Below are 144,179 nucleotides of genomic sequence, written 5' to 3'. Positions count from 1 at the left end.
GATGAGTACTGTCCAGTACTGTCCGAATCCATAGTCAGGAACCACCAAACATCATCAGTGGCTTGGAATAGACCTGGACGTCTTGCTTCCACCGTTGTCAACCCAGAACGCCTAACCGGTCATCACTTCGTTGAATACATCCCACCAACCCAGAAAAAGGCAACACCTACAAGGACAGAGGAAGGAAGAAACGCAAGGAAACCAGGTTCTACTGTCCTGACTGTGATGTTGGACTTTGTGCAGCACCCTGCTTCAAAATCTACCACACCCAGGATGTCTACTAAAACAGTAAATATTTTTTTTTCTATATTCTGCATTTAATTTATATTATAATTTATAAAAAATTTTGCACCCTTGTTTGGAAAATTTCAGTGAGAAATTTTTGATAAAATAGTTTTTTTTAAAAAAATTACATTTTTGTGGTCTATTATTTCATTATTTTTTACAATTATGATTTATAATTATGTATTATAATATAATCTATGATTATAATATAATAAATAAATATAATCATTATACCCGGGAGTTAATCCTAAGAATTACAGGCCCACAATATAAACAAAAATTTCTATGCAAAACAAATAGGATCACTTTTTGCATCTAAAAAATGACAGAAGTAGAACGCTAGGGGGGTTAACTGGACTGTTTATTTTTTGAGGGGGGGGGTTAATCAAGTAAGTATGCTTGGATGTTATGCATTGATGTGAATTTTTGTAATCCTCATTATTGTTAGCTTCATCTGTTGCCGCAATTTTTTTTTTTTTTTTGCCTGGTTTCTAATTACGGTTTCTGTTGTTTAGCAATTCTTCAGCAATGTTTTGTCATTTTTATCCACAAATATTGAGTACAAATGTATGCATGGTTTCAACTACAAACTGCTACTTGTCCCTCCTGGTTGCCTTTGTCACATTCTCAAAGTCAATTGTCACATATTGGTATTTGAATGTCTTATGTACATATTCCTTATATGAGTAAATTGTCATGGTTTTTGTTTCTGGGGTTTTTTAATAGTCTGACATTTGCACTCATGTTCATTTTGCTGCCACACAACTCCTCTGTTAATTTGTGGTGTTATAGGTTTGTTGTCATTGTGCTGTGCTGCCTGATCTTAGCACTATTGTATACAAACACACTTCCACTTGCTGTCTACACTGGTTGTTAATTAGTTGTCCAGCTGAGTTGCATACTCATTCTAACACACCTAATGGTGATGGAAGGAGGTCCAGGTTGCCAAGCACAACATTAAACCACATTGATTTACAAGCTCACAAGCAGGGTCTCGCACTCTTAGATGTTCTGTTGTTGCTTAACTTAATTTTGCTCATTAAATACTGGATTGTATGCATTATTTAGGTGTTTACACAAAATAAATAGTACTAGTATATCAAACTTCCAGGGACAAATTCACTTTGTGCCAAACATATTTTCTTGTTTTTCTATCCCTTCAGGATGTTTCTGCAGGTTTGAATGGCATTTTAGACCTTGGCCTACTATATATTGACTTACTCACCTAAGCTTGGTAGTGGAAGCACATAAAAGTGGATTCCTCCTTTAACAAGAAGCAAAATCTTCCATGAATGTTGCTTGGAGCCAAGCCCATGACATCAGAAATCATAGGAAGAAATAAGCAATCTTTTAAATTTTAAGCATGTTAAGCAATATGCCCAATCAAAAACCTCTTTGCCTATTTCTCCCAATTATTTCTCTTTTCAATGCATATGAACACACATATAAATACATACATACATATTTGCAGGTATGTACATACATGAGTGCACATGAAGGCAAATAAACAATATACACCTAAAAAAAGAAAACTTACCCGAAAAAGGATCCTTCTCTGCAAAAGTGGCCGGTGCATTTTCAACTGATAGAACATATTTCATGCGGACACATTTCATTCATACATACCGTTTTCACATACAACTATGTGCATCAGGCTCCTGTGGCTTGGTGCACAACTATGTGCATCAGGCTCCTGTGGCTTGGTGCACAACTATGCACATCAGGCTCCTGTGGTTTGGCACACAACTATGCACATCAAAAAACAGTTTTATTAAGACAATTGTGCTGTTTTTAGCTTTTCAACAATTCAGAGAAAGGAACTGCTTCAAAACAATCAAAATTGACTTGTTAAATTGGGGGTCTGTTGGATCAACCAAGGTTAAAAGTTCCTGGGAGATTGTAAAGTAGATCACAAAAACACCCCCCCCCCCCCCATAAAAAACAACAACATTTACAAAACAACTTTGTTCAAAATAACACATTTGCTAAAACGTCACATTAAAATATAAGGACCACACAGTAACCACTAAATTTACATTATGAAAAAACACATGTAAACCCACATTTTTATAAAAAGCCAAAATGGTTCAAAAATAGCCCAAGAAATATTGCATTCAAAAAAATACCAAAGCAATATGCAATTTGTACCTATCAAGGGTGGAAAACTGGATCAGAAAATATTTATGCAGAACAAACATTTAAAGGTGGTAATTAACATAACATAATATTGCAATAAAACAAAATGGCCACAAACACAATAATATAGCATTAACATTGACTTCTTTATTGCAAAATGGACGTTGAAACATTCAAAGTTTAAAAAAACAAAAGCAGCTATTGTGCTAAATAGTAAGCAAAGTATGAAATGTAGCAACATAGATTAGTAGAACACAGCAAACAACTTCCCCCAAGACAAAAAACAGACAAAGGAAAAAGCAAGTCGACAGTTTGACATTCCATAATCATTTCTTAATATGATCCTTTACATTTGTACACCAGTCATTAGCTATCTAATAATTAATTAATTAAAACAAAGTAGGCTTCACTGTCATTTAATAAATGTGTGTGTGTTTAGTGTAACTTTTAACAACTTTGATTATTATTTTTATATTATATTAATATTTTATTATATTATATATATATAATATATTATATATATACACACACATATGTATTAATCACCAAGCGGATCCTTGGGTCGGGCATCGTAAGCGTTTAGGTAGGCGCCTATGTAAACAGCTGATATCAGTTAACTCTTTCCTTATTTCTTAGCTATTTTATATGTTTTTAACATTTGAACACCACAAACATTTTTATTTAGGGATAAGTTAAAGATGTGTGCCATTAGAAAGAATAATTTTTTAGGGGAACAGTGACTTTTAATGCAAACTCACCAGTGTGGAGATGCCGGAGATGCGCGGTTTGGAGAGAGCAATAATTTCAGTTGATAACTGCTGGGAGAATACGCCAGGGAATTCTCGCAGGCTAAAATTTGGTTTTGGCATCCGATTCCCGATCGCAAATACGGGCGTGTGAGCGAGCTTCCGATTTGGCTTGATGAATTAGGCTACCCATGTACATTTTCAGGTGGTATAAGATCCTGGCCAGGCTGACACACTATGGGTCCAAGTCTATAAAACCCAGGTGGGGTATGATTGTGCATTCCTCTTTTATATTTTGTATTGAGATTTCTTGAGCTTACCTACTCATCATTTATCTGCAACTGCAAAACTGTTAAACAATGATTAAAACTGGCTACCTATGCAAAAAAAAAATCTCCAGTAAATTTATAAAATATGCTTCTTGTGTAAAACCAGGACAGTTTCCAAATATGAACCTGATAAATAAAACGTGCATTTTAGTTTGCCAATAGCACCCAATTAGTTTTCATGATTAATTCTAAAACCTAAATATATTGGTTGCTATGGGTAACAAGACAATTTAAACTAGACATACTTTTTTTATATCAAGCTTTATATGTTCCTTAAGCAGTCTACACATACTGCTGCACACACAGTGGTTTATGACATTAAACCATTGATAGGAAGTATTGAATTGTAAATAAAATAATGTGTGGCTAGCTTTGTAGCTAACAAACAGAAGAGGTCTGGTTAACATTGTTCCCTGGGTACCTATTTAACGTCTTGATACACATCTTCATAAAGAGACAATGTAAACAGCTCAATGAATCAATACCAATCAATACCTTAGCCTTTAGAACTTTGAAGTATTTGATAAATAAGACGTTTTTCCATTAGTGCTGTAGCTCACAAATACATGACCTAAAAAGTGCTTTATTTTCTTTCATTTGCAGCAGATGTTCAGACACACTAAGAAGCTACTTAAATGTCCATTACAAGATATATATGATGCTTTTTAGCAATAATAAAGCTGAACGTAATGACAAGATTTCGATTACATCTTCAAAGAAGCAATAACAGTGTCAAATGTGTCAAAATTATAAGTAAATGTGTATATATATTACATCCATAAATGGGAAGACTATGGGTCTTTCCTGCTAATGGTTACAATACCACTTTCAGCACTCCCTACCCATTCAGGGTTTATTTTTGGTCTCTAATAACACCATACAAATATAACTACCGTAATCAATGATATATATATATATATATATATATATATATATATATATATATATAATATTAGACTAATTTAGACCTTCTTTGTTCTATGTCAAAACAGTTAATTGATCCTAACAAAAACATGGCAGAGGGTATCAGGTTAAAGATTTGTTTTTATTACCTTATGCTACTGGAGGCACATACTCACATACTTATCTTAAGCTACTCTTTTTTTTACAATTGCAGGCACTGACATCATTCCTTACAATGCAGTAATAAAATTCTGCATTGTATAAGAGAATACCAGGGCCAGGCCACAACCTGCAGCACTGGATTAAAGAATAGTGCACTAGTAACCAGGGAAGCAAGAAATATGGTGGGTAAAAGACCTATTCTCATGTTCTTCATCAAACAAGTGCTTTAATTGGTCAGAGCCCCACTACAAGTACATTTTTATTTCAGATTCAAATTCAAACAGCTTTAAAAATGGCTTTAGCAAACTAGAAACAATTGTTTTCAGTAAATGTTCTGTTGAGGTCCTTACTGTGGTGTGGTGGCACCGATGCTGTTAAGCCAAACATTCACTTCATTAACAGACCACAAATGTCATCCATAAATAGTTAATGCCTCATCCACTTTTAATATGGCCTGGCATTTTTTACTCTCTGTTTTAGACATTGTTTTCTAAATGTTTTCACTGGGACGCAAGGCCCTATTTATAGATCACATGTATTTTGTTCTTAGATGTTAATCGAAGCTGGGGAGCATGCTGGGGTTTTGTTTAAGAAAAGGTACTTGACAGCTGGTGGTTAAAATATTATGAAAACCTTTCTCTACATTGAATACAATGAAATACTCCACTGAAAAGAAATGAATGTCAGTTCTCCTTGGCTACTTACCAATTCATTATAAGGCACCTGCACTCTAAGAACCAAATACTGAATTTCAAGCTCCAGCTCTAATACAAAGGATAATGAGGGCTATTTAATTTTTTTCTTTGCTTTTGGAATGTAAAGTAAAGCAACAAAAAAGATTTAATAACAAGTTATGAATGCTATACGTGCTATAAAACATGATGAAAAACTTTTTTTATGTTCCAAATGCTAAAGGTACAGGCAAAATATTATTTTAGGCTGCAACCGAATTGTGTCCCCAGAGTTGGTTCAAAGGTCCTTATCAAAAGGTGAAAGAAGCAAGAGAGTCTGTGCTAGGGTCGGAGACCATTAAAGTTGATCCTTGGATGCATTGGAGTGAGAGCAGTTTCCAAGTACCCTGTACCCCAAAAAAGGCCTTCTCTTGGGGGTACAGGGTACTAGAACTTGGGGGTAACTATTAAAGTCATTAATTAATCTAATAAAACACAAGGCAACACAAAGCAAGTCAAGTGACCCCCACCAAAGTGATAATATCAACCTTGATATCAGTGTTCATAATCTCCCCTCTCCCCCTATAGCCTACCATAGTAATAAGCATCCCCAATGGCCAACAGCCTCACATAAAGTTGCAGGGGGCAAAGTCATGCTCCTTTGAAATTAAAAGTACTCCTTTTGAAAATGGACCCAATGGTCCTGCTAAGTATTGCTAGCACTGGATTAAGCTTTGTCACCCACTTCAGATTTTATTTAAAATTGTCAGGCACCAGGCATGACCCTACCCTAATCATCTTCTCCATAAAGCAAGAAACTTGTCTGGGGATGATATTGTGAGCATAATCTCTCTCACTTCTACTATTCTGTTGCACAGATATTGACATGTTCAAATTCTCTCTAAACCAGACACATTGGAATTTTCCAACCATAATAGTGAACATGAAATCAACACTACCATACTGGACAAGCTCAATACCTTACTGTCTTTTTATTTCTATGCAAAATATATTACACTGAAGCTGTAGATAAATAAATAGGGAGGATCCCCCAATGTCAACGTTGTGTTTGGGGGGGATATGTATACTCATACAAGCAGTGGAGCAGATTATCAAACATAAATCCTGGGAGTGCATTATAATCTTTGAATGTAAAACAACTCGTAATACAATTGCCAGGAATCATGTTATTGGATCATTGATAAACACCATATAGCAGGGGTGTCAAATTTAAATCAAGGGGCGAAATCTAAATCACTGGCTAACTCACAGGTCAAACTTTTTATTAAGATACATATTTTAGATTCTTAGTAGACACCATATCACACGCCATCTTCATGATTTAATCATGTTCTGAAAATAAGAAAATGCTTGTCTTGGTGAAGCATGAACATATATTTGCTTTCCCATCTTTCATTAAATTGTCTCTTTTCTGCATCAACTTTTCTCTTCTTGGACATTTTGAGAGCGATGTGTTTGACACCTTTGCCATATATACATAGGAGAATATAGGCAGACAGGCTTTGCGGGCAATTATTTATTCTTGAAATATTTTAAAATAGTCCTAAATGTAACAAAGACTAACTATTCTAAGCACAATTGAAATAACATATAGCAACAAATAACAACTATTAATGTAAAATGAATCTTTAGTACAAAACTATTTAACATATGTTTAGAAGATATCTCACAGTACCTGATGTATTTCGCCCTATCTGGCTTCCTCATGGGTTTATTGAGATCAAGAACATATCTAAGTACAAGAATAAACCATATTTAAGAATTGTATGATTTCATATATCTAATCTTTCCAATTATGACAATACAAAACAAATTTAGCAACTGCAAGACATCTACTTACATTTACAGTATGGTTATACAGAATAGGTGAGGGACACTAGGTCCAATGCCTCCCTAAGGTTCACATATTTATCTTAATTTTTGGAGAATGTGAAAAAAGATACATGTCTTTTATATATTATATTGATTATTATAAAATCATCCTATATGTTACATATATATATGGTTTACTCAATGGTATCCTATGCTCTATATTATATGGTAACCTTAATATGTGGGTTATGTATATCAAAGAATCCTATTCATAGTCACAATATTTATAATAATGTACCTGTATTATGTTTTCAAGTATATTATATTGAGGTATTTATCTCTCTGTCCTCTCCCGTGTATTTTCAGTGTTTTGGTATATAATTCCTAGTATAGAAAAAATCTTACACAATTGTTTGTTGAAGGAGAGTAGAGATTTTTAAGCATTTAAATGTTTAAACTTACATTGGTTATCCAAGGCTATTGTTTGATGTAGTGGTAATTGGAAATCTCTTTACCCGTGCCTAAAGTCTGAACACAGAGCGAAGATCTATCAATATTTACATATATATGTATGTATATAAAAATTTGTAACATAGAGAAGCATGGTGTGAGTAGACATCCAAAATATGCCCATCAATATTTCCACTGGTAATTACGTAAACATGAATGAGAGTTTATCAACATCTATGTACATATAAAAAAGGAAATTGTCTCATAGTAGATTAGTATGTAATTTAGATAGATGTCCACCTTGTGGAACACAACACTTAAGGTGCGTACACACTTCCAATTTTTATCGTTCCAATCGAACGACGAACGATCGATTGGGCAAAAAATCGTTCGTAAAAAAGTAACCAACGACGCCGACGAACGAGGAAAATCGCTGGAAACGAACGACCGGACCGACAGATCGGATTGGACGACGATCGTTGAACATCGTTCGTGTGTACGGTCGTTCGTTGATCGTCCATGTTCAGAGCATGCGTGATGAACGAACGTCCGTTCACTTTCCTGTCGTGCACATAGTTCCTCTATCGCTCAAACGATCGTATCTATTGTGTGTACAATATCTACGAACGATCGTGTCGTTAACTCTATGTGCAGGATCGGTGCTATACGATCGTTCATATATATCGTGCATGAACGTTCGTCGTTCGTTTTCCAACGATAATAATTGGAAGTGTGTACGTAGCTTTACTTTGGTTGTTTGTGTGTGGTGGTGAGCAGCAGGACGTCCGCAGCACAGCCCTATGGGTGGACTGATGCTGTCGGCGTCCCACTTTTAAATGCTTCTATTATTGCCTGACATCCCCGTTCGGGCCGTGAGATCACGCCATCCAGTAGGATTTTCCCGAGATCATCAGTGCCCTCATGCACTGAAGTCTACAAGCGTATACGTTGCTCCTATGAGTAGATTGTGTGAATGTTTCAACTATAATCAGTATCTGTGTGTACTCTAATCAGCATGATTCAGCATGTTTAACTCTAAATGAGAAAAGTGCCAGCAGTGTGGGGCCAGCAACGATTCTTTACAGTGTATGAAAAGGGACTGCCTTCACCTGCAAAGGCTAAATAGCCCATAACTAATGCAGGTCCTGATTCAAAGTGAAAATCTCTGAATCAAACGAGGGAGGGGAAAAGCAGGACCAGGGATAATAAATGCCAAGGGGCACCTCCTAGTACTGTGCACCCATGGGTAGAATTTAGGGTGCTCCCGTACCTCGTAGAGCAGATCCCTTAGGTAACCAATGTACTTACTAACCTGTGTAATATTTCAAAAAATTATTATATATATGAAGAATTGTGATAGTAAATATAGAACTAAAGTTTGAAGTCCTCTCGCTCTTCATATAACATGTGTACATCCAACTATAAAAAAATGTCCACATATATATATACACATATTTTTTATTTTATTATCCATCATTTACTGTCTGCTTGTAAAGTTGTCTTCATACATATATATTTTGCACATACCATGTAACCTACTATAGTAACACATAATGGCCCTGATTCATGAAAGCTCTCCAGGCTGGGGATAATGCACTTTCAGAAGTGAAGCTGGGTGATCCACCAAACCTGGAATGGATCTGGTCCAGGATTCAAAACATTTGCTAGCAAATAGCAAATAATTTTGAAAAATCCAGTCCATGTTTTGTGGATCACCCAGCTTCACTTCTGAAAGTGTATTATCCCCAGCCTGGAGAGCTTTCATGAATCAGGGCCAATATATTAAATAATAGCAGTGTAGGTAATAACAATGCTATACAACATTAGAAAAATCTAGGGTAATATATCTTTATATCCATATGATATTGTAAGTCTATATGATACTTCATATATTACACAGCATTATTCTTGTCACAAATCATACACATATTATCAGAAACATCATAATATAACATTCTCATAGATGCAATAATTCATATTACATTCTTCATATCAACCTTTTATGTCAGTATTTTGTAAGCTAGTATATCCCTGTCCTGTCCATAATTAGATACCCCATATGTCTAGGTTTTTTAGGAGGGTAATAAAGGTTTGAAGGAGAATACATCATTTAAACCTGGTGAAGATGTTGCTTTCAGAGGGGAAATCCATTAAGCTTCCCTTTGTAATAATATCAATATTGCCACCTCTAGAATTTTGAGGTATGTGATCTATGGGAGAAAAATTAATAAAATCCTTATCAAAGTTGTGTTGTAATCCCACATGATAACTCAATGGGGTTAGCATTTTACCTGAATCGATTGCGTATATATGGTCGTCAATACGTTTTCGAAATGCTCTTTTTGTTTTGCCGATGTAGAAACTGCCACAGTGGCAATTTACTAAATAGATAACTCCAAGAGTTGCACAATCTATATGATGTTTTAGTTGGTATTGGGTTTTATGAGGGAGAATTGTATATCTACCTTCTAAAATCCACCTGCACTGAGGGCAATGCCCACATTTGTAGGTACTTTGTGTGTACTTGTACTTCTTCAGACATCTTATGCATTTCATAATGACTAGAGACTAGTGTGTCTCTCAGTGATTTGGATTTTCTATATGTGATCGAGGGGTGATCGGATAAGATTTTTTTAAGATATGTAGTATAAATTCTAAGCTTGTCTTCTAATTCAGGTTTTTGGTGCTCAAAAAAAGGTTGATTACGGTCAGATCCTAGCGCTCCTTGATAGGCCTTTTTTCTACTATATCCTTGGTTTTGTAATCTTAACCCCAATGCTTTTGCTTTTTTGAAGTCTAGTTCATTGGTACAGTTGTATTTCAATCTAAGATACTGACTGTATGGGATACTATCCTTCAGTGGTCTGGGGTGAGCACTTCCCACATGAAGGATAGTATTTCCAGACGTTTCCTTACAGTATAAGGTAGTATTTATTTTACCATTCTCTGATATTTCTACATATGTGTCCAGGAATAGAACTCGATTAGGGCTGGAATGGATTGTGAATTTAGGATTGTATCTAATGTTTTGTAAGGATTCAAAGAATGTTTTCAGGGTGGTGGAACAACCACCCTAAAAAATGATAATGTCATCTATGAATCTTTTCCAATACAATATGTTTTGTTGAAATTGATGTGTTAAGGGATTGGAGAAGATATTCTCCTCCCAATCACCAAGGAAGGTATTCGCATATGAGGGGGGCACATTTCGTGCCCATAGCTACCCCCTGTATTTGAAGGTAATGTTTATTGTTAAATGTAAAGATATTTCTTGGTAATATGTATTCTAGCAGTTTAACTATAAATTGATTGAATTCCAGAATGTCCGGATAGAATCTAGAGATATGTTTGTGTACAATCTCTATTCCCAAATCGTGAGGTATACTACAGTATAATGCCTCAACATTGATAGTTATCAGCAAAGAATTAAAAGGAAGATTTGTGTTCATTGTTAACTTCAAGAGTTCTTTAGTATCTTTCAAGTATGATGGTAGTCTATACACAATTGGTCTCAAACAGGTATCTATTAATTCACTTGCATTGCCATGTAATGTATTAGGCTAATATGCATTAGACTCCATGAAGGGACAAATAGGGATGAATGCCAGGAGCTGCTCTATATAACCATTGTGGTGATCACTAGTGCAAATAAAAGCCCTGCAGAATAATTTACCTGGGCCTTACTGATAGCCCTGTTGCAAATGATAACATTAGAGCAGAAATAAACTTGCTAAACTTACCTATCTCTGTTGCGTCTAGGGGTGCCATCATCTTTTTCCCTTTTTTCTTCCTGTATATCAGAGGTCCCCAACCCCCAGTCCGTGGGCATCTGACAGGTGGGCCGCGGCTCTGGCTGGTGCTTCCACCAGGGGGTCAGGAGAAGGACCCCGCTTGGGGGGGCACACCGGCCAGAGCGGCAGACCACATCTCACCGAGACATTGCAGGCCCACCAGAGACACAACCCGCCTACTCTGGAGACAACCCGCCCACTCTCCCATCACAGGCTCAAACCTGCGATGGGGGAGTGGGCAAGTTCTGGCATCATGACATCACTCTGGGGGGATGTTTTATTCTGGAGTCTGTGCATTTAGTGGCCCACGACCTGCACTACTGCTGTATATGATCTTCAGCCAACATGACCAAGGTGACATAAATCCCACACGCCTTCATTCCCGGCCTCAACTGGTATTGAGTGACCAGGTAGGTAGGAGCAATTATTGCAGAAGGGTCCTCGCCTGTCGCTTTCTGTACTAATGACCTGTCTGATTGAATTTTTATAAAAGTGGAACTTTAGTTCACAGTAAATTTAAAACACTTTCTATAGTGATTTGTTCATCCAAAGTTCTTGTTTTAATATTCAATGTGAACGGAGATGAACAAATGAACTTTAATTTAAATTACAAACACATTACAAATGTTTTCAGTTTTAGTTTCTGAAAGGTTCTTGTTTTTTTAACAGATTAGTTTAATCATGTTCTACACCTTTATAATTCATCAACCTAACCTGTGATCTAAACCTACACCACTGGATTCAATTCTTAACCTAAACCTAATCCCTACCAAATTCCCTAAACTTTAGGAGATTTTTCTTACAAAAAGGTAAAAATATTATGCAATTAAGCTTGTGATATTGAGGGGATTAGCATTTCAAGAAAACATGCAGATCATTTTGTGAAACGTATAGGTCTATTTTTTTGCTCCCAAAAAAATACAGCTTTCTTCAACAAAAATCAAACAAAATTTAAACATTGTTTATATCAGAGTTTTCAGAGTCCATAATCCCCTACAGAAGAGTTTGGGAATAATTCTGAAGTATGTAGAATAAATAAACAGTTTTCAAAACAAAGAAACACAGCTCTTTAGCAGAGCTCCCATTCAAGCTTATCTGCAGCCTACCTGCTGCCCACTTCCCAAGCCTAAAGCTGCGTACACACTTCCAATTTTTGTCGTTGGAAAGGATCTTTCACGATCCTTTCCAACGAGATCGTTCATATATATCGTGCAGGAACGTTCGTCGTTCGTTTTCCAACGATAATAATTGGAAGTGTGTATGTAGCTTTAGTGACAAAATTATCTATTGTAATCCTTTACCTGTTATCTTACCCAAAACAAACATGTAATTTTAGTGATAAGGGGAGAGAAAATAATTAATACCTTTCCCTCTATTACAACATATTTATACAAACCCATCTTCTATTTAATATAACTCTTGTGACCTCTGAATCTAGTGTAATATCTCTCTGTGATATATGGAGAGAGGAGAAACAGCCGTCACTACTTCATCTTTTAACAATTATTTATTCCATATTGTTTCAATCTTCATTACTCCCTTAGACTTTGGAATGAAATAAGAGTTCACCTTTCTTTTTCACTTTATATTATACTAGTGATACTGCATATTTTCCCAATATTTTCCATTTTCACTTTATCTAAAAATAGTACTCCCACCATATGTGATAGAGAGTTCCTGCTCTGTTACATACCCTAAAGCATTTACCCATACAGGTCAGCTGAAACTTAGCGAGCCTAGATGGCACCATGTACCATCTTAACAATAATTTATAATTAGTTTCTACCTCTGAAGCGTTCATGCTACTGTGGGCCACCATAGACCATATCTGATTCCAATCCTCCTGTTCCAATAACATTTCCATATCTGCCTCCCATTTGGATATATAGGATGGGATTGCCATATTGGTTTGAACTAAAGTATTTTACAGAGCCGATAAGACTCCTTATACCTTCAAGCAGCTAATCTCACCCAAGTTTGTACAAAATGACTGATTTGGAGATACCTAAAGAGTTCCTCTGGTGGGGCTTCATATTTTTCTCTAAACTCACTAAAAGGAAGAATCCCAGCCAGTTATTAAAATGATGAATTCATTATAGATCCTTCTCTACCCACCAGGAGCCTCGGGTAGAGAAGGACATCTTTATAGAGGCTATACGACCCAACCATGGGATTTGATAGCATTTCCATGTTTCTAATAAACCCATCAAGTACTCCACTAAATCTGGGATGTTAACAGTGTACAAGAGATCATATGATGAGGGGATATATATACCCAAATAGCTAAGACTTTTTGGCTCCCATTGAAAGGGAAAAGATTCCTTAAGCAGTTTCACCACTTCCATTGATAAATTAATATTAGGGCCTTACATTTTGAGCTATTAAACTGGAGCCCCGAGAAGGCCTGAAAACCCTCCAGTACCTCCATCAAATTGGGCAAAGTTACCATGGGATTCGCCAAACTAAGGAGGATATCATCCGCAAAAAGGCAGAGCTTATGTTGCTCCCCATTAATCTCTATACCCTGAATGTCAACATAATCTCAGGTGGCTATGGCCAGGGGTTCTACCGCCAGTGCACAAAGCAGTGGCAACAGTGGGCAACCCTGCCTAGTGCCCATGCCTACAGAGAAACGTTGTGAACCCATATAATGTATAAATGCCTTAGGGGAGTCATACAATGAAGATACCCATTTACAAAAGTTCGATCCAGAGCCCCATTTGTTGAATAATGACATAAGGTATGGCCATAATACTGAGTCAAACGCTTTTCTTATATCCAAGCTCAGCAAAAAAGCTGGGGTCTTATTTTGTTTAGCTTGTTGAATTAGGTGCAATATCCTCTGTATTCTATACCCCGCTTGTCCTCTGGGTAAAAATCCGTTTGGTCAGCAGACACAATATCACCTATACTTCCTTCCAGTCGAGACGTCAAGATTGTCGCCAATAACTTGACATCCCGATTAAGAAGAAAGATCAGCCTATAATTAGACCAATTCATAGCGTCGGTAGAAGGCTTTGGTAGCATACAGATGGCTGCCTCCAAAGTGCTAGAATCAAGGGCTTCCCCTTTCAGAACCCCATTAAATGTCTCCACCAGATAAGGTCCTAATATTTGCTGGTATTTTTTATAGTATACCGCTGTGAACCCATAGGGTCCTGGTCTTTTATTGGGTTTAAGGTCCCTAATAGCCTTGGTCACGTCCAACAAAGCAATCGGGGCTTCCATAATTTCCAGTCAACTAGCGGTAAGTTTTGGAAGATTTATTGACTGAAAAAATGTATCCAAAGCTCTCTTATCAAAAGAACAAGGGGTTTGGTACAGTTTTTCCAGGTGTTTAAAAAATTTCTACAATAAATACGTTGGATTACTAGTGGGTCCAATCCCATTGACCCTAAGTCCAAAAGTATTAGGACATCTTTCTGTATCGCAGCCTATTTGCCAATAATGTATGCATTTTATTACTGTATCTATAAAGTTTATTATTTGACCATCTCAACGGTTTCTCAGCAATAGATGCTGTACAGAGATTCAATTGAGTACGGACCTCCTCCATTTGCCGTCTTATACTCCTATTTAATGAAGCTTTATACTGCATACGCAGCTCTTCAAATTTGGATTCTAACTCTATTACCTTTGTCCTACATTTCTTTTTAATCTGTGAGCCGTCCCCATACTTCCGTCTTATGCGCCATAGCATAACAGGTGATGTAAAAGGTTTAAAGAAAAGCACTCAACCAAAATGCCTTATAGTTTTTGATCCACCTCAGGGTTACTGAGCAAGGAATCACTTGTGACTATCTAAATTGTGACTATCAACAATACACTGGACACTGTGCATAATATATACATCCAGGGTATGTAGAGCGGAGACCTGCTCTCGCCCCACTTCCCCCCATTCTGATGATGCAATAAAACAGTGTGAACAAGAGAAGACAGAATCTTTTCTGTCGCCCCAAAAATGTCATCAGACATAACCCCCGACACTGAATAACAGCAAGCTATTCTCCAATTATTTAACTAGCTAATAAAAAGGCAGTTTTTACTCCTAACAAATAAGTACTTAGCATCCCAAATGAGCTAGGAGATTAAAATTCAAGTTTATCAGAACATTATATCTATTTAAAAGGAGGCATTCATACGTTATAAACCAACATTATTTCCATAGCCCCTAAAAAGAAAATGGTAAAGAATAAAAATAAATAAATGTTCAAATACTGGTCTGAGAGGATCTCAGGCGTTTAAGTGAATCTGTGGTCTTATACTCCTTAGTCCTCTTTTGCTGATGTATATCAGGTAATCGAGATATTGGAGGATTGGAGTTTTCCACAATGTCTGATTTCTCATGTTGTGATCAACACAAAGTCCCATTTCTTAAAAGCAATTTCTAGCCTCCACAAGAAAAACCTTGTAACTTGCCCCCATATGTTAATAGCAATTTAAAGGGGAAACCCCATCTTTATTGGATCTGCTGATTCTGTAGAATCTGGAGAAATGGTTTCATCTCTCTGCGGCGAAATATCACTGCTGGAGCCAAGTCCATAAAAAGTTGGTAATTATGACCTTGAAAAGCGAGAGGTTCCTTCTTTTTGGCTACCTTCATTATCACATCTTTAACATAAGGGTAATGTAGTTTAATTATGATATCCCTTAGTGGACCATCAGCTTTTGGTTTTACTAAAGTGCAGCGTGCACGATCCAATTCTAACTCTTCCACCGCTATCTCAGGACATATTTCACGAAAAAAAGGGCAATCACTGTTGTATTAGGATCAATTATACTTTCTGGTAAACCACAAATACGGAGGTTAGAACGGCAGGCCCTATTCTCATAGTCCTCCAATTTATGATGTAAAAGCTGTACCTCCTATTTCAGATACTCAATGTCCTCTTCATGCCCCACTAGGACAGTGGTTACATCATCTACTCTCCCCTGTAGTTGTACTGTACGCTGGCCCAGCTCTCTTAGCTCCTTTGTAAAATGCTCAGTAATTTTCTTAGTAGTACTTTCCAATGCCGTATGAAACATTAATTGAATTTTTTCCAAAAGGCTATCTGGATCTGAAAACTGTTGTTGCACAACTGATGCTGGTGTTGAAGGCAAGCTCCCTGTATACATCTCTGGTTCACTAGAGCACTCACTCCTCTCCTGACCCATGTGGGGAGAGGAATCCGCCATCTTGGCTTGTTGAGGCTGTTGACGCTACCTGTGCTATCACACGCTGCTGCCGGCTCTTACCATGAGTCGACATCCGCGTTTTCGTGCTGCAAGCCTCCCTCTGTACTGCTCTCACTCAGGGAGCCTCCCGGAGCCGAAACCGCTGCCTAATATGCCTGCAACAGCCTTGTCTGTCCCAGTGTAGAGCGAAGCTGGCTCAAGACGCTTACATCTGCCAGGTCCGTGCATGCACCCTTCCATTTTTTTTTATCACACTATAGCCAGAACCCTGCAAGTGCAGGGAAGATTTATAAATGTAATATAGGCATCACCTTATGAAGGCAATGATGAACTTGGCCTATAATAAAAATTAAAGAAGTCCCTACAAAATGTGGCCTAAACACACAGATAGAAGTGTCTACAATTATAGACCAACAAGAACAAGGAGATTTTTGTAGGGCACATTCAGCAAACTGGTCAATAAATGGTGCACTTTCCATACTAACATCAATGTGAATCCCACATATGTGGACTACTCAGTCTTGTGCAGCAGTTGAAGAGCTACATTGAGAACATGTGTAAAACGTTCTCTGAGAAGGCGGCACGTCCTACATGAACAGTTTGAAGACCATTTTCTCTCCCCACATTGTGCACCTCCATAGCCCATAGTAAAATGTAAGTTCTGGATTCATTCTAGTAGTTTCTGTCACTTGCACTTTGTTCTTTTTGGTTCAGTTTTTCAGTTCAAGTTATTTTTTGCTTTTATTGCTTGTTACAATTTTATTCAGTTGTATACCCTTGCCTTATCACACTTTTGCGGATGACAACATCTACATATTGTACACTAAAAAGAGGTTTTTAAATTTGTTTGGATTCATCATAAAAATGATACCTAAAATATTACCTGACAATCATTATTTGAAAAATCTAACCCTTAAGCTACGTACACACTTCCAATTATTATCGTTGTTAAACGAACGACGAATGATCCTGCACGATATCTACGAACGATCGCATAGCACCGATCCTGCACATACAGATAACGACACGATCGTTCGTAGATATTGTACACACAATAGATACGATCGTTTGAGCGATAGAGGGAGTGACGTGCACGACAGGAAGTGAACGAACGTTCGTTCGCCACGCATGCTCAGACCATGGACGATCAACGAACGATCGTACACACGAACGATGGTCAACGATCGTCGTCCAATCCGATCCGCCGGTCCGGTCGTTCGTTTCCAACGACTTTCCTCGTTCGTCGGCGTCGTTGGTTACTTTTTTAACGAACGATTTTTGCCCAATCGATCGTTCGTCGTTCGTTCGTCGTTCATTTTGAACGATAAAAATTGGAAGTGTGTACGCAGCTTTACAGCGGTGACAACTTGCTGTGTTCAGTTTCTCATTTGAGGGACACTTTCCAAAACAAGGAAAAACGTTTACGTTGCTCAGTTTACCAGTATGTCACATACCAGGAGAACTATTGCCAGATTCTACACAAACAATAATCATAGTGCCTTATGCTATCATTAAAAAAATTATGTGATTTACATCCAACAGATTGTAAATCAAAAAATCATTAGGCTCTTCTGTATGTGTGTGTGGTCCCTTTGATAGATATTCCAATTTTGGGAGAGTCTACCTCACATGTAGCACAATGAGCACAGACAGATACAACTCCCTGATAGTTGATGTCTTCTACATAAAAAGGTATTTTAGTACATTGAATATTGTCCTGAAGAGTCCTGACCTATATGATCCATAAAAACAATCACTGTTTGCGACCACAGTGTTCATTTACCCTCTATCATAGGGGGATCTACAAACCCATGCAAAGAAGGAGCACAAAGAAGGAGCCATACACTATATATACTTATTCCAAAAGTTGTTTATAGTGTCTGATAATACAGTTCCGGTGAGAGGTCGAAGAAGTCCAGGTCATGAACTGATGTGACATTTCTTTGAGGCTGTTGTAGTTTTCTGCTTGTTCCCTGTTTAGAGATTAGAGATTAGTTTCTTTGAGAATCGCCAACACAAGCGGAGAAGACAGCTACATCAACATGTTAGCAAATAGAGATAAACTCTAACTTTTCAATGGGCTTGATACTTTAGTTCCTAAATGAAGACTTAAGAATAAAAAGCACATTAAAAATTCATTATATATATATATATATATATATATATATATATATATAGATAGATATTGTATATGCATATGAATATTTTATATTCTAACAGGCAGCAAGCAGATGGAGCTCTAAGGGGGTTTATTTTCAACTGATTTCATGTATGCATCTCCATATTATTATTATTAAAAAAGTTATAAATCACTTATCTGATATATATCAAGGCTTCAATGAGAGGCAGCAAGCCTGAGTTAGAATGCTTTGTCATATAATAAATGTTTATTTTTAAATTAAAGATTGTGTTCAGATACTAAAAATTAGATATAAAACATTGGTTTAAAAACGCATAACCTCAAAGTAATAAAAACTCCTGTATGGCCATATAAACAAATACCAAATCCAGCGTGATGCATTAACATGCCTGATACCTTAGTTGCTAAAAGAAGTGGAAAAATACTTTTGGACAATTAATGGAGGAGGCATTCCCATTACCCTCCTATATATGTATATATGGGCCCTGATATGGAGAGCAGTAATCACCATCACAGGGAGCACAGACAGATATAACAAGCTGATAGGATGACATTTAGGAACTCTTTCTAAATAGCGATCGGGGTGATAGATTAACAGAGTGTGTTGGCTGTAGGATAGAATCCAAGAGTAGTGACTTGAATTGACATTTGGCTATTACAGCTGGCTGTATGTTCTTGATGTTGGAGAGTCTTCATGCTTGAGAAATTCACCACTACCAGAAAGATAGAAATCATTAAGAACAGATGGCTGTGACAACATGATAGACATTGTAGATAATGTATCATGCTTTTACTAGTTTTCTGTGTACCTGCTGTTGATAATTCTCAATTTATGAGAGACTTTCTAGCGCAAGAAACAGCTAAAACAGCCTAACAGGTAAAGTCATTTAATCAATACCTTTTTAAAGCACTGATACGTGACATGCCACTTACCTTGAGGGGTTCATTTAAGTGGACATCACTGTTTTATTAGTGACTGATAGAACTAATCCTGAGAAGTGTCAGAAAGCTTACATATACATACACATTAAATTTGCGTGCCAGTTGGGCTGCTGTAAGTGTCTCTTTGTTGGAAAGAATACTGACTTTTGGCGTTGGAATGTTTGAAAGGTTTGATAGACATTGGAATGTTTTATTATTGCCTTTTAAAGAAAATTGTGATGCTTTGGGATAGGAAATGAGGTACCATTGGGAATTTGGTCTTTAAAGGGTAAGGGAAGGGTACGTGAGGACAGATGAGGTATAAGTGGAGGTTTAGACACCCTGTAAGTAAAATCTGGTTATATTGCACAATTGTAAATGTGTAAAAACTCTAGTTCAACCCACAGTAGTTTCTCGGGGAGTACTAAAAGTGTGTATGGTCAAATTTTTGACCCTTTTCCACTTTTCCCTCCTTGGACCTTTTTCCAGGAGTAACTGGTCTTGATGGTCATTCATTCAGTCTTCACAACTTTCACTAAAATACATTAAAAGCAAAAACATACAGGCAGTTAATCATTATTATGTAGTATGGATGTCAACATTTATTTTTTAATTTAAAAATTGAGGATTAAGGTTAGTAAATCGCCAGCCTGATTGCTCTTGCAGTTCTACACAGTCCCAAAAAAAAACTGAATCCCCTCCCCCCCATTGATTTTGATGGTGTTTGAAATCAGAGTTCGGTCACCCAAAAAATATCGGGCTATTTGATCGAACAGCTGCCGAATCGAACACTCAGCTATTCGACCAACACTCTTATTAAACATCCATGTTTGTAACATTTTCCAATGTTAAATATCTTCACAACTCTTATTCAAAGGTTCTCTAAAATTCTTTTGATCGGGATTAAATTATCATGAACAGGATTTTCTTCATAGAAGTAGGCTGTGTTATTATCCAAAGTCTGTGCACCTTTCTTTTTGTTACTTTAAACCACAACTCTGATTGACTGGATTACCAAATACTCAGTGAGGTTTGCAAACATTTACTTTATCCAAGAATAACCCAGTTGTTTAAACCATTTGTATAATTATATAATTGTGAAACGTGTTTTACCTATTAAATTACTGGTATTTATTTACTACAGTTTAAATGATAATCAGATCTCAGGCACCATTATTATTGAAATAGAGATATTTCCAAAGTGTTCACTACGATTTTTCTGCAACAGATGTGATAATTTGTGCTCTGTAGATGAACCAATGAGAAACAAGTTTGAGGAAGAATCATTTTTTACTAAGATGAAGTGGCAATTGTGGTGGACCATTAATGTCTATGGATTATTGTCTTACCTATCAATGATACCTCTAATTATCCAACAGATAAGAACACAAGCAAGTGAGGATAAGGTGAAACCTAAAGCTTTTGAATTTATTTACTGTGGCTTACTTTTAATGGTTTTTGCAAAGTGTATAGTATATGCCTTTCTTGTTAAGAGTAATCAGAATAAGATCCTACATGACAGGGAAAAGCCTGAAATGACAGATTATTACCATTCATGAAGATCAAGGCTAGACAAAGTTTTCAGTAGAGAATTCTGATGAGCTAATGCAAATTGCACTTTCTTCTTCACAAGGTAGAATTCAGCAAAGTAAATTTCAGTGCAAAAATATACCAGGAAAATTATAATGTAACAAAGACACTTGAAACAAGTGAAGTGATGTCTTGGCAGAGTTCTGATTTAGCTAAATAAAATACAATCCCAACTGATTGGGATAAAAACAGTGCACTATCCGGGACTATTTGTTAGTGGAGATGCACAAGGTACTGTTCAGCTCCAGCAAATTAGCAAACCATCATGAAATCCTTATATAAATATTCAGATGCATGTTGATAAGTTTAAATTTTCTACATTTTATTTTACCTCAATTTAAACTTAAGCTGTTTGTAATGGCAGAAAAAACTAGCCCTAACTTCTAACCCAATGGAGTCCATAAACACTTTGTATTATTCAGCACCTGATGTAGGGAGTCCCTTAGTACTCTCTGAAATACTTTGGTTTGGAATTTTTTAATGAAATGAATATACTTAAAGTGATACCATTGGTTTAGCTTTTTCAGTTTTCTCTACACCTTAGGTATCACCAAAGAATGCTTTAAATGTGCCCTCATTGCGAAATGATTTGAGTCATGCGCTCAAAAATATTAACCACACCTAACACTATGAGATCATATTGATTGTGTATCCAGCCTTGGTCCAGTACTTCGTCAACAATTCAAACTTTATTACCCTAAATCCCTTTACACTCTACATAACAGGCAATAGACTGCGGACAAACAATGCATTAAACAAAACCTACCAGTGCTGCTCACTACTGTCTATTCATGGTTAAAGCCTTTGTCATATTATAATACATATTAGGAAACATTAAATATGATACAGGTTTTAAAAACCATACACAATGTACTAGAGGTTTTTTAGGTACTGTGTATGTCCTATTTTCATTAATTCTTCTTGAAAAACCCTATGTGAATTTTCAAGGCAATCAGAATGGCACTTCTAATCAACACAATTGAACACCATCAAGGCATAGTTGCTAGCTAAAAATCAGCCAAAATTCAATCAGTCATGGCTATTGAGCACCATCACAAAAGAAAAATGTTACAGAAAAAAAACAATTTCTTGAAAAATAGAAAGCTTTATTTGTATACTAAGCTTTGTATACTTTGGATTTCTCAACAGTTGCAGGTTTAATTCAGTATTCTGCTGAAAGTATTTCTTATTGTCATTGCTGTTTCAATGATCTACGATTGATGGACCTTTCTTGTGAAAAATATTGTATTCTGGTAAATGTAAAGGGTTATTACATGTAATGATTAGGTATATAATTTTTTTAAAATATAGCAGTCTAGCAAAGGAAGGGGTTGAGACTAGAAATGAGCAAGATTTTTAAACTCAATCTTGCGGCGAATCGGGCCTTTCTTGCTTACCAAACTTGTAAGCGTGTTCTCGCCGAACTAACGAGGGAAAAAGCAGGTGGCAGTAACACCGAAAAAAAGGCATATATACAGGGAATGAGGGAGGGGTTAGTCACTCCATCTTGTGTAGTGTGTAGAGGATAGAGGCAGGGAAAGACTTATAGAGTAACAGGGACAGTGTAGGAGCCTTCTTAGTTCAATGTTAGCTGCATAGTTCAGTGTTTTATAGTGCATTTACTTTTACAGGAGCTACTAGCTAGTCAGTTAAATTGTCAGCAGTCAGCACATTTAGAGCAAGTTATATTGTGTGTATTACACTCTTAGGTGCTGTTCACTGACTGCACATGCACTGAAGGTACAATTGTGGTTGCTGCTACTTGTAGTGCCACACATAGCTAGTCAGTTTTGTTAAATTGTCAGCAGTCAGTACATTTAGAGTAATCTAAATTGTGTATTAGTAAAGACATTGTTAGTCATCTTTTTTTCACACTGTACATTCACTAAAGCTAAAAAAAAATAAACCTATTTACCAAAGAAGACTGTTTGGTACAGCACTAACTCTCCCGACAGGCAAGGATGAGCGAAAGGATTTAATCATAGTCAAGTTATTGAAGAATAATAAAGTCAGGGGTCTCACATTAGTTTGGAAAGTAATAAAGAATACAGTTTGAATGCATGTAGAATTTTGGTAATATACAAATGGATGGGCCCCTTTTTTATTCTTCTGCATTTGACATGTTTTTGATTAAGCTTCTAAATTTAGAAGACTTTTGATGATTTATACAAATATGTCATATTAGTTTATTAGCAGGATTGTGACCAACCCATCTTTCCATCCAGTCTTCCTTCCTCTTCCTTCCTTCCTTCCTCTGCAATCTCCTTCTTTATCCCATTACTATGGCCAGCTATATATTCCTGGATCTAAGATTAGATAGGACTGTGCAATGATATGAGCTTCCAAGATACATTTTACATTGGCCTAATAATGAAAAACAGTCCTCCACCTTATACTGCATGTTCCAGTCTCCCTCCATTCTTCAGACCACTGGGCTAATAAAACTCACAGCACAATAAGTCTGAGAATGTCTTTATCTCCCCCACCCCTGATCAGTACTGTCTTTTTTATTGATTTAAGTTTATGTTTTTGGAGAGTTACTTTTTAAACCATTTGGCTGTTGGTTGATTTGGGTCCTTCTCTTTCATACTCTATGGATGGCACAGAGTTAGACGTTCATGTACTGTGTACTATACATCACAAACTTCACTCATGTGTGAGCTGTTTTTGCTATTTTTGCTCATTTAGGTTTTATGTGTAATTGCATGATCATTTGTTTACTCACAGTTCTATAGTTTTTTATCTGCATTTTGGATTATTTGATGTTAATGTTTTGATTCCTTCTGATGAAGCATTTCAATGCGAAACGTGTACAGAAACAAATTTCCAATGCTGAATAATGCAATATGTATGAAAAATTATGTACACTGCACAGTTGTCTAATATATTTGCAGAGTAAATAAAATTATGTTAGACACATGGTATGTGATTATATATAGACACATGCTAGTTTGGCATATGTTTATACATTTTAATGTTGATGTATAAATAAAGTCTAATTGTTTTATTATCTATTTACCATTTTCTGAGTACTGTTAAAGCTCCATGACATACACATACTATTGTAAATTCTACCAGGGGGGTGTTACCTATTGGACCATTATACAATTACTCAATAGGCAGCTGTCATTTACAGAGCATATTATAAAACTAACAGGCAGTATAAATGCACACTTTTCTAATGTAGTGTATTTGAGTTGGCTGATCATAGTGTTGTACCCCATGTTCAACTGTGCTCTCAACAGCTCCCACTCAACTGAATGTGATGTGGCTGCAGTTGCTATGTGGTTGCGATGGAGTTGCAGTGGAGTGCCTAGAAGTGAAATTACTTTAGAGGAAGAACTGCACCACAAATACAGGGGCAACTCATGCAAACACTTTAACCTGTGGTGGGTGCCTATCCTGTCACATAGCATCAGTTTGCTATGTGTCTAGGAGTGGCTTAAGACATGGTTTGCAATGTTTCAAGTCAGTAGGTAATAAACTATCCAGAAAGGCAAATAGAATAATGATTAATTTAGAAACTTTTACAATTTGTTGTGCAAATTGTGAAGGTAGCTATGTGCTTGTGCTGTTTTGTGCTATTAGCAGGGCACTTTACCTTGAGCCTGACATACATACTCTCTAGTATTAGCAAAAAGGTCACCATATCTTCCCTGATGTGTTTGTCAAATCGGTTATATCTTTGTGCATGTCATATCCTGTCTATACTTGAGCACAAAAAATGTAATACAAAAAAATAACAAAAAACGAATATACAAAACATCTCTGACCTCTCAAGGTGCTATTAGGCTAAGGTGGGCAACCATGTAGCTAGAAACACATCACCAGTGGCAAAGTCATGCAGGAATGCCTTCCAATTAAAATGGAATGAAAGGTCCACTTTAGGATATGTACATAAGCTTGATGATTCTCACCCAAGAAGAACTATCATGATAATCTTGGTAAAAATGTAGCAAGTATAGCACCCCCCTTATGTTTTTTGGAGGTTCACCACAGTGAATCACTAAACAGCTTGAGCAGGGATGACTGTTTGCCTCCCACGTGTCTTTCCCCTTACCCTCTCCAGTGCTTTGTGTAGAGTGCTCATTCATTCCACTGCCACTGAAAATAATCAAGAATGATCATTTCTAATAATAACAATTTACTGTCTGTATGCAGTCTTACTTCTGTGGAATTGTTCTCTTGCTTCCACTGTACTATAGAATCTTGACTGTTAGCAGTGATGCTTGCTAGTGATGTTGCTGATCAGAAATCCATGGTGAAATACCATGTGTGCGACATATCCCTAAAGAATAAATGATTCATTCTCAATCATCACAAAAAAGCCTCATGTTTCAGTCAACAGCAGCTTAGAAACATTTGATGTGTTTTTCCTTTGCCAGGCTGCCAAGATTTTGGTTAAACAGAAAGTAGGGGCAGGTTGAGCTACTGGCGGCTGGCACTTTTCCAGCTACTTGGCTATTCACACTTAAGTGCTGATTCTTAAAGAAGCAGCTCTTGCACATTTGACAGCAGGCGCCAGTACAATTCACTGTTCGCCCCATTTATTCCCTATTGGGTAACCATGTGTAGACAATACATATAGTGTTTCAGTGGCATGAGGAAGCAGTACCCACACCACAACCTCACCACCAGTCTGAACATAGACCAATAGAGACAAAGACAAGATTTTATTATTGTGTTATAGAATAAAAATTACGCTCAATTTTTACAGATAATATTATACAGATATATATTATTTATGGCTCACATCTCTGTGGTGTTTGTTACAAACTTTACTATGTTCATTCTGAATGGCACCTCAATGCACCATGGAGGCTGACCTGCAGTGCAATCCACTACAACGCAAAGTACCAGACTTGTCATGCATTGTGATGTTAATTTAAACAAAAAACATACCAGCCCCTCTTTCTGCACTGTATGTGTATATTAGATTAGACAGCACTCAAATGTGTTACAGGACATAGTACACCACATATCTATGTGGCCATATTATTGCAGCTGCTTAGATGTAAACCCAGCTTTCAGGTGCTTTCACTAGTACATACAAATACTTAAAGCGGAACTAAACCAAAAACAAAAAACTCACACTCACCTTTGCTTCCCCAGAGCCCCTTATCCAGCCCTGTCCTCATTTGGGCCCAGCGCCAACCTGGAATCCGCCTCTGTCCTGACACAAAGGAAGCACTAGGTGCTGTCATTTTCCCCTGCCTTCTTCTTGCTACGCCACCCAATCCTGCACTGCACAAGTGTGAGATCCTGTGACGTAGCCTGCTGTAAATAAGACAAAAAGAGAGTAATCAGCATTTTTTCCCATTACAGGAAAAAAGCCCCTTCTGCCCATGCCTGAGATTGAGCATGCACAGAAGAAGCAGCCAAAAGCCTTCTGAGATGCGTAGCATAGGTATCCAAGGAGGCTCTGCGCTACCAATTTGTTTTTATCACCGCAGCGATAAAGACAGAAGGGGCAGCGCTTCACACTTTTTTGTTAAAAAAAAAGAAAAAAAAGTAAAAATCTATTAAAATTCTGGTGATAGTTTAAATTTAACTGTGCAGTACTTTAAATCTGTAGGGACAGACCCGAAAATAAAGACAAATGGTAATGCTCTTTAGGTCCAGGACCTTAGTATTTTTATTCACAGTCTGTCTAATAAAAGTGGTAATGTTTTGTGAAAGGATAGAGGTTTGTTTTGTGATGATGGAACCGATTTACTAAAGAAATGTAGGTTATTCACCTAGCAAGTTGAAACATCATATCATTTACTTAGTTTAGTGAATGTAGTAAAAATTCACTTTAAAAAGTATTCCCAATCACAAGCAATTAAAGCTAAAAAAACAGGATCTCATTTACTAAGCTAATGTGCAAGGACATAATTCCCTTTGCAATGTGAACAATCTATATTCCTTTAGTAAATCAGGATCAATATGTTGCTGTTTTGGACCGTAAAGGTGACATTATCATTGCCAGTGTGCCAAAGGTGGATGTTTTTTTTGTTTCGGAAAAATACATTACTGTTTGAAGCCCAGAAGATTACATTGTATTTATCATCAAGCTCAGAGCTGAAAGCTTTTTTGCAAACATTTAGTTTACTGATATGACAGATCCGGGAGATGACAACCTATCAGAGAACCTATTGAATTACAAGCAGTAGTATTTTGACTAAAACAAAACCCTATGTTGAAATGGCTCATTTGTGTTCTGCAAAATGTTTGTTTTACCAATAAAGGTACATTTTGTATTCTCATGAGCTGACTATCTTTAGCTGTAAGCTTTTGACCTAGGACTTGTTTTAAGCCTAAAACCTCACAGTTTTTAATGAGTTGAAAATACCCTGCTGTTTAAAGTGTATTTATAGCCATTTTTTGTGTGTCTCATTGGGGGGTTTTATGAATACACAAGCAGAGAATCAACAAGAACTTGAAGGCAGTTAACAAAGTTGTTACACTTCTATACACAAAATGTAACCACCACCTTGTGTCGTAGGCTGGATCTACATAAACGGTTTTAAAAACGCATATAAACATTCCTACCACGTTTATATGCGTTTTTATGCACTTTTACAAGCCTTTTAACTTTAAAACGCTAAAAAACTTTTATAAACGCCTATGACGCGTTTTACCACGAATTGCAGCGATTTTACATAAACGTTTATAAAAGTTTTACTTTTAACTCGTTCAGGGAATGAGTACAGGGGTACATAAAACATGTATGTGTTTAAAATATGTGTAAAAAAATTGGACCAGGCTTTAATGTTAAAATATTTTAATAAATGTGTGTTTGTGTAACTAAACTTTTTTTTTACAGGTTATCCCAATGACAGGATGATTCTCAGGGCTGCAATCATGACATGAACACAGCCCTGGGAATCCTCCTGACAGTGAGGGATCGCAGGGCACTAGGGGTTAAATGAGGACAAGCCTCTCTATTCAACCCTCGTGCTCTGTGATTGGCTGAGGTTTTACGTTTCTCAGCCATTCAGCACTAGACATGAATGGGGAGACTTGTGCCCATTCATCTCTAGTGCTCTGTGATTGGCTGAGAAATAGGAAATCCTGATGACAGCTCAAGCATCATTAGGATTTCCCTTTCCTCAGCCAATCAGGGAGCAGAGCAGTCAGTGGAGCTCTGCTATACTGACACCTCTGCTCCCCTGATCACTCTTGCAGCCCTAGAGGAGCTGTGACATGTATTATAGATACAGAACACATACTACAGCTCCTCTAGGGCTGCGGGAGTAATCAGGGGAGCAGAGCTGTCAGCGTAGCAGAGCTCCTGATTTATTTAATTTATTTAATTTTATTTTGACATGATTTTGTATTTCAAACTTTATTATAATCATACTATTGTGGTATACTTTAAAATAAATTTTCATGAAAAACAATGTATTGCTTTTAGACATATAAAATCAGAAAGAAATTAACCGCCCAGAAGGTTATTAGGTCCAAAGGAAGTGCTGAGGAAAGCTTTTAAAATAACCAGCAGAAGTTACCTTAATGTCAATTTCCCAAGGTAAATTCTGCAGTCTGTAAATGATCATATCACAGTAGAAAGAAAAAGTATGCAGATTGGTTCAGGGATGTGCTCATGCTCCTGTATGCACCTGAAAGAAAAGATTTACTAGCCACTTACTCATACTTTATGTGTGTATTTGGGGGCCCGCCCATGAGCAAAGACATGTTTTCCTGCACAAATGGTGCACGGGCCCGCACATAGAATTCTCAGCGGATTAAAAGCAGCCCTGTATGCACCTGACCTGTGCTTTTAATTACCAGTGGGGACCTGGATTGTATCCTGAATGTGTTCTTGGAATAAACTTCTGTTACCCTTATATAGACTCTGTTACCGATAATGTATTTGGCTTGTTCGTAGACCTGTTTTCACCTCCTGCCTGCATGTTACAGATTTCTGCCTGTGACCCCACCTACCTCTGATCTGCACTCCTGTCCCTAATCTACCAGTATGCCAGAGACCTTGGTTTGATTCTCCAGTTGCTTCTTGCACCCCTTTCAGAAAATGCAGCCTTAAACAGTATACATATCTTAAATTACTGTATTAGACAATGTATCACCCCACCAATTGGGATTGGTTACGGTCAGATTTGAAGCTGAAGCACAAAAGGAAATTATTTATGAGCAAAATGTTAACTTGAGCAAATTTTTTTTTGCAAAATAAACCATACACTTGGTTAACTGAAGCTAAATAAAGTTTGTTTTTTCCCTAGATTATACAGATATAGGGTTAATAAAAAAATAGGTGCACTGTAGGCTGCAGATTTGTTGTTGTCAGTTTTGTGTGTGTTTACGCAAGCCAGCTGCTTTACACACGCAGGGGTCAAACTAATGGAGCATGAACTCTGCTTGAGTACAGTATTTTACAATGAAGTATAAAGCACATTTAGGCAGTCATGAAATCACAGCAAGCATGCACATGATAAATGTACATTCCATTAGACATTATAGCCAGTTTGTTTTTTTCTATAATAGCAGACAAGAAACATGTTAAGTGGAGTATTGTTATGGTATGTGTAGCACAAAATCAAGCTCTGGGATTTCATAGGAGTGCGGATGTTTGCTAGAGAGAACATACTCCTTGAACTCTTCTAGTACAGTGATGTTCAAGGTACACAGTGAGGTTTCAGCTTGCCCTGGACTTTTAACATTCAGATAATGATGGAATTTAAGAACTGATGTTTTACTGTGATCTGGTTTTGCTGCTCGCTATATGCCAGATGCATTTGAACTGTGAAAATAGTGACCAGCTGTTCATATTTTTTGCATACAAAACCAGATTTACCATTATGGTTACATAAACACCTGCCCTTGCCACATTTGGTGAAAGTGTGGTCGGTAAAATATGAGATGTGCAGTGTAGACCCCAACTATTTTAATAAAGAAACCTAAAGCTAGACAGAAGGGTGTGGAGCTGTGACACCCTATTAAAGAGCTAGATTAAAGATTTTAAAGATTACTTGAAAGGTGAAAGTGATAGACTGCACCACTAGATTGTACTGTGTGCAGCCAGGTTCAATTCCAAGCATATTATACATATAGCAAAAACACACTGGGCCTGATTTATTAAAGCTTTCCAGAAGTGGAGAAGATAGACTATCATGGGGGAACCCGGATGATCCAGCAAACCTGGAATGGATTTTGTCAAGGACTGAAAATATTTGCCAATTTATAGCAAATGAGTTTGAGTTTCCATGTTTTCTGGATCACCCAGGTTCTCCTATAATATTTCAGAAAATCTGGAATGAATTCAGCCCAGAACTAAAAACATTTGAATACTGATAGTAACAGATTTTTAAGAAATTCATTTCAATTTGCTAGATCAAGCAGATCTCCCATAAGAGCTTTAATAAGTCAGGGCCATTGGGCTATAAACAATTATATTAGTGCTTTTGGATATGTATTTGTTTGTATTACAAGTATCTTACCACTGGGTGTCACTGTTACCTAGCAAGTTATTTCATAAGACTGAAAGTTGTTTTTAAGGGAACCCCTACTGAGAATGTACAGAATAAACTATTGCTGACTTCTTCTTTTTAAAGATATCACTTCTCTAGCTACTATGCTGATTAAGTTGCTTAAAGATTTGCTGGGTTACTGGCTTAGAGCAGTAAATGGCTTTCCAGATCTGCATGTTTGTGCCAGGTCAGGGTCTCTGAAACTGTTTATGCCAGAGACACATAGCCAACTAGCATTTAAATGGACCAAGCAATACATGTGTATAACAAAAAATAGGTAAGAAAGCTCACTCAAAGCACATCAATATAACTTACAAACAAGCATGCAGACAGTAATTTAAATCTTAAGAGGAACCTTTTTTTTAAAATCTTCCAAGTAGAGCACTGATCCTTCTTGATTGTATCTTTATTGAATTGCATGGAAATTTCATGAAAAGATGTGTATTGCTTGGGAGTATGCATAGCAAATAGCTTGACAAAAGAGGGACTAGTAAGTATATGACTTGTTATATAGCTGGAGGGGATAGAATCCCCACACACAAATAGCAATCATTGGTAAAATTAGTAGGTGTGTAATAACAGAGTCTGTCCGCTACTTGGGGGGTGAGGAATAAACATAACAGTACAACCTGTACTTACATCACAGGACATGGATCAGACTGCATTATACAGACACTTACCCTTTAATCACTATGTAATATCAAAGCCTATGTCAGAGCAAAATGTGACAACTGTAATAAATCCCTGTAATACTTTCACAATTCTCAGTGTATAAAAAGAATACCTGTTGATCCTGGAAGAAATGTAAACTAATCTCTCGCATTTCCTGTTGGAGCAATCAAAGCCTTTGTTGTGTTATACAGGTAGTCCCAGTGTTAAGGACATCGGACATATGGACAAGATACGAATGGGGCTTCCCTGCTCATTTGTGTGCAGGACAGAGGCTTGATAGGTGGAGGGGCAGTTTGCATGACTTGCAGAATAATCTTTTGCTAAACACAGCTGAGGTTGTGGGTAATCTTAATAATTGAGCTCTTTCTGCAGCCTCTTCTATATCTTATATATAATCTTTTAAAATGACCAAGACAACTCTGAAGTTTTTTCTTTTTGCATATCAAAAGCACAGCTTGCTCCAGAAGTTAATGAATGTCTAGGCTAATAAAGTTTTTTTTGCTTTGTTTGTGAATAACTCACAGTGAGGATTTTATACAGTAACTGACACCACACTGCCTAATAATATGTTGGGACAAACATCTGTCCTAATTGCATTTATTAAGATAATGTACCTGTTCCGACTTACATACAAATTCAACTTAAGGACAAACCTACAGTCCCTACCTCGCATGTAACTACTTGTAATTGTAAAATATTGGTATCAGCCCTGGGTGTGCCATGTCTAAGGTGCATGTGCAGTTGCACAAAAGGAAGTTGCTTGAACAAGCAAAGCCACTGCCTTTTCACAGTATACGTTTCCTGATTATTTTGGAAATGGACCAAAAACTATAGTAATTCAGCCACCAGGGAGCAAAAATGCAGCAGGTATACTTAGCACCAGGCAGCAGAAAGACGTTGCCCCTTGTCAGTTAAAATTCAACATTTCATGCTGGATTTCCCTGTGAATTAAAGGAATCAGAGATAATATTGACTTTTTCCTGCAAATACAAGACTAGTAAAGGGCGTCCTTGTAAAATATATGTCAATCGGATTTGTTATAATTGCTTTAAGGAGTTCCAAAGCTACACTGTAAACTCTGAAGTAGCAACTTTGTAGCCTGTTAACTTTGCTACATTTTGTAGTTTATAAAACACAATAACTCATTAGGCTGGCAATAAAATTAATATGTAGGGCAATAGTCAAATCATTTGATTGTGTAAGATCTATTAAGATAACTATTGCACAATAAACAAATTTCCCGTTCAGCCTTCGACATGAAATCTCTGATGAGAGTTTTTAGGCAAGAAAGGATGACTATGTGCCAATGTACACTAGAGTGATGACAATATTTACTGTGTACATAACCACTTTACTGGGGCTTTAGGAGAGCAGTTTCTGAAGTTCACATTCCACATGGGTGGCATCACAAATATTATTAACAAACCATGAGCCCTCTGCATGCTCTATTACTCATTTTATAGGCCAAGTGAAGTTATATGTAATATCCATTACATCAAGGGTGCAGAAAGGCTTAAATAAGTTGGATATCTTTAAACTCCAGCTCCAGAATAAATTCTAAAACCCAAAAACATTAGGCTGTAGTTATGTATATCTGCTTTCTGTGTGGAAGTAGCAGTTACTCTGTCCCGCCCTGGCTGAATTACAGAGCACCGCAATCTGAAAAGTTCACACTCTCTGATGATAAAACTGTGACCAGCAAGGAATAATTTGAGATATTTTGTTTTCATGAGAAACAAATTAAAGCCCAATTCCAGACCTTTTAGGCATCTTACTTATTGTGATAGTTTGTCACACTCCTGAAATTCATACTTTTGCTGGCCACTTGGCCTGCATGAAAAAATTTATCTTCAAATACATTAATATATTTAACCACTGCAAATTTCCACTACAGTGTATTTATAAAGCCTGAACCTTACATAGGCATCAGTGACAAGAATAAAAGTGTTATTTAAATGATCCCAGTGCGAGAGCAAATATCTGCACTAAAGTAAATACATCTCTCTTATATGATCCTCTACAGCCAATTGCTGCTGATCAATCAAATGTTCATAAAGCATGGGCAGCATGGTGGCTCAGGGGTTAGCACTCTGGCCTTTGCAGTGCTGGGTCCTAGGTTCAAATCCTAGCCAGGCCACTATCTGCATGGAGTTTGCATGTTCTCCCCATGTCAGTGTGGGTTTCCTCCAGGTACTCCGGTTTCCTCCCACATCCCAAAAACATGCAGTTAGGTTAATTGGCTTCCCCTAAAATTGACCTTAGACTACATTAACAACATATGACTATAGTAGGGACATTAGATTGTGAGCTCCTTTTAGTGACACGACTATGGACTTTGTACAGTGCTGTGTAATATGATGGTGCTATATAAATACTGTGTAATAATAAAAGCTTCACTGACAAAGCTGCTGTGGTTAAAGAGATCTTCTAAATTATTTTTTTAATTAAATGCACTTTGGGATGTTCTGACTGATCACCAGCTGTTAGTGACCGATTAATACAGCCATGTCTACTTTTTTTTATCATTCTCTGTACTGTGCCCATCTTGCCCTGGCAATTTGCTGATCACTTAGGACACAAAAATCATCCATACTGACTGGAGTACAGTCATAGGAGTGTGAGTAAGAACCAAAAAGAGAGGTTACATGTCACAGGAGGAACGTGTGCATAATGGCCTGTCACAAGTCTCTGTCACTGAGATGTATCATATGGAGTCCGTCACTATGCACTGTTACTGGTGTCTGACACTGGGGGGTCTGGTATTACTATCTGCACAGGTCTGTCATTGAGGGACTTTTATTGGGGTCTGTCCCTGAGTTCTGTGACAGGGTTGGTCTCTGAAGTCTTTGACAGGGGGTCTGTATCTGAGGTCTGTGACAAGGGGTTTGTATCTGAGGTCTGTCACTGAGGTCTATTACAGGGGATCAATCACTGAGATTTGTTGCAGGGAGTCTGTCTCTGAGGTCTGTCACAGGGGGTCTGTCACTGCAGTCTGTGACTGAGGTCTGTGATATGGAGGCTTGTTGTTGAGGTCTGTGACAGGGGTTCTGCCACTGAGGACTTTTACAGGGGGTTGGTCACTGAGATTGGTCACAGGGAGTTTCTCTCTGAGGTCTTTAACAAGGTGTCTGTCAGGTTTGTGACAGGTAGTCTGTGTCTAAGGTCTGTAACAGGTTTGTAATCATAAATGCTGCAGCCAGACTCATCCATCCTTCCCTCAGCTCCTCCGCTGCATCTCTTTGTAGTTCTCTCCATTGGCTTCCATTTCACCTTAGAATCAATTTTAAGCTCCTGTGCTTTGCCTTCAAATCCCTCCACAGTTATTGTCCCACTTACATTTCTGACTATATTCATTATATCTACTAGACCCCTATTCGGACATATTTCTGTAAGTTACAGGTCTACAATTTAAAAAAAAAAATTTCATGAAAACCTGTAACACTTTTGGTACAGAAATCTAGACCTCAATGTAACGCCCAGGTGGTTAATAATAATAATAATAATAATAAAAGGAGTCGGTCATTGAGGTGACAAGGGGTCTGTCACTGAAATCTGTGACTGAGGTTTGGGACAAGGGGGTTTGTTACTGAGGTCTGTGACAGGGGGACCTCACTGAGGTTTGTCTCACAGGATGTCTGTCTTTGAGATTTGTCACTGAGGTCTGTGACAGGGGATCTGTCATTGAGGTAACAAGGGAGTCTGTCACTGAAGTTTTTACTGAGGTCTATGACAAAGGTCAGTCACTGAGATCTGTCGCAGGAAATCTGTCGCTGGGGTCTGGGACAGGGGGTCTAATAATGGAGGTCTGGTATTGTGGTTCTGTCACTAATGTCTGTGAGGACAGAATAACCTACATGGCGGTTGTCACCTTCCTGGTGCCTCTTGGATCTTTACTTTACCAGAATAATTGATAAGGGAGCATCTAGCTCATAAATGCACACATGTAGGGTTACAGTCTAGTGTGACTCACAGACAGGAGGGGGTAATACCTGCAAGAAACATGAGTACAACAAAGAAGACAAAAGAACTGGTGTGGCCCTATCTACTAATAGGAAGAATGATCCTTCTTGTATGGCTGTGTACCACCATCCAGTCTTCAGGCTGGGAAGAATGAACATTCTATAAAGGCTCAGCTGACAGTTTTATATTGTGTAATATAAATGAACACATTGGGAGAGAGTAACGAATAATGTCTCAAAAGCTAGGCAAAGCAGGAAATGTGGGACACGAGACTGGTTTACTGATCAGTCTCTGTTTAATTCATGGATCTCTGCCTTTGTTGCTCCAAAGTAGTACTGCAACAGAATAAACCCTGACCCTGGCTAAATTGAATATTTGGAGTGAAACTCTGGGAAGGATTTACTAATGGAGTTTACATTGTTTACAGATAAAATGAAATATACCTCTGCAAGACATAATTCACAAGTTAGTAAATGAGGCAAAACTTTGCAAAGCATTCACAATCACTTGAAGGCAATATAAAAAAAAAAATAATAATTTTTGCTTTTCTATGATTGGATAGCTGAAATGCGTAGAGCTTCACCTGAATGAAAAGGATAAAACACAGAGCAAAAATTCATAATAAATCATAGAGCGATACTTTGCTAAGTAAGACTTAAGCTACATATACACTCTAGATCCGAACCAGTGATCCACGAACAAATGTTGGTAGTCCGCGGCTCTGGCCAGTGGGCCCCCAGCGGGGTCAAGAGAAGAACCCGTTGTGGGAGCTCACCGGCCAGAGTTGCGGACCATGTCCCCGGTATGGATCGCAGGCTTAGGGAAGTGGGGGGGTTACGTCTCTGAACACAACCCACCCAGTTGGATAGATCTGATTAAAGTTGATTTATCTGGGATTGTCTGGGACCTTAGATCAGAATTTAGATTAGATCAATAAAACATACCAATTATGAATCTAGTTGGATTTCTCGACTACACTGCAGATTGGATCCCAGTCAGAGTTTCAATGTTCTAAGCCCCTCTATTTCCATCATTGCAAAAGTTAACAGGTCCTGGACTAATTAGCAAAGGAGTCAGGTGCAATTGTTGGGTTTGGAATAGGCAGCAAGGGAGAAAGGTGCAAATACAGACTCAGGCCAGCAGGGGCCAGCTCAAACAGGAAGTAATGAACGTAGATGGTTTCTAGTAGATCAAGATAATACTTTGCAGTTTTTTTTTTTTACTGTATTTTAGTTTTACCTGAATAAATGTAATGCAGATTTTTTTAAAAACACATGGTGTAAGTGGAACTTTAGTATTTCCTATCAATATTTATTTCCTATTTTCACTATACACCTATCTTTAATATGCCGTTCTGTTTTTCATTGTGTGTACTGCAGCAAAGTATCTGCAATATGCCTTTCAGTATAGTAATCCACATTCTCACCCTCCTTTTCTAACACGTCATTGTTTCCCAAAAACAACTTGCCTGGAAACCTTGTACTCACACAAACCTAAAAATAAGAAACAACTGGGCAGGGTTACAATTACCATCCTCGTGGGATACCCATGTAGGAAGCTCTTTGTCAATACAAAAAAAAAATCAACTGTACTAAAAAAACAATTCCTGTTTCCATCCCCCAAAAACATTAAAATCTGGTCAGCGGCATTCTTCCTCATATGTTATATTAATTACAATCAGCACTCTTATTTGATTGTAGATACAGTGGAGATGGGATAGAAGCCTGGTTGGGTTTTTTTTAGCTATCCAGTGTTCTAGGGCATCACATTGATTTTTCAGACAAAAAATCTGCTGTAAGGATATTAATAAAATAAAAATTCATTCTTAGTGTCAGTTAAGGATTTACCTTCATTTTTTTATCTGTCTGAGTCCTGGAAAATATATAAAAACCTAACAAAATTTTTAATTTTTTCTCATTATATACAATAATTAAAAATAAAAACATTTAGCATGGACACTTTTTAACATTTTAACTCTTTAGTCTAAAAGCTGCACTATGTACATTTGGAAAGTAGGTAAAACATAACACACTCTTCTTAAATACAAGCAGCATTCATGTAAGTCGTTTCCTCCATATATGAAGTTTCACAATTGTACATTTCCTCTGGAGTTTTCTCGGCCAGCCATTGTTGCGCTCTTTCTCTCTCTTTGTGCAGAACAATTGGTCAACTTGCCTGGCTTAATTCCCTCCCCCTCACATCCCATTATTTTCTCTCTGCAACTTTTTTATATTTATTATTGTTCAACATAATATATATCACTCCTATGAGTTTACAGGCTATACCTTACCTCTTCCCTTGTGTGCTTTTTCCTACTCATTGAAAGAACATCCCATAAGAGGAACAACAAGGATCATTCCAACTATCAGCTTCTCAATATATCACTCTCAATATTTTACCCTATATATCTACCTACACCATTTTTCGCATTGGATTTCATTTGGGGGCACTTAGGCGCGGGCACCCGCAGATGCATTTATCCCCTTAGACTTGTCATTACCTGTATTGAGTACTATTATCTCATCTATCCCCTGAGGAAGCCCTATGGGCGAAATGCGTCGGGGTCTTTAAACTTTGACTGAAATCTATCATATTTGTTTGCTACAGTACTCACTTTTATACTTTTAAGCTTTTTTGAAGTTTATTGTAGCATAGTTGGCCTATGTTGGAAATAGGAGCTAATCCTTGTGTTAATAAATTTTCCAATAACATTTCCAGTAAAAGCCTGCTCACTCTCTCACCCTGCTCTTTGGATTATCATGGTATCCTAAAATGATACTAGGCCATGTCCATATAAATTCATTATCATTGAATGCCACAGGGTCAGTCAATAAAGCTGATTACATTGACAACTTGTTACAATGTACAAGGTATAAACAACTTCCAGTGCAATGCATCTCATGAGAATGATTGACTGAAGATTTGTCTAACACCTTTTCAAAAAAATGGTGATCTAATTTTCTTATACGTAACATGTCTTTTCGATAGAACTTGTAAGTGATACATTGTCATTTACTATACACATCACTGTTGTTGTACTTTTGTTGTTAGCTATTTCTTAGAACATCCTCAATAAAGACACAGAACTAGCAGAAAAAGTAAAATTGGTGGAATGAAACAAAGTGAAAGCAAAATCAGCATTGTATAACTTTTCTAACATGAAGAACAAATAGTATGAATCTATTATGTCTCCTAGTGTGAAGTCAGAGAGAAATTTTTCTCATATTGTGCCAAGCAGTAGAGCTTAAGGCGACTCAGGAAAAACCTGATCCACAGTTTGCATTTGTAGACCAACATCAGGAAATAGCATAACTGGATTAGTCAGTTTTCAAACTTGCCTGGAGTTTGGGTTTAAAAAGTCCCTACAACTTTCATCCACATTTCCTGGCATCATACTGATTGAAAATCACCTAGCAAGACAATTTTGTGTTGTAAAGAAAGCCAAATAAACATGAAAAGAACAAACTCCATGGAGTTAGTGACCATGCTGGGAGATGAGCCCAGGACCTATCAATGTTTAGTGTTAACTGCATGCTGGTATTATAGTGTTTGGTTTGCTTTAGATCACCCACATGACAGTTTTTATAAACCAACTAAATAGAATATAATTCAGTAAAACTTTTTTATGATGGTCATAAAAAAGGAATAGTGTAGAGACACAATGAACATGTTTTTTTTTCCTTAACAAATTCTAGCAGTAACACAGTAACACAGTGCATTATAAAAGAGAAGGAGTGAAGTTATTACTACCACTCACTAAGCTCCAGGATGAGTTTCTAAGCTTGGATTAACAGCTTTGCATTTTTGGCAGATGTGGTTTCCATTTAATTCAATGGAAGTGTATCAAAAAAAGAGAAGAAAAAAAAGGATATCAAAGAAGCATCGTCATTGTATGGTTGTATGTAAAGTGCATTGCAATGTGCATGTTTTCCTGCAAATATTATGCATGTCATGCAAGCCAATGACAACCTTTTATTCTTCTACTAACTTTTTTTTAGAGAAGAAAAGGATTAAAACCCTGTTCTTTTTTTCTTGTTTTTTTTTATGCTGTGTTATTGTAGAGTGATTTCTTGACCCCTCTTGTTCTGAAAAAAAAAATCTCTACATATTGAGGAACATTCCCATATTAAATTTAGCCTTCACCAAAAGAGATGTCCCATTGTACTTTCCACTTTTGTTCTAGAGGAGCATTTGCAAAACAGTAGTGGTCCGTGAGAAAATTGTGATGGTCCGCAGCTCTGGTCGGTGCACCCCCGAACGGGGTCAGGAGAAGGACCCTGCTGGGGGGACACACCGGCCAGAACCACACTGTACAGTTCCTGGGCTCATGGAGGTGGGTGGACGGGCTGCGCCCCTGGACACAACCCAGCCATTCTCCCATTGCAGGCTCAGGTCTGCGATGTACCTGGCTCGGCACGCATGCGGGATGTTAGTGGTCCGCGGGACCGAAAAGGTTGGCGACCACTGTTTTAAAGACAGCTGTACAATTATCTGTCTTTTCAGACAAAGCAAATATATACAAAGTAGAAATCCTGTTCTTATCTAGGTTGCTGGTTCTAAATGCATTGCAGTGTAGGATGTAAGGGAAACCATATAGGTCCACTCACACTTACCCATGTGCATTACCCTGCATACTGAAATGCATTGAGAACAGTGAATCCAGCCTAGTGTGTAACGCTGTGACAATTACAGGTATGGTGCCTTTATTTATAATGGTACATCTACACCATTGCCAAACAGACCCCAATGCATAAGCATATCAGTATACCACATTGTACAGATGGCAGATTTCCATGCTCTGTGGTGTGGCATGTTCCAAAAAAAAGTTCAGGTCTGATTTGGGTGCCTTGTGGTTTGTTGGCAACCCTTTAAATGTATCCCATCTTAACACAATGAGCCTGATTAATTAAAGCTTTCCAAGGCTGGAGAGAATACACTGTCATCAGTGAACCTGGGTGATCCAACACACCTGAAATGTTTTTTTTTTAAAGTCGTTTGCTATTTGTTAGCACATGTTTTCTATTATGGACCAGATTCATTCCAGGTTTGCTGGATCACCAAGGTTAACTGATAAACATGCATCTCTCCAGCCAGGCCCATTGTGTACTATACATTTACATGCATGTCGTACTGCACTACAATGCTGTGAAAGGGTCCTGCAAATATATAGAACAATATGCTAAAAAAAAATAAATAGGCATTTGATCTTGTAATAAAAGTTTCTAAAAGACACGAGAAACTGTGAGTGAGTATGATCACTGCTGTCCATCCAAAAAAAATATGACATATTAGGTTGAAACTATTTTATTAGCATCTAAAAACTTGGTAATTGGGACTATGAATATATTAATGTGCTGAGATGTTCCTTCAGGTGAAGGGATTGAAGTGAATGTTTAGGTGTTCTCAGCAAGCAATATGCAATATTAGTACATTATTACTATGCAAACAGATTCAAACAAATCTAGGATCTCGAGGAACAAGGCTTTTTTCCAAGAAGACATAGCGGAGTGTATCATGCTGCTCACTTGTCAGCACATTTCCAAGCTCCGTGACCTTTCTAATATGAAAAGACAGGAAAAGCTCTTGAACTAAGTGAAGGTTTACTGGCAAGCCAGGAACTAGCAATAACTAAAAGACTGAATTGGGAGGGTTTGTAAATGAGCCCTAGCATAAGTACTTTGTGGGTTGGTACACATTCTGTTTTATTGACCCATTGGGATTTGTTGGTCATTAACAGTAAATATGTCCCCTAAAGCTGAACTCCAAGTTTATTGTAAATACACAAATTACTCAGCTCTTAAATTAATTTTAAATGCAGACAGTGTAAGTTTCCCAATATGACTTAGCATTAAGCTGCGTACACACTTCCAATTTTTATCGTTGGAAATGAACGACGAACGAACAACCGATTGGCCAAAAATCGTTCGTAAAAAAAGTAACCAACGACGCCGACGAACGAGGATAGTCGTTGGAAATGAACGACCGGACCGGCGGATCGGATTGGACGACGATCGTTGACCATCTATCGTGTGTACGGTCGTTCAGTGATCGTCCATGGTCTGAGCATGCGCGGTGAACGAATGTTCGCTCACTTCCTGTGGTGCACGTCACTTCCTGTATCGTTCAAACGATCGCATCTATCGTGTGTACAATATCTTTGAACGATTGTCTCTTTATCTGTATGTACAGGATCGGTGCCATACGATCGTTCGCAGATATCGTGCAGGATCGTTCGTCGTTCGTTTACCAACGATAAAAATTGGAAGTGTGTACGCAGCTTTAGTCTCCAAAGAACTAACCTCTACAGGGACGAAGGTGAGAGAGAGGGGAGGGAAAAGCAGCACAAATAGCATGTCAGTTGTGGCAAAGTGCAAACAGCATTCTTTTCAATGTCTAGTCAGTAGGGGTGAAAGTAGACTCAAAAGTGTTACCTAAGTGCAGCAGAGAAAAATCAGATAGTGCTGTGTCTCAGGGATCCTGTAGGCCAGGGTTGTCAAACTCTGGTCCGGGGGAAGGAATCCTAAATATGAACTGCAGCTTTATTGAAATAGCGCTTCTACTACAAGCGGACCAGTAGGCTCTCTGCCTTTGCGTGGCCCCGCATTGGACTGTTTTATAGACGCAAATAGTGCCGGGAATTTTAGTAGCGGCGCTATTTTAATGAAGAGGGAGTTTCAGCGCATTGGACTGCACTCTCTCCAATTCCACAATGTCCTTTTTGTGAACTAGTGCCCAAAAACTGGACTGAATATTCCAGATGTGGTCTTACCAATGCTTTGTACAGGGGCAGGATCATGTCTCCATCTCTGCAGTCTATTCCTCTTTTAATACAATGTTAGTGCACTACGGTGCCAACCTTTGTCAATGACAATTAAACGACACACCAACACACCAAAGTCATGTGTTGCTGCTTTTTGTTATTGCAATGCACTAGAGCAGACAAGTGTTAATATATGCTAAATCTCAGAATTAAATAAATAGAAATACAAATCCTTTGAAATGTATTATATCATGTATTATATGTATTTTATCTGTGTACTTTTCTGTTTGTCTGGAGTTAATGCACTGAATATGTTAACATACATGCAGTGGCACACTAAAGTGTTTTGATGTTTAGAACATTTCAGTGTGCCTGAAAGAATTTCCCTTAAATATTCTAATAATTAAAAAAACAACATATAACAGGTTAGGTCAGGCATGGGCAAACTACTGCCCGCGGGCCGTATACGGCCCAATAGGAATGTTTCTCCGACCCTGGCTGGTGCCACCCCTAACAGGGTCAGGAGAAGGACCCCGCTGGGGACGCTGCACCGGCCACAGCTGCGGAACACGTCCCCCGAATCTTAGCCTGTGATGAAAGAGTGGGAGGGTTGTGTCACTGCACAAAACCCGGCCACTCTCCCATAGCAGGCTCAGATCTGCGATGAGAGAGTGGGCCATCATGACGTCATGTTCAGTGGCTTCATGCTGGCATAACCCTGCCCACTCTCCCATTAGCCTGGCCCCCCTGTCAATTTTTTTTCACATTGTGGCCCCTAAAAAAGTTTGCACACCCCTGGGTTAGGCAGCACAGACGACGTTTCAGCTTTAGGGCAAAGGCTCCTATAACTCCTGTTTACTCATAATGTCTAATACTTACCAACTTTACCTGAATTAATTGAAAAGATAGTGAGTACCACTTTGAAGCAACCATAGAAAGGAGCTCTACCTCTGTTCTAATCCAGCATTGCATTCTTTTTTGAAATTCAACACTTCAAGAAGTATCAGAAGCCTGCGCCCCCTCCCCAAATTCCCAGGCTGGGTTCTATCTTTTATACCCTTGCTCACAGGGGTCACAGACCATGGTGCATGGCAGGATATCCAGGCATCAGTCGGCCCGGAGCCATAAAAAAAAAAAAAATATAGGCGGAGGAGGGCCTCATGACAGTGAGAGGGGGGGGGGGAGTAGTCAGGAGAGAGGGGGTTAAAAGATAGTGATTGGATAAAATATGTGGTGTGATGGGTGGAGTAAGTAGTAGGTGGGGTCAAAGGACAGTGGTATATATAGAAGAGGTGGGAGGGCATAGGTCAGTAATTTGAAAAAGGCAGAGGAGAAAGTTGCCCACCCGCCCTCCCTTGTCGTTGGCTTTGGGGGCGAGAATTTTTGTCATGGCAGCAGGGCGGTTTTTTCTGGTGGTCCATGATAGTGGGGTTGTTTGGAACACTGGGTTGTAGTGAGACCCGGTGGGTTTGGAGGGATACCTGCGGGTTGTCCCTGAGCTTGTGTGTTAACGGCGGGGGCCTATTGTTTTTGGATGCAGGAATATCCAGGGGACAGGTACTGTCATGGACCGTCCAGGAAAACAGGTTTACATGAATGTAATTTTGTTATATGGTGTTTTTTGATGTTGCACTTTTAAAAAGAAAAAGTTATTAATGTTTTTTGTCTAATTTGTTAATAAAAAGGCTGCTATGGCCAGTTTTATCCAAAACAGGTTTATGTGCATTTTTTGGAAGGGGCATGGTTAACGGGATGTTTTCGGGTGGACTGGCCGGCAGGGGTAAGGACACTTTACTATCCCCCTTTGCACCTGTCATGACACTCCCGGAAGTAACAAATTTATCCAATAGAGATTGCAGTACTGGAACAAAACAGATAGGGATAGGGAACAGAAAAGTAAATATTATAGGACATATCATGCAGGTTTTATTCTTTCTGGATTTTTCGCTACCCAGATTTAACAAAATTTGTTCTAAAATAGTGCAGCTGAGTTACTTTTATAAAGTACTTAGTTGAAAATAGTACACTCTAATGTTGTTTATTACTGCACAATGTATTATGTCCTTTTCAGTTATGCAATCATATTTAAACCAGATTGAAAAAAAAATATTTCTTTTTTTTACAAATAGCCAGGTATTATGCAAGAATGGCTATGCCTAAAGTTTGAGTTGGATTCTTTTACTTTCATTTTGGCATTGAAACGCCTTTCTCCACCCCATTCACTTATAAATATGCAGTGCATTGTCTCAAAAGGTTGCTAGATTCACATGCTCTGCAACACTTTAACTATGCCTTCTACATTTACAGCTGCAAGACGCTCAATTTATTTCTTACTAAGTTGTTTAGTTTTCCTGAATGTATGCTTTCCTTTACTCGGTCAATCTGCTGGAGAAAAGAATCTGAAACTTGCTATTGTGGTGAGTTATCTGAGTTTATTACATTTTTATAGAAGTAAAGATGGTAAATAGATAGCAAAAACAGATGTTTCCTCTGTTATTACACAGCACAAGGAGACATGTATGTAAATGTTTTTAGTAGTTATACACACATAGCTATAACATTTAACATAATGCAGATTTTAGTTTTAGTGTAATATTTATGATTTTGTTTATTTTTTAAAACTGTGTTTATTGTTGCTTTACCTAATTTTGTAGTTGTGCATTACAATGTTTTATTATTTAGGATTTTTATATACTTTATAGACATTTATTATATACTATGCCTATATGTTTGCACTAGCAATTTCCTGTTTTCATCAGGAGATACTATTTTGAGGGTCTGTACTATGACTTCAGTTTAAAACTATTCAGTTTCTTGGATTCCTGATTCTTTTGTTTCCTTGGATTTAACACATAAACTTGGGTTGTTATGCAGCCAGAAGCTCATTATCCATGCTACTGCTGCAGCTAGTTGAGTGTTTGTCAGCACCACCAACACCCCTCAACCACTCCCACCTCTATAGGTCTTAACTTGCCTATAGATTGCTTGAATGCGCTTAGTGTATATGCAATGTACGCATGTTTGATTATCATTAAAAAAATGAGCTTCTTATCACCCCACCCATATTGGATACTGCTGGCACCTTATCTAAGTTTTCTTATATTTGTGGCATTCTGTTGGACAGATCACTGTACTTGAGTTCCTGTGTCTGCATATCTGCCATTCAGAAGGGGTTCAGTTCTTCCAGATCTATTTTATATTATTACCAATTCTGAAGGAAAACTAGGAACATGCAAAGGTGGGCGGTAGCCTCCAAACTGTCCCATTTAATAGCACACAGCTGGGAAATATAATAGGGGGATCTCACCAAACAGGAGATGTTAAAAAAAAAACAGTTACTGACATGGTCAACAAAAGATCCACCTACAGTATAACTTAAACATCACTTTTTTGTGTATATATACCCCTTAGGCCTGTGGGTAAATTAACATTTTTAGGAGGCAAATTAGAGACTAACAATTTTTACAAGAAGTTGCTGACACAATAAAAAAATAAGAAGTTAACTGACTAATAATAAGACACATAAGTCCGCATATGGTATTCATTATTGCAAGGAACTGTGATCAGCTAGGAATGTTATGTTTATCCTCAGTTTATGCAGACACATGTGGACTGCTCTGTTCTCCTCCTGGGTTAGTCAGTCACCAACCGTCACCTGATTTAGTTTAATTTAAACTAGGAAATACTGATTAATATTTCAAAACTTAATCCTACAGCTTTGCTTTAATAATAAACATTTTGTATAAAGATGTGTACTTTGGAGTGGATTGGGAACTTTTGGCCTGGAGTGTATTTACAAAGTGACTCCTTCATAGTAGTGACAGATATCTAAGGGATAAAGAATTGTTTCATTGAAAGGTGAGACTGGTGTTTGAAAAGGACATGGTTTATTGTGATACACATTTTAAGTCTTCCAGGAGAAATACATTGTAACTTTGAACATTAGGTTACATATGGGCTGTATAATGGCCACTATGTATCACTGACATATGTAAACGATTCCTTAATGATGATTATCTCCACTCAGGACCAGAACAACATATTTTATTAGTAGTGGCCAAGGTGCCAACTGCCTGATCTAACTAACACATGTTTTGTAGACTTATTTGTGACAGTGCAACATTGGTTTTGAAACCATCACTACTTCCCACCACTACATATCTTCCCCCCTATTGTGTGTTACTTTCCCCACCTTCTAGATTGTAAGCTCTTTGGGGCAGGGTCATCTCCTCCTGTGTCACTGCCTGTATTCGTCTGTCATTTGCAAACCCTATTTAATGTACAGCGCTGTTTAATATGTTGGCGCTATGTAAATCATGTTTGATAATAATATTAGTTCTTCTATTCAGTTAGGTCACCCAATTACTTAAAAATCACAGGATCCTTTGCTATATTATGTGCCACAGTCTTTACCATTTGTTGCATGTATTTTTTACTATGGCAAATAGCATCATAAAGTCCAAACTATTACTCTAAAATAATCTCTGTACTACATGGCATCACCCTATGAGTTTAAATGGAGAAGACCTTTAGCCATTGTAAAGGGAAACCCTAATCACATCCAATACTAAATAAATGAGGAGTAATAGTTCAGATTTTCACATATCCTTTAGGAAGAACCCTGCAACAATTCTTCTCATACCCCTAAAACATTTTCACAGCTGGTGATTTATTCAGCAGCTAAAGGGGTTATAACTTCCTACTATGTTTGATAATTACATTTTTACACAATAAGTGTAAAGTTCTTTACACACCTCACTGGATCAAACCTGTTAATGAGCATGTTACCGCAGCGCACATAATTATGCATCATTCATTTTCCATGACATCCCAAGTCAGTAAACCAATGCAGATGTCAGTACAATAGTGGTACCACAATGCGTAGTAACCCACTATTGAGTGTTGTAGTAAGCTGTACTGGAAAAAGCTGACTTTGTTGGTTCTGGTGTGTTGACAATCAATGCATTGGAATGGGCTCTCTTTACGTAACACACTTTAACATGGTATATAATACATGTAAAGGTGCTTACTTTACTACTGAAACATTCAAAATGCCATTGCTATCTAATCATGCTGAGAGTTATTGAATTATATCATGCCTGAGGGAGTCCTACAAATCCATGTAACTTTCTACATGACACGAGCCTTGCTTAATGTTCAACCTTTATTGTGCTGATTGCAAAGCCTACAATTAAAAAATGGATTAGAATAGGATTAGGATTTTTCTGGATTGCATACTTGTTCTGGGTATAACATCCAATGAAATACCATTTTTAGAAAGAGCTCAGCAATGTCTGCCTCCAGGTTTCTTTGCAAGCTTGCATTGTTTCAGAAGCTGTCAGCACTAGTTTCCCAGAATAAGTGCTTTTTTCCTTCTCTGTTCTTCAAATAGCACAGTTTTGTACACTTTATAGTAATGTTAGCATTGGACAGAAAATTTGGCTGTGACAGGTAGCAGGCATTACAATTTGGAGGACATACACATTACAACATTTTCAAATCTGTGATCTATACAGAAAGTCATGACCCAGGTAGCTAAAGGTGCGTACACACTTCCAATTTTTATCGTTCCAATCGAACGACGAACGATCGATTGGGCAAAAAATCGTTCGTAAAAAAGTAACCAACGACGCCGACGAACGAGGAAACTCGTTGGAAACGAACGACCGGACCGTTCGTTGATCGTCCATGGGCTGAGCATGCGTAATGAACGAACGTTCGTTCACTTTCCTGTCGTGCACATAGTTCCTCTATCGCTTAAACGATCGTATCTATTGTGTATACAATATCTACGAACGATCGTGTCGTTATCTCTATGTGCAGGATCGGTGCTATACGATCGTTCGTATATATCGTGCAGGATCGTTCGTCGTTCGTTTTCCAACGATAATAATTGGAAGTGTGTACGTAGCTTAAGATGCTCTCCCCATACTTACCACTCCTTATGTCCTTGCTTATCTTTAACTTCCTTATCACCCTTTCTCATTTTCCAAACATCACACTAACAGACTCCTTGGGGCTGATTTATTAAAGCTCTCCAAGGCTAGATAGGATACACTTTCATCGGTGAAGCTGGGTGATCCAGCAATCCTGGAATGGATTCCTTAAAAGTAATTTGGTATTTGTTAGCAAATGTTTTTAATGCTGGACCAGGTCCATTTCAGGTTTTCTGGATCACCCAGCTTCACTGATGAAAGTGTATCTTCTTCAAACTTGGAGAGCTTTAATTAATCAGGTCCATTTTGTGGGAAATGGCCATATTGACCACTTTATTGGTACAATTTTTTTGAAACATTTCCATAACCAAAACATTTAATCAAAAGCATAATAACTTTAACAATAAATAACTATAAATAATCCCTGAGCAACAATAACAATCACACTTTTCCAAAAACCTGAACCTTTTAATCTTAAAATTTTGTACCCTTTCAAAACTATTCCTCCTTCCCGGTTGTGAGTCCTCGGAGACTCTGCGGCCCAAAACCCATCACTTCTGTTCTCAGCCGCAGAACCCTCCAGCTCGAGAATGCATATGCTACTTGCAGCCCCTCCTTAACACCACCTTAAAGGTGGTCTTAAATAACCATAATCTTTTGGAGATCCCACACCTCTGATGGATCTTCCTTATGCCGCACCCGTTACAAGATGTCCTCCGAGGACCTCAACCACAACCCCACCTCAATCCCTTCACCTAGCACATAGGGCAGGTGGGAGGGAAACTCGCTCCCTCACTTTCCTAAAACATCCCCCTCTTTCCTCCCTTTTTTAACTCCTACTTTCACCTCCTAATTTTCCAAACTTCCATCCTATCAACTACCTTCTTCCATTACCCTATCAAAAACTTCCTTTTATTCAAACCTCCCTATGCTTCTCCTAGCCCCCTGGTCATGTCTGGCTTCCTCCTACCTCCTCTCACTTGGCCGTTCTTTACCAAGAAATAGGGTCATAAACAAGACAGTGGTTCTGTGGACATTGGCCACCTGTTTGCTGCTCATTCACTGCAGTCATATTGTGCATATAAACACAGCATTCACCTGCAAACATTGTTTGAAGTATAAATACAGGTTATGTCAAGAAACATAAGACAGCACAGTCCGATCCAGTAAGCAAATGTTCCTTTGCCCTACCTAAGTAAATCACTTCCCCTTGTTAGGGCTACGTGTTGGCATACATAGCTCTTCTTGCACTAATAGTTGGTGTAGCTGCCCATTTAATTGTTTTTACTCTTTTATGGGTTAGTAGAATTACAGTGTACTGTGTACACACTGTATGAGTCACTGCAAAAATTTTAGTGTATTGCCTGGTTAGGACTTCTTTTTCTTTTACTGCGTTGCTTTTTTCTACTTTGACTTTAGTGCAAATTGTTTCATAATAATCGTAATCTGTCAATTAAACTGTATTGTACTGAATCCTGGCTGCTTGTCCTAGGAAATTCCAGATCATTTTTCTGCCACATAGCAAACCGGTCAGATGAGTTTCAAGTTAGTAATTGAACTGAGTTACACACACAACCTTTTCAAATTGAAAATAAGAAACGCAATGCAATTTAATTATATGCATCTGACTGAGCTGCTAGAATATATATAAACTGAAATACATATGTTTAAACTGTTTTATCTGCCCAAAGATATGTATTTCTGTCCATTCATTTCTCATAGCTGTATCATACAGATCTGTCTGGCTGGTGACCTCAATTTGTTCTGCTGCAGTTGAATAATATTTACAAAGTTTACAAGTGAAGAAGGGGAAGCAGAAGCCTGATGAGCTCATCTCTCTTTCACTTTGCTCTCTCCTCATATTAGCATGTTTATAGCATTGCAACACAACAGTTTTCTCTATTGCAATACTGTAAAAAGGTTTTTACTAAAGGAGAAGAGAGAGGGAGAGAGATCTGAAATTCCTCCCTGCAGCGGGTGCATTAGAAACTAATTCCTCACAAATTTAATAACTTACGCACAGTTTATTACATGACTACACAATCAAGGTAGCAAGATTCCAAGGTACTATTTCCTCTTACCACCATTAGACAAGTAAAATCAGTACACAAGTTCACATCTAAAGCTGCATACACACGTGCAATAATTATCGTTGAAAACTAACGACCGCTCGTCCAATAATCGTTAACAAAAAAAGTGCACAACAACGCCGATGAATGAGAATTGACACTAGAAACGAGCGACCGTCCTGGCTTATCTGATTGGGCGATGATTGTTCACAATTTATTGTGTGTACGGTCGTTCAGTGATCGTGGATTGTTCTGTGATACACTTTCTCCTTTACATGTCACTTCCTGCATCGTTCAAACGGTCGTATCTAGTGTGTGTACATTATTGGTGGAATATATTTGAACGATCGTATCGTTACAGCATGTACAGAATTGTGTACAATACGATTGTTCAAAATAATAGAGCATAATCGTTGATCTGTTGTTAGTCGTTCGTTTTCTAACGACAGTTATTGCACATGTGTACCTAGCTTTTGAGGCCAAGATGCACTATCTTTAGGTTACATGTGCAAAGCACGGTACAGTGTACATGACATGATAGGAACAGTATACAAATTTTACAAGTTAGCAGAAAGGTATGGAGAGAGATACTCTTACCATGGGTGACTTGTATGGTCCTGCACCGTACAAAATGCATGTAATTTAATGTATGTCATTTAATTCTAAATGATACCCCCAACACACCTTGCAGGGTGACTTGTGGTGCATTACACAGCAACACATAGTATCACATGTACTGTGTGTTGGGGGTGCAACAGTGAATAAAATAGGTGCATGCACTTCTTTTTTCTTGTACTGATGTGCAGTAAAAAGCTTATTCAAATGAATGAGCTGCCCTACCTCATCTCAGAACAGTGCACAGCACAAATTACATCAGTAGGGGCGCAGAAATGTGAACACAGCCTTAGTGAAGGACTGGAAAAACTGGAAACCTTTTGAATAAACAAACAACCCAGCAGCAATTCAAGCCCTGTGGGTTGTTCATTTGTACTTTGTATATCCAATGTTTTCTTTTATTATTAAACAGGATCCTTCTTATAACTTTAGGGTTCTTTACATGTTTTCACCTGCTAAATGTTATTATTTTTACATGTTCCATTCACCTAGGGTTAATAACATCCTTGTATCCTGAAGGTAATGTTTCACTGTTCATATAGGATGTTTGAACTTGCTCAAAGCTTGAAAAGACCCATTTATGGTCAAAACATGAAGCAGCTGTGTCTGAGTACAGCAGCTATTGCCTAATGTTAGTGAGGAAAACATTGTCTTTCACATTTTTTGTCAATTTTTAATCAATATTTGTGTACCGCATTCAGCATACTTCTGGATAACTAATGTAGCTATCCCTACCCCACAGAAGCTTTATTTCCAGGGATTTCCTTCCGATATGGCGTACATATTCACAGAGGCTTGTATATCTTTGATCTAGGGATGATTTATTGAAATTTCAACATGAAATTGAGAGGTTGAGGCCAGCAGAGTGTCAGGAGTGGGCAGCTCAAATCCAAAAGGCAGCAACTCAAAATCAGTACCTAACCATTGGGAACCAGATTCATCTTTCCAGCAGTCTGTTGTCCAGACCCCAGCCTAGCCAGTCTAGTCCTCTATCCCCTAGTTTCTAGTCTTAAATGACGAGGATGTCCCTGTTGCTTCTATTCTCAATAATTTTAACTTCTTTGCAGTGCCCACCTAAAAATAGTTACCATGATGTTAGTGATTGGCTTTCTCCCCTATGACAGCCAACCATCACTCCCAAGGGAGAATACTTTCATAATCTAGCATATTCCTAAATTTGGCCCCTTCCATTTTTAAGGAACCTCCATACCAAAGGGGTGCTACACGGATATTTACCTGGTTCCAAAATTGTTTTCTTTTCAAGCTTTTAAAGCAGAACTTTATCTTCATGCTGTTACAAGTTCTGTTCCTGTACAGATATTGCTTACTGATTTTACTGCATACTATGAGCGTCTTACAATGTGCATCAAAATCTGCAGTAATTCAGAATTCAGATCTGTGTCATTTCCTGACTGGTGGATGTCTAACATTTATCATCTAGGCATTTACCAGCATGACTATTCTAGGCCCACCTTTTTCATTAACTGGATTTCAGTTCTTTCAATAACAGGAGCTCAGAATAACATGCAAGCATTACCTACTGCAGTCTACAGTTTAGGGGCACCCACTCCTCCAGATTAAAAGCCAAGCCTCAATGAATTGTGAAATTAGTATTATTCCTCCCTAAAGCCATCCCATTACTTATATAAGGGTTAAGGGTTCTTCAGATAAGCACTAGGACAGGGGCACCCAGCTGGCCCTACCCACCAGTTGTTATATGATGCATTACAAAGAAGTATAGAAACCCAGTGATCGCCTAAAAAAGGGCATGTCATGAAAATGAAAAAAGGTTGAACATAAGCACACTGACTGTATAGTAGGCAAAATATAAGTAAACATTGTCTTGCTTATGAATACATTTATTGTATTGTATAGATGTATTTTAGGCAGTTTACCTGTACTGGCCAACTAAATCACTTCTTGATTTGGTATTCGGTTAGATAAAAAATATCTCACCTTTGGTATTAAATCTTGCAAATCTGTCACAGTTGGCTGTACAGGAATTTAGACACAAACTGTCAATAATTTGCTTTATAAATGTTCTTTGTTAGGTGTTTCGCCATGGTGACAGAAGTCCGGTTCAAAGTTATCCTAATGACAAGTATAAGGAAGATTCTTGGCCTGATGGGTTTGGACAGCTTACACAGGTAGGACCAAAAGAAGTTATTTTGTTATTTGATTATATGGTATTTACTAATTACGTTATCTATACTAAATACTAGAGTTATCTCCTAAAAACTGTAATGTTGTCATTTTGTTTGTCAACTTTTTATCAATTTTATTTAAGGTTAACCAACTTTGACTGCAAAAACAACCAAAAAGATCAAAAAATCCCAGCATTATGCATATTATATATATAGGTATGTGTTATGTGTATATCCTCCATACTGCTTAAACTTTTCTGTATATTGCCAGCAAGTACTTTTCAAGTTATTCCAAAACCCATCCCTCCAGGAGCATTGAATAGATCAGTCCGACTTGGCATTTTCATAGAATAAAATTGCTGAATATTACATAGAAGATTTAAAAAGCAGCCAATTTTTGAACTTCTCCCCAGACCCGTTCACAGTTGCAGGGAGAGCTTCCATCAGCATGAGCTTGTCAATTATGGAAAACCACTAGGCTGATGTGGGGGTCCCTGTCTGATGTTGGAGTGCAGAAATACAGGCCCTGGCAGCAATAACCAAATGGATAAGGAGTGATTTACAATATGTATCCCCAGCAAGATGCAGAAGGAAGAAACCTCGTTCTAAAATGTATTAGAGACCTCCGGATAAACCACAATGAAGAAAATTGGTCTCTGATAAAGGAGACCCCCAAATACCTTTCCCATTTAGGGAGAACTGAGTCAGGATCAGGTTAGATCAATGCTGCAGAGATTTCAGATACCGCATATTATGCGAGTCCTTGATCTCTGCATAACCATTTAAACGCAGTTAACAGGTCGTTATAGTATGAAATGTGAGGTAAGAAAATGGCAGCTGGAAAAAAGAAAATTGCAATGGAAAAGTTGGAGTGTGTGACAGGTACTCAAGGAAGCATAAAGCCTGTATATCAGTAATGTAAGGCTTGAATGGAAAAAAAACATGGTATTTGTTGCTACCTGGATGAGAGGGGTTTCCTAATATCGGAAATAAAGGAGATAAGGAGGTGAAATTTTAATAGTAGTCACATTTTTCATAAAAATGTGAACTGTGCTGCTTATGGTGGGGTAAGAGTGGAGATGGCTGGGTAACGTGTCTCAGCACCACAGTGTGGATGAAATGATTTAAGGCGTCTATTCGCTATAATCTTGAAGTATAGATTTACATCTTCAGTAGTAATATTGGACTACATCTATAACATAGAGTGGGTCTCTACCCATTTTTGGTATCATTGAAATATTTCCTTTAGTAGGTCTTTCAGAAATGGGCATTGGGGAAAGAGATGATTTAAAGCCTGCAGAAAAGAGGTGCTCAGGAATGGTAGCAGAAGATATATTTGTAAAATGTAAAGCCATCCGGACATGTATCCTTCACTGTCTTAGAGTTTGTGATGGCCCAGGTGAGTTCTTCTGCTATTAGAGGGGATTCCATTCATCGGTGATCCTTGAGAAAAAGCTCAGCCATGCTTGAGGAGGCTAGAGAAGAAGCTATCCAGTCTTGCTTAATTTCTGAGTAAAGATCAAGCCAGTATTAGGGAATAATAAGAATAATCTTGCAGTATGTTTAAAAGATGTTGGGGGGTTCATAGATAAGTGACACAGGTCACCAGAAGAATTCTGAATTTTAGGAATGTAAGATTTGAGGCAATAGGCACATCAAAAAAAATGTACAGGTAAGTAAAAAAACGGGGAAAGAAGTAAAACTGGAGTTCCAGTTTAGACTCAGCTAATGTATGAAAAAAAGTTTATTTAGTCTTTAAAAAGATGTACTGTATGTTTAGTGTATGAAAATACTGGACCTTTTATCACAATAGCTGTACAATATCACATGGTTGTGAGACTTCATTAATGTCTGTAGCTACAACAACTCATTTAATTAAATTGTTACTAATATCTAATAATATTTATAGAAACAATTGAATGGTTTAGTTTAAATACTTTAAGACTGCTGAATATTTACTTACATGGAAACATGAAAAGAAGTAAAGGAAAAATGCAGGCTCTGTTTTCCCTTCAATTTTTTTCTAAACATTCTTTATTTAAGAAAATAAATTATAAAAGTACAAGCGAAAAATGAAAGCAATAATTAACACATATTATAGGTAAGTATACAAAATGAATAAAGAAAAATTAAAAAAAATAAATTTTTTAAAAGGACAATAAACAATATCTAATACCAACCAGAAAGATTGATACCCTCATAGCAAGTGGAACTAATTTCCAGGGAGAAGTGAACATCAAGATATATTGAAAAACATCCAATATTTAAATGTATCATGAAATAAAACTTAAACACAAAGGTAGGGAAGGGGAGGAAAGGATGAGGAGGAGAAAAAAAAAGGGGGGAGGACAATTATACTTGTGGGGAAGGGCCCAGGTGGTCTCTGTATTCCTGTGAGGAGCAGAATTCAGACCAATAGAACCAGATGTTTAAAAAATGTCAATGAGAGCCTCTGGCCGAGGAGATCAAGTCCTCCATTCTATGGATCTCATGAATTCACCGAAGCCACAACCACACTGAGGGGGGGGCTCCACTTTCCACCAATACGCAGCAATGCAGGATGAGGCTGCCACAATCAGGTATCTGATCACTGATCTTTTGTAAGTTAGCTGAGAAGGAATTGTGCTGAAAGAGAAAAAATGCTGGATCGCTTGGTATGTGTATCTCTGTCATCTGTTGTGTTATCGACCGGACTGTATCCCAGAACGGGCGTAATAAAGGGCACTCCCAAAATATATGTAGCAAAGTACCTGTGGCTGTTGAGCATCTCAAACACCTTAACTGGGGTGATATACCATCTAGACAGTAATTTATAACTGAATTCTTGGTATCTACTGCTAGTGGAGGCTTTGTGACACCAGTCCCTTCAATTTTTTAGTTGCATATCACATATGATTCTTCATGGGATAATGAACTTTAACATGGCAGGCATATTCATCAGCCAATCCTTGTTGACCTATTGGGCCTGATTTATTAAAGCTCTCCAAGGCTAGAGAGGATACACTTTGATCAGTGAAGCTGGGTGATCCAGCCAACTTGAAATTGGTCTTGTCCAGTGTTAGAAATAGTTACTAAAAATTGAATGAAAGTTCCTCTCCAGCCTTGGAGAGCTTTAATAAATCAGGCCCAATGTATGGGCTTATTGCTTTATAAATGCTGTCTATTCATCTTAGCCTCATTGTCTGTCATTGCTGTCATTGTCTTCAATTTTCTATAATTGTGATCAGCATTAAGGTCTTCTCCAGTGTATCTTGGCCTTGAATTATGTGACCAAAGTATTTAAAAAAGGGCTAAAATAGCACTGGCATACAGCAGGACAACAGATTCAAAAGCAGAAGATGAAAATAAAATATCATCACACTGAATGTTATCACAAAAACGTATTTTGTTTCTTCACAGCTTGGAATAAACCAACAATTTGAACTAGGAAAATACCTGAGGAAAAGATATACTGGGTTTCTAAATGAAACATACACCGCACAGGAGGTAAACACATATGTTTTAGCTTACTTCTTTCTTTACAGGTAACTAGGGTAAAAGCGCAATTGAAGTCAAAGAAATAGATATACAGTCAGATATACATTGTAGTAACAACCTCTATTTATAAAAAAAAAGAAAAACCCCCATCTTCATAATGCAAAAAAGAAAAAATACAGATCTCCATAATTCAAGTCAGAGAGGTATGTCTACTACTCAGCTCTGTCAGCACACTGCACTACAGACAGATATTTCACTAGTTGTAAAAGGTATTTCAGCACATTTAATTGTGCTGCGAAAATCAGTCAAAAATCATACTATATTATCACAAGATTGTCTTTAGGTGGGCTTTTAACTATGTTTTTCATACAAAAGAGTTAACAGTAAAAAATAGTCCAAAACCAAGTTAGTTAGAAACAAAAATAATTTACAGAAAAAAGAAATCAGAAATGCGTATATAAGGTATAAAGAAATTCTGCAGAATGATGAGTGTGATTGGGTTCATATTGTGAAATGCTGTGTGTAACAAACTAAAATAAATAAAATAGTTTGTATTCAATATGCAGACTCTTACACTACTTGCTCATATAAACATTGTATAATCAGAATGTATAATATATGGTCCACTTTGGGTGGGTTTTCTGCTGAAATGTAGGGTCTGCTGGTGTACATTATTTAGCCGCACCCTTTAAAAACACACCCTTGTTTTACACACTTGTGTGAACTTTTGTTGTGTTCATTTTATACCCCTGATTCTGTTGTGACATTCCTGCAAGCTAGTCCAGAATTTTGATATTTTGATAATTTTGATATGAAGAGAAATCAGAGTGATGATCTCTTTATTTTGCAGCTTTTTCTTTCACTGTCCAGTACCAGGCTGAGGATGAGGATGAGGGTTAGATAATGATGATCATAAGACAAAGGACATTTAGTGGCAGGAAAAGTAGTATAGAGCAATTCTCTGGAAAATGATTTGTGTAGTAAAATAGAAAAATATTAGTTCACTTGATTAAGCTAATAATCTGCTATTTATTTTTACTATTCTGTTTTTAGCTGCTTCCACTCTAAACTGATCCTTATGTGTACATGGATCAGTAAGGCTGTGTAACAAACAATAAACTGATAGTGAAAACCTATATAAAATATTCTGTATAGTCTCTGTGGGCAGCATGGTGGCTCAGTGGTTAGCACATTAGCACCTCCTGTGCTTGCATAGGTTTTCCCCCACCTTCCAAAAGCATGCAGTTAGGTGAAATGGCTTCCCCTAAAATAACCTTAGACTGTATTAAAGACATATGACGGAGGTAGGGACATTAGATTGTGAGCCCTTTTGAGGTACATCTAGTGACACTACTATGGACTTATTAAAGCACGGCGTAATATGTTGGAGCTATATAAATACTGTAAAATAAAAAAAAATATATATATAGCTCCTTAAATGTGTTTGTGCTATAGAGATAATATTGATAAATAAAATAATTATATGAAATGTTTTTTTAACAGGTGTTTGTGCGAAGTACAGATGTGGACCGTACATTAATGAGTGTCCAGGCTAATCTTGCTGGTTTGTTTCCACCCACTGGCAGGCAACTCTGGAATCCTAGCATTCCCTGGCAACCTATACCTGTTCATACAATACCTTACGCAAATGATTATGTGGGTAATCTGTTTTTTTATTTTCTTTTTGAAGAGGTTGTTTGTTTTACACCTTGCTAATACCAGGACCTCCTTTTGCCTTCAGAACTGCTGTCATTCTTCATGTATGAACTGATATGGTGTTGGGAACATTTCTCAGGGAATTTGGTCCATATTGACATATAATATTGTGCAGTTGCTGCAGATTTGTCGGCTGCACATCCATAATGGGAATCTTGTGTTCCACCACATCTCAAAGTGCTATTTTGGATTGAGATCTGGTGACCATGGAGGCCACTTGAGTACAGTGAACACATTGCCTTGTAACCAGTTTGAGATGATTTAGGCTTTGTGACATTATGTAATCCGGCTATATGTAGCCATCAGAATGCGCTAAAAGGTGCGGTCAAAAAGGGATTAACATGGTCAGCAATAATATTAGGATGGGTTGTAACATTTAATGATGCTTAGTTGGTACTAAAGGGTCAAACGTATGCCAAGAAATTATCCCCGTGCTCTTACACCAATATAAGCAGCCTGAATTGTAATAAAAGGCAGGATAGATCCATGCTTTTATGTTTTTTATGCCAATTTCTGACACTGACATCTGTCACAGCTAAAATTGAGACTCACCAGGCAATGTTTCTCCAATCTTCTCTTGTTTAGTTTTGATCGGTCGTTATGAACTGTAGCCTCATGAGTGGCACCTGGTGTGGCCTCCTGTTGCTTTAGCCAACTTAGTACCAACTAAACTTCAAGTATTAACCTTTTGTGCATTCTGAATGCCCTTCTGCATACCTCTGTTGTAACAAGTGGTTATTTGAGGTATTCTTTCCTTTCTATCAGCTCAAACTAGTATGGCAAATCTCATCTGATCTCTGGCATAAACAAGGCATTTTCACTCGGAGAACTGCCGCTCATTCTATAAAAGTTGTTGTTATTAGATCTTTTAAATATATATTTATTTATATTTTGTAATTTTTTTCTGGAGTTCTGCTTTTGAAAGGAACCTTATACAATATTTGCAACATATTCGCAGCATATGCATAGGTATAAAATAAAAATAAATAACTAAAAACTAAGAAAGAAATGCTAAACATTAAGGGCCAGTTCACACTATTAACCGGGAGGAATGCTATGCTATGACAGCCCAATTTTTAATAATGGATTGGCAGTGGACTTTAAACCACAAGAAAAAGTAACTGTTAAACTATGTAACTATGTAAACCTGTTGCCAAACAATACGAAGAGGTTGAACATATGAAAAATGTAAAAAGGTTGAACATATGAGAGAAAGTTGTCTGTATCGCGTCATGGGGCACAGTGAACATAATTTCCCCATACCAATACAAGAAGCTAGTAATCTGTCATTGCAGTAGGGTAACTAGAATCCCATTCAATACAAAACATTCAGTAATATACCTTCTTATCTGTTTCTGAGTACACTGCTTGGCAGAAAAGAATATGCAACAATTCCAAAGTCTTCCCATTGACAATATCTTATCTGTGGAATGTCAGAATCAGATCAGAATCAGATATTAATAACTCTCATGTTAACTCCAGGGGGTGTATTTATACTTTTGTTTTGTGAGTTTGTGGAAACATGTCCCAAAATAAATAAAAAAAAAAGCATGTGATTTTGTCCCACAATAATGTTAAAACTTAGACAGGATTAGTCAATTTTATTATAGGCTATTGCTGGTCGCCATATTTTTGTGTGGGATGCAAACCCTCTTAACATAGTATTGTCATCAAAATTGCTAAGGGAGCAGGGGAACCCCTAGGAGCATGTTTTTGTCAAACAGAATAATTTCCGTGACAATTTAACATATTCATAAATTACACTAATTGTAAACTTGTTTGATTGCACTGGGCTGACTGATGGGTATAGTACAACGTACAATATTGGTAACATTTATAACATAGCTGTTGAATATTTTAAAACTGATGTTCATTTTTTGTTATTGTAAATTAGGAAAATCCAAAGAAATGTGTGGAGTCCTCCTATTTTGTAAAACCAGACCCTTTATTAGGCTTGGGACCATAAATAAGTCCACAGGAAGCTGGTTTTCCCCATTGTCTCCATAGTATTGGTGACAATACTATGTTCAGGGACTTTAACATAAACAGTAACAAAAAGTGGGTTCCATGCAAAAACCACACATTTTATTATTTTATTTTGGGACATTGTCCCTTGGGTCCCTCAGACATTCCCAGCATCATGGTGACAATGTAACCCTAAAAACTATGAAGTCCCAACTAATTGACTCTGAGAGTAAAAATGTCTCTAAAGCAAATACAAGCTATTGTGAAGAATAGTTTAAGAAATTGAAGAAGGGCAAAACACAAGCAAACAAAACTAAAACATTAAGAAAAAGTAAATCAATCAGTCAATCGGATCAAATCAATCAACTAAATATTTTTAAATACATCCCTGAATCGTTGGTCAGAACTGAATATGTTTAATGTACCTAACTGTATTAAACAAAAATTGATATGATGATTTTATTATGTTTATTTCAGATGCTCCACATTACTACAAAGACCTGCCCCCGCTTTGATCAACTTGTAAATGAAACTGTTAATTCAGAAATATTTAACGAACTTAAGAAGCCTTATTTGGTAAGGTTATCTTTCATTAGCCATACAATAAAATTACATGATTTCCATAAAGAAACTTAATTTTGTGCATGTGTTACATCCAATGTATCATCTCTAATACTGAATTTTTAGTCCAAAATTTGCATGGACTTGAAATATATTTAGCTTCTTTTGCAGTTCAGAGTCTGTTATATAAGCAACAATGAACAGGAATTTTGGGACTCCAAATGAAGTTTTCTTATCGAATCTTACCCATTTTTTATACTTTCATACTAAAAAAATAATTATCCTTTGGGTACTTGAAAAATTGGCATGAAAAACTGCCTCATCAAAGCCAAGGAGACTAGAAGTTCAGTCTTCTAAGCCCCAGTCAACAGCAGGCGCCTGTGCAAAATTGACAAGTGGGGTCCCACTTGACAATTAACCCCCCACCCCACCCCAATATATTTACCTCTCCCTCTCTCTTCCCCTATTTTTTGCCATTCTTCTCTCTCTCCCTTCCCCCCATCTCTGTCCCCTTTTTGCCCTTCTACACAGTTTGTGCCTTGAAGTAAGCTGTTCTGCTGTGCGGCCTTCTAAACTAATCTATAATGCTTCTGTGGGAATAATTTGTCTCTGTGTATCAGGGAAATTCATTCAAACAAAACCAGCTAATTGGGAATGATGCAAGAACTTTGAGTAGAGGCTGTTCAGCACGTAATAGCATTTAAATCCAGCCAACCTATTCTTATCAGTTATCATTCACCTCAACACTGCACGTCTACCTACCCTTACCTTTATATTTAAGCTGCCTAAATTACTTTGACAAATAATTTAGAATTCGACAATGAAATCACCTTGACAATTAAACCCCTAAAGTAACCAGGACAATTCTGTCACAAGTAGAAAATATAGTACTTCAGTGAGGATTAATTATATAGATTTTTAGATTAATTATATAGATTAGCAACTACAGCAGCCATTCATTCCTAATATAGGGAAATATAGGGAAACCCTTAAAATACTTATCAGGTGTTACGGAACCCCTCCTCCAATTACTATAGCCACAGCTTACAGTACATTAGTATGGCGGTCAGTGGGAGGAATGCCTCTTACATTGCTGGCCAAAGGGAAGAATGTCACCCTTACAGATAGCCAAAAAGGTCATTGGTGTCACTTAAACTGATCTAAGAGGCTCAAGACTCAACACTGAACTAGAGGAATTTCTATCATGTTCAGTCCAATTACTTTACTTCTGCTATTGCTTACTCCTTACTTGTGACGATGCTAGTTACCTGGCTGTCATGCTTACTCAATGACCTTAGGTTCTGTCCTAGAACAAATATGCAGATCATTCACAGACATGAATGTGCATGCTGAACATTTATTCCAGATTATTTCAAATGCTGAACCATGGGATAGCCGGGATTGCCAGCATTTTCATAAGATAGCCAGCAATAGCAATTTATATAGGTCCCTCAGTGCGAGTCTTCTAATAGCAGCGGTCAGCGGTCCATGAGAAAATTTTGGTGGTCCATGGCTCTGTCCCCTGTATAGACACAACTCTCTTACTCTCCCATCTTCGGCTCAGACCTGCTTGCTAAACATCCTAGGGGGACAGTAGCGCAGGGCTGTGGACACAAGTTTTGATGTTTAGCAAGCAGGTCTGAGACCACGATGAGAAAGTTGATGGCTTTTGGCATCATGACATCACTCTGGGGGAAGTTTCTTCCCCTTTGAGTGACACATGACTCCGCGTCGTCCGGATTTAGTGGTCCGTGAGGTCTGAAAGGTTGGCGACAACTGTCTTATAGTGTCTAAATAAGCCAATCCTTTATTACAGTACATCCACCAAATACCTAATATAACTAATTTTAACCAATTAATATACCAGTCACTTATTTTTTATAATTTTGAAAGTCTTAACAGTTAGCATTAGTAAATCTCTGTACGTAATTATCAGTATAATAATAATGCATTAAAAAGATGGGTAATAACTCCCCCCCTTTGAGAAATTTTCCCTCACTTCCTGCAATAAAAAGCTAGTAGAATCCCTATTAGTTTTGAATTGCCATTGAAGATTCTTCACTTCCTAACCTGGTCCTAACATCGTAAAAAAGACAGGAAGCAAAAAAAAAAATACTGAAACCCCCACTATAAATAAAAACTTTTATTCAAAACTCAAACAAAAAGTTCTCTTGGCTTAGTTCTCTTGGTTAGACATTCAAGTGTATTTGGTCATCTATACCAGATAATGGATTGGATAAACAACTGCTTGACAAACATAATTCTCTCATGTACATGTAATGCTATTGTTTTGGACACAGGACTTTCTGAAAACTTTACAGAATGGTACTGGCTACACATTCGATCAATTAGTTGGACAGAAAGGACCCTACATCTGGTGGATACTGTACGACACACTGTTTTGTGAGGTAAATATTACATATATTGTGCTGTGTAACAAAGCTAACACACCAGGATAAGAATATTTTTTTAATTAATGACAGTTATTTTTAGTAGGCCTAAAAAAAGTTCCCTATATTTAGGTGAAGATATGAAATTTAGAGAACAAACATTGCAAACAATCACGACTCTGGTTAACAATTACATTGTATAGAGCTTAGTGCTTTTGATAAATATTAAGTTTACCTGTCTTACCTTTGCTGATTCTGCCATGTTTCTGTCTTTGTGAACTATTATGTATTTAAAAAGTACAGACCAGTATACTAATAGACTTTGTCCTGTACCGGGCCAGATTTGCATTCACTGTACCTATACAATTTTACTTGTATTCGAGCTATGCCAATGGGCTTTAGATTTTTAAGCAAACTCAGAATGCTCCCTGTGTTTTTATTTTGGATTACATACCAGTTTGGGACATTATTGAAATAATTTACAGTTTATGGACATCTGAAGTTGACCTTTTCCAAACCTACCCTTTATTATCCACAGGTGTAAAAGTGGGTTCCACATCCAAACTTCCTTCACCTTATCTAGTACAGGTAGTCCCCGAGTTAAGGACATCCGACATATGGATGACTTCTAGATACGAATGGAGCTTCCCCGCTCGCTCGTATGCAGTACAGAGGCTTGCTGGGGAGGAGGGGTGGTTTGCATGACTTTTGCTAAACACGGCTGAAGTTGTGGGTGATCCTAAGAGCTGATCTTGTCTGTAGTATCTTGTAACTCTTTAATGACCAAGACAAATTCTGCTGCTGTTACTTTTTGCATATCAAAACACGGCTTGCTCCAGAAGTCAATAAATGTCTAGGCTCTGTAGAGTTTTTTTTTGCTTTGTTTGTGATTACCCTGACAGTGAGGATTTTATACAGTAACTGACACCACACTGCCTAATAATATCTTGAGACAAACATCTGTCATAATTGCATTTATTAAAATAATTTACAGGTTCCATTAAGAACAAACCTACAGTTACTATCTTGTATGTAACCTGGGGACTACCTGTACATTACAGAACCTTTAAACAAGGATTTTGGTTCTATGTTATTATATTTGTGAAAAGACATGAACTAGTTTCAGAGAAACAAGTTCTCTGAAACTAGGTACTGGTAATCCCTGAATCTATTTTTCAATATGTTTGGCATCACCCAGTTTTCTTTAACAAGAAATTCAACTTAAGAACAAGCCTACAGTCCCTATCCCCTATGTAACCTGGGGAGTACCTGTGTCATCAATTGATTAAACATTTAATGGCACCCCTTGATAAATACCCAACTCTACTACTTACATACTAATTTAATGTATTTAGGCATTAAAAAGAAATTTACATTTCATACTGTATATACATATAACGTATATCTGCTTCATCAGAATGACAATGGAAAAGACCTTTTGTGACCATATCCAGCGATATTAGAAAAAACAAAAAAATTAATTCTATGGAGAGAGGAGGGTTAGCACTGAAATAAATCCATAAACTTTGGAATTTCAAAATAGGTGTAATTTTTTTTTACGAATGCTTAACTAATATAATTTTTTTAAATAAATTATTGACAGGGCAAAACATACCCATGTAATCTTTGTGCCACCATGCAGAGTTGTACGTTTTGCCATAGTTATATACAGCCTAATACAGTGAAGGGTTTGTTCCCTGTTATTTGTACTTTATTTCTTAAAATATTTATTTCAGAAAACTCACTCTTTCAGTCTGCCTGACTGGGCAACAGATACCGTCATGGAAAAACTTCATCGTCTGCAACTAATATCCCTGGATGCTTTCTTTGGCGTATACAAACACCATGAAAAATCTAAACTGATGGGAGGTAAATAAATTTGCTAATTTTATACACAGGTACATACGTGATTAATGGGGCTATGATGAACACTGATATTTTTAGTTAGCATGTACTAAGAAATGTGGAGGTTGGTATTCTGTCTGCTGACTGGGAATAAGTGGATAAGTGGACCGTTAAGGTGAGAGTCAAGACATAACGTGGAGTCCATTCAAGTCAACATTCTTTATATTAAAAATACAAAAAAAAAAAAACCCCTAAAGCAAGTAAAGGGCAATATAAATGAATAAAGAAAGAGAAAGAATTAGAAGAAGTTCCAATCACATAACCTTTCAAAGTCACATGACTAGCCCTTCTTTAATTATTGATATTATCTTGGCTGGGTAAAGCAGAGAGAACTCCATAATATGCCTAGATCCACACCAAGATCATTTTATGAATACAACCTAAAATGTAGGGTTAGTGTAGAGTACCACTGTGAAATATAGGGCCTGATTTAATAAAGCTCTCCGTTTGATATTGTTATGTCACGGATATAATCTGTGACAGTTTATGCAAATATTGATGGGTTCAATTTGAAGTGTACAAAGAGAGATAACACAAAGACTTGAACTATTATACTATTTAATAATAAGATAGATAAACAAAACAATGCAATATTGTAATAACAATTAATAAGCGGTAACAAAAGATACTTAGCTGCGGCAGAAAACTGAATTCACCCAAAGATTCTGCTGGAAATCAATAACTTGGCAGATGATCAAAGAAACATGTTGCATCCAGCAAGCTCTGGTCAAGACTCCTTCATTAGGTATGGCACTGTGTTTTTAACTACTCAGGAAGGAACTAAGACAATGGCTGGTGTTTGACCAGTATTGACCCATAATCATCCTTAAACCTTACAGGATATGCTACATTTCTTTAGGATGACCTCATGTCTGGTATACATATACCAGTATATACTGACAAAGCATTATTGTTGGTGAGACATGATTGATATTAAATAAATTGTGCTAACCCAACAGATATTAATTGGCAAATGTTTTTGATCCTGAACCAGATCTATTTCAGGTTTGCTGGATTACTTGGTTCACCCATGATAGTCTAGTCTGTCTTGGAGAGCTTTGGTAAATCAGGCCTCTAAAGAGAGTTAAATGAGCCTTTTGATATACATACTTTTTGGCAATTTGGCCATAGTTCCTTAGTAAACATTTTCTTAGTAGCTTGTATAGGAGTTTAATAATGTTTAAAAAGTAAATAAAGTATATCTAAAGCCAAAACACTTTTTAAGTTTTAGATAAAATATAAAACTGTAAAAAACTTTTCCAAAGATTTTACTGTTGTCTGTGGCCCCACTGGGAAGATATACTTTCTCTCTGTGCCCTGGCGACCATTTTCAACTACACTAAAAGGAAATTTTACAATTGTTGCTGACCCAGGTATAGATGGTGAAATCTTTAAATGGGGACTCTGGTGAGAAGCAGAAAGGATTTTTCTTCACTACAAAGATAATTCCTCTCATTTCATATTGTGCCTTAGGGACAGGAAGTGAAAAAAATTGCAGATAGCAAGTCTGCAGAAAGCAAAAGAACAACATAGGGGTTCTAATATTCCCCACTACAAACTTTTATTCACTGTTTACCAATGGGGACATTTCCTTTGATTTTCTGTCCAAAAGACACAAGAAGAAGTTAGTGGAAATCTAAAGTGACTTATGTCTGTCATCTGTCAGGTACTATACTGTGTATTGTATAAAGAATGTAAAGTCTAACTCCCACTGCAGACATCTACCCACCCCCACTGTTTCCAAAAGTAGAAATGTTTTCAGATTTTTTTTCTTTAGATACATATTGGACGTTTGTGTCATTGTTACATCAAACTGACATATCTAGTAGAAAAAATGTTCTGTTTTTATTTGATATGATAGGAAGACTTGTACATTTGTATGTGTGTGAACCCATGTAGCCACAAAGTAAACAACCAAATGCATTGATACACTTATCAGTGAATGGGCTGAAGGTGTTTAAGCTGGAAATTGCACACCTGCTGTTCTCTGAGTTTTTGCAATTAACTGAAATCGTTCTGTTTTGTTTTCAGGTGTTCTTGTGAAAGCCGTTATAGAAAACATCACCCAAGCTCTCACGCCACCCAGCAAACGAAAGCTGATAATGTACTCCGCGGTATGTATTTCGTTTTTATAGCTGGATTTCTTTGTTGATTTTGAAGGGTTCCCCTATGGAAGGAAGTACAACAGACCTCTACTTTGGGTTTGGACATTGATTGTAAAAAATCCTAATGCACCCTATAAAAACATTTATAGGGGCAGTGTCACAACAGACCTTCTTTAGCGGACATTTGTATTGATTAATTTACTTGCTAATGTCTCTGGAAATTTTGTAGCTGGTCGAAAAGCCTTGTCATAGCAGCATCTCTGTATCATATAATTGTACTGACTACATTTTTTTTATTGTCCCTGAAAATTTGCAACTAGACTTAAAGCCATGCTCCAAATGTCTTTGGGGAGAAAGAACTGCTGATTGCTACAGTAGTTCTGTATGCAGTTACAAATTATAGGAGCGTCATAGCCATAAACTGCACTGAATACTATACTGTAGTTAACTTCTAAAGCTTTAAAACCTCTGTAAGTCTTTCATTTGTGTTGAAGTTGTTGGGCTTTACCATCTTTTTTAATAGATTAAGACATGGTGGACTTCCTCACTACCCCTAACATTTACGCACTTCCCTGTCCACCCTTCTTTTGCAGTCTGGCCAGCACCACATTGTCTCTTCTTCTAAAGCTTCACTGTAAGGTATTTCTGTACATGGGCACCACAATCTCTATTTATTCCAATAGGGAGTTCATACTCTGTAGGCTGTATAGCAAAAACTTGGGAGTGAGGGCATGTAAGTGTGTGACACATAAAGGGTGATCAGAGAGGGTTTTGTATGGAGTTACACTTTATTGTGGTAAGAACTGATTGAAAAATAATGTAAATTATTTGTAGACCCTTTACTATTTTCCATCCATTTACAGTTCTGTTTTTTATGGTCAATTCAATATCTATGATAAGTAAAGACTAAACCGGAGTTGTTGGTGGGGTCTGTTTATCTCTTGCAGCATGATACAACGATAGGTGCTTTGCACGCTGCTCTAAATGTCTCCAATGGAATGCTTGCTCCCTATGCATCTTGTCATTTCTTTGAGGTTTACGAGATTGGCAATAAGTAAGTATCAAAACTGTTGATTTTCTTTTTTATGCTGTTCCTTTTATAGGAATGCATTCAGAGAGGAATATATAATGTATACAATAGTTCTTCTCGCCCAAAGATGGTCACACCAATAAACTCCAAAACCACGTCCCTTCACTAGATGCTAGTCAAAGCCTGGAGGTCATATTTATAATGTAAGAACTATTGATTGGCTATTACTACAGGTCTAACAGTCTATGCATCAAATGCTTATACCAGTTTCTTAGGTAATCCTTCTCATTGTCAGATCGGTAAGGAGAGCATTTTCCTAATGTACTCAATATTTTTAAATGATGGAAGACCGTAATACTGCTGAGAAGCACAAGTCCCCCATGGACTTACACAATCTGTCACATACTTTAGTAAACAGTCAAATATACACAATCCAGCTGGGAATGACCATTTTTTTCCCTAAACAGAAGTTTTGTACTCACAAAACTTATGTTTGGGTCAAAAGGAGGAGGCGGGATGACCTTAATACAGCCATTTCCAGCAACTGGAAAAACAATAATCCTATTTTCCTACCTCCCTGGATTACATTTCTGAGAATTGCCAGTTTTGGGTTCTGTCTGCTGCTTCATTACTATTATTAGATTATCTCTTCATCCAAAATAAGCCAGTTTAGTGAGTCTACATACAATTTTACTTTAAAATAAAGGGATATCTTGAGATTAGGTATTCATTGGTTTATAGTTTCTAGTAAAGTAAACCTGTGTCACTTCTGTGGACATTTACGCGTTCTTGTAAACTCAATTACAAGAAGTGAATGAGTTTAAAATAATTAATCACTAATCTCAGTGGATATTTCATGATCATTTGCAGCAAAAAAAAGAGTGACATGAATGAGCGCTCTACACACAGCGTTATTCTGTTCTTTGGAGAGGGGAGTAGAGAGAACGAGTGAGAGGCACCCCTGTCTCTCCTCCCTTCACTTCTATTGCTGTCATTCATCTTCTGTCGCTCATGGATGTGTCAGGATGGGTCCATGAACAACATCCAGAGACCTCTGTGTTCATGTCAGATTCTCTCACGAGATGAGTCCAACTGTTTGTATCAGGTGAGAATCATCTGACGTTTGTACAAAGCCTAAGTTCATAGCAAAAGCACTGAAGTTGTACCATTCTCCTTGACGGCTCAATATCCGCTAAAGTTTATTTTAAATAAAACTTAGGGCAAGGAGTAGCAATGTTAGAGCCTGTGTTGGTGGGCTTTTGTTCACGATAATGGGTTTTGCATGCCTATTCAAATCTATGGGAGTGTAAAGCCTGCAGGTCAGAAGTATGTCAAATGGCAGTGAATTATTTCTGAATGATTTCAAAAACATTGGTCTAAAGCTCTTAAATATAGACCATAAATTGGATTGAGCCCTATGTGTTACACCTCCATATACCTTTACTAAAGCTTTATAATTCAAAAGTGTCTTTGTTGCTAATGGTGACCCCTAAATAATTTCTCTTTTTATTTATTACCTGCACTACATAGTCAACTGGAATATTGCTGTTGTCACAAGGAACTACTTTGCTAACCCTTGGTTTTGCCTCAAACATATAATTCTGTAAAAATTCTTGTGTGTATCTTGGGCAATTGAACACCAACATAAACTATCAAAAAGACTTTTGGACTATTTTTTAAACTAAAACTTTTTTTCATTTCTTATGTTAAATAATAAACAATTTTCACAAAACAGTATTTGTGTTTTTAAACCATTATTTATTGTTATTTCTGATAATAGGAGCTATACAATTGAGATGTACTTTAGGAATGATTCAAATGTTGATCCACACCCAATTACTATTAATGGATGTTCCCATTCATGTCCTTTGGAGAAGTTTATTGAGCTAACGTCCCCAATTGTTGTACAAGATTGGAGAAAAGAATGTGGATTTAAAGCTGATACCAGCTCAGGTATGCTTATTAATATAATATTTATATCTTTCTATATTTTGCTGACACACAAATTTTTTTAATATCTTTAATCTTAAAAGAACAAGTGCAGTTGAATGTAACAAACTGCTACTAAATAGTAAGGTTGTACCCTTGATTGAGCAGGGTGCTTTTCTCCTCCTGTATCATGGTTTGTACATTTTTTGTATGCAGGTTTGTCTTATTTATTGTGCATGACCTACTGTAGGTAGCTCGGATGTTTTTCAACTCTTACCACCTAATCTAAACCATTCCTCCCAAACCCATTACCAATACACACACAAATGGTCATAATGGTTGCTTTATTGTCAAACACATTTTACAAAAATAATCATAAACATAACCATTACATGACAATAACACAAACAATAAAACCTTCATAATTACTTTGACATGCCTTATTACAACCTTCGTACAAGTATAACTCTTAGCTAACAATAAGACAAACTTCTCGCTAACTACTCCCATCAAGTTGCAGGTCCCCAAAAGCAATGCTCATAACACCTCACTGCTTGCTACCACCATAAATTTTTAGTCCCAGTTGAACAATACTGGCTCAGATCCTTTATTTGCAGCCCCGTCATAATCTTAACCTTTATGGGTCACTAGCCTAAATACTCAGAGACATGAATGAAAGAGACACCACACCTGAGATGGTTCTCCTCAATTGCAGGACCACACCACTAATACAATGCCTCTAAGAACCTTAAACTACCCTGGAAATCTATTGAAAGAAATCCCTCTGCCCCGATCTCTGCTAAAACCAGGTGGGCTCAAGGCAGAGAGGAAAGCTGGCTATCTTGGCACCAACTTAACACTTCAATTTCTATCTAGTCCCTGTTTAACACTTTTGTTTTTGGAGGCCCCACCCCTTTTGACAGTCACCTAACTGACCTTTTCTTGTCCTCCAGCCATTAACCCCTTACCTTCCTATTTCCCCTAGCACTTGGTTATGTTGGTCTTCTGCCTAAAACACCTTCCTCTCATTTTGCTCCAGGTCTAACTCTACTCTGTGCTTTGTAGGTGCTTTATCAATGAATATTATTAATAAAAAAGGTAGATAGACATGCAAGGAGAAAGTGAGGAAGGAAGAAAAGAAGGAAGCAAATCTGTTTATTTTTAAATATTTAGAGCACTTTTACCAACTCAACAGAGAATTCTGCAATGCAATGTATTGTGTTCAACAAATGTATCTGTAATGAATCAAGTAAGAAAAACAGTGGGGAAACATAGCCACAGAATAGGCATCCACAATACACAATTACAATGATGTTTAATCTGTGACTTTGGTTTACCACAAACCCCAAGTGAAAGTCAAATTCAGAAAAACACGAGTACACCATTTATCTGATTATATGGAGCTCATGCTGTTCCATTTTTCCATGGGTTTCTTAAAAATAGGAGTGAAATACATCATTCATTGTTTTAACTTAAACTGCTCTTACTTTAGGCATACACTATACTAATTTCTTGTTTTTGGTGAACAGCATTACAGTTGTAATTAAGATTTTAAATTGATCTTCGAATCAGTTATATTTATTTGAAGTATTATCTACCTGTTTATTATTCCATTGATATTATGAAAGTTTTTACTATTGTGTCAAATTAAAACTTCAATCCTAGCACAATTAATTTTTTATCAGCTTTCTGCTCAAAATATCAATTGTAAATACATATGCTCTTACTGATTGAATGTCTACGTGTTCAAAGATTTAACATAGTCTCATAGCTAGCTTTAAACAGACGCAAAGAAAATAATGTTTGATTCCAGAATCACCCCCAGGTAGCACGATGGGCACCTGGTCTGAAATTGCGGCTAATAATTCTGCATCTGAAGAAAATATAGTAATATACAGCAGCCTTTTTATATATTGCTTGATGGTTTACCTGTTGTACAGTATTTAATTTTAATATTTTTTTTTTTTCAGATAAGGTACACGCATTGACCATTGCTGTGATTATCCTGAGTATCATATTATTCTGTCTTCTGGTCATGTTATGTTTCTGTAGGAAACGGTTGAAGGCCAGTTATGAGACTGTATGATGGGATCACTGAAAAAATTCTCAATCCTATGGCAGTAAATGTAATTTACATTGAAACTACCAAGGGTAGAAAGAAAAGAACATGCTACTTGACACAAATTTATATAAAAAAAAATTATATCCATGAAGAAGCCACAAAATAATAGCGCTAAACAATATTAATAATGTAATAGCAATATGTTCTTGTATGTAAGTAATTTAATTGTGCTTTGAAGATCATTTTTAAAAAAGTCACCATGCTTTGCTAAGTGTGCAAACTTAAGATAGTCGGTTACAGGAACACAAAGAATGATTTGCACAAAAATAATTAAGACATGCACTATTCACATTTCTAACATATATTGTGCTAATGTGTGTTCTATCAATTTTTACATTCTTATGGAATATTGTAACAGTAAAGAGTATATATAGCTGAAAACAAAGCAATTTAGTACCGGACCCTCCTCATCACATCTATCAGTGCAGAAAAAGGAATGGACTGTCTATAGCTAGCTAGTGTTTAAAGCTTTAGTGAGAGTTTGTGCAAGCACAAATCATTTCAAAAACTCACCAGTTAACAGTCAGCCACCTTGATACCCCAAGGTTTTGAGGAAAAAAAAGTACCTTTTTTACACAATTATACAAAGAACAAAGAGCCCCATGTGTACAATGGAATATATATGAGTAAAACTTCAACTTAAAACAAGTTTAGTAGGGAAGTGTTTATTGCACATAATCATTTTAATATTTTCGTTTGCTAATGATATTTGGCAACTTTGTGCCTGTTGATGTTCCTAGACAAGGCCCTCTGACACCCATGGCAGAAATGTCAAAGGGTTCATCCTTGACATGAGCTCTATATATATATATATATATATATTTATATATATTACAACAACCAACCCCTAATTTTAGAAAGATACAAACCATGTATTTGGTACAAACATGAACAACCAAAAATGGTTAAAGTAAAAAAAAACTAAAGAGTAATTTAATAAAGGAGTTAAGCAGTTTTGTAATGATTGATAAGGACTAAAATATTGTTTTTAAAAAAAGTTTTATTTTTCATTTACCAAAAAAAGTATTGCATAAATTAAAGAAACAAAAGTAGCTTTCATCCATAAAAGAATAGATTGAGAAAAGTTCACCTTTTTCAAACTCATAGCTGAATCCCTTTGATTACACAAGTAGGGTATGGCTGTACCTGTGTAATCGTCATACTTTGGCTCTGTAACACCTACCCCCTGTGATGTGTTTCCAGATTGAGTGGCACACTCACTGGTAGAGAAGCAAAGTGTCGTCAGTGATTTCCCACTGCAATCTTGCACAGTTCAGAACATGGCTGCGAAATGCAGAGACAAGATAGACTGCAGCCCTAGCTATACCAGCTGTAGTATAGCACTAATGGTTAGTTTCAATTCTGCTTTTGTCTAGATCCTAGATCCTAACCTGGTGCACAAAAACATGATAACGTTAAAATGCATTGTTGCACTTAACAATAAATACTATTCATTGATTTCTTTTCAAATATGCATAGGTAAAGTGACAGTAGAAATCTAATTTTTTTTCTATGTGCAAAAAAAAAAAAACATTTCTCTATGTAATGAACTACATTCTGGACACACACATTACCAGACATGTTTACAGTGGTCCACCATTATTGCTTGTTCATTTGTTCTCCATGGCAGATTGAAAAATAGCCAATCAATGACTGCTGTGCATTTCAGTTGAGAAGAGCACAGCAGGGTGCTGCTCACTTGCCCCCCCTTTCATAGAACAGAACGGAACTGTGTACAGAGCTTGTTCATTTATCAGTCCATGGAAATGAACACAAAAGATGATTTCCAGCAACACCTATATGATGTCCATTGGACGTCTGTACAGGGTTTTACACAAACAAGACCAGAAAACACCCAATCACTGGTCCAGGAATGATTTTGCACCTTTTGACGTTAGTTGCCCTGTTCTCTATTAACTTAATTTTAGCAGGACTTGGTTTACTTCAAACTTAAAACATAACAAATCTCTCCTACGCTACTTTTAATACTTACTAAACATGATCTATTGCTGTTACATCTATTAAATGGTCTTTCCTTCTATTGAAATGACAGGTTTAGAGGGTGTAATTGATTCCAACTTTTCATTGGCTTGGTGTTTGTCCCTTTCAGACATAGAGATGTTTGATATTAGACATAGATGTAATACATTGCACTGTACCCTTCAGGACATAAATCATACCAGACCACATCCCAATATATCACAAATACAAAGAACATCAAGGTTTACCCGTGTCCATAAACAATTTGGTTTGCTTATGGGAAAGCTTGTTCTCTGTATTCATAAGACATAGATGTCCATGTAATGTTCATTCCATTTGCTCTAATAGAATTAATTATTAGAAAATCTGTGAAAATACATAGTCCAGTTTATTAAAGCTCTCCAAGGCTGGAGAAGATACATTTTCATCAGTGAAATTGGATGATTTAGCAAACCTTGAATGCATCTAGTTCCGGACTGAAACAAATAGCAAATTACTTTTAAGATATCTATTCAGAAAAATGCTGGATCACCGATAAAAAAAGGTTCACTTATGAAAGTGTATCTTCTCCAGCCTGGGAGAGCTTTAATAAATCAGGCCCATTGTTTCATATGGGGTCACATCCTATTTAACATTGAGGTAAAGGCTGTTTAACATATTGCACTAGGTCACATCTTGTAAAATACTAGAGGCATCATCCCTGGATATGGGGTATTTTCACAAGAATTGGAATAAAGAGTCTAAACAACCTTTGGTAATTTTAAGGTTGTATCCTTTTGAGTGTCTTTTTATACCATTGAAGGAATCCCATGTGGGGTTGAGTGCCACATGGAATATTACAATGGAAGGAAATGAAAAGCTGTGGTTTTGATGTAGATAGAAAATTTGTTTTACTTTTAATCACAGCCCTTTGTTTAAGTTTTTTATGTTTTATAGATTCATAGTTTCAGTTTGTATGATTGATTTTTTGTCATCTCTTTATGAATTGTGTAATTATTATATTTTTTTAGAGTCTGTATAATATTTCTATAGCAGCAGTCAATTTAATATTAGGATACTACTAAAAAAATGTCTTCACATATTTGCCCTAATATAATGCATTTGGAATTTTGGAATTAAGATTAATATGTGTTCAGAAATCCTTGTACTGGATTTAAAAAAAGTTGTATACTTGTATTATATTTTGTAATATATGTATGTACGTACAGAAGGTTTGTTTTTTCACCAGTCCCTGCCCTCACAAACACAAACCACTTTAAAGCAATGAATATAAAACAGAAAAAATATTTTTGACAGTGCCATTTTTGCCTCTGGCACTTCTAAGTGGCAAGAATCATGCTACTGGGGTTCCTGGGCCAGAAGGGTGCATTTTCACAGTTTTTTTTATACTCCCAACATTGCCAACCTAGGGAGCTAGGGACTGGCAAAAAGGGGACCTTTTGTTTGTCATAGAAAGTCCATTTTAACATTTTTTTTTTAAATGTAATAAAATTTTATTGTAAGTTTTTTTTGTCCACAATTCTTTTTATGTAATTAAGCATGGAATTTAGTGGTGTTTTGTTAAAAAAAAAACAGTCACAAACCTAAAAACCAAAAATCCAAAAAGAAAAATCAGGTATTTTAACCTCGCAAAAAGGTTGCTAAAAGGGGTAACCCCGAGTCACACTCAGGGTAGGTAATCCCATGGGAAGTAATAGCTTGCGTCCTGCGTCGTCCATCGCCGCGATCTCCGTCTTCTTCTCTCCGGCTGGCTTCTGCATCCGATGAGTCACCGGGGAGTTCTCGGTGACGTCGGTGCGTGTGTACGTTGCCGGTGGGGTGGGAAATTCAAAATCTATTTGTATTGCATTCAATACAAAATAACTGTATTGAATGCAATACATTGGATTTATATGTGTAGAATCAGTACATTGCTTTCAAGAACATTTATTTTACAGTATATATATTACTTTGAGTATAATATTGTTTTTTTTTTTAAAAAGTATATTTTTTTTCAATATATAGATTTTTTAAATTATTCAATTTATTTTTTACGTGATTTTGTTTTTACGTGATTTTGTGTTTCAAACGTTATTATACTCATACTATTATAATATACTGTAAAATACATTTTCATGAAAAACAGTGTATCGCTTTTAGACATATAAAACCAGAAGAAATGAACCGCTAGGGAGGTTTAATGCACAGTCCAGTAGTGTTTATCTGTACCATAAATAATATTGATTTGCTTCCATTGAGTCTCTGAACTTGCCAGCAAATCTTACAATTCAAGTCAAAAGCCTTCTTCCTCCTTGCACATCATACCTACTTTGGTAAGTGTGTCTTTATTTTGTTCCCTCTTACCTCGGCTGAGATGACATGACCTGTCTGCTGGAAGTGGAAGGAAGTTTCTCCTCAGTCTTCCCTCTCTTAATGATCGGAATGTGACATTAATAGTGAGAGGCAGAAACTTATCAGTTTCGTGTCAGCCAAGAACTGGACAGGCACCAAGACTGTGTCATATCTAAGCTAGCAACTTATTTGAGAAAGTAGATGATAATATTGTATAATGTATGAACAAAGGTGACCCCATCCCATTCACAGTCAGCAGCTTTAAAAATAGCAATAAGTGCAGCCGTGACCATGAGTTTGGTCACTTACCCACATTCAGGCTTTATAGAAAATAAAAGGTTAACCTGCATACTGTGAACCAGTGTCAAACTCACAACTTTACTAGTTCCAGGTGAACCAAAGTGATAAGAAAACAGGCTTGTCCTGGGATGCCCTTGGTTCACGTAGGATCAATAAAGGTTTGTGCTTGACAAAGATTTGCAGTGTGCCATGGTGCTATGGTCCTGACCAATCAAACACATTAGAACTGAAGCCCCTGATTTGAAGTTAAGTGGCACATAATTATGTGTAGTGGCAAATCTTGTGCCACTTGTCATTTTTCTTTGTACCTTGATGTGGGATACTTGGTATAGATGCACATGACAAATTTATTAAATTTTTGGTCTCCAAAAAAAATGTTAAAGTTAAAAATTTAAATTACATCTAAATACATATATTTTATTCAAAACTAAATGAACAATCAATTTTACATGCTTTGAACACTCTTGCTGAAATATTACTTTAAACATTTTAATATTTTAGATATAAAAAAGAAAGGGAATAGTCAAAGTAAATCATAATACAGTAGGGAGATACAGGAAGACTGGATGTAGATGAGTGAGTTATGTAGTAGTAAATGGTTAAATAACGCAATAATGGTTAATTAACTTGTTAGGCCGTGAATATATAGCCATCAAAAGAGCCAAGCAGAAGATGATGTGTCGAGCCAAATAGCATCACAGACATGGATAGTATTTGATCCTCTTAGGAATTTTGTTTGCAATGACGTTTGTGTTTAATCTGAAAATCCAGCAACTTCTAATGAGCTTTTGCAATTTTCAATGGAAAGAGGCCTGGAGTTACAGAGATGTTGGATAAACTTTCTCATTCAGCAACTATATGAATGAACAGTATTTAATATTAGTTTTGATTACTGGTTGACCCTATTTATACTATAAGTATTTTATAACATCACAAAAAAGTCAAAACAAAATGTCAGTCCTGCTAAGGCAAATACCAAATATGCATCAAATAGACAAAACTTTTTTATATGTAATTATAGTTTCGTCTGAAGAAAGCTGTAATGCTGCAAAAAAAAAAAAATTAATTTATTGAATTCTACTAAAGCAAACAGTGCATGAAAACCATGGCAATTACCATTTTTATTTGTTCTTTTTGATTTGTTAAATATACCATTGAAATTGTTGTGTTATATCTGTTTGATTGGTGCAAGTTCACAGCTGGTAACAGAGTTTATTAGTTGCATACTTCCTGTGTTGCCTCAAGGAGGTTTCCAGTTCAAAATGCTTTCATGCTTTCACACAGGCCCCCTGTCCCATTTCAATCCAAGAAGATTATTAGCAAATTACCCTCCCTGGCGGTAATACCGAGTGTGGCTCGGGGTTCATTTTCATTACAAAAATCGGTAACCCCGAGCCACACTCAGGTTGGAATTGAGGGCTTACCTGGTCCCCATGAACCCGGCCCGGCATCTGTGTCCGCTGGACCTTACATCCCCAGCGTGCAAATGTTGGGGATGTGAGGCCATGGGATGCAGATGCCGGGTGGGCAAGCGACATGTCTGCGTGCGGGAGTTTAAAATAAGAAGTATTTGAAAATGTTAGATGTACCGCTTTGACATTTAAAAATATTAAAACAGTCATACAGGCAGGGTATAGTTTCTGGCTATAGTATGTGGGGACCCCACACCAAATGCAAGGCATTAAAATTGCTACCCACACTAAAAAAATGTATTTGGAATTTGGATGCCCCTTATATGCACCCCCTCACCCTGAAGAATAAGGGCTGCATAGTACCCCTTATTTATTCCCATAAAGGGTTAAAATAACAGTTCTTTATTTATTTAACTAATACCTTTGCAGGTCCAGCAATGTCCAAATAGAATCCTATAACAAACTATCCAGTGTTGGCAGTTTATTCTGAACCCAAAGACCCTCAGCCAAGCCAGCAAGTGGACAGCTTTCACTTATAATCTCACTTGTACATTGTACAGCAGCCAGCAGGGAGCAGCTGCTATACAAATCAAAACCAAGGCAAAACTCTGAATTCTTTTATTTCCAGGTTATAACTCAAAAGCTGTGAGTGATTATTCCTATTGATAAAAAAACATTTGGTGCCTATTGTTTTCCAGTCCAAACTGCTATTTTCCTACTCCTTTGGTTTTTACCACCAGTGGTAATTTTTCTCTTTTACAATAAATTTTATTAACGGAAATGGTGAGTTGGATACAATAAGGGTAAGTAACATACCCATATAGGAGAAAACCATGCAAACATGTTAAAAAGATAAGGGTGATGAAACAATAATAATCCTGAGCCAAAAACAAATGTATCTGATTGAACTTACAAGAGATGGATCTGATTGTATTTACAAGTATATCTAGTAAAATAGTGGGGCATGGCAAAACAAACGAAACACAAACTCACAATATAATATATATATTTATATATATATTTATCTCAAACATATATGATATATAAACCATAAATGGCATACATTTTTGATCTGACCTGAAAGTGTTTTGTTATATCCATTCAATAAGTGTAATAAATACTTGTTGATTCTGCTATAAATCTTGTAAGCTGTTAATTTTTGTGATATCGACCTGTTCTGACTGACATCTGTTAGCAATGTTTTCAGCTCCATCTGGACGGTCCTGATTCACTCTGATAAGGACCTAACTCACCTGTTAGGGAAATCTCGTTCGACGTTCCTACCACATTGAAATGCAATGCTCATTGTCCCACATCTGCCATCTTGATCATTTGAATCATCATGTACATTAGGATGCTAATCAAGCCTTAATTTCAATATTATTTCTGTGATGCTGCGCTTTTATGTGACCTCCCTTTGCTTTCTGAAGAGAAATAGAGGGGAAATACTAAAAAGCAATCTGGCTTTTACATATTTGCTCCACCTTGTGAGAGAAAAGGTAAAACCAATGATATATAAATAATATAAAAATATTACAAATAGAAGAGAAAGAATATGAAAAGCTCTAGAAAAAAATCTAAGAGCTTTATCTGAAACTTAAGCATGTCTAAGCAAGCACAACAATACATTCCAATGTTTTATAATGACATTCAGCCTTTATAAACCTAGTATAGAGTATCACGCTATACCTCCCATGATCCAAACACATACAAGTAGGTGGAAGGTAATTACATCCAAAGGTATTTTAGTTTCAAGAGGCTGCTAGCATGCAATGAATAATGAATAAATTTAACAACATAAATATGTTGAGTAAGTGACTATTCTAGGGGTGCTAATACTTTTTTAAAGAATTATTTAAAAGTACAATGTATAAGACTGAGGAATGCAGCTGAAGAATGGTACCTTAGGTGACCTGGTAACAGAAGAAATTAATACACATTTAAGGACCTATTTAGAATTATCTGTTTTAATGCAACAAAATGCATGAATTGTTGCTGCATACAAAAAAACTATGCAATGGGAAAAGTTGAAATCTACAAGTAGACCTGGATGTATTGTTTGATTGGCAGCCAAGTGGCAAATTACATTTAATACAGAAAAATGTAAAGTTATGCACTTGGGGGCTAACAACATGCATGCTTCATACTGTCTAGGGCGAATACATTTGGTGGAGTCAAAAATAGAAAAGGATCAACGAAGAATTGTTTGGTGGTTCGCGGATCTGGCCGGGCAGATTTTATGGACCACATCTCCCGTATGCAATTGCAGGCTCAGAGCGGTGGGCGGGTTGTCTCTCTGAACAGAACCCGCCCACTCTCCCATCGCAGGTCTGAGCCGGGTGGGTTCTAATATCATGACGTCACTCTGGGGGAAGTTTCTTCCACTTTGAGTGACACATAGGTAGGGGTGTATTGGCGTGGGCACGTCATAAAAAGTACCGTGCCCCTTCTTTTTTTACGACCACACCCCTGGGCTCTATCCTTCAAACTTTCACTCATTGTAGTACACAAAAGTGACACAGGAGTCAGTGGATGAAGCCACAACATGTGGCGGGATATCCAGGCATCCGACACTCCCAGCAGCAACCAACAGACTAGCAGAGGCTGCAGTGCACGATCTGAGCAGAGTTAGAAGACGGGCCACCAGAAAGAAAAATATTAGATCTCCTCTGGGGCAGGTCACATACTTTTTTTTTTTTTTTTTTTTTGTTTTTGCTATCCTAAGAGGGTTAATTTACTGACAGTTTAAAACCTTTGTAGCTGTAACTAACCTTAGCTGCACCAATGAAATCACTTTTCAGGTATACAGCTCTGCATAATATGTTGGCGCTATATAAATCCTGTTTAATAATATTAATAATAATAATAGTAATAACTACTGACTGTGATATTGTTTATTGCTCCTCAGTGTATGATGACCTTTTGAACTGTTATGAACCAGCTTCATAATACATATACATATTTAACAGATAGCCAAGTATTATGCAAGAATGGATATACATAAACAATGAGCTGGCCTCCTTTTAGTTTCATTTTGGCAATGAAACTTTCTCCACCCCAGCCACTTATATTTATGCATTGCATTGCCTCAAAAGGTTGCTAGATTCCCATTCTCTACAAGACTGATAACTATGCCTTCTACATTTACAGCTGCAAGTTGTTCAAAGTATTTTTTAATAAGTTGTTTAGTTTTCCTGAATGTATGCTTTCCTTTACTTGGGCAGTCTCCTGATAAAAAGAATCTGAAACTTGTTGTTTTGGTAAGTTATCTGATTTCATTACATTTTTATAGAGATTTAGATGGCAAATAGATAACAGAAACAGATATTTCCTCTTTATAATATACAGTATATACTCTGCCTCTGTATACTCTGTATATAGTATACAGAGGCCTGTAGGTAAATGTTTTTATTGGTTCTATTGTTATACCTTCAGCATTTAACATACTGCAGATTTTAGCTTAGAACAATCTTCAGTTCAGTTTTTAAAAAGTTAAGAAAATGTTGATTTTCATATTTCTGTACAAGTACATTGTAATGTGCGTTATTATTTAGAATTTACTCATTTTATACATCCATACAGTATACTGTACATATATTGTTTACACTAGCAGTTTCCTGTTTTTAGAAGCCTGAAATACAAGCGCCTGTGGCTTTAAACTTCCGTTTAGAACTATTCTGTTACTTGGCTTCCTGATGGTTTTTTCCTGTGATTTAATACATACACATAGCAACACCACCATACCTCTCCCCCCTACATAGGTCTTAACTTTCCTATAGACTTGTTGGATGGACCCATTGTACATAGAAGTGTTTATCTTTAAATTGTTCATCTATAAAATAAATGACAGCTTTTCTCAAGGTTCACCCAAATTGGGTAATGTGAGTGCCATTATCTAACTGACCATTTTCTATATTTGTGAAATTCTTTTGGAAAGGTCCATGCACTTGAGTTCCTGGGTCTTCATACTTGCTGTGCTCTGTCATCACAAAGAGATTTAATTATTCCAATTTAATTACGAACAATGCAGCAGAAGGACCTGGGACATGTAAAAGTGTGTGGGGGAGCTTCCAAAACTTTCCCATTTACAGCACAGGGCTGGGAAATACGGTAGGGATATCTGGGTTCAAAAGGATTGAAAACATCAAAAAAAGGGATTGGCATAGTTAACAAAACATCTGCCTATACTATAACCCAAAAATCACTTTTGTATATATACTGCTTATGCCTGTGGTTGGCTTAACATTTCAAGGGCCATAGCACCTTTTTTCAAGAAATTGTTCACAGAAGAACTAACTAATGATACAAGTTACATCATCGTCGTTGCAAGGAATTGTGTTCAGCTAGGAATGTTATGTTTATCTTGAGATTATATAGGGACAATTCCAAGCAACCGCCATCACATGTTTCAGTTTAATGTAAGATGGAAAATTCTAAATTCTACACTTTTTAAAAGCAACATTTGATACCAAGATGGCCGTGCTTAAGATTGGGTTGAAATATGCTTGGGTGTATTTAAAACCCACTGGTTCTTTGATGTAAGGTTTTTGAGGGCTAAAGCAATGTTCCATTTTAGATGTATCAAGGTGCCACAGTGATTGATGGGTAATGAGAATCGCTGATGTTTCTACATTGTTTGACATTGTTGATTTATTGTGATTTCACATCTTGCAGCAGAAGTGCTTTGTAGTTTTGAGCATTATGTCTCATATTGGCTATATAATGCCCACTGAGTGTCACTTGATGCTGTGGACTTATTTGTGACAGTACTGTACTGCCTTTCCATGTGGGCAGGATTGGACACAGCTACACAAACAAAGAATATTCAGTCAGGTCAATCACCAGCAATCACAGGGTCTCTTACTACATTTATTGACACAGCCCTTAGCCACTATATTAAGTAACTGTATTATGGCAAAAACGACCATAAAGCCCTCCGACCCAGCTAAAACCCTAAAGTAACCTCTGTGCCACACACAGTATATGGGTAGCTAGGGAAGCACTTTCTTATATGTTCAGACTAGCAGTAAAGAATAGTTCTACTGTCCACTGGCATCTTGTTTTTCGCAGGCGTTTGTATTGCTTTAGCACACTCACAAACTCAAAATTAAATCATATTAATATAAATAATTTGATATTTTTCTGACACAAAGAAACCGGTCAGATGAGTTTGATAGCTGAGATAATTTATGCACAAAATTAGAATTGAAAATGAGCAATTATTATATCAAGTCAATCGTTTACATTTCTTGAACTGCTAGTCCTAGTTCATCGTTTAAGGTGAACTCCAAACAAATGGCTAGTTAACCAGATGAAAAATGTGCGTTTAAACTGTCCTACCAGCCTAAAGATTTGTACTTCTATAGTTATGAAGTTTACACAGCTATGCAATACAGCACAGATCTTTCTGGTAAAGGACCTGATTTAATTCTTCTACAGCTGAAAGACACGTACAGGTCTTGTCCCTTTTTCAGTCTGGGACTGGACAATGAAAATAGAAGCTGCATACTGATGATGGTACATTCCCTCCTATTAGATTGTTCCTAACATTGCAACACAGTTGAACTGCTCTTTGAAGTTTATTCACTGCTTTTCCCTCCTGACATCTGGGCTTTGATACAAAGGGATTCTCAATTACTTACACTGCTCACATGTATTTAAATAGGCTTACTTGCTTGCACAGTTTTAGTTTTTATTTGAGATGCACAATGCATGCAGAACTTTGGGTTGTGGTGCGATGCACTATAGGTCAACTGGCAAGGTGTGTTGGGGTACAATTCAGAAAAGGATTTATTGTGTATGTGTGTATTCCATAGGTAAGCTTACCAGAATGTCATTTTATTTTGACTGGCACTCCTATGCATCTTGTCAGCAGACCTGCGTTGCTATATACTACTATACTCAGCGTCATATGTTTCAGTGCAAATTTAAATAAAAAGAAATGCATGGACCTTTCGCCAAGCCCTGCCATGCAGTACATGCAGTGCATATATATGTGGACGCATTGAGGTGGACCCAGCTTTGTTAAAAAGAGAATCGGAAACCTATTCAATAAACAAACCACCCCCAGCAATTCAAGCCTTTTGGAAATGCATTTGTAGTTTGTATTTAATGTTTCTCTTAATAATGGTTATTATTTTAGCTTTGCTTCTTTTATTAGGTGGTATCTTTACTGTACTTTGCCTATAAAATCCTGCAGTATCACCATGATGGATTTTAAGAATGTTATTTAAAACACTGAAATGATGATTTAAGGTTTGGTACATTATTTTAAATACTTTTTATTTATTTTCTAAATGTATGCTTCATTGATAAAGCTCATTAAAATCATACAAACAGGACGGATCATATGACCCAAAGAAACAAAAACAAAATGTCCAACAAAAAAGTATTTTCATCAACATGATGAACTGAGGAGATCGACACAGGATCAGACAGGGTAATGGAAGCAAGATCTAACTGTCAAAAAATAGAGATCTGCATTTTGGAATAAAAAATAGTCCATATGGGAGTATATTCTATAGACAAGAAAGCAAAAGTTGATGATGTTTGCTAGTGGCATGATGAATGTTCCATATATCACCCAAATGTCTGGACCGGACCTTGCCTGTCATCCGTGGAGAGATTGAGCAAAGATGTTAAAATCCACCTACCGTAGTACCAGGATGCCAGAGTCTGCCCTCTTGTTCATGCCAGAAATCCCTATGAGTACAGAGAATTCACCATTCTGGATCTGGAGTCAGTCGATGCCCTATGATATACCAGAAGATGGTTGTTCTCTTTTAGTTTGGGTACCTTTCCCACTCGAAAATGTGTCTCTTGTAGAAATGCGATTTGAGCTTTTCACCTATAACCACACAATAAACAGTTCTTTCCATAGAATTTATCACTCTTTAGTATACAGCGAAACAATGGTAACATTAAATATTGTAGATCAAACCAGCCTACACCTGAAGTAGTAAAAACAGAGAGGGGGCAAAAAGAAAAAGGAGGAATGGAAACAAAAAAACAGAGAACAGATACGCAAGGAAAACGAAGAGTATGAAGCTCATGATAAGATAAGGAAAAGAACTAGGAGGGAGTATTATTCCCAACAATAAGGTGGGGACAGTTTAATGTGGAATTATTGACCACAAAGGTAAATTAAAGGAGTTGTTGTAATGTAGAATACCATAATAATATACAGTACATAATATAGTAGAATAAACATGGATGGAGGATGAGAGAATCACAAGCCACATTGTATGGTATCAAGTTGCTCAAGAGGCAGAGATGGGGTCTAACAAATAGGCAAATTCAAATGGGCTCCAGTAGGGAGCTGGGAAAGGAACCAATAGTTTAGGTGGAACCATAGATGGGATGATATACAATATTATGCCTGAGATTACTAAACACGTAATAAGATCAGAATAAGTAATACTACAGGAGAGAGAACTTGAGTTAATTTGGCAGTTCAAAAGCTCCATGTCTCAGGTATTGAGACAAGCCTTGCATAAATTGGGAGGGTGCCCAGTGAGTAAGGAAAGTTGGTAAAGCTTGACTACTGACTACCTTACGATTGAGCTATCCATTAGGTCTTTGAGGAGTATGTGAACCACAAATACATCTGCAGATTATAATCTTTAGACAAAACTCAGAGATTGTGCGTGACCAATTTTGCCAAAATTGGGTGCTGTCATGTCTGAAAGCCAACACAGAAAAGGTAAGCGAGCCAACTGCTTGATACATGTAAATCCTAGGTATAAAAGAGGTTGAAGGTTGTGTCCTAGATGTAAGTACTATCATTTATATTCCTTTCCTCTTTACCTCTATTCATTTTGGATTTCAAGAATACTATTTATGTATTATCATTTGCACTGGGAAACCTATACTACCTATTCTTATATCCATATGATGCTATCTATATATATATATATCATTGGACTCTAATTTAATGCTGTATTGTCTGGTATAGTCCCAAGAGTTGGCGTTTATTATAAAAAAAATCCCCTGATGAAGCCCCTTGTGGGCGAAACGCATTGGGATTACAACACACTACAACATCTCTTCTTCCTAAATTTATCAATAGGTGGGACTCTCTAAATAACAAACAACCACTAAGTATTAGTTTTTATGTATGGGAATCATGTAACTACATTATTGTTGACCCTTTTAATCGATATCTTGAATTTAATAAAATGTATTTTTTATCTTAAATTAGTTAAGGTGTTGGTGCCTAAAAAGAGACTTCCTTCCTCTTTTCTTCATTTCTTCTCAAATGTTTGGACTATATTTGTTTATATAGTCAAGGTTCGGCACCACCCTTTCTCTATAGAGTTTAAACTATTATATATTCTTTGGGTGCACTACTTTGCGTTTTTCACTATTAAAGAGCAAAAACTGTAGTTTAAAGCCCATCGGTTCTCCCAGATGTTACAATGGGATGCAAAGTTCTCTGTGGAACACCCCTGGTCCTAAAGCATCATTGTGGCTCATTCTTCTAAGCAAAAGAGAAATAAGTAGAGGGTGCTTAAGCAAATTCTCGCAATTTCTGACAGAGATGGCTTCCAAGAAATGGGACAGTGCAGGCAGTTAAGAATCTATGTGCAAGAAATGTGATTTATTACTTTGTTTTTATATATCTCCCAGTCATCTAGACTTAATGACATCCCTGTATTCTGTATAGGGTAATAATTGACTTCTGATTTAGGGTGCTTAAGCTTTCTTGCGCATAACTTGAAAACGACCCATTCAAAGTCAAAACAATAGATCTAGCAGATTATGTTGGCATAGGAAGCTTTAACTGATCAGATATATAATTTGGACCTTTATCAAGAAGTGTGCAGTTGCATTTTGCATATTTCTGAGTTTGAGCCTTCCCTTTGACTTTCACAGTTGCATAGGCTGTAATAAATTGCTTACTGTGATTTTACTGCACTGGTGAGTTTATTGCAATGTGCTATAGAAATTGCAGGAATTAATATAGAGTCTTCCTCATTTCCACACTAGAAAATGTCGAATGTCATGGAGCTTTCACCTCCCGAACCTTACTATCCCAAAACACACACTCCTCCAGAAAAACAACAATCAGGGAATGTAAATATTTGCATTTCTCCTCTAAAAAGCCAGCCCACTGTTTGCATTAGGGCTTAAGGCTCTTCAGAACAGTACTGAGACTGACCTGCTGGACCCTTCTACCAGCCATGACATGCCTGTGTTAAGCAGAGAATCACAGAGACTCAATGAGGGCATTAGTGGGATGAATTAAGGATATGTAATAAAAATACAAAAGGTTTTTGATAAAAAATTATATTAGTAAGCTGATTAGTAACCTTTGCAATATTTGCAGAGTCCCAGCCAATATGAAACTTAATTTGACCATTATGAATATATACTTTTTACATTGAGATAAGCTTGCTGCTCATATACTTTTAAAGTGTACCTATACCCTAAACTTACATTTTTTAGTTTTGGATATTGTATAGTGAGAATAAAACCCCTTTAAAGTTGAAGTGCTATCAAAGGCTCTGTTAGAAAGATTTTCTCTTATTCTAGGGACAATTATTTACCAAACAGACTGTGGGAGAAACAAAAGCTGACCAGGTTCTAGACTTAAAAAAAATACTTATGTTCGTGTTGATGTTTGAGAATTTTTTCCCCTCCTATCTTGTGAAAAAGCTGGTCCTAGATACAGTGCACCTGATTTAATAAAGCTCTCCAAGGCTGGGGAGGATACACTTTCATCAGTAAAGCTTAGTAATCTAGCAAGCCTGGAACGGATTTCTCAAAAGTCATTTGCTATTTGTTAGCAAATTTTTTCAATCCTGGACCAGATCCATTCCAGGTTTGCCGGATCAACAGCTTCACTGATGAAAGTGCATCCTCTCCAGCCTTGGAGAGCTTTAATAAATCAGACCCAGTGAGCGAGGGGGCGCTTCTCCAGCAGAACCCTGGACAGTAAAGCCTAAAATTGCACTGTGATCAAATTAAACCTGACAACTTCTTGATTATGCGTTTCTATAGAGTAAAATTCTGTCCCATCTTCAAGAACAAATTTGTTGCAAACTTCAGGGAGGTCTTAAATCAATAGTAACCCTGACACTTAGCACCTTGATTTGTGTTGTATCACTAATTTGCTTGATAAATGTTTCCTACAATATTATCCCTGCAAACTAAATGTGACCAAGCCTAGAAATAGTTTGTCCATGTTAGTGATGTGAGTTTTGTATATTCTCTTTGTTAGTTGTTCCGCCATGGAGACAGAAGTCCGACTGAAACTTATCCTAAAGACATGTATAAAGAAGATTCTTGGCCTGATGGGTTTGGACAACTAACACAGGTAAGATCCAAAAAATGTTTTTTATTATTTTGTAAATACTTCTTGTGCACTAAATACTGGAGTTATGTACTAAAACTGCACCATTGTCTATACGCTTTAGCAAGTTTATGGTTAATCAACTTTTGACTGCCTATACAACCAAATTATTATTAATTATTATTATGATTATTATTAAACAGGATTTATATAGCGCCAACATATTACGCAGCGCTGTACATTAAATAGGGATTGAAAATGACAGACTAATACAGACAGTGATACAGGAGGAGAGGACCCTGCCCCGAAGAGCTTACAATCTAGTAGGTGGGGGAATTTCACACACAATAGGATGGGCGATATGTAGTGGTGGGAAGTAATGAGGGTTTAGCAGACAGAAGAAGATGGGTAGGCAAGTTTGAAAAAATGAGTTTTGAGCGCTCTTTTAAATAAGCAGAAAGTAGGAGCAAGCCGAATAGGGCGAGGGAGACCATTCCAGAGAGTTGGAGCAGCTCTAGAGAAGTCTTGTAACCGTGCGTGTGATGAGGTTATGAGTGAGGAAGTCAGTAGTAGGTCATTGGAGGAGCGGAGAGAGCGGCAGGGGGAGTATTTTTTAACCATGTCAGAGATGTAAGTGGGACAATAACTGTGTAGGGATTTGAAGGCAAAGCACAGGAGCTTAAATTTGATTCTAAGGTGAAATGGAAGCCAATGGAGAGAACTACAAAGAGATGCAGCAGAAGAGGAGCGGTGGGAAGGATGGATGAGTCTGGCTGCAGCATTCATGATAGATTGTAGAGGAGAGAGTCGGGTTAGTGGAATACCAGCGAGAAGGATGTTACAGTAGTCCAGGCGAGAGATGATAAGAGCGTGTACAAGGAGTTTGGTGGTCTCAGGGGACAGGTAGGGGCGGATTTTTGAGATGTTGAGTAGGTGAAAGTGACAGGACCTGGAAATGTTCTGAATATGGGGGGTAAATGAGAGTGCCGAGTCAAAGGTGACACCAAAACAGCGTGCCTGAGGAGAGGGCCGAATAACAGTGTTGTTAACAGTTAGATATATGTCAGGGGGGATTTGGAATTTGAGGGGGGGATGATGATGAGTTCTGTTTTATCCAGGTTGAGTTTCAGGAATCGGTCAGACATCCATGAGGAGATGGCTGACAGGCAGCATGAGACCTTATCCAGGACTGAGGGACACAGGTCAGGGGTGGACAGATAGATTTGAGTGTCATCAGCATACAGATGGTACTGTAAGCCAAAGGAGGATATAAGACTACCGAGAGAGGAGGTGTACAGAGAGAAGAGAACCGGTCCAAGGACTGACCCTTGGGGAACACCAACAGGGAGGAGAGTGGGTGAGGAGGAGTTACCATTGAAAGAAACTTGAAAGGAGCGGTCAGACAGATAGGAAGCAAACCAAGAGAGAGCAGTGTCACAGATACCAATGGAGTGCATGATTTGTATTAGAAGGGGGTGATCGACAGTGTCAAAAGCAGAGGAAAGATCAAGGAGAAGGAGCAGGGAAAAGTAGCCTTGAGACTTAGCTCTGATGAGGTCATTGGCCACTTTAGTAAGGGCTGTTTCAGTGGAGTGGGCAGCTCTAAAACCAGACTGGAGTTTGGAGACATATGGGAGAAGGGAGTTAGAGGGTAGGGAGGGGTCCAGTGAGGGTTTCTTTAGGATAGGGAGAATTATGGCATGTTTAAAAGCTGAGGGGTATTTACCAGTAGAAATGAATCAGGAAATTGCACCATTATGCTTGCAATTTAAAAAACACATATATACGGTAAGTAGCAATACGTTGTCCTAATATCTTTCATCCTGTTCTGTGTATTTCTGTGTATTGGCAGCATATTTGGAACACACTCTTGAAAGGACTTTACCTAGAATTACTATGTCATCTAGTGGTTATAGGGGATTACTGCAGTTAGAAACCTAATACTAGCTGTAAACTTCTCACATTTTACAAGAAGTTGATTAAATTTTAGCAAATTATGTAAGCATAGGAAATACGATTTTGTATTTTAATAAATTAGGTTATCTAAAAGAGGAACAGTTTGGAGCAATGCAGTTAGAGAAGTATGCGGATTTCTTTTAATACATGCTAGCCACTATAAAACAGAGATTTACACTCAGCCTTACACAGGAAGTCGGCACACCTAAAACAAACATACATGTCATTAAACACTTAAAAGTTGTATTGCTCATTTTTATTGCTTTATAGTAAAGTTCCCTGTATCTTGTGACAGTTCAGTTAGTGTAAATGAGGTGAATAGGGAAGACCTAGCCATATATTTTATTTTTTAAATTGAAAAGTACATTTTTTATATATTTTTACACTTACCAACCCATTTATTAGGTACACCTTGAAAGGACGAGAGTGGATCCCTTTTTTACCTCCAGAGGTGAGGCAGAACAGGAACACAAGGACACAAAGGTCATAGAATCATAAGGATAAAAGGAGCACAATAATTCAAATAAAACTGCAACAGGATGGGTACTGTATTGGTCAAATGGAAAGCTGTGCATTGCTTTGCCCTAAAAGACCAGAAAAATAATGAGAACTGTCTCCTGGGGCACCAACGGAAGATCCAGCACTGGAAAATAAAAGTGGTACAGCTTGTTTGCAGCTTGTTTGTTGCAGTGATGCAGGTTGTTGGTTTTGGCGAACCTATGAGGAGTAAATTTATGGTGGACACAGATTTAGTCCTAACACTTTTTACTCTGTCCAAAAAGGTTTTAAAACTTTTGCCTACATATATACTTTAAAGTCATCTGGAAAACAAAATTTGGCATCACCATTTCCTTTATTTTTAAATACACTATAGCAGCCTAAAACAATACTTTATGTGGCTGTTTTCTACCCAGTCTGATGATGTCACCAGCACTTCCTTCTCTTTCCCCAGTGGTGGTGGAGGCCAGGTCTTCTTCGGTGATTAACAGATATGTATTGGGTGCCTCTGTGTCCCAGCTACTGTAAGCTACTGGGCTCACAGGAAATGGACATAATGACATGGTATGGTTCTTTCTAGTCTAGTGTTCTAGAATATGCTGCCCCTAGTTCCAATTTTCTCTGTGTTTTTCCCAACATCAATTTTTTTTCTGCAGTGAATCTTGTCCTATTTTTTAAGTGATAAAAGTAAGTTTTAAATTTAGAATAAATCTTACATAGTGACCAGTCTTGGCTGGTTGCTTTATGTATTGACTGATGAGAGTTTACAATCCAGGGAATTATCAATAATTTTCTATAGCACAATAGTTCAGAAGAATAGCCTTTTGTATCCAACTTTCACAGCCACTATAAGAAGGACTATAGCTTTAACTTTTCTAATCTTTGTTAGTAAAGCAATGTCCCTTCTATTTAGCGCCTCATCTAGATTTGCTTTTCTCTCAAACAGCAAACATCTTAATTTCTTTGCTGCATTCACTTTGCCCAAGAAGATTATCTCTCACTATGTTTACTTTGTTTTATATTTTCAGACACCCAATCAGAAAGGATTACAAAGTCTTATTTTTATGTTAAGGAACAAGTCAGATTTTGCACTTTATTTAAAGATCATCAGCAGGCTTTTCATATTGCTCCCATTTTCAGACATCAGAGTGATATTGTTAGCAAATCTGAGGTTGGTAATATTCATTCAGGTACGTTAGTGACACAACTATGGACTTTGTACTGAGCTGCATAATATGATGGCGCTATATAAATACTATAATATATATAATATAATAAATAATAATTCAGGCAGCAGCATATGAAATAACTAACAGGCCTCAGTAAGGCTGCCAAGCTGACCCATCGCCTTTTGGGCTTTCTAAGCGACTGCTTTATATTTCATAAACACCAGTGAAGTCCTAATTTCAATTTCTGTAAAAAATAAAATGTAAAGTAAAAACATATCAGGTTGTGGGATTAGGATGTCAGTCAGGCCATTAGGCCAGGACAACAACAGCAGTTACTTATTTCTCTCAGCAAACATTTGCTTTAATGACATTAGCTGCTGATGCAGAATATGCTTATCTACACCAGGGTAAGATTATCTTAATTTCATCTAATTTGTTCTCTGTTTTTATGAACACTACAACCCAAGAACTATATTAACTTTTTCAAAGTGATAGCAGTACTTCAACAGATTTAAACAGCAGGAGATAAAAATAATGAAATATCATCACACTGACTGTTGTCATAAAAACATCTTTTGTATCTCCACAGATTGGAATGAACCAACATTATGAACTGGGAAAATACCTAAGGAAGAGATATTCTGGGTTTCTTAATGAAACATACAACAGGCAAGAGGTAAACACATATTCCAGCCTACTTCTTTTTTTGTAGATAACCATAGTTTTACGTTAAAGAAAGCTCAACTCTCAAGGCAGACTCCTTTTTTGTCTCCTGGTACTTTTAGGGCTTCCACCTATAACTGATCCTTATTTGCATCAATTTGACTGTGGCAGAGACAATATTCTATCAATAAAGCTCTTTAGGAACTAGATTAAAATGTATATTGAAGTCTGTATTGCTCTGTATTATATGTCTGTACTGTAGAGGCAGATGTAATGATGATAATAACATAAAATAATTGTTTCATAGGTTTTTGTGCGAAGTACAGATGTGGACCGTACATTAATGAGTGCCCAGGCTAATCTTGCTGGTTTGTTCCCACCTACTGGCGGGCAAGTCTGGGATCCTAGTATTAAATGGCAACCAATACCTGTTCATACCATTCCTCTGTCAAATGATAACGTAAGTAATCCTGTTTTTTTTTTTTTTCATTTTACATAATATTAAACATTTTTTTTTAGGAATTAGGAATCTGTTGGTTAGTTAGAACTAGATTAGAACGTTCTCTCTATAGCTGTAAAAAAGTGATTTCTTTTTTATATTAAATAGCATCTTGCCATTAAATGGAAAGGTTAGGATGACTCCCAAAACAGCTTTTTTTATTACCTGATAAAGAACTATAAATATATTTGACAGGGTTCTTTGAAGCTAAACAGGCTAAAGGGTGTAAACTGTCAGTATAGATTTGTTCCAAAGAGGGAAAAACTTACATTTTAAGCCAATGCTACAGCCAAAAGCTTGTCTATTTGACATTTAGTGGCAGCAGAGTTACAGAAAGAACCTTGATTTATTCAAACATAACATATCAATTTGTTATTAAAACTCTAGGAAGATAGAAAAGACACAAATGAATGCAGTTTTTTTATCATTATTAGATTATTAAAGATCATTTTTACATTCAAACAAATAAGAGAAAATAAATTATTGTACGGACAAGAAACATGCTGATAAGAGGAGAAAGAGTAACAAAGAGTTCATCACTGTGTAGCTCTCCTTTTTACAATCCAATAACCATTGATTCAATAGTCCAGTATGACCTGAGCTCAGAGGAAATGGCTTGAATGATGACATCTATTAGATTCAGGTTCAGGTTTTAGTAGAGCATGAACATATCATATCACATGTATCATAAAGAAAGATCCATCTCCCATCAAGCTAGGACAGTCTCATACTCCCAATCATTCTAAATAGAATCTTACTTTCAGCTACTTTACCTGATTTTTCTGTCTCCCCTGAAAAAGCCCTTTGGTGAAACATGGGTTTAAAGGACATGTAAGTTTATAAACTTTGTTCTCTGAAGACTGTTCTACAATTGTATTAAGATATTATTTGTTAGAATAATTTTTGTGCAACCAGGTTAATAAACATTTTCCTTATATACATTATTTGTCACAAAGTCCTCCTCTCTTTTATTTGTACTTACTTTTGAATATTTGCCTATACTGGAGGGCTGGCAAAGACTGGTTGAGAGGATAGAAGAAGCTTGATTTGTTAGTACTACAGAAAGAGAAAAAAAATACCCTTAAATGCTGTAAAAAGGTCTGATTTTATTATGTTTATTTCAGATGCTTTACATGTCTACGGAGGGATGTCCCCGCTATGCCCAACTTGTGAAGGAAACCTATAGTTCAGAAATATTTAATGAACTTAAAAAGCCTTATGTGGTAAGGTTATCTTTCTTTAAAAAAATAATAAAGGTACAACTTTCATCCAGGCTTGTGATTCCTTTAAATAGCCATGACAGCAGGATAAAGAGACAAATGCCACCCCAATTTCTATGGGAGGTCAAATGATGATTAATTCTTCTATAAGAAGATGGTATGGTTTTAGGCCCCCCTGAATCCCATTGGGATTCAATGAATAATAAAATCATCAAGCAACCTTTAGTGGTAAACCATTTTTAAAATGGCCTTACCTGAATCGGGGGGGGGGGGGGGGCTTTAAAAGTTCAGTCTTTCTTACTGTTGTATCCTGAGTAATAAAGTTTCAACACGTCTTGATCTTTCTTCTATTTAAGGTCAGTGTCAGTATTCTTTAGAACTATCAGAAATATTCTTTCTTTCTAATACAACCTTACAAGCTGACTAAAATAAACTACATAATAAATTACTGCCATAATTTTAAGTAGAGACTGTCACACTTGAAATAACTTCAACCAACCTATCCTTAACCTACATACAAAAATTACCTGGTAATCCCTTAACACAGGCATGGGCATTGTGGCCCCTGACTGAAAAAGTTTGCCCACCCCTGCCTTAACACCTTAACCTTTAAATTAACCAAAAAATTCAACCATAAGGGAAAAGTATTGTGTACATCAATGAGCATGTAATACGTAATTGGATAAACCACTGCATGACAGACATAAATCTCATATGAACATGTATTGCTATTGTTTTGGGCACAGGACTTTCTGAAAACTTTACAAAACGGTACTGGCTACTCATCTGATGAATTAATTGGCTTGAAAGGACACTACAGCTGGTGGACAATCTACGACGCACTACTTTGTGAGGTATTAAGTACATTGTGCTTTAACACACTAACTAATAAAAGTCATGAACATTAAATTTATAAAGAGCACTTGTTAGCCATTATTTATGATTAGGCTCAGGTCACAAAGCACACACCAAGATAAGAATATTTTTTTAAGGTTAGCTATTTAAACCAAACAGGAGTTGAATCTACCTGGTGTTGGTAATCATTGTAAAAGGGAGAGATTATACAATCCATTAGCACTAAATGTCCAGAGGCTGCCTTGTCTACATTACCACAAATTTATGATCTTGGTTAGGAATTACATTGTATTTGCCTGAGTGTTTGTAGAATATTAAAGCGTACCTAAACTCAGAAATTTCAAAAGATAAACCTTTTATGGTATGTCAAAATTCAGTTTATTTTTTTAAGTACAACACCCTTTAAAAAAGAAAGGGTGCAGCACCCCCCTCTAATTAAATGGGAGTGCAAAGCCTCCCGGGATACCTACATCACACATCCCGGGAGGCTCTTGGGTGCTCCTTCTGCGCATGCCCGAGCATCTCAGGGATGCCCAAAAGGAGCCTTTTTGTGCAAAGAGAAAAATTTGCAGACCTCACGCATGTGCAGTGAGATCAGACGTAGGACGAAGAACCAGAAAGATGAAGAAAAGATGGCAAGGACCCTAACACAGATGCCAGGACAACGCGGGACGCGATGCAAGACACCTCTAGATGGATCGGACTGCCCTACAGAATTGAAGGTAAATATATTTTATTTTTTTTTAGGCACTTTTTAGTTCCTCTTTAAGTTTACTTGTCTTGTTTTTGATGATTCTGCCACATTGCAGCCTTTGTGGAATATTATATATTTAAAAAATAAGTACATATTATATCAGTAGACCTTTTCCTCTACTGATTATACAAATAGATTGGCTGCTTTCTTTTTTGTACTTTACTTTAAAACATCCTAAAATATTTATTTCAGAAAATTCACAAATACCCCCTGCCTGACTGGGCAACTGATACTGTGATGGAAAAACTTCTTTATCTGTCAGAAATAGCCATGGATACTTACTTTGGCATATACAACCAACAAGAAAAATCTAAACTGGCGGGAGGTAAATAAATCTGTAAATTCTATACACAGTTACTAACTTGACTTACAGGGCAAAGGATAAAGCTGGTATTTTTGGTTAATGAAAACTGTTACTAAATATTATGTAGGCTGGTATTCTGTGTGCCAGTTCCCTGGTTGTCTTTGGCTTCAGCACCGACCAAAACACTGACCAAAAAAAAGAAACCCTAATTCTGTGTCAAGACTTAGAGTCCATGTATAAGGTAATGGTATGATGGTGGTAAGGCTACAATAAAATAGGCTTCTGACACAAGTAGAGGATATTTACCATTACTGAAGAAACAAAATTTAGAAGAAGATCCCCTGGTGGATCCATGAATGTCAGAAGATGACGACTACAATGGAAGTGAAGAAAGGAGAGCGCAGCGGGGTGCCGCTTGTTCTCCCCCTCGTTCATTTATCTTTCAGCCATTTGTCTTTGGAAACAACCATGAAAGATCTAGCATCTGTACGTAGCCTTAGACTGTTGTCCTCGTTGGATGATTTTCTTTTACCTTTTGCCATATCAATATTCACCTCAAATGAGGACACAGACTGCAATATAAACCTGACAAAGAGTCCTATTCCTCTCTCCTATTCCTCACTTTATTCAAAAAAATTTTGCTTTATTGCCTTAAGATACACCTTATATTTTTTACAATAACCCCACTTCTACATAACGAACTATAAATATTTTTTTTAAAAACTACAAATGTTTTGGGGGAACAAAAATTGTTCCTGGTCTGCTCTTTAAAAAACTAAACTATCAACCAACTTATAGTGGAGGGGGTGAGAACAGTCTAAATACTTTTGTCTGTCAGGTAATGTAGTGTATATTTTAGGGATGGTTAAATCAATTCTTTAGGAAATTAGACAAATCTTCTAACTATTCCTACTATATACTAAACTAGAAATGTTTTTAAACTTTTGTTTTGTTTTTAGATACATTTTAGATATTTGTATCACTGCATTACTTACACTAGATTTGACAAGAAGTTATGCATTTTGTTTGTAAATGATCCAATGCATTTATATACGTATCACTAAAAAATGAATGTGGTTTAGTTGAAAACTGCCCACTCACAGTGACTTTTTTCAATTAACTGAAATTATTATGTTTTGTTTTCAGGTGTTCTTGTGAAAGCCATTATAGAAAACATTACACAAGCTCTTACACCATTAAGCAAACAAAAGCTGATAATGTACTCTGCAGTATGTATTTGGTTTTCATATATATGGTTTTCTTCATTGATTTTAAAACATTCTCCAATATAAGGAAATACAACACAATAGAAATAGACCTTTAAGTTTGGTTTAAAAGTTGGTTATAGAGATTGTTAATGAAACCCATAAATAAAACAGGTGCCACTTCAAAGGTATTGGCACTGACTACATACCTTACTATGATCTTGGGAACACTTGTAACTAGTTGTCACAGTTGTCAAAGTCTTGTCACAGCAGCTCTGTACCAGATGTTTGTACTGGCTACACATTTTACTGATTTTCTAATTTTTCCCAAAATTTTGCAGCAAGATACAAATCTATGTCACAACAGCAGATATTTGTAGCCGCTACAGATTTCTGTACATATTGGGCCTGATTTAATAATAATTTGATTTCTCTAATTTGAAGACTGGAGAGCATACACTTTCTTCAGTGAAACTGGGGGATCAAGCAAACCTGGAACAGACTTCTAGTAAGGTAATGTGCTATTTGTTAGCAAATGTTTTCAATCCTGGTCCAGATCTATTACTGGTTTGCTGTATCACCCAGTTCACTGATGAAATGTATCCTCTCCAGCCTTTGAGAGAACTTTATTAAATCAGGCCCAGTGTCCCTGAGCAAAACGTATTGCTTGCTTTAGTTTTTCTGTATGCAGTTACAACCTACTGTAGTGCCACTGCCATAGACAACAAGTGTTAAAACTAAATACTCTGTAACTAGCATTAAACCTTTGATTCATCCTTTTATTTTGATTTACCGTATATACCCAAGTATAAGCCAACTTTTTCAGCAGCCAAAATGTGTCGCCCCCCCGGCATCCTGCTGGTCCCCGCAGCTCCTCCGGACATGTATTCATTCTTCTGTCTTCAGCGGCTAAATGCAGAGACGATCCCTGGGGTTTCCCGGTGATGTTGGTGCATGCGTCAGTGCCGGCGGGAGGAATTGCAGGTAATTCAAATAAATTTGTATGGGATTCAATACAAAATAGCTGTAATGAGTTCAATACAAAGAAATCTTTGTATATTATATATATATTATACATGCTACTGAACAGTTACATTACATGTTTAACTATTTTTTAACAGATTTTTGTGTTTTTTTATTTAAAGTTTATAATAAAGTATATTAAATATTGGACATATTTCAGTGAGTTATGCCTTAGAATTATAGGCCTACAATCTAAAATAAATTTCCTTGCAAAAAAAAAAAACTTTTTGCGTGGAAATACGGAGAGAATTAGAACGCTAGTGGGGCTACAGTGGCTGAATGCAGTACCTCTTTGTACCGATTTCAGCCACTTTTTCGGACAGAATCATATTTATTTTGAATATTGAAACTTGCCAGTAGCTGCAGCATTTTCCCACCCTCGGGTCAATCAGTTTTTCTTGTTTTACAAGGTAAAAATAGGTACCTCGGCTTATACTCGAATCGACTTATGCTCAAGTATATACGGTAAATAGATCTGGAAGAGGTAAAATCTTAGCTTTTTATTTTTTTGTTTACATTCATAGTCTTTAAATACCATCTTTTTTATTTTTCTGATTACCCCTATTAGTCACATGTTTACCTGTCCAGCTTTCTTTCCTCTGTCTTGTGCAATCTGTCCAGCACCACATTACCTTTTTTATCTAAAGCTTCACTGTCAGGTCCTTCTGTGTATGAACAATTTGTGTGTATGTGTATTGCAATTTATTCTAATTGGGAGATCACACTACATGTATTAGTAGTAAATCTAATTCAGTTCTTTGCACAGTTTTCCTTGATACATTTGTAATTGCTTTCTAAATGCTGATTTCAGCCTTTGCTTATTAGGGTACTTAAAAATTATTATTAAAATTATTATTAAATTATAAATTATTAAAATTATTAAATTAGCTTAAATATATAAAGTCCAATATATATCTTTGTAAAAATAAGTTAAGACTAAATCTGAATTGTAATATTTAGTAAAGCCTGAATATCTCTTGCAGCATGATACAACTATAGGTGCTCTGCACTCAGCCCTAAATATCTCCAGTGGAAGGTTCCCCCCTTATGCATCTTGTCATTTCTTTGAGATTTACCAGGTTGACAATAAGTAAGTATCAAAACAATTGATTACTTCATAATTACAGTTTTCTTTTTTTAAGCTGCTTTATTTTATAAAGAAAATGTGTCTTTAGTATGTATACAATAGTTTTTAAAGGTAAATTACTTTAGGAAATCACATAATTTAAGTCCAATAGTCCGACGGTCCGACAGCTTCCTGTGGGTGGTTTTACTGGATCAAGGTAGCAAACAATTGTATACTGTCACACCTTTGAAACTGACTGGCCACAAAATCTTAAGTATATGTGTCATTATATTAATACACATTGTGGTGACATCTGGTTATTATAATGAATATGTTGCTGACCTACTAACTGTTGAAAGCAAGTCACATCACTGGTGATGGAAATGCATGAGGGAACTCAAGAACAGAAACTTTTTGTGATACAAAGAAATGTTTGTATCTATTGATGTATAAAAATGTTTTTGCTTTTAATATGTTGTTAATATAAATATTATTAAAATATGTGATTTCCTTAAGTAAGCTAATTTATCCATGGTACCGAAAAAATTCAATTTTTTAAATTGAAGTGGTATAATTGCTGTTGGAAAGGATGTGGTACCTGGGTTGTGTTTTTCACTTACTCAGTGTAAAATTGTGGAAAGTTTTTATAGCAAAAAGATGGTGAAGCCAGTACACTCCAAAATCACTTAATACCTATTAGCCATAACCTGGAGGTCACATTTATAATGTAATCACAATTGATTAGCTATTACTATAGACCAAGAAGTCTATGCATCAAACGCTTGTACCACTTTCCTAGGTAATCCCTATTAATGTAAGATAGGCCAGGAGAGAGAATTTCTTTCTAATGTACCTAATTTTTACAAATGATTGCAGACTGTGGTATTGCTGAGAAGGCTGTTCCCCACCAGGACTGACACCATTCATCACATACCTTAGTAAACAGTCAAACCAGTATGCACAATCTAACCATCTGGTAGGAATGTCTCATAGGCAATTTTCCCCTAAAATGTGATCTACTCACTTCTTTTTTCCTGAAAACAAAAATCCTAGTGCTCAGCAAAAACTGAGGGTTCAAAAACACCACACAAAAAAACATGCGCTGGGGGTGCTTTATGGTCCCTCCTCGAGGTCGAGGAAAGGCTACTCATTCCCTGACCCCCCCCCTCCGGGGCATAATGCTCCTGACAAGGGCAAGGTACTAAGCCCACCCGGCCAAAATCAAATGGGCCATACTAAGCCTGCCTAGCCATAACCAGGCAGGTCCCCTTTTCTGCGGGGTGACAAAAGCCTGCCCACCAGGTGCCTAGGCTGGGAGCTCACGACCAAAAGATCAGTGAGCCCTCTTGACGTCAGGGTCGGGCTCCCCAGGAAACCAGCACCCTCCATCAAAAAACTGCAACACCATAAAATAAACCAGTGAAACTATGTGAAAACACATAGATGCATAAAATGGAATACCTTCAAGTTTGGTAGTCATTAGTTCACAGTTTCAAGTAACAAAACCTGAGGCAGTGCTGTGTACATCAAACTCTTTACATCCTCTTAAGCTACGTACACACGTCAAATTTTTCTCGCCGGATAATCGGCTCAGGGCGGATATTGGGCGAGAATCTGGCGTGTGTACAGCGCGGGTTGTTCATCGTCCATGGATCCGCCCTGGTGGAGCCAGGGACCATGAACAACGAGCGATCCTAATGCAAGGAAAGGGGATAGTGTGCAGCAGGGTGCCGCTCTGTTGTTCTCCCCCTCCCCTCTCCATAGAGCAGAACGGTGTTGTATGTACAGCACTCGTTCATGCATCATGCAGTTCTTATCATTGGAAAGGGTCATAAAAGATCCTTTCCAACGACAAGAGTTGCACGTGTGTACGAAGCTTTAAGAAGGAGCAAATGAGCTGATATCTGAAGCTCAGTGGAGCAATTAAATTCATAGCAGAGGCGCTTAAGTCTTTCTTTTGGGTAACACAATTTCCACTAAAGGCCATTGGTCCTAATAATTTATTTTTAAATTATTTAAAAAATAATATAAACCAACACTGATTAAAAACATAGAAAATTTAACAATTTTTACAAAACATTGCTAAAAAAAAAACCTTTACATTTACAAAATAAAAAAACCTTTACAAAAAACAACAAATGTTAAAATTGCTTTGGTCTAAAGTGGTATAAAAGTACGTTATCTGAAATGGTTGTGACTGCATGTCAGAAATGAGACAAAATTCGACTTTTTCTATTTTAACCAATATTTAATACTTCTGATAATAGGAGCTATACAGTCGAGATGTATTTTAGAAATGATTCATCCGTTGAGCCTTACCCAATTACTTTAAAAGGATGTTCCCAATCATGTCCTTTGGAGAAGTTTATTGAGCTGACATCCTCAGTCATTGTACAAGATTGGAGGAAAGAATGTGGATTTAAAGCTGATGACAGCTCCGGTATGTTTAATATTTTAATAATATTCATATAATTTATATTTAGAAAATATATCTTTATATATTTTGCTGACAATTGTTAGAAATGGGTTAGATAAGCTACAAAAGGTCTTCAGTGCTACATGGATGAGTCCAGTTACATCCAACAAGCAGTAAATCCTTTACAATTTTATCAGAATTTGACTTTGATATCTTTTATTAGGTTCCAAATTAAATGTCTTCTTCTCTTTTGATTTTACCAAAATGGTAATAATTTCAGAAAAATGCATCAAACTGTTGGGCAAAATAAATAAATAGAAAACATTTGTAAGACAGAATTGTGTATGTCTTTCAGCAAAGCATGTTTGCTGAATCGAACAAGCACCTAGGATGCAGTCAGTAAACACAACTTAGCCAATGTGCACTGCCAGCCATGTTTAAAGTTGAACTTAAAAATACACAGCTAAAATACATATATGTAAGCCGATTTACCTGCTGAATGATGTATGGGTCTGTTCACATATTTTTGTCATTCAGACAGCCCTGGCAGACAGCTTATCCTGGCTAGTAACCTCAAATTTGTCCACTACAGTTAAATAATGCAGCCAGGTCACCTGCCAGGGTCCAGCCTTAGGACTAGACAATAAAGAAATGTTATAAGGATGAGTAGGTTTGCTTGCTTTGCACTCTTCTCCTTTCAGCAAGCTGCCAGTGTCAGACAACAGGAGAGTAGCAGAAGTAGCTCTTGATTGGCTCATTGTTGTCCCTCCTTTTCCTAGCCTTAGGCCTTCTGTGCACACGAACACAGTATAGAACTTATTATAAAATTATATCACATATTATACAGGTAGTCCCCCGGCGGGGGGGATAACTCTTTAATGACCAAGACAAACTCTGCAGTTGTTTCTTTTTGCATATCAAAGCACAGCTTGCTCCAGAAGTCTAGGCTCCATAAAGTTTTTTTTTTTTGCTTTGTTTGTGATTAACTCACAGTGAAGATTTTATACAGTAACTGACACCATGCTGTTGAATAATATGTTGCAACAAACATCTGTCCTAATTGCATTTAATACATGATTTACCTGTTCCAAATGACATACAAGTTCAACGTAAGAACAAACCTACAGTCCCTATCTCGTATGTAACCCGGGGACTACCTGTATAGGCAATCATCAATGCCCAAAAAAACAAAGAGCAGGGAAAACACAGCTCAGTTATAGGCATCCTTTCTACACAACTACAATGAAAACTATAGCTTGGGTTAAACATGCACCAAATGAAAATTAGATGCAGAAAAGTCCTTTTGCACATGCTCAAACCTGGATATTTTAAATTAAGCATATTTCAATTGTGTGAATAAAAGTTACATTCAGAATACCACATACAAATAAAATAATTATTAGATCCAGAATTATAGACAGTTAACATGCCAATTGCAGGCAGCTTATCCCCTAAATGAGCAATAGCGAGGCTCAGAAGGTTAGAGACAATCAGGTCAACACCAGCATTTAGAGTAAAAGGTCAAGATTCCCACTTTAACTTGATAAGTGGACCTGCTGATATTTTCAAAATGTGGTATGTGTGACCACTGCTGCTCTATTTTTAATACATTCTTAGAATTCCACAGGGTTGTGCCAGGTAGCCTTTAATGTAATGATCAGTGTTAACGGCTGGATTGCACTGACCCTTGATGAACAATGAGAGGTGAATGTGCTTAAAAGAGTCCTTTTTATTTTGAATTTAAAAGCTATGGGTAGCTTTAAATTCAAACTGAACTGAAGCATAGAAAATAACATACGATCCCAGAATAACCATCAGGAAGCACTGTGAATCTGAAACTGCAGCTAATAAAACTTTTTTACTTTCTCAGAATAGGAAAATCAGTTCAGGTATCTGAATAAACTATAGTATTTTATTAAAATAGCTATTTTGTATATTGCTTGATTGCAAAATGTTGTATAATGTTTATTTCATTATTTTTATTCCAGGCAAGATATCCGGATTGACTATTGCCGTGGTTCTCCTGAGTATCATTTTATTTTGTCTTGTGACTATGTTAATTTTCTGTAGGAAACGGTTGCTGGGTGGGAGTTATGATGCAGTATGATAAAATCACTAAGGAAAATCTCAGCATTATACCAGAAATGATGTTATTTTAAAATTACCAAGCATTAAAACATTAAGACAGGGATATTACTGGCCTTCACATAGTGGACACCATCACATGCTTTGTATGTTTGCTAATGATTGTATCCTCTTCCTAATTCTCACAAGAGATGGAATTCCATGCTTCAAGTCTACCACCCATGCATGTATATCGAATCGCTATCGGGTAGCTATAAATATTCTCTGGGTCTTATGTCATGCTCCCTAATGCCTATACTACTTAACCTGATTTTTGGCAGTAAATATGTTGTACTCTACACCAATTGTTATGTTTTTTTCTTCTTAATATGTTGTTAACTTGAATCTCTTTTGATACACTGTTTATAATGGTCAATAAAAATGTATTGTAAATGAAAAAGAAGAGGACAGACTTATTAACATTAATATTCAAAGTGATCACAGTGCTTTGCTAATTGTGTGACAAATAGTCACTGAAATATATTGTATGATTTGCACAAAATGATAACACAGATGTGCATGTTCATATTTCTCTAAAAAAATGTTTATTACAAACTTTTCTATTGTACGTTTTATATGTTTATATTCTTTGTTGATAAAATGTTGTATTGTATGTGTATATATATATATATATATATTTTTTTTTTTTTAATTATTATTTATTTACTCTTTCAAACCAGTATAATGTATATATAGTTTAAAACAAAACCACTTCATATCACCTTTACACCACAGGTTCTACTCATCACAGCCAGCAAAAGAAATAATGTTTATGATGCAGACAAAAAGCACGGTCTATACAGGGCCAGTTAGTGTTTATAGCCTACCTTCAGTGTTTTCTGCAGCTTGTGCAGGCACTGGGTACTGCTTTAGACACCATGGCCATGTTCCTCACATACATGTTGAACAGCTGGCACATGTATGAGATTAGGGGCATGGGTGGCAATGTATCCATAGCAGAATACACCTATGGCAGGGCCTTTAGACAGAGTCCAGTGCTGGGACAGACCAGGCAGTTTACCATTTTGGTGGTAGACACTTTGGCCCTGATTTATTAAAGCTTTCCAAGGCTGGAGAAGGAGACACACTTTTATCAGTTAGTATCCAAATCTGGAATGGATTTCTTAAAAGTCATTTGCTATTTGTTAGCAAATATTTTCAATCCTGGACCAGATCCATTCCAGGTTTGCTGGATCACCCAGCTTCACTGATGAAAGTCTATCTTCTCCAGTCTTGGAGAGCTTTATTAAATCAGAGCCTTTATTGCGCGCTGTATTGGACTTAAAGTGGCTGCATTGGATTACTGGGTGGATTAGGCCCCAGCAGAGTATGCGTAACCCAGGGCCTGTAGACTGGAAAGTTTACCCTGTTTGCAGTAAGTACTTTATTGTAAACTGTGGTAGACCTAACCTGGTGGTTTGTTTATAATTATACTTACACTTAAACTATATTTATTTGTGAAAAAACATTTTAGGTAGATGTGCTGCAGCTCTTGGTAATATGATATGCAGGTAATCATCTAGGAAAATAGAACAGAAATTAAGAACAATAAGGGGTATACAGTACATTAGACCAAGTGCCAAAGTCAAGCATTATTGGTCACTGGATTATTTCACAAACTCAACTGTTAACAGTTAGCCATCTTAAAGATCTAACATACCACATGTTGTAATAATTGCTTTATATCTACTTATTTTACATTTTCAGAGAAATGCAATTCTTGTGACAGATAGCTAAGGGGTACATGTACTTACTACTACATCCTCATCTACATTTCCCCATTACAGCTTCATACAAGGTGAGTGGCCAGCTATTGGGGAAAAGTGGGAAGTGGACTGTTATGTGTAGCAGGGCAGTGCGTTTTGATAAGAAGAGTTTTTTTGTGTTGTAATGATGCCATAGTGATGACATTTTAAGAGGTGTTAGCCACAAATGTCCCCAGTAAAACTAGTAGAAAAAGAGGAAGAAAAAGACAGGCTTTTATTGGGCAAACTTTTTTCTTAAAAACAGACAATTTTATTTAATTAATATTAAACCAAATTTTTTTCTAGAGGTGGCTCACATTAACCTGTAATATACAGTAAGAGGAGGGAATACATTCCTCATACACCTATTAATTCTATACACTAAACAGAATCCTCCTGTGCTAGACCTATGCTAACACAGGTTCACTCTTCTAAAGATTATGGAGTGATCAAAACGCATTAAACAAAATATGATAGCAGCAAAATCTTGTTTCCCCTCCCAACGAGTCTCGCCCCGTGGGGCTTCTTCAGGGGAATAAGGGACCTTAAAAATTATGATGATATAAAGTATAATCAATATATATTACAAAAAATTACATTAAGGGATATGAAGTTAATAGTATATTCTTATATAAAAAGCTCACTTGGTAAGATTGCTGAAGCTTTTAACCAAATAGAACAGACACCGTATGCCGGCTAATGATCAGGGATACAGAAAAGATAAAACCAAAAGGGTGGTTTGGACAGACTAATCAAAGAAAGAGATACATAAAGATATACAAAGTGTTAGCCAGTGATTGATATGACACTAATACTAAATAAAAGTGTTTTGTATGTAATAAAATCTTACTTCAATCCCCTGCTGTTGTTATAAAGAGAAGTAGTTTGGTACTGGATGGTGTTCCTGACCTGGTAATTGATTATAATTGTTCAGAGGTCTTAAATTGAGTATAGCTAAATAAAGGTTGTTAAATAATGACAATAAGGTTGGAATTGAGAATATGTAAGTGTTGGTTTGTGTTTAATATGAAATGAACAAAAAACATTATTCATTGAACCAAATAAGGATGATTCGGTTGCGGTACAATCTATGATCAAATATAATATAAAAGGGAAAATACATGGACGATTCAAATCAATGTATTATGTAAATCAACCACTAGAGGGCATACTCGTACCATTCATCTGTGACTTGTATATGAGGACATGCAATAAATTCTTCAATTAAAATCTGTCAACAGATCCCTAAAGAAAAAGTAGTTGTAGTTGTAGAAATTAAGAAGTATTGTTCTATATATAACTGAATTGTTCGGGTGGATAATAGCTCAGATCAACATCAATTCAAAGAACATATGATAGACTGCTGAAGTTGTAGAAGGCTTGTTAGTGAATACAACAAATCTAAGGGGAAGAATGAGGAGGTATGAGTGCTTTAAAATAGTACTGGCATGTATCAAAGATTTAGAGGAAGGAAGGAGATCTACTTATTATTGATGGTTCATTTGTTGGGGAAGTAGGGGTGCGGGCAGATCGGTGGCAGACGTCCAAAAGCCACCATAGTCTGTCCTTAAATGGGTTAAAAGAAATAGGGTATCGCGCATACGCCAGAATCAGCACACGTGCAGCACTCAGGTTGACAGCTTAGTGGAGCTGGGCAACTTCCGCCCAAACATGGTGACTGCGCATGTGCCGTAGTCAGCGCACGCACAGTCACCAAGTTTTTTTTTTAATTACGTTTTCTTTAAAAAAAAATTCCATATAGGCAGCAGTGACGCACCCTCCTTTCTCCCATGTCCCCTGGTTGTCCTTCATTAATGGTGAATGCAGTTGACAGTCTTTTCTTAGCATAGCATTTCATCCACTTTAATAGTGTAGAGACTTTTTTAAATTATTTTGTCTGAGAGTAAATTCACTTTCATTCTTATCACAACAAAAAAAGCTTTTGATTGAACTAAGAAATGATTTCTGCAAAAATTAATTTTTTTCCAAATAGAATACCAGCACATTTGCTCCTGGGAGTAAGTGTTAAAGTAGAGCAGGACGGATAGACCAAAAACAATTAAATCAACTGCCAAGTAGTGTGTACATCCCCCTTGTGCCAACAAAACAACTCTGAACCTTTGGGGCATAGATTTCACAAGACCTTGGAAGTTGGCCTATGGTATCTGTCAGGAGATCCTTTAAGTCTCACAAACTTCACAAGCCCATGTTTTCTCTACTTTCTGCTGGGGCAGCCATGGTCTTCCTGGAACATATATGGGAATTCCTCCTCTTGCAAATCATATAAAGTGTCATTATCTTGTTCAAAAAGCACAGCAACCAACAGTGTCATGTCCTGGGATCTTCTGCCCTGTTAGGTGATCAGGCTAGATGAGAGCTGTCCCACATCTACTGCGGCATTGAATGGGAAGGGTTGCTGCTACATAGTCAGCCCCACTGTGCCAACAGGAAATATGTTCATTTCCTTCTTCACTATTCTTTACTAGTTTCTGGCAGAAAATAAAATAATCCTTGTTGGCTTCCTAGAGGCATAGTTCTTACATCCTTAGTCAATTATTTCAGTTTCAGGGCCTAAGGGGAAATATATGGAGAAACTTACCTCATTACAGGGTACCTTGATTTGCAGAATTAATCTGCCTCTGTGTTGTTCATTGGGCCCAAGTTAGCTGGCACTGCATGAGAAACAGATTTTGGGAAGTCCTGTTTTGTTTATCTAAAACATGTAAAGCAATTAAAGTTTAAAAAAGTGCCTTTTCTGAGGTGATGGTATTATACCGTTTTTAAGGCGCTGGGATAAATAAGACTATTAAGGTGGTGAACTTGATCCCTGTTGGGGAATGGGCATTTTACTTCACTTTACTTGTGTTAGGTGCCATTATCTTTTATGCAGAGCAGGTAAATAAAAACTCTAATAAATGCCCAGAATGTGAATACACTTGGGAACTCCTGCCCCTGAGGTTCTCTGAGGACATCTGGTGGTAAGTTCTGGCAATAACACCACCTTGTACTGAAATAATATTCGTGTATCCCAGCACTGTATTCTGAGGACATCTGGTGGTGAGTTCTGGCAATGACGCCACCTTGTATTGAAATAATATCCCTCTGTGTATCCCAGCACTGTACTCTGAGGGCATCTGGTGGTAAGTTCTGGCAATGACGCCACCTTTTACTGAACTATTATCCATCTGTGTATCCCAGAACTGTACTCTGAGGACATCTGGTGGTGAGTTCTGGCAATGACGCCACCTTGTACTGAAATATTGTCCCTCTGTATATCCCAACACTGTACTCTGAGGACATCTGGTGGTGAGTTCTGGCAATGACGCCACCTTGTACTGAAATAATATCCCTCTGTGTATCCCAGCACTGTACTCTGAGGACATCTGGTGGTGAGTTCTGCCAATGACGCCACCTTGTACTGAAATAATATCCCTCTGTGTATCCCAGCACTGTACTCTGAGGACATCTAGTGGTGAGTTCTGGCAATGACACCACCTTGTACTGAAATAATATCCCTCTGTGTATCTGTGGATACTAAAGATTCAGGCTAATGCCTCACTTGATTTTCCTCAATTGAAAACTCCTTTTATTGCTGTTCCCTTAAATATGCTTATCACATATGTACTTCACAAATATCACTGGAGGGAAGATGTTCTAATATTAGAAAAATACCCCACAGTCAAAGACAGGTTAATGGTGAGGCCACCCAACACTAATTATGACCTTTTAGTGGAAGCTGGAAAAATGGCATTACCTAACCACAATTATTTCACTTGGTTTATAGGTATGTAAAAAATGGGTTCCCTGAAGAGCTGAAAGTTATTTCAGGGGTTCCCCAATGTTAAAGTTGAGAAAGTGTTCTGTAACCCATGCACAAATATCATACCCCAAGGTAGGACCAAGTACCATCTGACCTGCAATTTACTGTATGTGGAAAATATGTTCTACTTAGTTCCTCATCAGATTCAAAAAGTACACAACCCCAACTATCAATTTCTGAAAGGTCAAATTGATCATAACAGACTTCGAGATACCTTCAGTACAGACTTCCTTTAATTACATTTTTATTGAATGCGAACTTTGTCATACATAAAGACTTTGTGACCTGAGTCAACAAAAAATATGCTTTATTATAGCATAAATCCAAATGTTTTCCCCAGACAGAAACTTAATTATTTCCAATATCCAGACAAGGAATTGAACTGCAGATAGAAAATTATGGGTAATTTATGTCAAACATTCAATCAATTCCATTGTCTAATATTGGTCATTTCTAAGAGGATATTTAGCAAATGCAAACATACAATGACAGATTTACAGGTATAATAATGTCAGATTACTAAAATTCCAAGTTCTGATCTGAGCTTGGAAAAAAAAAGCCGTTTCTCTGAACTATTATTCATAACCATTATTCAGGAAGAAGATTGGAAGTGAAAATCTATGAACACAACCTATGTTCACAGGAAACAATGCGTCTCAGCCCTATACATTTGAGTATAGTCTAGATTTGAATGATATTTCACTTTTGAATTGAATAATTGTACAATATTGCATAATGTATATTTAGCATACAGTATATATTCAGCCTAGGATGTGTTGATGGATATTTTTTGTGGTATTTTCCAATGGCATTGATTGGCATTCTTTGTGGTATTTTATCATGTAGCACATGGTTTATTGGTACCAATTTCACTATATAAATATTGGATAATAAAAATAATAATACAAATTAGTAAAATACCTGAAACCTGCATATAACATACATAATATATTTGCAACTCCTAATATGTAACACAAAAAAGGGGTGCAGTGCACAGTCTGTGATGGCAGCATTTGGGGAGGTGACTGGGGTAAATTTGAACCCTAAGCAGTATGTGTGAACACGCACTTCCACAATTCTAGCATTTCCTGTCCTTCTTTTGTGCTGGGAAAATTTACAGCTGTGAGCTGTATATTTGCTGTATATTAGCAGTTTTAGGTGCTCAGTTCCTATTGACTTGTGTTTACCATTTGTTTGCCATGGCCACATTCTGACATCAAGCTGCCTAAAGCATGACTTTATTGTAGCACCTTTGTGTACGAGCTTTCCCCACTTGTAGCGTAAAATAATTTAGTTATATCTGATGCAATAAATATGAAGTTGAAGAAAGAATGCCGTTTGCTTTAGAGCATATTCAGACCTGCAGTATTTTACCACGGCACTTGCTGCCCCCAGGTGCCTACTGTCAAACACTAGGCACCCAGAAACAGTAACAGACTGTCACTGCTTTAATAGTTATAACGGTAATATATTATATTTAGTGTGGTAGTAATAATATATAGTGTACTTGTGCTATCAAAATGTTAACCAATATAGGGTATTAATAAAATGCAACAATCATAAAATCAATACCAGCTTTAAGCAGCACACATCAAAAGTGGTAAATCTTCATAAACATGTATAAACTATGTGACCGCATATATTCTTCATCCTGTTTGTACTGTTTTTATTTCTTTGTACCATGATTGTGAGGAAAATTTTGTATTTTTGACATTTAAAGAAAACCATGGATGCCTGGGATGTTTAAAACTGTTAGTCAACTCCATAAATATTGAGTATATTGAGAACTTGTTTTAGAGATTTTTTTATTGCCTGCTAAAAATTAGATTTAATTGAATGCCCATACCTAGACATAAATTTGCCTTAAGCAAAACCCTGAAAATAAAAGTATTTGTGAAAAATACTGTTTACCACAGCATGTCTATATAACCCTTATTTCAAAAAACATTTTACAAATGTAAATATCCTGTCCATCAGTTTATATTAAGCTATCCTGTCTTTGTTAGCTGAACACACGGTGATACAGAAGCATGTCTCCTACTTTATTTGTCTCCAGATAGCGAGATAACTTCTCTTTGCGAAAGCACGAGCTTCTCTCCCCTGCGCATTGTGGTAGTTCTCACCCCAGGCGCACCTGTGCCCTCCACAAGTAAAGCGGAACTAAACTAATGAAGTATATTCAGATGTTAACTAACCCTTTAACTGCAATATAAATGTTTTTGTTGTTTTTTTGGGTTTCCTATACCTAAAGAATGTTTTCACAAACTTTGAAGGGGTGAATTTGAAGAGCAAAAGAAACTAGAGCAATAAGAAAAAGTGAATCTGACAGGGAAACCGATAAAATGAGCCAAAATAGGATCAAATCCACCGTTGAAAAATGTATAAATAAACCCCTAATGTTCACTGGGGTGCTATTTAAAATAAACGGCACATTGATGCTCCACAACATACTACTGCTTGGTATAGATGCATGGGGGCCCTAAAGGTCCAAGGTTTGTAGTCATATAGAATCTTGCACTCTGTTAATATTTCAGATTACTGCAATCTGTACTTTTACATGTTTGATATAATATGATCTGGAGGTATTACTATATACTACTGTATACTACTTTCCATCCATTGAAATATTGTTTTTTTAGAGAGGTGTAAATGTTTCCAACTTTTAATTGACTACAGGTGTAAATGTTTCCAACTATTAATTGACTACACATCTGATTCCTTTTCAAACATAGAGATGTTTGATATAAGACAGATGTTGATGTAATGTTTATTGCATTTGTTCTAATGGATTAGGTCTGAGAAAACCCACAATTAAGCAACAAAATTTTCAGAATGGAAAAATTCCTATTTCATTGCATAATATCAGTTCAAATCTTGTGTAACACTGGAGCCATTGTCCACTAAACAAAGCATCAAAATGGGCTTTTCCACATATCACACTAGGTCACATCTTGTATGAAGACACATGAATACAAGGTATATAAGGAGATTTGGAATAAAACGTGCAAACCACCTTTGATCATTTTAAGATTGTTTCCTTTTTCATAGAAATTAGTTGGAATATTACAGTGGAAGAATATTGAAAGCTGTGGTTTTGACATGGATGGGGATTAGATTTACTTTTATTGAAAGACATTTGTTTGATATTTGTTTGAGACCGATTTTATTTTTCATTCATTAAAAGACACATTGTTTTATTCTTTACCTTTTGTCAATGCTTTAGGCAATGTGTTTAACAATAATTTTAGGACTCTATTTTTAAAATAATTATCCACTTTGTAAGATCTGTAGTATTTTTGTTAGTTTTACAGGAATATTACATCAGAGATTTTATAAGGTAGATATGAATAAAATGGGGATAGTCAAAAAAGTAAAAGATAATACAGAAGGGAGATGTATGAAGACTGACTTATTGAGATATGTAATAGTTAGATAACTTAATAGCAGTTAATAAACTTGGTAGGTCTTGTGTTTACCAACAGTGGAGCCAAGCAGATGAGCCGAGCAGATGAGATGAGCCAAGGGGCACAACATAGTTTTCAATAATCTTAGGAATGTTGTATGCAGTAAATTTTGTGTTTGACTCATTTCTGATTAACTATTCTAATTCTCAATGGAAAGTTTCCTGAAGCCTTAGAGATGTTTGATACATTTTCTCGTTCATGATTCCCAACTTGTTTTTGAATAATAGTAGTTAATATTAGTTTTGATTATTGTTTGACTTTCCCAGCTATACTTTAGGCATTTTACAACATTGCAATAATCCATTCAAAACAGATGTCAGTCTTGCCAAGGCGAATACTACATTTGCATCAAATAGACTACAAGACATTTGTTAATGTAATACAGTATAGTGTCTTGTGAAGCTAGCTGTAATTCTGAAAATTTTTGATCCTTTTTTATCTCTTTGATCCCAATGAAATAGTTTTGTTATGTCTGTCTAAAAAGTTAAAAACAATAACTGTTGACCCTGCTAGAAATGTAATAGCTGTCCTGTTCATACTTTCTGTGTTATCTCAAGGAAGTCCCAGATTTGTATCACCGACTACAAAGCAACTAATAAACATTTTGTAGAAATTTAGATAGTGGGAGAGATTCAACTGTTTAACAATGGCCAACTGGGCAAAGCCGACACCATTTGGCCCAGGAACAGGCATGTAGTGTTAAACCACAAAAGCTGGTTAGGACAGAAGTGCATTTCTAGCAGATGAACAGGTCTTTTCCAGTATTTTGCATGTGATAAAGAATATGAAGATATTGCAGAAATCTGCTGCATGCGTGTTGTTGTTTTGTTTTTAATTTTGCCGATACATAAGCTGTAAAGTGAACCTGTGATATCCTATAGTACAGTGGTCACCAACTTTTCTGGCAGCAGAGCCTGGTCTCACACATTGCTCTGCCATTCTCAGCAGCTCCTGTGTAAGCAGTGTGAGGGGGGAGCTTGCTCTACTGTTGATCACGCTCCTGTCATCACATTGGCTAGCTCCAGAGCAGTGTAGGGAGGGCCACTGGTGCTCCCGCTGCCTGCACTCCTGCCTCCTGTCATCTGCTGCCCCGAACACATTAGCCACAAACTGGCACTGGTCAAACTGGCCAGGGGGCTTGAGGACCTGTTAAAAAAATAAAAGCATTGGTAATTTCTAACTGCCGTATAAGATGCACTTTTTCTTCTCCAAAACTGGGGGGAGAGTGATCAGAAGGGGAATTTGAATGGCAGAGTGATCAGAAGGGGAATTTGAATGGCAGAGTGATCAGAAGGGGAATTTGAATGGCACAGAGTGATCAGAAGGGGAATTTGAACGGAACAGAGTGATCAGAAGGGGAATTTGAATGGCACAGAGTGATCAGAAAGGGAATTTGAATGGCACATGAGTGATCAAAAGGGGAATACCGGGACATACCGGGTTGCCTGGACATTGGGCTTTTGTAGATGGGAAAATGCAGTTTGCTTTCAAATTAATTCTTGTTTCTATGTCTACAGGTCATAAAGGTACCTGCTACCATGTTCAAAGGAGAACCATACAAAGATAAATGAACAGGCTTGTTCTTCTGACTCATCCTTTCAAAAATCCAGTTTACTGGGAGAGAAGGAAAATGATTTTGTCTCCATCTTGTATCAGAATTATCAATGAGAAATATTAGGAAAGCTGACTGCGTTGTGACAGGTGATTGTCCTGTAAATCTCATTAAAGCTACGTACACACTTCCAATAACTATCGTTTGTAAACGAACTACCAACGATCCTGAATGATATCTTTGAACGATCGTACAGCACCAATTCTGTACATGCAGATAACGACACGATCTTTCAACGATATTGTACACATGATAGATGCGATCGTTTGAACGATACAGGAAGTGATGTGGACCAGAGGAAGTGAATAGTGTGTACAAACGATCAGGTCAAACAAACGACATCACCACACTGCTCCTTTGTCCTTCTGTGCAATATGCCCTTCAAAGTTTTCTAAAGCAGCTCTTGCTTTGATGTGTCTGCTTAGTGCTGAAGAGGAGGAATGTGGTGTAAGGATTGGTTGTTGGACCGAGACAACATTTCACATGAGAATCTGTTACGGGAACTCCACAACTTATTCCCAGATACTACAAGAATTATCTTCGTATGTCGAATGTCCGTTTCCAGCAATTACTTTCTGCAGTTTGACCTTTTCTGCAGAAACAAGATGCAGAGCAGAGGTTGATCGCCACGCTGGGATATCACCGCAAGCAATGGGTCATATTATCCCCGAGACATGTGCAGCAATTATCGACTGATTGAAAGATGAGTACATGAAGGTAGAGGCCCCATACAATCATTAAAACAAAATGACACATTTGCTTCATAAGGCTGGGTCTACATGGACGTTTTGTAAAAAGGCATGTAAACGTTCCTACTGAGTTTATAAGCGTTTTTATGCACTTATTTTAACGTTTTAAAACTTTTTTTAGATGCTGGAAAAAGCTGAAAAACGTCTATGCCGCGTTTATCCGCGTTTTACCGCGATTCTACAAGCGTTTTAGCACTTGGTAGAAATGCAAATTGTAACCCTGGGCAGTGATTTCTGCAAGTACAGGAAGTACATACATCCCTGCATACATGTGATAATGTGATCATGCAACAGTACAGTGACAAATGTAACAGTATACACAGAATAGAGTGAAAAGAGTGCAAAGTGAAGCACAATTAAAGACAATGACTACACACAAGTGATAATGAATGACATCATTTGCAGGTGTGAAAAGCACCAAAAGCAAACACAATGGCAGACAATCTTCACACATGCTGGCATAGGTGTTACCGGTAATTTTTAACAGCATAGTACATGTAATTAATCATGCATGACACATGGAATAGTGACACAGGACACAGGCTATTGTTAAAACGTTTGTAAAAGCCTCCATTGAAATCAATGGAAGCTTTTTTATTGACAATTTCTAGCATGCATAAACGCAGGAAAACGCTCCCATTAAAATCAATGGACGCGTTTTCCCGCGATTTCCCGCAATTTACCAGCGTTTTAATTTTTTAAACGTTGCAAGCAACGTTTAAAATACAGCTCAAAAACGTGCCTGAAGGAATCGTCCTGGTGTAGATTAGCCCATTGGAATGCATGGGGACTTCAAACATGGGCTTTAAAAGCCTCATGTTAAACGCTGGGGAAACAGTCCGTGTAGACTTAAGCTACGTACACACTTCCAATTATTATCGTCGGAAAACGAACGACGAACGTTCCTGCACGATATATATGAACGATCGTATAGCACCGATCCTGCACATAGAGTTAACGACACGATCGTTCGTAGATATTGTACACACAATAGATACGATCGTTTAAGCGATAGAGGAACTATGTGCACGACAGGAAAGTGAACGGACGTTCGTTCATCACGCATGCTCTGAACATGGACGATCAACGAACGACCGTACACACGAACGATGTTCAACGATCGTCGCCCAATCCGATCCGCCGGTCCGGTCGTTCGTTTCCAACAATTTTCCTCGTTCGTCGGCGTCGTTGGTTACTTTTTTACTAACGATTTTTTGCCCAATCGATCGTTCGTCGTTCGATTGGAACGATAAAAATTGGAAGTGTGTACGCACCTTAAGCCTAACCAAAAGATAACTTTTATATATCAAAGTGCATGTAACAAAGTGTCAATAAAAAAATATAATTAACAATAAATAACCATAAAAAACAAAACATAACTATTTTAACAATATTAACAACAAAAACCCCATTAAAAGTTGTGACACACTTCCACTATAAATCAGTGAAATGGAGGCTTTCAATGCCAAAACTGTACTGATTTGGTGTACTGGAGGAACGGTAGTGATGAGGCTCACATTGGTAGCGTGGTAGGAATAGGTAGGGTATTGTGGGTTTAGTTAGTTCAGCAAATCCTTTTTCACCAAATCCGTCATAATAATGTCTACAGCACCTGCTTGTTGTGGGCTCATCTGCCGAAGTTTTGATGTGTATACAATGTAGAAGCCAAAGCCATCCAAGTAATCTTCTTTTTCATTTAAAATGGACATGACTTTCTTGAAAGCTTCCTTCTTTTCCAGCTCCTGATGTTTTCTCTTCTGACCCCTTTTTTGGTTGGAACTTATTGGAGTGGATGTTGTGGCAGCAGGTTAGCTCTTCTCAGGTTCACTGCAGGTGAAAGTCTGCAAGAAAAATAAATAGAACATATAAACAGAACATATTATTATGCATATTAAACTCTTCCTATGTTCTCCTTTCAGTTTCCTGATGGCTGGCCATCGTGTCAGAATTTCAAGATTTATGGAACTTCCCAAATTGTGGAGGAGCAATTGATGTGATGCATGTAAGAATAACCCCGCCGGCAGAGAGTGGATCGTATTATATACCTATAAGGGGTTTTTCAGCATCGTGCTCATGGCAATAGTGAATGCCCGTTATGAATTTGTTTTAGTGGACATAGGAAGAAACAGGTGCATATCTGATGGAGGGGTGCTGGATGGTACGCCATTTCACAGGAAGCTGATGAACAAGCAACTGCACCTTCCTAGAAACAGCCAAACTGTAGAGGGAATGAACTTTGTGTTTGTTGCAGATGAAGCATTTGCAATGCATGAAAACCTGGTAAAACCCTATCCTCAAAAAAACTTGGACAAACAGAAAAAATTTTTTAATTACCAGTTATCTCGTGCTAGGAGGGTGGTTGAGAATGCATTCTGTATTCTAGCAAATCGCTTCCGAATATTCCATACTGCAATCAATCTCTGCATGGACAAAATTGACAAGGTAGTCTATGCTTGCTGCTTGCTACTTATTTTTCTACGCCCCAATAATTGCAGTGCATCATTTGGTCCTCTAATGGAGCAAGATTCTACTACAGCCGCACCGGGTGAAAGCAGTAACCAATTCACTGGTCTAGTGGATCTACAGGTTGCAGTACCTCAGAATGCTTCAGTGTTGGCTAAAGAAAACCGAAGCAAGTACTTGGAGTACTTCAACACTACTGGAGCAGTAGAATGGCAGGATCGCATGACATAGTCTGTACACCACAATGTTTGTAGGACTGCAATAAAAATCTGTACTATATGTTTTTCTTGCTTTAATAATATTAATATTGGTTGTGCCTGTGTTTTTATAAATTGTATAATAAAACAATTTTTCAATAATCTACCTGGTCTGGTGTCTTGAATATCTCAGAAGTCTCATCAAGGCTTTCCCCAGCATCCCTGTGTGTACTTTCGCCAGCATCCTCGTCTGCTTCTTCCAGGCTGCACACCGATGGCCGATCCTGATCTGCAGTGAATGCCAACAAATTGAAGTACCATAATTTAGGTACATATACATCTTTCGCTGCAGCACCTGACCGCTGTGAAGACTTTATTTTGTTCAGTTCCTTTTTAAATAAGGTCCACAAGTTTTGTCACTTCTGCTTCACATATTTTATGTCGGCCGCAGGATTCACGGTCTCGTAGAGCTCCACCATAGTGATATACGCCTTCAGCTTCAGGTAACGGTTGGAATAATCCGCAGACTTCACCTTCCGCAGACAGGGATGGGACCTGTATGCCTCAATAAACTCACGCATGAAGTCTGGATTATTGAATGCATCATAGGCCATGATTTGTGCAAAACATATAAAAATATAAAATATAAAACTATAAACATATAACATATAAAATCATATAAAATATATGCAGCATCATCTACCTCAAAAATGTTCGTCGGGCGAACTATTGGGCAAAGTTTCGTACGAACGAACGCATGCACGTTCCGGACCTTTGCACCTTGCACTGCTGATTTCCCACAACACTTTGCAAATCCAACCACTTCCTTTTATTGTTTCCTGTCACGTGAGAGAGATATCACAGCGAAGAGCCAGCCCAGCCACCCTTGCCACACCAGTGACAAGAGAGGAGATTAAGGTTTTAGTATATATCCTGGAGAGGTGGGATTATGATTGTAGGAGGGCTCATTACAAGTCCCAGAATGCAAGGGAAAAAAATGATTTTAGAGAAGGCGCAGCGGAGAATAAAAGAGTTTGGTGACAAGCAATCCAAGGACCAGTTGCGGAAAAGGTGGTCTGATTTAAAAATTGTGAGAGGGATGTACTGGATGTGTTAAGGCGTCGTATCGCCAAAAAATGTAAGTATAATTTTTTTCTGTTTGTAAAATATTAGTTTTGTAATATTATTCTTTTCAGGTAATGTAATATTTTTGGAAATTATTTTGTATTTATTTATTTATATTTTTTTATATTTTTTTTAATTATTAGTAATTTTGGTAATATTGTATGTTGTTATGAAAGTTTTTGTTCTGTATTTGTTTTTATGCATTAGGACGCCGTGCTCGGGAGGTAGAGGAGCAGCTGCAGGTGCGTCCGGAGGTGCTGGCATAGGTGGAAGGTAGAATATTGTTATATATTTAATAAAAAAAAGTATTATTTTAAATATATTTAAAATATATTAATTTTAAATATATTTTAAATATTTTTTTAATTTTATTTTTATGCAGAGTTAAATCTGGGTTCCCCTGAAGAGGCTGGGTGTCCGGATGAGCAGGTAGAGGTGGAAGGTAGGATATTGTTATATATTTATTTAAAAAAAATGTATTATTTTAAATATATATAAAATATATTAATTTTAAATATATTTCAAATATTCTTTTTCATTTTATTTTTATGCAGAGTTTATTATGGTTTCCCCTGCAGAGGAGGTAGTGGAATCTGTGGTGGATATTGACCCAGGTATGCACCAAAATTTTAGAGAGGTAGGTTGCATATAATTGTGTGTAATTTAACTTTTTATTTTTGTTTGCTCTTAAAGTTCCAAAGGCAGAACGAGAAAGTCCTGAGCCAGGCACGTCAAGGACAGATGACGAGAAGTGTTGGTAAGCATTCATATATTGTTCATGCAAAAATGTCTCATATCCATGTGTTGGCTTCACAATATTTGTGTACTTAATATTCTTCTTTTTATTTCTACACAGATGTTGTTTCCCAAAAACTAGAGTGGATGGCCAAACTCCAGGCCATGGACCAGAATTGGAAGGCCGTGGCCAAGATAGTGTGTCACGCACGAAGGAACCTGTGTGCCCTTAAAAAAGACATCATGAAAACATTTTTTTAGGAGCTTTTATATTATTATTTATTTTTTATCATAGTTTTTATATTTCTTTATTCAAAATATTTTTATAAAATAAATTTGTGTTTGTGTCATTTATTTATACTTGACTGCCAGGTAAGTTTTAAATTTGAACTACGCTGGGAGAGGATGGAGAACAGCGCTGGAACAAACAGGATGAAGTACTGCGCTGGAAACTGACCAATTTATTATTACCAATAAAGAGGACCTGTCATATGAATGATAACGAATAATGACAGGTCCTATTTATTATTCATATGACAGGTCCTATTTATTATTCATATGACAGGTCCTCTTTATTAGTAATAGATATGTATAGATATTTTGAGATATATATATATAGATTGATATTTATAGATATATAGATAGGTATATATACACACACATGAACACAGTATAGCACCTGTACAGAACGTTCGTTCATCGTGCATGGCTCGGAACATGCACGATCATTGGTCATGATACATGATAGATGGTGAACGATTGTTGTCCAATCAGATCCGCCGTGCTGGTTGTTCATTTCCAACGACTATCCTCGTTTGTCAGCTTTGTTAATCACTTTTTTTTAAGAACGATTTTTGGCCAATCAGTTGTTCGTCGGTCGTTCGTTTCAAGAGATAATTATTGGACGTGTGTACGCAGCTTTCGTTTCTTTAGTGTGTCTATTAATCAAATATAAATAAGAAACAATGACAACAATGACAATGACCAAAGTGTAATTAGGTAACATTGTCTAATAAACTGGGATCTGAGAGAAGATAGCCTGGATATCAGGGCCATGCATTGTTTAGGACCATCAATGACTCTGGATTCCTGAAGGATCACTGTTTACTTCAAACCTTTAATTTAATTACCTTAATGCACCTCCTACTTTATTTTGTGAATAAAGCAGAACAGCATTATTATATTACCCGGTGTCTGTGTCTGTTCTCTTATAATCGTAATATTAACCTAACAGCTGACATTTTTTTAAGAAATAGATAATTTTTTCCTTGACACCGGGCTTTGGTGCTAATACAGAGGCTTCAATGAGCCTGGATAAATTAAAGCTATCCCAAGGCTGGAGAGGATACACTTTAATTAGCAAAGCTGGGTGATCCAGCAAACATGGAATGGATCTGGGCCAGGCTGCAAAACATTTGCTAACTAATAAATACTTTGGAAAAATCCATTAAAGGCTTGCTGGATCACCCAGCTTCACTAATGAAAGTGTATCATCTCCAGCCTTGGAGAGCTTCAATATATCAGGCCCAATACATTTTGAGTCACTAAACAAAAAAGAGTATTTCAGGAGTCCTGATTTTACCCTGATTCTGCTGTCTACTTGCTCCAGACCACATAATTAGATAGCCAGGCATCTAGCATTGTTTAAAGCAATGGCAATGTGCATATTTCTCCCTGCAAATGTTCTATATGTAATTTGGTGACATGTGTGACTCATTCCATTGATAATGCATTGATGAGGAATACTGAGATGATATAGCAACACCTAATGGTCAGAAAATATTATTTCATGAGACAAAATAGGTTTTAGCTTCAATAAAATATGATGTTGTCTGTATTTATTACTATTTTTTTTCAGTGTATAGCTTACTTTTACTGTAATATGATTATGAAAGGCCATACAATTATTCTTTCTCTTGTTTGTCCTCATTTATACATTTATAAAGCAATGGTTTTCTTCTGTAAATTTATATTTACAGCACAATATAGCATTTGGTGCCCATTTTTTAGGCAAAAGGTCTGTCCTTTTACTCTCTTCTGTGGTTATTTAGGCTATTGTTTCTAGCACTCTGTGGACAGTAGAAGACTACCCTTGATGTTATAGGAAAATTAGAGGGGGGATGATGTGCAGTCCCAATACACTTTGTGTTCTAGGGTGACAACGGTATGCCCCCATCAATACAGTAAAGCAAGTGAGAATTGCCACCTATAAAGTGTGGTGCAAGGATCAGCAGGTAAAGATTAAGTAAAGAAAAAGATTCGGGGCCCATTCATACCATCGTAATTCTGTAATGTGCCCTCACTTTAAATGGCACCCCAACACACTTTCCAACCACACCGGTCTTGTATATTAAAATAAATTGCTTCCTAATGCAATGCACATAAAGTATTGCTGAAAAAACTGGTGTGGTTAAGCCTTTCTGTAGTAATCTCACAGTTAAAACACCCCCGGGGTGTCTATTATTTGAAGATGGAAGAAAGGAAGGAATGGGCTTGGCTAAAAGCTTTACCTGCCAACTGCAATATGTAAAAGTGTGTTTTTTTTGTGTAATTTATCATATTTACCTAATCAAAAAGAAACATCCCAGACTTTATTTTACAATTTTAGTATCTTCCTTCTCTCATTTCTGTTCTTCCAATAATAAACCTGCTTTAAAAAAAAGCTCTCCGAATTTGTAAATTATTTTAAAGCAGTCTTTTGCTTTTATCAGCAATATTAGCGTGCACTGTATGACCCTCAATTGAGTTAAACTAATTTGTAATGCTTTTCAGACTAGAAAAAAAAAACATCAGCAGACCAATCACTTTATTGATTTTCATTTATGTAGTAGTACAGAAAAAAAAAGATTTATAGAACAAATTTATTTAGGCTCTGATCCTCCCATGAGTCCTAAAAGAGATGAAATCCTTTGTAATTGCCCATTATATCTTGTGGGTAATAACTGGTAAAACAATTGCAGACTGCACTGTATTTTGAATAAAAGTTTAGACCTTAATAGACCTAATAATGTTTTAAATCAAATTGGCTGAAAATGGATAATTTATATTGATGTTCCTCTTTTTTGCAAATGCTCTTTCCATGAGTATGATGCTGATCTATGGCGTTAGTAGCACTGAAGTCAAAATGTAGAGTAGGGGTTCTGAATTCAGTTTACTTTACCTGATTTGCATCAGGATCTTCAGAAGGTGGTGTAATTTGGCTACATGTTGGATTGGATTAAAAAAAAGTCAACTACTGAAACACCCCACAAAAGGTGCGATGTAATAACTAATAAATTACATTAAGGTGAGCCCCCATGGATTCATATCAAAACAAAGCTAACAATGCTAATAAAGGTATCTCTCTAAATATTGGTGACCAATAAACAATTAGTAATGGTAAAGAAGAAAGAACCCAGGCATTGAGGCCCCCTTCAGACTTGTGGTCAAAAACTGCATGGCTAGCTGCTCCTAACTGTTCAAATACTATGCATTTTTTAGTGCACTGTTTGAAATCTGATTTGTCATGCAGTTGAGGTGTGTTCTTCTTCTAATGGAGGAAAGCAATAGGACGCAGCTTGTTTATTTCAGGAACTGTGCTGCAACCCATAGATGCATGCACAAAATAGTTCCCAACCTCTCCTATTCAGTCATGGGAGCAATTAGGAATGCAGCTGTGCCTCTAGCAGAACACTGTAACCAAACGCATAAGAAATGGCCCTTTAGCTAACAGTGAAGGAGCACTGTCACAGGAACATATAAGCAAATACCAGTAATGAGCAGAAATGGTCACTTTTATCCTAGTAAATCATGTATCATGTGCACATCTGCCTTTACTTTCCAACTGTCCGGAATCCCGAGAGACAAACCTCTTTCTAACCCAAGTCCCTCTGTCCCTATTCTCAGTTATCTCTCTTTTTGGTGGATTTACCTACCTCTATAAAATATATTTTTCTATTTAAATATATATATATATATATATATATATATATATATATATATAAAATACATATATATTTCTGTTATTTTGCATTAAACTTTTCAACCAAGTTCTCAATTATTTCATCTATTATTTTTAAATCGATATAAAGGAAATATAATTGTACAAAAAGCACTTGCCAGTTTACCTAATAATTTTTTATGTAACAATTTTTTATAGTCTGGCAATTGCCTATATATTTGAAGCTAAAAAGTGTGCCTCTTTCCTATCTATAAAAAATGGGAACTATGCATGGCAGAAGAGATTCATCTGTGCTTTTTGCATTTTAAATTTGAAACTTTTAACAGTTTGGCAAGGCATATAATAAAAGGCCTGCAAGGATATTCTAAACATAAACACATATTGATGAAAAGTGATAACAGAAAGTAATGAGGGAAGGAAAAGCAAAATACAGGATGAAAAGAACATGCGTGGTGAAGAATTTGAATGGGGATTGAAGAGCAAGAAACCCTGTAATGCCAACTTACCTCCCAGATAATTTTTTTATAGTAGGTTGTTACAGCCAACAGATTTTAAGCATGCATACCTTTTCTAGGTTTAGGGAACAGTTGTCTAGTTTTAGATTGTTTGATGATAAAGTACCCTTTACTATATACAAAAATGTTGTTTTGCATAGAGTCAGTTTTAATCAAAATAAAGACTTAAAGCAGACCTATCAACATTTTTTTTTACTTTACAGAAAGTAATTAGACAACCCTTTTATGTAAGTTAAAAATTATTTTCTCTTTTTAAAAAAAAAAAACTTACCAAAAAAAGGGTGGAGCCCCCCTCCCCTTCTGTGATTATTGCTGGCTGGGGCAGTTTGGGAGCGCAGAGCCTCCTGGGATACCCACCTCACATATTGCAGGAGGCTTCTGGGCTTTTTCCTACATACCGGAGAAAGAGTTTTTTTCACCACCATTTACGAATAAAGATGTCAGAGCCCAGGATGAAAGTGAGATACAGGACGGCACGGGACCCAATTCAGAAAAGCTCCGGAGGGATCAATGGATCTGTGAAAGTTAGGGTGTTTTTTTTAGTTCTTCTTTAAAGACAAATTGGGCCACATATAATAAAACACTCAACTAGAAACAAAGAGAAAAACTAATCACTGTGTTGATTCTTTTTTACTGTCCAGTCACAGGTTGGGGGAGAGAAGAGAAGGGGTGTTAAATGATGCTGAGTGTCTAGTGACATCTAATTAAGGAGAAGTAAAGGGAAAAAAGAAAACTGCTTTTTAATTTAAACAGTAAAAAAAAAAGTTCTGTCCATAGACATGGCGAAAGCAGAACTGAGTAATTTTTAAGGCTCCTAAAAAGAAAGGAAAACAAAATGAAGAAACCTAGAGGTGACATCGTGCCCTTAGTTTGCTTTGGCTTTTATGTAGGTTTTAGGTCTGGATTTTGACTCTCCAGCGGCATAATTGCTATACCAGGCCACCTCCACTAGCTCATGCAAAATAGTAGTGCCAGTTGCAATTGCACCAGCAGTTTATTCAGCATGACAAAAAACAGAAATGCATGTGATAGGTAATCTTTCAAGAGGATTACAACAGCAGAATCTGCTTTGCAGCATTCACTATTGATTAATATTATGTTATTGGGTTTATATATATATAAAAAAGAGGAACTGTTGCTATAGAAAACATACCTGATTTTCAGGTTTGAATATGAGCAGAGCTTGCAGCATTAACAATTGGAATCAACACCTTTCCTGAAATACCATTAGCTTTTGTTTAACAAAATATATTGTCATCATCGTTACAACGTGAACAGAAGAAGGTCTTATGGCTGCTAGGAGGGTCTAACATGGAGGCTTTTAAAAACGCATGTTAACGTTCCTACTGCGTTTATATGCTTTTTTATGCACTTTAATTAGCATTTTAAAGCTTGCCTTTTTAGCGTGTTTTCCCACGTTTTTAACACAATTACAATTCAAGTGCTTATAAACACGGGAAACCGCTTCATTGAAATCAATCAAATTTCCTGCGTTTATGGGCGTTTTCCAGCATTAACCCCACGTTTTAATTTTTTAAACATTGCAAGCAGCGTTATATATAAAGCTCATAAACGTGCCTCAAGGAAACGTCCTAGTGCTGCGGACCACCAAAGAATTCTAGGGAAAAATTCAAGCTCAGGTCGTTCCAACCTGTGCCCGCCCCACTACTATAATAATTTATAATTAAGAGTACACGTGAAAAAAAACAATAATTGAAGTGCACGGATTCGTACATTAGAGGGCGTGCTGCACCTCTGTATAAACCAGACACAGTTCCTTAACTTCACATGTGCCCACATCAAATATGGCGATTTTTAGAACCCTGACACTTCTTGCTGTCATTAACGTCACGAGCAGCCTGTCAGCTGACAGTCGCCTGACAGGTACCAGGGGGTGTGGAGGCAGACTGTCAGTGCTGTTGATGCGCATGCGCACTACGTCTGGGTAGTGGACTGGAGGACCGGGGGAGGGGAGTAATCATGGCGGCGTCCAGCAATAGTCTGTGAGTCAAGCATAGACAGACGGTGCCGTGATACAGAGCAGTAGGGGGAAAGGAGGTTGTACGACCATTCCTGGACTGTGACCCCCACCCTGCTTGAAGAGGAGGAGGGACCGTGTACCGCTATTAGGGAGGGAGGGAGCCGGGAAGGGGCGGGGACATTGTCCCGGGTACAACGCGGTTCTCTGGTGCTGTCGTGCAGCTTACTACTATAAGTGCAGGTACATGGATGATGTATATATGTATATGTATGTCAGTGCAGGCCTGAGTGTGCAATTCATTTATTAAGAATATTTATAGTGTTCTTCTTTCATACATGACTGATGTGTAAGAAGGTTACATGTAATACAAGTCTGTCCATACATCATGTATGATACATGTGATGTCATGTATGTTGTATGATATTGCTATGATCATCCATAATATGATGAATATTGACATTGCTGGAGGTTTCATTTTCCATCTCTGTGAATGGAAATACATCCTGCTTCCTGTACTGGTGTCAGGGATAGTACACATGGACAGATTTTTACTTCTGGTCAAAAAAAACAATCAGATCTGGAAGGTAATTCAGCAGCGTGAACAATTTTCTATAATTCAGAATGTTCATAAACAGATCAGACAAATATCAGTAGAAAGCATACAAGATCCATTGTGTGTGAGAATGATTTGATTACATCCAATCAGAATTGTGCTCATACCTGTCTGGGAGAAACAATTGGTAGCCCAGAATCTCATAGTATTTTGGGTCTTGCAACCAATACATTCTTCTATTTTTATTTGTTTTGGTGCAAAATTTGCAGTGGGATCGGTTTGTGTGTCTTAGGCCTTACTGTACTTTGTCCAGCCCTGATGTCATCCCATAAACATGTGTTACCAATGATTGGAAGAGTTGTAAAATGTTGTTCTAAATGTAATCACTCATGTCAATGTTGTATGATAATATTGGTTTTCTTATCAGATGTACAGTGTGATTTCTATTAGTGAGATAACATTGTTGCAATATTTGTTTTAATTTTATTTTGAGTACATTGATGCAGATCTTGCATGACAATGTTGAAACCATTGCTCCTCTGAATTTAATTTAAAATAAATTAAAGTAAATTGTATAAAACAGTCACCTTGCTCTGGACCCCAATTGCAAGATTCCCCGGCTCAGAGCAGGAGTGCTTTATTTTGATGTTTAGCACAAGGAAGCCCATTAACGCCAAACTTTCCTGAGCGAGTCTGTTGGGTGCATGGATATAAGATGAGTATTTTTAACATTTTTGATGTTGCTGCGCAGTTTTCCTTATGCCAGCTCCCTCATGCCAGCGATCTGCTGCCTCAGGGGACATGCTGCATGTAGCTTCAAACCCACAACAGCCCAATAGAGAATGAAATTGGAGTGATTCAGGAGGAACTAAAGTTCTCCAAAACAAAAAAAAATACACTTAACTTCATTCTCGCAGAGCAGCCGATTGGTCTGATGTCTCTTCCATCGGGTCCCGGCATCTGTGTTCAGCCAGGCACTCCGGGCGCCGCCATCTTCTCCTCTTCTTCCGGGTTCTTCTTCCTACATCACCCAACCCAGGCGCGAGATCAGGTGACGTACAAGGGGGATAATACTTGCCGATCTCTCTGCGCATGTGTGAGATCGGCATTTTTTTTCCCGAAAGGGCACCTTTTGCGCATGCCTGAGATGCTTGGGCATGCGCAGAAGGGAGCACCCAAGAGCCTCCTGGGAGGCTATGCGCTCCTATTTATTCTTAATTGCGTAGGGGATTGAGAATTAGGGGGCTAGGCTGCACCCTTTTTTTTTTTTTTTTTTTTTTTTAAAGGGTTGCTTAAAAAAAAAAATTTAACTTACATAAAAGGGTTTTCTACCCTTTTATGTAATGTGAACTGAGTTTAGGTATGCTTTCAGTACTGTTTACTGCTGCCCGCTGTCAAATTTGCAGACACTGTTTCTTTAGGACCCCACAGTGCAGTGTGTGTGACGGGGGGGGGGGGGGCAGCGCAGCAACATAAGTGGGCCTTACCTTTCCATGAAACCTCTACTTTAATAATGATTTATCAATGACATAAGCTGCTGCTTCACTTTACAAATGGTGCAGTACAGACAAGGGCAGATAATTCAAATGATACAAAAATATAAGTTTTATCTATTGACAAGTACAAGCAGTTGTATAGTTAATAAAGCAATAACAAGACAAAATAGGGGAAGGGCTGTGGCTGTTTAAGCTTATGGATCAGTAAATGTATACCTAATGTTTGGATATAAGGCCTAAGTCCTGAACTAATTTTGCTTGCCACCAGGCAGGAACCACCCGGATGTTTTCGGGAGGTTACTGAAAAGTTGGGTCACAATACAGGGGTCACCACCCACCTACACCTTACTTCCATCCAGCTTAAAAAAAATCCTAGGGAGAATTCTATGATCTGTGGTGGATAAGGAGCAGAGATGGCATGTGATAGTGTTGGGGCTCTGTGATTGGTTCACATGGATACAAGGAAAGTACTTGGCACTGTGTAAGCTCTGTATGGAGGGACACTGAACTAATGCATGCTTTTGGAGGTGCATGTAATGGATCAAATGTGATTACTGTCACGGTTGGAGTAAGGCCTTGAGTAAGCTTTGATCGAAGTGACTATAGCCAGCACAGGACTCTTCCCTCCTGGTGACTGGAATAAGCGTCAAGGCATTAAAGAAAAGGTAAATGTGCTGCTGATTAGGAGGGGCATCAATCAGTTTGTTTCACTCTGCAAGGGCAAATCACAAGTTAACTTAAGTTAACTTAACAAAACAAATGTTGAGAACCATTGGGCTGTTCTTTGGTTGTGTGATCCTTACAATAAATGCGCTTTTTGGAGTTTATAGAGCCTAAACATTAACTATGTTGTCCAACCTGTCATTCAAGCTTGTCTTCTCCACAGTTCTCCCTGGTATGTACTGATCAGTAGTCAAGGTATTCTTTTACTTGTAGTTCCACCAATGATGGGGGCTCTATATCGGCTAGACCAGCTAAAAGCTAAGGATTTTTCTTTGTTAGTACAGTGTTATCCTATGAAATACAAATATTCTGTGTATTTAAATTTTCCTTCTAAGAATGATTTTCGTTTAATACGTGCTTGCTCGTTTGAGTCATATGGATCTTTGCTTATTGCTTGGACTGATGATATCTGACACTGCTTCAATATGTTTTACAAAACATACCCTGTTCCATTTCCTGCCATCAGCTGACTCCTGCTTATATCAGCACCTTTCATGGCGATGCAGGAACAGATTCCAAGTAATGTTCTTTGTTTTTTTTTTAATGCCTAATAACTCTCTGCAACTCAATTCTATTTGGTACTATAATTTCCTTTTCATATTTGTAACATCTGTCCTTTTTATTTTTCGTCTAATTAATCAGATTCTGCCTCTTTCATCCATGTGATGTTTTTCCTTTCTTCTGTAGGATTGGATCATGTTTCATCATTGCAGGGTTTATGATGTGGTTGCATACTTGCTGTGTTAAACCATTCACTGCTTGGCTATCTCTTTGCTTGCTACTATTTGTGGAAGTGTTAGATTAGGCAAAAATGTCACTTGTCTAGATCAGTAAATAGAATTTAATAAAATGTCTTCTTACTTTTGTAGCTGGATGCCTAACGTGCAGATGATCTTTCCTAAATCAGACAACTACTATGCTTTTATATAGTGTTAAGGCATTCAGTCTTAAGTTGCTGCCATTGACAATAGGACAATAAGACTAAGAACAGTCCTATGTTTTTTTCGTTTGTTTGCTTCTTTCTTTATGTGTATGCCAAGATGGTGATCCATTAATACCTGTAATAGTCTGATTGAAATTTAATGATAATTGATGGTAATGTTTTGATCTTATACATAATTTCATTATGGCCGTCAACTAAATATTAGTCCAATGCTTGAGCTTTACTACCTTGCCATTTCTCTAATCGATGGATTATATTGGTTTGAAAAAAATAAAATCGGCGTCATTATGTTTTCTTAGGAATACATCATTTCCTTGCTTAGGACATCTGGTACAGCAGGCATTCTGTTTGTAAGTGAACTATTACTAAATGGTAGCCTATGTTTGTTGGTGGGTCTCTAACAATTTCCATGACCATAATGATTTCTTAAGGCATTTTCATATATAAGTGCAGAACATTTGATGTGCTTTTATTTTTATTAAAAAAAAAAACATTTCAGTGTTCAACCCTCATTTTTTTCAAACTGGGTGCATAGAAATTGTAGGCGGTTGGCATCCCCTGTATTGTGACCCAACTCTTCAGTAGCCACATAAAAACAGCTGGGTGGTTACTGATAAGTGCCGGGTGGTGCACCCAGCTAAAAGAGGCTGGAGAGAACACTGCATTTCTTACGAGCATTGCGGTTTTCATGTCTTGTTGCCATTCATTTTGAAATTGACTGTATCCCCAACACATTGCATGGTCATTGTGCTGTATGCTTTTGGTGACTTTTTTGGAATATGGTACTTTAACACAATGCGCGTTAATGGTCATTAACAAACTTGCTTTAATTCAACACATTGCAGTAGGAAGATGTGAATAGACCCTTAAAGAATGTATTTTCAGTGTCTGCACCTCTCTCTTGGTACAAAAGAGAAGTTACAACAGTAAGTGTTGTAACTGAAAACAGGAATTTTGAAAGAGTTTCCTGGAGATCGGCTCACATGTAAAACATGTAGTACAGTGCAGTTCTCCTATCTTTGTATGGGGAATGATTGCATTTAGAAACTCATTGGTGGCTGCAGTGAACCTATTTACAGATAATAAATTGTATTAAAGCCTCCAAAAAAGTTAATAGCTGAAATACAGTCAGGATATAAGTTGCCTTTTTATGTTTTGGTTTGAGTGGGAAAGGAATGGAACCTGTCAAATTTCTTTATTGTGTAGCTGTAGACTTACATTATGAAAACAGTTCTGCTGCAGGTACAGAGACCATAATAAAAGCTAAATATAATGGGGCTGTGGAGGTTCATAATTATTGGGGTCATTGTATGTCTAGTAGTCACATTAAAATAGACTGGGTTTTGTAATGTTGAAAATGTTTTGCAGCGTATTCAAGCTTCTTCATTTCTGTGCGCTGAATAAAAGAAATGGCTTGGATAGGCCGCGAAACATCTTCAACATTATAAAACCACTTCCAGTTTAATGTGACATTTATTTACTTGTATTTATATAGCACCAACATATTATACAGCGCCTTACAAAGTCCATAGTCATAAAAATAACTTGTTCCCTAGAGGGGCTCACTATCTGATGTCCCTACCATAGTCACGTCATTAACACAACCTAAAGCTAATTAACCTGAGTGTTTTTGAGATGTGAGAGGAAATCCACGCAAACATGGGGAGAACATACAAACTTCTTTCATGCAGTGCCCTGGCTGAGATTTAAACCTGAGACCGCTAATAGCGCTGGAGAGGCCGGAGAGCTAGCCACTGAGCCAGATATATTGGCTATTCTGGCTTTTTCCTAATATACATTTTATATGTCATTTGCTGGTTGGAACCAATGTCACCATGATAGTGGGGGGAGATATTACAAAACTTTACAAATGAACAATTTGCTTTATTAGTCATTACAACATAAATGTCAGCATGTTTTTGTAGAGGTAATGTGGCTGATTTCTCTGACGCTTTGCACTATGCTATCTGTGGGTAGAGCCGCAAAGAAGCGTTTGAGATGCTGTGTGATGTCCGAGCCGATTAGTGCTGCTGTAAGTAGCACAGATTGTGACAGTCAGGCTCCTGCTGGAACATGACACCAGAACTGACAACGGTAGTCATAATTCAAAGGAACAAAATGGGAAGTTCAACGTAAATTTAAATTTAGAGACTTCAAGCGAAACTAAATCTGCAACTACTCGCCTATCCCACTTCAATTGCAGGGTGCCGCCATCTTTCTTCTTGTTTAGTTTCTGAAGGCGTTCTTCGAACCATCTTGATTTGCTGAGGCCAGCTGGGATTACCGGGTTTCCCTGTCAACCTTTGCTGTGTGGTGATCAGGTAAAAGCAGTTCTTGCATCGCCTTTCTGTTTCTGCAATAACCACCTGAATCACAAGTTCAAAGTGGGACTTTAGTTCCACTTTCAGTCGACAAAAGACAAATTAAACCGCACTGCACAATGGTTTACACATCCAAACCTACACAATAGGTTCCCATACACTTCAGGTATTTATTCCTCCTTTAGTAAAGCAATGCATGTAGGCCACCTTTTATTTATCTTCTGTCATCTATTGCCTTTCCGCAGAAATTCATGAAGCAGAGTAAGAATAGCCCCTAGGGATAACCCCCCTCTAGGCCTGAGTTCTGCACTATTAGGATAACAAGTCAAAATATATATTTAAAAATAGATTATATCATTTTTAATAAACACATTACAAAGAAACCTAAGGCTACGTACACACATCAGATTATTCTTGTCCGATAAATCACCTCAGGGCTGATATCAAAAGAGAATCTGGCGTGTGTACAGCTCTCTTTGTCCGGAAGACCGTCTTAGCGGATCCGTGGTTGAGGAACGATCGTAATGAAAGTGTAGGGTAAAGAGTGCAGTGGGTTGCCGCTCCGTCGGTCTCCCCTTTTTATAGAGCAGAATGGCGCTGTATATCGTGAAAGATCCTTTTGTACGTGTACCCTAATTTTTTTTTTTTTTAATCTATTCTGCATTGTGAGCTTTGCTTCAGTCATATAGTTCTATTGAAAATGTTATCAATACATCATCAATATTATTATTACATTGTAAATTCAATCATCACAAGGGGTCTAGTATTATGGTGATATTAGTTAAATAAATCAATAGCTGAATTAAAGCAAAGAACAAAAAAACTTCCAATGGGACACAGATATGGAGGATAAAGATTTCATCACCTGATTATAGTCAGCCGATTTGTCCAATGTCTGTTTTTTTTTTTTTTTCTTCCAACTATGGTGTGGTTGTGTCTTGCTCTTCTGTGTGTGTGTGTGTTCGTGCTTCTTTTCACATTTTCTAGGCTCTTCATAGCTTTTAAATGACCTGGCCTTGTTGCCAGAGCTTTCTATTTTATTGCTGATGGTGATGCAAACACTGCGTTTTGTTAAAAGCTTCATGGTGTGGTAATGCAGTTTAAATTTGTGTATCTGTCTCAACTAAATAAAACGGTGATGGCTTTTTAGGTGGTTGTTGTCATTTTTAGCGCTGAATCGGTGGATCATACTGATAAAATAGATGAGTCTTTTGAATAAATGGTAAATCTCAGGAAGTTGTATTTCCTTTCCAGGGAAAATTACTTAAAGCTGTGATTAAGACATACAAACGGGAAAGTTTTTTGTTGAAATGCTTTACATTTCCACAGTACCTGGTGCTTTTTAGTAATATTATTATTTTTATTATTTATTTTATTCAAATATTTCTTGTAAGCATTGATAGCAGAGGGATAGTGCAGGAGTTGTGGTTGTGTTTGCATTGTAGCATCATCTTGGTAATTAGGAAAGCCGTCATTGGAATGTGAATGTGTGGTGTTCAAACTTCACGTATGCATTTCATATTCCTCAGCTACATGCTGACTAATAAATACAAATCTTGAAAACAATATGGGGTTCTTTTTTTTACGTTTCAACAGAATGATGATAATCAATAGATTAATCCTTTTTATCTAGATACCATTTTTGACATGATTCATTTTAGGTCTTTAAACTTTTGCTTTACCCATGTGGTATAAAAAAAAGAGTTTATTTTATTGTGAAACTCCAGATCAGTGCGATGCAACTTACTCAATGCTATTTGTCTTTCTGCTGCTATGTGACAGCTCTCAGGCTTTTTGCTTGTATGGCATGCGCAAAGCACAGGTTTATTTTAGGGTCTCATTCACAGCCTAAAGCAAAAAATTTAGCATAAAATATGCCTTTTCCACAGCTGATACACAGATGTAATGCTGGTTTTGTCAAATGAATGATCAGAGAAAACTTTTACAAAACCTCTCTTCTTGCTAGTCTCAGAGACCAGTGTTCAGCATCTCATTGTAGGTCCTCCTCTCAAGACTTGAATGGGAATACTTTTTAACTGCCTTTTAAGCAGTTTTATGTGGTTGTAAGGCATTTTGGAAGCCTGTCAACCCATACAGTAAGTGGTAATAGCTCTACAAATTGACTATTCACTTGAAAAAGCCCTATTTGTGGTGTCTTTACTTCTTTACACAAAGCAACCCCTGCCATAGCATTCCAGTTGGGAACATGGCCCAGGTCTGGTAGCCATGGCTCGAGGTTGCTGAATGTGATATTTCAGGGAGGCATTTCATAGTTAAAAAGTTGAAATAGGGTTGCATTTTTAGACATGTAAATACTAATAATATAAAAATAAATACAATTTATTTAGCTATATTCATAGCAGTAATATGTTTTTTATTTGTAGTTCCACTATACTGTTTATGGGCAAGGACCTATTTGATGAACTTGAATGGCACCAATCAGTGCAGCACTTTTAAGAATGTCCTCAATTTGAAAACCTAACTTTCTACATTGCACTGCAGTTTACATACACAGCAGTAATATAGAATAATGCAGTTATTGTGAATAACCTGGAGAAAAATCTCCACAAAAATAAAGATTTTACCTAATAAAAAATGTTAGTTTCCTGGCTTTTATGCTGATACCTTTTTTTTTATTATTTCTAAATTGCGCAGGTGGAAGTATGCAGAAAGTCAGAAAAACTTCATACCCTGCTGCAAAGAATGAATGCTGACCGCTCATAAGGCATCTATAATATTATAACAGCTTGTACATCTCCCTCCCTAATATGAAAACTTAGACAAATGTTTCTTGACCTTTTTAACATGGGGGCAACCCCTTGAAATAACTTTCAGGTCTTCATGGAACTATTTCTCACAGTACATTAGTGTGGTAGCCAGTGGGGAGAATGTTTTCTACATTGCTGCTCATTGGAAAGAAAAGCCACTCTTGCAGATAGTCAAAAAGATCATTAGTATCCGTTGAACTGAGAGAGAGTCACAAATTTCTCATTGCTCAAGAAACCTCTAGCAACCTCTGGAGTAACCCTGGTTGACAAAGTTAGTTTAGTTTTGCCACTGGTGGTTCTGCCACCAGTAGATATTTATCATCCTCTTTCACTCCTCCTCTACTTTCGACCTGTTTGCTTTATTGGCCAATTAGACTGTTGTGCATCCTTTGATCAGTCACTTTTCATCACCACTCCAGTCCCCCTTTTCTTTCCTACCACTATATACTGTTCCCCTGGTGTCTGCACCCGCCATGCTTGACACCTATTTTTCTCTCAGCACCTACTATGCTTGCAGCCCACCTTTACTTTACTAAGCTGTTCTTTTTATGTTACTCACAGGCCCATCAATCACATCTTCACAAAGTACTCCTCTCATCACTGTGCCCTCTAACTTCCCCCTTTTTCTTGATTTTACAGCTAGGCCATGTTAATACCCCATTTTTCACCAAGCTCATGTACCCTGTCTCCCTCAGTTTTTTATTTTGAGTTGCTAACCCCTTATGTAAAGACAAAAAAGTTTCTGTTAACATTCTTCTAAATGGTAAGCTTTTACATTTCATTCTTTCAGTCACTAAGCCTTGTAACTGAGTTAATGGTTTATATATTCTCTAGCTAGCCACCATGTGACTAGGTTAAGCTTGGCTATATAAAATAAATGCAGCCAGAGTTTTGGATTTTGCAAGTTTTTTCAGATAGGATTTCAATTTTGTTATATTGTTAATATTTTTTGTATACAACCTCTTGGAAACACCATTTTGTATTTCTACTTAGAACTCTGAGAAGGCAGGACATGAGACAGCAAACACAAGTCTCCATCTTCAGATTTGAAGTTACAGAGTTGAAGTTACAGGAAACTTTAGGGATGTAGCGATCAGGACAGAGTTGTTAAAGATGAAACTTCCAAAAAATGCTCTTAAACTATACCCTGAAAGATTTTCATTGTGTCTTGAATTCCTCCTGGAAATGATCAGTGCACTTTTTGTACCTCTATAGCTGTATATCTACAGGGGGAGATTAACTAAAACACTTTGTGCTTTTGACTGCTGGTCTCCCAAAATTTGAAGTTACAATTTGATAGTGTCACTGCTGTTCTGCCTTTTGTTCTCTTTGCTGGAAAGAAAGCTGTACCTAAGGACTTAGAAAAAGTTTGTCTGCTTCATGCATTCTTTAGATCTGTGCTTTCTGCACCTCGTTTTCTGTTTGTTGTATCTCCCCACCAGTCACTCTTTGCAGAGATTACAAGAAGGAACAAAGCCATCTTCTCCAACCAAGATGTCCACGATCACACAGAAATAGAACAAGGCAAATCAGCAATGTGAAAAAGATTTTCTGCAAAACGCCGGTAGATATTTATTATACCTGTGACTAGTTCTTTGTTCTTTTTTGTCAAAATTGTGACTGGACCGCCCTGTAAAAAGTATCCGAATGACCAGGTAGGACATTTTTGGATGCATTGCATGTTGGTTTGAATCAAAACTTCCAACACATAGCTAAATACCCAAATACCCAGTTGAAATACTTACATTTCCTTTTCTACCTGCTAAATATTTTTTTTTTTAATTCTTTACAGTCTATTTTGAGATTTACACACCTACTGTACTGTGCAGTTATACAAGTCACAAGTTCATTTTCTTCCAGCTGCTTATTAGATAATGCATCTGCATTCTCACCTCTGTCCTGTTAGAAGAGAGGTGAATAAAGAGGTTAAATATATCAGAATAATTTCTAACTGCAGAAAGCAAAACATTGGAATATTGTATAAATTAGGTATCGTATCATATATCATTGCTTCTTTACTTATTATGGTGTGTGTCTGTGGGTTTCTTTTTTTTTTAAAGCTCTCCTTAACTTTAAAGTAGGCCTCCAGCCTAAAAATAGCCAAAGGTAGGAATTGCATTCCATTAAAAAAGTAAAATACAAATCAGCTTTTTTTTTTCTTGGAATATTTACCTTCAATCTGGATCTTTTCTCTAAAACACTTCTTCCTGCAACATTCCCCAGTCAGCAGTCTAATAGCACACGTCCCAAGTCGCATGGAGGACATTATTCAGACCACATTCTCTAAGTAAACCAAAACCGTCCTGGGCTTGGGCAAGAACTTGTTTGGGCAGACTTTAAAAATATTGATGAGAACAGAAGATAACACGGCTATGGAAACAATGCACTGTAAAATAAAAATGATATCCAAATCTAATTGTAACTTTAGTTATAGTTACATATATGCATATAAAGGCGCAGCCATCTTCCTTACTGGTAACATTACCATGACATTACCAACAGATGCAGCAATTCTTCCTTTTCAGTTTCTCCCATGCTTGACCAAATGGTTCCTAATTACACAAGTTATGAGTTCTTGCTTTAATGCAGTGCTTAACTTCACTTGGCCATTGCCATTCTTAGCACGGGACAACAATTCTTTTACTGCTGCATTTGACCATTGAAATGAATAGGACCGTTTAAATGGTTTATCTATGGACACCTCACAGGGGCCATGTGATTATATTGACACATACAACATGTTATATTCAATGTTTTTTTTTTTTGTATAAAGGTCAATGTCAACAGGCTTTGGGCTTGTGCTGTTATACCAGTTTGAAAAACTTCAGAATTTGATTACTGCATAAAATGGTAAACCGACCGATATTAAGGACTAATGAGAAAAATACAGTTTGCTATGGAAGTGTGCCTTTAATATAAAGGACATTATGCTTTGCCTTGAGAGTTCTGTGACTGTGTATAACCACAGCACTGGCACTGATTGCCTTATTCTTTGTCTGCAGGACCAAAACACCAATTTGTACAGGATGACCAAAGCAATATCAGGTTCACAAGAAAACCATTTCTATGTGAATACTTCTAGGACTGAGCATGTATTTTAACACAACCTGGAAGGCTTTGTTATGATATGTTTAAGGATTTAGCTGATTTTGTAAGCCCCTACTCCTGCTGCTATTTGCATGTAGCCTGGCAGGAAATTGTAAAATCCATCTGTTAGTAAATGATACAGTTTTATTTAATAAGTGTGTGTGTGTATGAGGGGGAGGTATTTAGAATTATTAATTGTTTTAGAAGAATATTCATTTTCTATGGCGAGCGAATGCCATGTACATTACAGTGTTTTAAAAAAGGAGTTCAAAGAGTCCTTCTTTCCTGTCATTCTGTGGCATCCGTACAATGGATGGTGGGAGAAGTTTGTCACCAATATAAGTATGCACAGACAGCAATAACAGACTGAAGTTCTAACTCCACAAAAAAATGGTATACTTTCAGAAAGTGAAAAGAAATCCTATGAATGGTGGTACAGACTGTACTTTCAGTTTCTTTTACTTCAGTTGTTCTGATTGGAAAAAAATGATTTTTAGTTTTTGTTTTTTGTCAGTTCTGAATAGAATTGACGTTTAGTAACGATTGATCAAAAGTATACAAGTTATATTGTGTATATGAATGATCAAATGCATCTGTTTGGGTTTACTAATAGTCAGGTATTGAGTCAGTAAAGATTCAGGTATGCTAAAGTTTGTAGTGCAGTGTTTCCCAATCAGTTGGTCATTCTGCAAGGGGTTGTTAGTTGAAGGTTGGTACAGATGGCTTAGTGTCTAGTACTCTTGTCTCAGCAATGCTGGGTCCTAGGTTTTAATCCTTTCACTATCTCACTAGTGACAGGATTCCCCCACAAATTTCAAAAATTTGCATTTAGGTAATTGTCTCCCCTAAAAACAAACTGCATAACCAAAGTTCAGTGTAAGCTGCCAGCTGCTGAGTCAATATGGACTTTTAATAATATTGAATATTAGAACTAAAAAAAAGTAGCAGACCTACTCATATATAGTAGGTCTTGCTCTTCTCCCCCCTATCAAAATACAAGCTAAAATGTTAATCTTGAATGCTTTTCCTTTTTCTTGTCAGGCAGACTCTGGTAGATGTGCAGTGATTTAAATTAATTGGTCAGAAGCTGCGCCCCAGCCAATTTTCCACTTTCAGGTAGAACCAGAGCAGCTGGACGGGATATACTATCTTAACCCCCCCCCAAAGTGTCAAAAAGTAGAAACACCTAAATCTCTTTAAAGTAGTAAAATCTTTATTACTTCCACATTGCTGGAGAGTTGACTATCTGCTTCTTTAACAGTGTCTGCACTGAAGCGACACATTCATTTAAAACTTTTATTGACTGTAGTTTAGATTACTTACAGAAAAAAATAGCCAACCCAGGAATTAAAACTTTTACCTGGCTTGTAATTGACATGCATTGGTTGCCACTGAATATTATGAAGATTATGAGTTGGTAGGTTTTAAAGTATTGTGTTGCCAGTGACTCGAGCTACTGGAAATGATGAGTAAGGCTACGTACACACGTCAGGTTTTCGTCTGATTATCTTTTCAGGGCTAGTATCGGGGGAGAATCTGTCCCCATAGCCCGGCGGCGGAAGTGTTAATGCCGGCCATGGTAAATAGGGAAGGGACCCACAACAAGGTGGCTCAAGAGCCGACCCCTGCCGGCCAGGACTAGGCAAGATCGACCATTAAAAAACTAGGGGGCGTTAGGCCGGAACAGACTACTGGCTAGGCCGTACCTCTGCCTTAAAGCCTTGGCTGATTGGCTTTTACGTTTATCTTTCACATCTTTCATTTTATTTTTTCAATATAATATACTTAAGGTTCCCATAGGTTTCTTCTCCTGACTTGCTAATCCCATTAGCTAATTTGGTGTTTAGATGGAGTTTGACCTCTGTAATAGTGTCTGGTGACGAGTGTAAAATATTGGGCTACCATTTTTACTCTTACATTTCACAAGCTCTCTGATCTAGCAGCATGCTATAACACTTGGTGATTTTTGTATGGCCTCATACCTTTATTTTACACATTACTGACAATATCTAGATATCTGCTGCATAGGCTATAGATGTAGCAGCTGTTTTGATGGACCAGGAATGTGCAGGTACTGCTATTATAGAAGGAAGTGACCCATAGATTAGACTTGGGGGGGGGGGGGGGGGGGGCTGTGGAGACTAGTATTAGTCGGTGAATAAGGAGTTGACAACTGCATGGGGTGGTCACCAGCATGTCATTGTACAGCATGTTTTGGTTGGTTGTCTTCTGGGTGTCAATAATATACAGCAAGTTTTTAATGTATTTTTTTAATTCTCCTAAGGACTAGATAGGTGATTGAATGTTTTTTGTTTTTTATGTATTTATTATTAATATTATTATTATTATACAGTATTTATATAGCGCCATCATATTATGCAGTGCTGCACAAAGTCTATAGCATGTCACTAACTGTCCCTAAAAAGGAGCTCATAATCTATGTCCCTACAATAGTCATATATCATTATTGTAGTCTGTCTATTTTGAGGGGAAGCCAATTAACCTAACTGCATGTTTTTGGGATGTGGGAGGAAACCCGAGTACCCGGAGGAAACCTACGCAGGCACGGGGAGAACCTGCAAACTCCATTTCTGTCTGTGCTTTTTCTGGGTAGATTTGATATTTGTTTTTACCTTGTCACCTGGATAGAAAATGATGGGAACTGAAAAGGTTTTCAGTTATCACCAGTACAAGAGGTGTGGGGAAATCTTTCATCAGGTTCCTGTTCTTTCTGATGACAGCTAAGATTTCCTTTTACTTTCAGGGATTTCAAGGTTGCAGTTTTTTTGTCAGGAAGGTGATTGCTGACCTTTAGCACATGGAAACCAGAACTAATTCTTCCTGGCATTTGTCTTGCATGTTAATAGATAATCCTTGTTTTGGATGACCGTCTCTGCAACAACAATACTCTTTAAAAAAAAAAAATGGAAGCAGGAGTCTTGGTACCTGGCACACGTGCTTCTGTGGACAGTCAGCAGTTTCTAGTTGGCTTGTATCTTTTCATGTGTAACAACAGTTCAATTCCTGCTCTGTTTTACAATAGCCATAGAAGACCTTTGGAAGGAAGTGAAAGCTTCAGCACAGAAACGTTTTAATGACAGTGTGGTTTTGGTGGTATTTGTGAGCTATCCTCCACACATCCAGCAAGGGTGAATTGTTAACTACACAAATTCTGCAGTTGTTTTTCGTCTTGGATCTTGTGACTTTTTCATTTTAGTAATAGGTCTATTGATTGGTTAATCACTCTTTTATTTCTAATGATACTAAGACTTTTTTCCTAAGAGAATGTCAGCCGTTGAATCAGGGAGCATCCCCAGGGTTTTGATCAGCTTTAAAGACAGTTTTATGCACCAGGAAGGTGCACATGCAGTAAATGTTACAACCATGGCTTTATGATTATATTATGCCCATGCATTAGTAGATGCAGCAGTTGCATATCTATGCATAGCAGATTTCCTCATTCTCTTCTGTAAAACTTCTCCAACTGTGTTAGGTTATGTATGGATTCTGATTGGACAGCATTGTGGGTAGCACGTCCAGCCCCAAATAGTCTTTTAATTATAATCTTGTCCTTTCTAGGATATTAACAGCATCACCAACAAGATTGGGCCATTTGTGTCCAGAGACTCCACCCTGAATCTGTACAAACAGGAGACATGGTCCGCGGCTCTGTCCGGTGCTCCTAAGATTTAACGTACATTTTTGGAGTTGTGGCAGCTCCTAGCTCAATGTCCAAATATGTATAATCTACCTGCACATTGTGACAGACTTCATTACACAAACCTTGTTACTGATGCTTTTATATTTCCGCTGCTTCTTCCAGCCTATCCTCTTTTCTTTGACCATTAAATCACCATTTATAATGCATTTCCTGCGCATGTGTGCCACAGTTGCATAGCATCAGTCGGCTTTATTCTTGGGCTAGGGGTGTACACTGTGTTGCAGTATGTGTCATGCCTGCAAGAATACATTTTTGATATTCCACATAAATATACATTATTTGACATTCAGACACTTTATTCTGCCTATATTTTACTGTTCTTAATTTCACCTTATTCATCTCAACAAAATCCTAATGAAAGTAAAACCTGTTCTCCTAATTTATTTCATTTTAGACTCGGTGACATTATCACTAGGTCTTTGCAATGCAGGCAGATCATATTTGTGTGAGAGAAGTCAGCAGGCTGCTGCACATATCATTGCGGTGATAGTGACCACATGCAATCCATTATGAACTGAAATCTAATGGATCAGCAACAGTATGGCAAGGGATAAAAGGGCTTGTTATAGTGAAAAGCCATACGATATGAAATTAAATGCACATTGGCTGACTTGCTGCAACTTCTAACGCGCATTGTGAGAAGCTGACTGTGTTTAGTGAATTCAGAGTAAGCAATTTCAGTACAGGAGAGTAGGCTGTGCAAATGTGCAAGCTAGAATGGAAGGCAGGACTTCAGTTTCAATATATAAAATATATATTTGATGCTGGAATTTGCAATTGTGTATAAATTGCCTTTTAAACTGTTTTTTCCAGTTAAATGTTTTCTTATTCTTTCAGTTTGATGGCTTATTTGCTGAAAAATGTTAGCAGTGCATTAATTACTGGCATCCTAAAAACAGGACAGGATGATCCAAAAAACTAATACTTGGCATTAGAAAGGTTTGTTGCCACCCAATTGCATAAAATATACAGCTAGGCTTTTGCATTACCTAGCATTTTTGTATTACCATTGCATAACCATCGTTGGTCTTATTCCTGTTAGGGATTCTGCTAGATTGTTGATTGACAATGCTGTGTGAAGGGGTGTAATATATGGGTATTACAGTATTGCTGACTTTTTTTTCAATAAATAAGCTGGAATTGTTAACCATTACTGTTTTTTGTTTCTTATGCTTGGACTGAGCAGTAGCAGATGTGTTGCAAGATTCTTTGAGGAAGTCAGGGTTACCATAGAAAGCTGAACTTCTAAACCGGGAACTACATGACTGCAGTGCTCAACCCAGAAATTTTTTTAAGCCGGGAAGAAATTGTAGGCAGATGGAAGGCCCTAAATTGTGACCCAACTCATCACTAACCACCCAAAAACAGCTGGGTGGTTGCTGAAAAGTGCCAGGTGGTGCACCCAGCTAAAATGGGCTGGGGAGAACACTGGACTGGGTTATTGAATTAAAAGTCTTTTGCTGGGTAATATAATAAATATACTATACATACATGTGTGTATTTCACTGTTTACTTGGTGAATCCTTGTGTCACCAGACAAAATCTATCAACTGGATTTTCAATGTAACTTCCTTTTAAAATAATAGTGTTCTGTGTTTTTCCAAAAGAAAATGTTATATTTATTTCCACATCAATTGTAACCATGACTTATGTACTTGCAGCCTCTGAACTGTTATCTGTCTTAATAAAACTAAACTTCTAAAGTAAAGTGTAGGCCAGAACAAAGGTTTCAGTTCAACCCACCCTCCCAAGCTGGACATACCTTTAATTTATCTGCACCTTCCCCATTATTTTCTATTCAGGCACTGAGCAAAGGAAAGCCCCGTGTAATCTGAGTCTCTTAAAATGCATCCTGCACTGGGCTATAAACAATCCTCCACCCCTCCCCCTGATAGTGCCAGATAATTATTTGGGTTCCCATCATGCCATCATGTTAAGCAGTGGTCCCCAACCTTTTGCAGATCGCTGACCACTAAATGCACGGACTCCGGACTGTGCATACATCCAGAGACACAACCCTCCCACTGCCCCGAGCCTGTCATGTCACTGGGAGACGTGGTCCGCGGCTCTGGCCGGTTTGCCCCCCAAACGGGGTCCTTCTCCTGACCCAGCTGGTTGGTGCACTGTCCAGAGGCTCCCACACCAATCCTTTACATTTACCAATGTAAAGGATTGGTGTGAGAGGAAGGTA

General features: G+C 37.2%; 3 protein-coding genes across 5 annotated transcripts in view; all 3 read left to right on the top strand.

Moving 5' to 3' along the window:
• Positions 1–44,235: 44,235 nt before the first annotated feature.
• LOC140331354 (prostatic acid phosphatase-like) lies at positions 44,236–75,447 on the top strand. Its single transcript, XM_072412319.1, has 11 exons — positions 44,236–44,414; positions 52,669–52,764; positions 56,161–56,247; positions 57,742–57,894; positions 60,397–60,495; positions 62,781–62,888; positions 64,607–64,739; positions 66,807–66,889; positions 67,828–67,934; positions 69,691–69,863; positions 71,810–75,447. The coding sequence occupies exons 1-11, from the start codon at positions 44,265–44,267 to the stop codon at positions 71,923–71,925; spliced, it is 1,305 nt and encodes a 434-aa protein (XP_072268420.1). The 5' UTR covers positions 44,236–44,264; the 3' UTR covers positions 71,926–75,447.
• Positions 75,448–81,020: 5,573 nt separating this feature from the next.
• On the top strand, positions 81,021–104,433 carry LOC140331353 (prostatic acid phosphatase-like). 3 transcript variants are annotated; one of them, XM_072412318.1, is made up of 13 exons: positions 81,218–81,244; positions 88,207–88,302; positions 88,403–88,446; positions 90,015–90,066; positions 92,491–92,577; positions 92,872–93,024; positions 94,188–94,286; positions 95,030–95,137; positions 96,085–96,217; positions 97,343–97,425; positions 99,408–99,514; positions 101,758–101,930; positions 103,895–104,433. In XM_072412318.1, coding segments are annotated over exons 3-13 (1,116 nt in total). In that variant the 5' UTR covers positions 81,218–81,244; positions 88,207–88,302; positions 88,403–88,444; the 3' UTR covers positions 104,014–104,433. The 3 variants fall into 3 exon arrangements, with proteins under 3 accessions (XP_072268416.1, XP_072268419.1, XP_072268418.1); XM_072412315.1 differs by lacking the exons at positions 88,403–88,446; positions 90,015–90,066 and having other exon boundaries at positions 81,021–81,244; XM_072412317.1 differs by lacking the exons at positions 81,218–81,244; positions 88,403–88,446; positions 90,015–90,066 and adding an exon at positions 90,640–90,893.
• A 21,919-nt stretch (positions 104,434–126,352) lies between these two features.
• DNAJC13 (DnaJ heat shock protein family (Hsp40) member C13) overlaps positions 126,353–144,179 on the top strand; it is a 91,641-nt gene continuing 73,814 nt past the window's right edge. Inside the window, exon 1 of the mRNA XM_072412314.1 lies at positions 126,353–126,616. The gene's annotated coding sequence lies outside the window, so the exon portion shown is untranslated. The remainder of the gene's footprint in view (positions 126,617–144,179) is intronic.

This window comes from Pyxicephalus adspersus, chromosome 5 (assembly GCF_032062135.1).
Source record: "Pyxicephalus adspersus chromosome 5, UCB_Pads_2.0, whole genome shotgun sequence".
NCBI lineage: Eukaryota > Metazoa > Chordata > Amphibia > Anura > Pyxicephalidae > Pyxicephalus > Pyxicephalus adspersus.
This window is presented reverse-complemented; position numbering and strand designations above follow the sequence as displayed.

Coding starts and splice junctions, on each gene's coding strand:
- LOC140331354 (XM_072412319.1), top strand. CDS start 44,265: ATGCTCTGCAACACTTTAACTATGCCTTCTACATTTACAGCTGCAAGA. Junction 66,890..67,827: donor AGCTGATAATGTACTCCGCG/GTATGTATTTCG, acceptor TATCTCTTGCAG/CATGATACAACGATAGGTGC. Junction 67,935..69,690: donor GTTTACGAGATTGGCAATAA/GTAAGTATCAAA, acceptor TTCTGATAATAG/GAGCTATACAATTGAGATGT.
- LOC140331353 (XM_072412315.1), top strand. CDS start 81,116: ATGCCTTCTACATTTACAGCTGCAAGTTGTTCAAAGTATTTTTTAATA. Junction 88,303..92,490: donor GGTTTGGACAACTAACACAG/GTAAGATCCAAA, acceptor GTATCTCCACAG/ATTGGAATGAACCAACATTA. Junction 97,426..99,407: donor AGCTGATAATGTACTCTGCA/GTATGTATTTGG, acceptor TATCTCTTGCAG/CATGATACAACTATAGGTGC.